Raw genomic sequence first — 140,916 nt, 5'->3', positions numbered from 1 at the left:
TTTTCCACTCGTCTACTCTCCCAAGTTTCTTTTCTTTTTTATCTTTTATCATTTTCATCTTTCTTTTTGGTCAGAACAATGTTTATTCTTGTTATTTTTCTGTATGTGGTCTTCTTGATCACTACTGGTACAGAAAATGGTTTAGGCTGCTGCCTAGCATTGTTTGCCTCCAGTACTTTGCTCTCCTCCATTCTTCTCTGTCATCATTTGGTTTTTCGATTATCTCCTTCAGACCACTTAATCTGTAATTAGATTAAGTGCTCAATTGAGATTATTTCTCCTAATACTGGGATGACATTGTCCCAGCTGTAAATTGCCTTTCAGAATGGCAAGAATTGTCCTGTAGGCCACACATCCAGTCTGCTTTTAGAAGTCTGGTCTTCCTAAACAGGTAACTGCCTTTATGGAAGACTTTCTTCAAGGCTGTAGACTTCAAGGGTGCAGACTAATAAGATGCATGATGTTTTTAACTCACAGAAGAGCTCAGGTCCTGCTTACATTCTTTAGGAATCCTATCCCCAATACCACATGCAATCATCAGGAATATCATTCCTCTCCAACAACGTTAGCCAATGCTGAATTCTAGAACCTGTGACAAAACCATTATCAGTTGTGTGTATCTGAACCTTCGAGTGCACCTTGCAACATCCTGCTCCTGTGCATCAGATCCCGGGATATGACCAAAGGATCTTAGTCCTTCCACGCATTTCTATAGGCACCCAGTCGGGGCCAGTGCCACCGCACCCAGTCAGTGCTAGGAAGCAATGAGATGTACACAGTTCAGCTTGGCAATTTCCTGACCTTTTCTAGGACCTCTGTTACAAGATACCATTGTGGTGGGAGACTGCTTGCTAGCACTGGATATCATCCCTCCTCACATTCCCATGCATTGTGCATGTAGGCAACAGAGCCTTCATCTTTGATACCTCCCAGAGTGCTTGGGTAGAGTACATGCTCTTGGGAGTTAGCTTCTCTTTATAATAACTGTATCTCAATAACAGTCAGATATTCCTGTGGTGGAAATAAGAGCCTCTTTATCTGTTAGAGAAAGTATTTTCTTTTATACGTATGTTGGTATATATGCCTGTTTCCTTGCGTAGGGAGTGAATCATGGTAAACTGAACATGAGGTATTTGCTCAGCAAGAAAACCAGTTGATGTAGAATCATAGAATCATTTAGGTTGGAAAGACTTTACAGGTCATTGAGTCCCACCATAATCAACATTTGCCTTGAAACAAAAAGGACTCTGCCAGACATCTTAATACTGGGTAAAAACTTCAATAAAACAAACAAGAAAACCCCAAACCCTCAAGCCATAATCTTACAGCTGTCAGCTGAATTACTCTACACCAGTAATTTAATGAAGCCCCTAAATATGCAGCGAATGTCCATAAGTATGCTTTTTAGAAAGATCTGTATTACTTAAAGATATCACATAAATAAACCAGTTCATTAGTTCTGGGACATAAAATTCTTACCCCCACCTGGTCTTAAGTCAAAAATAGTTTCAAACCCTTCCCTTGCCAACCTTGCTATTTGCATGTTAAGGTCTTCATGTTCAGGTAATATCAAGTGAGACATCCTGAGGTCCCATCTTTTTTGTCAAAAACCATGGAGCCAGGGAATCCAGTGTGCCTAGTGGGACCTCAGCATCAGGAATATTGTTTTAGCTGGCAGACTACAAATGGGAAATGTGGGATAATATTGGAAGGAACAGTTCACAGAAGCTCAGGGGTTTGCAGAATTGACTTCCTCAGGTGCCAACAAGTACTGGCTGTGTACCCCATTGTCCAGCCTGTTTCTTGGATTCCTGGTAACCACATTTTTGATTCTGTAGTCTGAGGAATTAACTAATACTGTCTAATTCTTCTTCCCCCAAAGCCTAGTGCAAGGTCAAGCAGCAGGCATTAGTGGCACTCCTGCAGACCTCGTGGTGGCCGGGAGAGGCTGAGGAAATGCTAAAGCCGGAGTTTCCAGAGAAGCATGCCCATCCTCCCAGACTGACTCGCACAGAAGTCAAGACATCTGCTCCAGTCCCTCCTCTGAACTTCTACTTCTCAATTTTGATACTAGATAATGGTTGCTGTTGATAGAAGCCTCTCTTGTCTTAGACCTCTTGTCCCTACACAGTCCTGTGTTTCAGTGATTCTGGATTGTTCACTGGGACTAATGAACAGCAGTGTATAGATTACATCAATGCAGGTATCTGAGTAACTGTTTCTGTCCGTCTGATTTACAATTTTCTCTGACCCTGTGGTCCTAAAATTCCATGTGGAACTTTGGTAAATGAATGTTGACCTCCATCCCAGCATGGGACCTTAAGCAGGGTCTCACCATCCTCCAGCACAATAACATGAACTTGTGGGAGCTTGTTTATTATTCCAACTATGTTCTTAAATGTGTCTTTCCTGGTAGCAGGGAGTTCTGCCAAAGGGCGAGAAAGCCCCACTGCTAAATATCTAGCATCCAGTGTCTTTATTCCCTCTTCCAAGATAAGGTTTCTTATATATTTTCCTGAGGTCATATCTGAGTATTACTGGAGCCAGAAAATAGCCCTTCTTTTCATTGCCAGCTAACCCCAGACCTCTATGGACAAAGTGGTATGTGCCCTCAAGATGTCTGATGTCAAACAGGCCATTTCCTTCCCATCTGCACAGAAGCAAACCTGTCAGGTGGCCTCTGTTCATTTGTAACATCAACTGGGAGATAAAGCAGTGCACTGATACTGGTAATTGCATAATATTGTATCAGGAGATGTTATGATACTGCCTAAGTGTTGGTGCCTCCGGCCATCAATATATTCCGTCAAAGGTCAAGTTGTATAAAAGCCTCTCCAGGGGATGTCTCCATTCTTGCCATCTGCAAAGCTGGCGTGGAGTTCCATTGAACTCTATGCCGTTGCAGATGCTTCCAGGAATGATGCCAAAATAGGCAGACTGTGGTTTGTGGACTACTCTAAAATGCTTGAAATGCCCCTCCCCACTTGTGGAGGGAGAGAGATTGGGAATTACTGCTTGGAGTTACTCACCTGAATAGGTATGTGGGTTGGCCTTTGAAGAAGGAAAGAAGATAACGTGATAGTAATTGGGCTGGTTTGTATAGTATAAATCCACATCAACTGCTCTCTCTCCTTCCACTAAAGACTTGTGGCTGGAATGAGTTGTAGGCCCATAGGGAAGAGTATATATCCCTGCTTACTGTTCTGAATACATGCATACTGACAACGTGCATCTCCAAAAAGAGTGCTTAATGATGGTAAACATTTTTAATTCTTCCGTAGCAGTAATCTGACCCTTGTGCCATGACTTATGAGGTGAGGGGAAAAAAGGAGAAATTAAGCTGGCAGTATTTAGGGATGGACAAACAGTTCCGAGTAAACAAGATGAATGCCAGTATTGAGAAACCTGATGTTTCCGTGAAGGCAAACTTCCTTATGTCTATTTAATTCTGTTGACCATGTTAAGAACTTTGAGAGATTTTTTAATACCTTATAAACTCTGGTTAAGCATCTGTATGATGGGCTTAAGTAGGTGGGGTGAAGAACTGTAGCTGGTTTGTGAATATCCCTGTGCTCCTCTAAAGTTTATGTAGGACTGGACAATTCCAGTAGAACCGAGGTGAAAAGCCACTGACACTTTTGGGATTTTTTGGGGATGTGTTTATGTAAGCAAAGATTTGAAGGAGATTTAAGATGACTTTATGTTGAATCGTAACTTGTCTGTGTCCTGGTGGGGAAAACCAGACCTTAGTTTGGGCATATGTTAAGGATTTCCTTTGATCCAAGACAGCGGTTCCTGGGTTCTTCAATCTCTTCAGTCTAAAATTGTACTCAGAGGATCACATTTGACCTTTTGACCACAATATCACACTGGCAGCTTATGTTCATTTGTTATTTCATCATGATACCATCCTTTCATTGACCTTTGGTTGTTTTCAGAGTCAGTGCTTTCAAGGGTCCAAGTCCCTCATCCATTGAGTATTTTCTGAGCTCTTTGTTCTTGTGTTATATTGGTGTCTGTGACTGTATCTGGATGTAGTAAAATGTCCATTGTTCCCATGGGGCCAAGGCATCGCAGTTGATGGCAAGCTCTGGTTTTGACTGTATTCATGATAGTGCGTGTCTTTGTGTTATCTACAGCAAGACTACCAGAAAGAAGTAATTGAAGTCTCTGTTTGAGTGACTTTTTCAGTTAAATAGGTAGTTCTTAGATTACCTAATTTCAGTTCCATTTAAGTGATTAAACATAAGTGATTAGAGCAGGGTGAAGAAAACAGAATGATGTATGTGCATGTTGAATGCCATTCTGATTTATTCTTCACCTGTGGATACTTAAGTGTGTAGACTCTTGTCCGTGTGTTTGGAGGCCGGCTGTTACACATACCTGAATTGTTCATTAAGAAAGTGCATCTCTACCAAATATTCTCTTCTCTCTTTGGTTGAGAAATGAAATATACTGGTGTAAGGAACTAACTGAAATACTGTGTTTATTGAGTGCTTTGTAGAAGTTACTCTTTCTGTTATGCTCAGTTGATGCAAAGCCTACATGAGATGTGTTCACCAAGCTTGGAAGTCATCTGTGTCATTTTGTCTGTAACTGCTACAACGATAAGTCTTGCAACATAGAAATTATACAGTTTTTAACACAAGAAACTTATTGAAAAAAGATACCTTGTTTGAAGTGGTCGGCTCTGGTGCTGGTTTCTGCACAGAAGATATCCATGAGCCTGGGGGAGGGGGAGAACTTTGAATTTCAAAGTAATTTCTCTTTCATCTTTAAATTTTGATATTCAGTTGAGTTTTGCCAGAGTTCAGAGTAACTTCAAGACTTCAACCATCTTTCAGATATATTTACAGTGAAAACCTATCTGTTATTTCCACTCAGGCTGCACCTGTAAGCTGATATCCCTGGGTTTCTCTTAGTTTCACTGTTTTGCTTTGTTTTCCACCATATTTTAACAAGATAAGCATCTCTCAGTGTATTTCCCCTTCATTTCAGTAATTGCCTTCTCTAGTGACTGATTTCCTGTGCTCTTCTGTTCATGTATGTTACAAGATCTGTGTGTACAGCCCAAGTATACCAATGCATAGAGCCCTCACTTAATCGTATTATCATCTCAGGTAATTCATTAAAAGGTCCTCAGAGCATCAGATGGAAAAAAAAAGCACTGATTTCTCTGAACTCACTCCCTGCAGACCGCCTGTGTAAGCAGAGATGCTTACCAGATGCCTAGAAATTTGACATCATCAAACACTGAGGTGGGAATTGGGTTTCTTTCAGGTTTTTGGGTTTCTTTCAGTTGAAATAATTTAGCCTGCCTAAAATTCAACACGAGTGCTACAAAATCAGTGTTTGCTACTGTTCTGACTGGCTGCAGAGCGACATAGAAAAAGGAATAGGTTTAACATTGAAACCATAAAGGAATTTATGACTAATACAATAATTAAAAGTTCTACATTAAATAAACTAAGAGATAATTTTGTCTCATAAAGCTAGATGCAGTAAATTCAGTTCTTAAAATGAACTAAGCAAGTATATTCTGCATCCTCAGATCTCACTGTAGTGATCTTGCCTGATAAAAAAATGCCCAGATAACCACAAGCAATCTCATGGAGGAGTGAGGAGATGGATTACTTTCAGTAGTGTAAGAGTTCAATGTACTTTTGCCCGTTATTGACTGGAAGTTTCAGGCTCAAATGAGAAACCAAGGTTTTAAATTTGGATAGCTGAACAAAAGTCATGTTGATAATACCTCTTCTCTTTCTTCTTATTACCTGGTAATACTGTTTCAGTCTTACTTGGACAGTGTTTGTTCGATATTTAAACAGGCATAATACTGTCTGGAGCCAAGCAAATACAGATCATTGTACTGCATCTTCACTCTTCTGAGGTGTCCAGCGACCTCGCAAACCTGCTGGAAATGGAGGTTAACACGAATGAGTCAAACCAGTCTGAGGACAGCAGGAGAGCGGCTGTGCTGCATCTTTTCTAGGGCCTCCCACAGAGATATCAAAGATAATCCCAGCCTTACAAAACTGCATGATTGGTTTATTTGACATCAAAGCCTGGAGCCAGATTTAAAGGAAGCATGAAAGCCTGAGTCAAGAGTTTAATTCTGTGTAGGTTGTTCTGCATTGTAGAGTGTTAGAACCTCTGGTATCAGCACACTGAGCAGCATGGGTACCCATGTTCAGAAATTGTTTGTTTTGTCATCATCTCCTTAGGATCAGAATTTTTGTGTACAAGAGTAACTTACTTTGCTGGTTTTAAAATAACAGTTTTCTTCCATTTGTTAGAGAACATGAAGTCAAAGGTCTCTTTACCTAGAAATGAAAAGTAAGATCTGTGATGATGCTTATTTCTTCAGGGAATCCAGTCCATATTGTTAGACTTGGTCCCTCCAACACATTGTCTTCTGTGCAGATGAGTTTTATCCTTTTTGTGGAAAATCACTGTAACGGACTGGGACTTCTTGGGGTCAACTTCTGTAGTACAGAGTAGGTGTCTATCACAGGGCAAACGAACCAGGTATTATAAGGGCACAGTGGTATTATAAGAGAACAGTGGTATTATTAGGGCACAGTTTCAAAGGTTGCTTTTTCCTTCTGGTATTCTCCTTTATTGTTCACTGTTGGGCCTTTGGGGTCCAGCTGGGGTCCTTTGCTCAATGGTGTAGGCTTACTCTGAACCCCTAGCAGCTGATCTCCAAACAATTTCTGTATCACCCAGAAACATTTTGCCTTCTCATTTGTTTTCTAGAATATTTTTCTGACTACTTTCTTCATTCTCAGGTTGATTTTTTTTTAGATGCTTGGAGACTTTTGTTGTATTTATTTTTTTTAATTTTCCTTTCCCCTGAATGTGTTTTGGGGTTTGTCTGTAAAGGGAGGCTCAGCAGCACATGAGCTATGTATGCAGGTACTTGAAGTTAGGAGGAGAAGCCCAGTAAGAGAGAAAGCTCAAGGTGGGCATGGCCTTCCGAGTCTCCGCAGTCAGTGGCTTTGGGGGCACCCAGACAAAAGTGACCATCAGGACAATGGGATTGTTGGCCAGGCTGGGTCTTGCCCACATGGCTTTCAGGAGCTTTTCCACCTCCACATCATCTTTCATTAGTCAGGGCCTGTGAAAAGAATTCTTTTTGTTTACTTGGCAGCAGTTTGAGGTGCCCCCTTCATCCTGGCACTATGAGGAACAGTGAATAATGGTTCTATATTTGTATTATTTACAGTGTTCACAATTTAACAAGGCACTTTCCTCTGCTGGGTGGAGCATCCTCTGCTCTTCCTATACACAAGCCATTCCACACCTTCTTGCTACCTGTCTACTTTTTCTACCTGTGTACTTTTTTATAGTTTTCCATTTTGCAATAGGGTGACCCACTACTGAATGGTCTGTTGGGCTATAAGTGTATCACAGACAGTAGTTCCTCGTCCTCCTTTCACATACATTCCTAACTTCATTTTCCTTTTTTGAAAGGCAGATATATATGTATGTACATATGTATGTATGCAGTACACACAAATAGTTTTCAGAAAATGTTCCCGAATGATTCCAGGATCTTCTCCAAGTTTAAGCAGCTATTTTAAAGCCTGTAATCTTGTCCTGAGGGTTAGAATGACTCTTTCCCAGGCACATCCCTTTGCACTCACTGATGCTGAATTTCAGCTGTCCTTTTACCCTGTAGCCATTCAAGCTGCAGTTACATGTACAGCTGATATCAACTGATGGCTGCTTGCTGCTGAGAGGAAGAAGACTTGCTCTTCTCTTTTTTTCCCTGATTATTGCTTTCCTCTCAATCCTGCTTTTTTCATGTCATAGCTCATCCCTCACTTGCTGTGGCCCCACTCCTTGTGAGACCCTGTCCCCAACCTGCCCAACTCAGGGAAAATACTACAGAAAATGCTTAACTTAATTTGCTAGGTTCATTTTATGATGTTTTCATAAGCTGAATGGGCTCATGGAGAAGTCAAGGATGGGCTGAGCAATAGGGAACAAGTGGCCAGGAGCATGGGAGGAGGTGAGAGCTGTTGGCACCTTGTCTCTCATTCAGCCCCATGCTGAGCAGGCTGAGATCCTTCATGCAGGTCTTCACAATCAGCTTGAGATTGGATAATTAAAAAAAAATAGTTTCATCTGCAGATTTTGTCACCTCATGAATTTACCCTTTTCACGGTACTAGATGAACGTGGTGACACGCTCTGCATGGGCACTTCCTGACTGCCTCTGGAGGGAACCACGGTGGAAACAATTCATTGAGCTTTTTCTGCAGATAGTTTTCAAGTGCATCTTTCATCCCCTGTGTTGTTGCCACACAAAGGCACTAACGGGCTTCCTGCCTCTGATGTGTTGAAAAAAGCTCTATTGTTTGTAAGCCCTGAGCCTGTTTTTCTCTTAGGACTGGGCTCCTTAACGTACTAGGATTATGGTCTATTCTGCTCTCATCATTTGGGTGCAAGTTCCACTTTTCAAAGGTTACTTTTTCCTTCTGGTATTCTCCTTTCCTTATTGTTCACTGTTGGGCCTTTGGGGTCCAGCTGGGGTCCTTTGCTCAATGGTGTAGGCTTACTCTGAACCCCTAGCAGCTGATCTCTAAACAATTTCTGTATCACCCAGAAACATTTTACCTTCTCATTTGTTTTCTAGAATACCTTTCTGACGACTTTATTTATTCTTAGATTGATTTTTTTTTTCTTTTAAATGGTTGGAGACTTTTCTTTTAGTTATTTGCTTTTGTTTTCCTTTCCTATGAATAGGGCAATTTGAATATATAATGGTCACTGTTATGGAAATCATCTGTCTTCAACCAGACTCTCTGTATTCTGTGCAGGATTGCATCTAATTTGGAGGTAAAGAAGTCATTAAGGATACCTAAAGCTATCTTTTGGTCAGACCTCAATCCAACATTTGCCCTGTCTGTATGACGCTGCTTGAAGTCACCTCTTAATACTGTGCTTTGCCACTTTTGTCACCTTCCTAACAGTCCTTTGCCTTTCCTGGTCTCTGGCATCACCATGGGTGGGTGGGTGGTCAGTCCATAGCTTTAGTACTTTTTTTCCCCATAGAGGCATGGAATTTCAGTAGAGATCTTTGGAACTCTTTCATACAGTTAAATGAATATTAGTACAGTCTATTGTATTATTCCTGTATCTCTAATCTTACAGCATCCTCTGGATGAACTTCCTTGCCTTGAATTTCCCAGGTACTTACGAAATTAATATTCTAATTTAAAAGCAGGCATTTTCCCATCTTAACTTCAGGCTTGGATTTTGTGTTTGCAAGATATCTAGCTGGATAAATATTTGTATACATACACATACACATAGATGTGTATATCTGTATATACACCCATACAGATACATACACGTATATGTGTGCATGCATAAGATACAAATTTGTTGATACACACAGCGTTCTTGGATGGCGGGTTATCAGGGCAATAACCTATATTTTAGGTGAAGGAATTAGGAAATAGATTTTATAGCCAGATTCCAGCTACAGATGTGTGAAGCCTGACATACAGAATTCATTTTTGGACCCTAAAAGAGCAATGTGGTGTGGTGGGTGCTGCGTGATGGGAGGTGCCCAGTGCTCTGTGTTGCCTTCTGAAAGGGCAGTGAATTGGAAAGTGCTCACTGGAGTTGCTAGCCCAGAGTGAGGCAGAGGCAGAGGTTGAATCAGTGCAGACAAAGGCACCGATCGAACGTCTGCAGTACTTAAGCTCTGCAAATGTTAATAAAAGTATTAGGCAGGTAACATGTTTCCTCTTGTTTTGTTATGGTTGAATTTCATATGCAGACAGCATGCCATGAACCTCGTTTTCCCTTGCCATCCCTTCACACCAGCAGCAGCTTTCCTGAGCCTCAGGCACCGCAAGCTCTGACTCATTTATTTAATATTCCTTTAATGAAACTGCCCAGAGCTCTGGACCTTTTCTCCTCCAAAACAATCTTTCTCCTCCCTGTTTTTCCACACCCTGCACTTTCTTCTCAACTCCCGTCACATTCCTAATCAGACTTTAGCTGAGCTTCCCCGAGCACACTGTCCTTTGCTGCCATTCCCTGCCCAGTCCCCTCTGCCTCCTGCCAGCCCAGCCACAGGTGATGGGTAGTGAGGAGCAGCTGCAAGCCAAGGCAGTGCTGGGGATGGCATGGGAGGTACCAAACAGGCTTTCTGGCGAAGCCAGGACAGCAAGAAACAAGCAGGAGCATTTCTTCAGCTCATGGTCTCCTTCCCCCTTGGCAGGGGAACCCAGGGTAGCTCAAAGCTGCACTAATTCATGGGCATTCTTTGCCAGAGGATCAGGGAGGCTGTGGCAGGGGAGCTGGAATGAGCACTAAGTGTTCCTTGCTAAAGGGATGGGCACAGTGAAAGAAGCCATAACTGACCTGTGGGAAAATCCCCCCCACGGATGTCTGTAGTGGCCCTCCCAGGGCTGGAGGGCACTGGGACAAGCAGAGCCAAACTCAGGGGTCTGCCACCAGGAACAACCAGAGAGCAGCTGTGGTTGCGCTCGCCCAGCTTTGGTGAGGACCATGCTACTGCCTGGAACCCCCAGGGGATGAGGGGGTAAAGGGAAGTGCAGACCAATTGCAATGCTGTGGTCCAGGAATGGAAAATTTCAGCTCCTTACCCCTGCCCCAGGTCCACTGGCTTTGCTTTCTCCTTCCTCAAAGGTTAGGACTGAACGTTGTAAGCAGCAGCGCAGATGGGATGCCGCTTTTGGTTTGTGTGTTAGCTAGTACCTCTGCATGAGAGACTGCAAAAACAGATAGTGAAGTTGTAAGGGGGGAGAAACAAAACACATTTAAGGGCAATGAACACACCCAGGATTTTTTCTGGATGTGGGACAGAAATGGTACTGGGTTGGGTCTGTCCCTGCTTGGACTGCTTGTGGCAGCATACTGCGTTGAGAGACACTGGTGGGCTAGTGGTGTTGCTATTGCTCACAATGTGGAGATCTTCAGGGAGACTTTCAAACCCGTTCTTAAAGATTTCTGCATTGTTGATGGGGCTTTTTGTCTGTATTTGTTATTTTCCTGAAATGTGTCCTCTTTGAAGGTCTTTGGTCATGATGGGAAAAACACGGGGCTGATCCAGAGCAGGGCTGACTGCCCAAGTCTGTGCCTATTCTGAAAAGTACAGGAATGACGCTTCTTCATAGGGCCGAAAACCACGAAACCTGTGAAGCTTGGCTTCTCCAGCCCAGCACTGATTAACAACTTACTTGCTCCTAAGGAACGTGTTCTGCCCGGTTTGCAAAACAGTGGTGCTTTATGATCGTCAGGATTTAGTTTTACAAGCGTGGATTTAGACAGTCACAGATTGTTCGGTGGCATCTGCAGATTCATTGCATGCAGCAGTTGCTGCAAGCGGCAGCATGATTTGGTGGGGTATTGATGTTCAGTAGGTGGGTGGGTGTCCCTGATGAGGTTCTGTGGTCAGTAGATGGAGGGTTTCTTCCTCCTCAGCAGCTCTGGGAGGATACACAGGGAGGTTTTGAGCAGCAGAGAGGATTTACTTTTGGGTGAATGATGCGAAGTGTGCCTGGGGGTGGGGAGGGAGGCAGGGGAGCCCGTACAGGGCAGGCGGGTTGGGAGATGCTGGGGAAGCCGTTTGCCTCTGTGGAAAGGGGTTAACGGGGCGAGGAGGTGTAGGTCTGTCCAGGGGTGCAAACAGGAGGAACAAAGCCATTTTCCGTGTGTGGTGCAGAAACTGGAGGCTGCTACTGAACCTCGCATGTTGCACTGGCAAGGAGAGGGCTGGTGTGTGTTATTGTCGGCGTTGCACACACAAAGCTCTCCTGGGCTGGCTGCTCCTGCAGCCTGTACAGACAGGCCTGCGCTCCTCAAAGCCGAGGGATCGGATTCTTGCCCTCCGGGGCTTTCCAGCCAGCTCACAATTCAGAGGAGTCCTTTCTTTCTCCTGCTGTTCACGCCCTGCAAAGAATTTTCTATCAACAAAAGAAATGGTTTTATAATCAACTTGATGTTCATGCCCAGTCCTGGGGTATATGAAAGGGGTTTTGAAGGACTAGGGAAATGGAGCCTGGAAGTTGTGGAAGCAGGGGATGACAGATGGTGGCACAGCCCTGCTGGGACAGGGCTGAGTGAATTTTGGGGTACTCCAGAGTCAATGAAGCTCTGGGAGTGGGAGTAATCAGACAAGATGCCAGGAAAGGAACTGTCCCTAGAAGGGAAGTGTTGGAGGATCCCTGGTACAGGCTGTGTTAGGCTGAGAAGCCTCTTACTCCTGCAGCTTCTCTGATGGACTGTAGTGTTTCCGTTGGGTGCTCCATCCCATGAGGATCCTTGAAACATTGATTGTAGTTTGGGCTGTACCTCACAGTCAATAGGACCATGTCAAACGCAGAAGGATTTTCTTTGGACACTGTTGGTCATCATTCCAGGGAAAAAAACCCAGTCTTGTTTGAACTCTACTTGGTGGAAACCCTGTCAGTGTTCGAAGTGTTGGACACAGGGCTTGGAGCAACCTGGTCTAGTGGAAGGTGTCCCTGCCCATGGCATGGGGTTGGAACTGGAGGAGCTTTATTGTCCCTTCTAACCCAAGCCATTCCATGAGTCTTGTCTTCTGCACAGAAGTGGGATGTCATGAGAGCCTGTGGAGGTCTCATCAACATCAAGTTCAAAAGCTGTGGGACAACCTGGGGAGAGAATGAAGTTTTCTCTTTGCAGAAAACACACTCTGTGGCTTTTGCAGTGCGACGTTTTTCAGATGTGGATGGCCAACAGATTTTGGTTTGTCCCTGCCAGGGAGCTACTGGGAGTGCTCATGGCACACAGCTGGCAGGGCCAGGCAGCATTCCTGTCCTCAGCAGTGCAAAGTGCGCAGTGAGCATGCGGGCTTCTACCAGCTCTGAAACACGGCTGCCACCATGTCTCCTGGAGCAGTGACCCGGCTGCCGTCGCTATGACAAGTGGTCAGTAACAGGAGATGGAGAAGTTGCCATTTTTATCACAGAGAGATGCCCTGCAGTCTCAAGTGATGGAAATATTAAATGCTTCCAAGTCCCATTTCCACTCTTTCTGTGTGTATTACAGCCTCGTTTGGGGCCCAGGGCTCAGAACCCTACCATGAAGCCAGTAACTGTTGTTCATTTCTTTGTCCTTCCGTGCTGCGATTGCATGTACGTTTTCAGCCTCTTAGAGCAAAGCTTTCTCAAAGCTCAGAAAAAAGCTGGTGCTCAGCCATCCCGGCGGTTGTTTTGGAATGGAGATGGGGTAGGGTGGTGCTGCTGTCAGAAGGAAGAGCTCCCAAGGCAGAGGTACAGCCTCCATGCTCAGGGTATGCAGGGATAAGGGGGCCTGGCAACCCAGGCTGGGCAGAAAAACTGTTCTGAGTTATGTGGCCATACTTGAGGCTGTTGTGAAGTAGCGGTTTCTTCCCATTGCAGCACAAATGTCCCTGCCTGGCTCTGGGGTGAAGTCAGTATTTTTTAGAGAAGTATGGAAGCGTGGGCTCAGGAGCTGGACTCCATTACCTGAGTGGATTTCTTGGCTTCCAGGAATGCGTCCAGAAGATGGTGCATTTGGAAAAGGAATATTTTTGTGCTTACGAAAGGCGGTTTTTAAATGTCAAAATTGAAAGTACTTTTCCTTAGCAAAAACAAGATCCCCACGAAGCCATCCAGAGCTGGCTGTGCACGCCACGGGCTGAGCAGCTGCGCTGGCTCCATGGCATTCTGGAGGAGATTTTTAGGGCTATAAAGGCAGCCCCGTCTTGCTGTCATCTCTCCTAGCCAGGAGCACACACTGAATGCCACACACCTGCCTTTGAGCCCTTTATGTCAGAACTGTTTGCTTACTTAATTTTAAAATGACCGCATCCACATAGCCGGAGGAATTGCCACATCATGATGCTCTGGAAGTGTCCTTTGGCACTTGATTCACAACAGCTAAATAGCAATGGGGTCAGTGGCCAGCTGGCCACCGAAGCAGGAAACTGAATGACAAGAAGAATAAATAATGTTTCATGGAGTTAGAGTGTCTGGCAGTGCTAGAAGCTATGATGATGGATCAGCCTCCAGAATATTAGCCATGGAGAGCGCTCTTGATGGCTGCTCAGCTGCCTGCCAGCAGCGATGGCCATGGAAGCAAATGGCTTATGAATTCCTACCCCCTCCCTGCACACATGTGCAGAAGCAGGAGCATCATATTGCCCACTAAGATGCTGATTTTTGCTGGGGATGGGAGGAATGATTAATACAGTTGTACAGAAGTGGCATCTCTGCAGGCTTCCAAAGAATGAGAAACAGCCATCCTTGGGCAGAGCTCGAGGAGAAGCAGGAGGGTTTGGGAATTCCCCAGCCCCCAGTAGCAAAGTGATTGATGTGAGTTACGAGAGTATAGGATTGGTAACTGAGAAATGCTGTTTGGGCTGCAAGGGTGCCCACGCTGTGGGGGGTGCTGGTGATTAACAGTACTGTCACTCACTGGGTGCCAGCAGAATGGCAGGCACATAAGGACTTGATCACAGGCATAGGAAGCAAGCTCAGGCCAGGCAGAGTAGGAAGGCAGGGCTGTGGCACTCCTCTTGCGGATTAGATTCAGCAAGGAAGGTCACTTTCGGAGTATTTTTTGGTATTAGAGATGAATGTTTCTCCAGGAAAAGTCCCAACCCCACTACCCCACAGCAGTTTGTCCAAGTTGACCTCAATGGTTTCATGCCAAAAATACCTGCGAACAATAATGACTTGTTAATGATTTATCCCAGTTTTCTCAAGTGCTGCACTGATTCTTAATACAACAGAAACCATGGAAGCAGTACTCTGCAGGCTCTAAGGTTTTGGCTACAATGGCTTTTTGTACTTACACAGTTGACAGTGTTGCATGAAGAGTCCAAGAGCTTGGTGTATTGGGCAGTGTAAGTGCACATTGTTCAGTGTAACATTAAGGACTATGGGTGAGAAAATCACCTGAATAGCACTGGGGGAGAAATCAGCTGAGCTGTAATGAAGCACTGTCCCTTCCAGAGTCTGCAGACAGTCCTGAACAGACACTTGAGCAGCTTCCATGTGGTAACATCAAGGTCAGTGAGGCCCAGCTGTATGGAAAGTTTGCTTTCTGCAAGGAGAGCTGCAAGTTCATGTTGTGTGGACCAGGCATGGCTCTGGCAATGGGAGCTCTGAGAACAAGCTCTCTCCTTCCCTGGGAGATGGGCACCTGCCCTTTTTTTAGGCCATCAGGGCAGAAGTACAGAGTCTTACGATGTGAAGGGATGAGATGCAACATAAAAACCCTGTCCTGGGTGCTTCCAGCATAGCTGTGTACTAAAGCTCTTGATCAAAAATCCTGCCTCAGTGAGGGGGAGCACAGCAAGATGTAAAGCAGCAGATAGGGAGAATCTGTGATTGCAACAACCACCTCCACCCTTCAGAACCAGAAGAAAAGGCAGTCAAGCCTTGGAACCAAGAGTCTGCATGGGCTGCTTTTACACAATGCAGTGTAGTTTTACCACTGAGCAGCCATATTAGAAGCTCAGGACAGTGCTGGACTCTTCCAGCAGCCTTCCCCTGTCAGGGACCGACATCATTGATCAGAAAAAAGCAGAACAAGAGCAGCATTGGCAGGTGTCAGGCTGGCAGCTCTGTCCATTGTGTCCCCTGATCTGCAGTAATCAGAGATGAGAGAGCGAGACAGGAGAGCTTTTCTCCTCGCTGAAGTTCTTTTAGTCCTGACTCCTGTGACTCTGGATGTCCTTGTAATCTCTGGAGGAGACGGGGCTGATGAGAGCTGGATCCTCCAGTGGAGGTCATGTCACAAGTTGCCTGCTTTCACTGCCTCAAACAAATGGCCTGTGAATGACTCCCTTCCCGTTCTGCAGAGCAAAAAAAGCTGTTAGAGCTCAGTCAGCCTTTACCATTTTAAAGCATTGTCTGGTCAAATTACTGGGTGGCCTTGAGTAAAGACAGGAGGTAATATTCTTCTCGGTCACATTCTGTTAAGCAGGAAGTTATTTCACTTTCTGCCCCATTTGCCGTTGATCCTGTGTGTTCAGCACTTGGTGCTGCTCTGAACAATGCAGCAGAGGTGGCTGAAAATGGAAATTTCTGCACCTTTTTAGCCTCAGCCTCTCATGTACTGGGCCAAGAGCTGTGTCATCCTCATCCCTAAGAACCTCCGTGGGGAGACATGCCCTTTGGTGATGAATGCTCCCAATAGGCTGAAACTAAGGGGACGTGTTTTATGCTTACCTGCTTCAAGCTCCTTCCAGTGTGCCAGCCCAGCGCTTTGAACATCTGTGGTATCTCCGCTGGCTGGACTCCCAGGATGCAAGCCTGGTTACACATAGCAAGGATAGTGATAGTCCAAGGTGCATCTGCCAGCTAATAAAGATCAGTCTTGTAAGTCTCCTGTAAGAATATCTTCAGTCAAAAAAAATTGTTGACTTAGCTGAAATCCTTCGTGGAGTTCATTTGCAAAGGATACTGTGGAAGAAAGTATAAATGGGCAAAAAGAGAATGAGGCATGTTTGTGATGTCCTTCGCTGCCCAATGTGCTCTGGCTATGTCCTCCAGATCAGTAACTTCAGTAATGCTGGAAAGGTATGAAAACCCCATGTGACAATGTGTTCTGTGGCCTTAAGAAGTGCACGTGGGTGTCTGTTGGAGGAGAAGGCTGTAATGAGGCAGGACTGCGACGCAGACACCCCATCTCTCTCATGCCTCTGGTAGCAGCCGATGAGCTCAGCATCCCTAGGAGCACAGAGCTGCATTCTCGGCATTCCTGCAGCTCCTTAGATGTCAGTGATGTCATTGATAGCAGCCAGGGAATTGTGGATCCCAGAGGGCCTGAACTCATGTCTTAGCAAGTAAGCGTAGGAGGAACCAATTTTTGTAGTCTGCTGCACTGTACTAGCAAGTTTTATTGAACCAAATCACAGCAAATATATTTGCATCTACAGTTCTGTCTCCTGGCAATACTACGACATCCAGCAAGAGAGATACTTCTGTCCTTCACCAGCTACTCTCTCATCCCATCCCTAGTTAAAAAACCCACATCTGAGCAATAAAGCAATGGGAAGCCAGTGTGGTATGTGATTAAAAAGCAAGTCGTTTATTCCTTTGGCTATTCAGACTTCACCCTTATGTCTTGGACCTGCTGACATGCATCATGTTTCAGGCGCACCACTGGCACCATGTGAAGGCATCAGTTCTCTGGAGAACATCCCTTGAAAACTCCAGGAAAAAAAGATGTGGTTTGGGAACACAAGAGGAAAATTTGAACATAAAGTTTTGTATTTTTACTGATGGCCTTTTCTACAAAGAGCTTTTGGGTGATGGCATACCAGTGCTGCTGCAGACTCCTGGTAGGCATGGGATGCAGTAGTTTTTGATGCTGGTGGAGCTGGGAGTTTTAAGCCCCAGGCTGGACTGGGGCAGAGGTTTTTTAACCTCTGTGGATATCTTGAAACCATGGTAGCTTGGTTGGCAGATCTAGCATTTTACAGCCTAAAGTTTGGTGATGAAGGGGACTGATGGTCCATGAGGCATGTTTCTATCTGAAATGGAGACTTGGTTTTTTCTTTTATCTAGGTGTATTTAGGAAGTTCCCTCTGACAGAAAATTCCAGGAGCCTGACTCCTGGAAGCAGAGCCTGGCTTCTGCTCTCGCTGATCTTCCCCAGGCAGGAGTCCTGCTCTGCAGCTGAGGTATTTCCTGCCTCGGAAGCAGTTTGCTCTGTAGCCTCAGTGCTGCTTGAATGTGGCTCTGTGTTACTCAGCTGTAATTAGAGCAGCTTGCCAGTTCTTTATTTCATCCCTTCGTTTCAACAGGATTTCCAAACTTGGTGCAGTTTGCCCTACAGAGCTGGGGCTTGTTTTCTAACTCAACTCTAGCCAGACCTTATACCTCCACCTGCATTTTCCCAGCTACAAATAACAATGGAAGTGATTTTATCTGATCTCCCACCACCTGGTTTGTTCTTGTCCACACTCTTAGGCATGAGGGTATTGAAAACACTTTTGGCAGGAGCAGCTTTAAGCTGTGTAACCACCAGCATTAACACAACCACCCAGGCTACATGTAAAGAATAAGCTATGGATGGCAGTGACCTCATGTAGGGAGAGAAATCTGGATAGCCAGAGCCTGTGGGCTGTGTGGTGTCCTCTAATGAGGTCTGGGAACAAGCACAGGCAAAGCCCTAGGTGATGTCCTGCAGAGAAGAGCCCACCCCCCATGGACCTTGGGGCACAAAGGTCTTTGGGGACCTCTTGGGAGTTCCTGTGTCTCTGGCAGCCGGTCCCCAGGACACCTTGCCAGAGCAGATCTGTGACTTTCTAGCTTGGGTTTCATGATGGAGTGCCGAAGGCCCCTCCTCTATGCCGGCATTTCGGTGCTGTGCTTTGGAAGGACTCCAGGCCAGCAGTGAAGGGCTCTTTGATAATATCTGATGGGCGGGTAAGAATTTTGGGCAGCAGCCAAGGTACACATTGCCTGTAATCGTTAACTCAGTCTGTAAACAGTTCAAACGGCACTGAAGAGGCCGTCAGTTATTACATTAGAGAGAAGCCTTTCATCTCCCCGCGCAGAAGCCAGCCGTACAGTACGGGCCCCTGCGGAGCCGACGCTGGCTGCAGGGCTGAGGCAGGGCAGCGCAGGCAGTGCTTGGCCATACAATGAGCACCGCGCTGACCTTCAAACCTTTGGCGCTGGAGCAATAACTAAATCATTCGTTTCCTTTTGTTCTGCACCTGGCCAAGGTGGTGGAGCCCAGGGATATTCAAGGGGGAGGGGATCGGCAATGTTCCCCCCGGCACAGCACCAGCCGGGAAGGCTGAGCCAGCCCCATCTCCTGCCTGTAGCCTTTCCCTGCAGAGCCTGGGTTCACGTGCAGGCGTGACAAATGCCCCTGTTTCATTCAGGACCAGGTAAGTCTGCCCTGGACCATTGCTGGTTCCTCCAAAAATGGCCACAGTGATGGTGCGGGTCTGCAGTCTCCAAGCATCAGTGGAGCTAACACTGCTGCTGAGCTTCATCTTCAGAAGAGTTCTAGAGCATTCCCCAGTTCATGTCAACTTCAGGAGAAGCGCTATGGTCTCCTACCAGGGCAGTTCAGCCCTCGTGGAGTTGTGTGACACTTCAGAAGACTCATAAGACTCATAGACTGGTTTGGGTTAGAAAGAACCTTAAATCTCATCCAGTTCCAACCCCTGCCACGGGCAGGGACCCCTTCCACTGGAGCAGGTTGCTCCAAGCCCCTGTGTCCAACCTGGCCTTGAGCACTGCCAGGGATGGGGCAGCCACAGCTTCTCTGGGCACCCTGTGCCAGCGCCTCAGCACCCTCACAGGGAAGAGCTTCTGCCTAAGAGCTCATCTCAGTCTCCCCTCTGGCAGGTTAAAGCCATTCCCCTTGGCCTGTCCCTACAGGCCCTTGTCCAAAGCCCTTCTCTAGGTTTCTTGTCAGCCCTTTAAGCACTGGAAGCTGCTCTAAGGTTTCCCTGAAGCCTTCTCCAGCTAAACAAGCCCAGCTCTCTCAGTTTGACATAATATCTCAGTTTATGGTATGATCTGCCCCAAGGACAATTTCCTTGTCAGTCTTTGCTCTACTAGCTCTGTTATCTACTTTCTGGAAGATCAAGAATGCTCCTTCTGACATCCTCTCTCAAGGCTTCAACTTTGAAACTCAGTATAGAAAGTTGCTGGTTGAGGAAACGCTAATTCAATCTCTGCGGTAGAGTTACATGAGTTTGGGTGAGTTTTTGTGTCTGGCTCACCACTACAGAGTCAGCACTGTCTCCTATGATGGTGCTTGACATATCAGTTGTGGAAGACTTCATATTGTGTGTGCCATCCCTGAATTGGCCCCAAGTGACAATGCAGCTTTGCGCTTTGAGTGGTAAAAAGGATGCTGTTGGGCTGCTGTGCTGCCTGCCCAGTTTTGCCAGTGCTTTAAGTTGTTGCTGAGGGGCAAGACTTGTGTGAATTTTGTGGAACAGTTTTAACCTCCAAAGCACTCAGCACAGTGCAGATGGTCATTGTGTAAGAGGGCCTTGAAGTATAGAGACTGCCAGTGGCAGTGTCCACAAGACTGAGGACAAGTTGAGCACTCTAAGGTGTGTGAGGTGAGCAGCTCAACATGGGCTGGATACTGTTCATTGGGTTTGAATCCGGACTCCTTGCAGCAGGAGCATGAGCTGTTCTCCCGTGACTTGGGCCAGCTTGCCTTTACTTTGTTTAGTGGTGTGAGTCAGGGCTGACCAGAGAACTCCCTTTGCCTTTGATATTCCAAAATCGATGTGTGGACCAGAGAGAGCTTAACCAGACATCGTGATGGAGCTGTCAGAAACGTTGTGGGAAATGATAGCTGTGCTAGGAGAAATGACGCTTGCTTCCCATGTGTTATAGTGCTCTGTCCCAAGGCCAGCAAACCTCAGCAGAGCTCTTAGTAGGACAGTGACATGTGCAGTGACAGTTTTCTCTGACACCATGGCCATGCTTGTGCGATGGGATGGAAAAGACCCAGACTTCACCTAAGCCATCTAATCCTGCACACGAGATAATCAAATAAACATCCCAGTTGAGGCTCAGCACCTCCCTTTGTAGCTCACCAGCTTTGTAATGAAAAGGAGGAGGAGATGCAGTTATTGACTGGGGACTGATTTGTTGTATCAAACCCTCGGGCACTGCTGACCCTTGAGATGGCCCAAAGATAGTGAAGCTCGTGAGCATGCGTAAGGGAACAAGCGTAGGGGTATTGCAGTGTCAGCTTGTAGATCCTTTGTCTCCTCTCCCACCTCTTGCCACTCCTTCAGGGGACTTGGATGGTTGTCTGAGCTATTTGCACATTGAGGTAGGACCTGGGTCTCTCTAAGGATAATGCGTTTTTTATCAGTGAACGTGTTTGTCTGTGACTCACATGTGGGTAAGGTGTGTTTGCTGTTATAACTGCTCTTGAAACTTTATGCAAGTTATATTAAAAAGCCCATATCCTGATGGCTAAGCTTCATGCTCAAGAGTCATGGAAGCTGCATTTTTTCCTCAGGCCTCTTGAAACACTGCCATTCTCTTCCAAGCAGCCATTTCCATCTTCTTCACAGTTAACATCCACTTCACCTCCCTGCCTCATCCCTCCTCATTGTCCTATGTACTTCCAGCAGCATCCCAGAGCATCTTTCAGGCCCACTATAGCTGCATGCCAGCCTCCGGGCAGCATCTCCTGGATCTTTAGTTGCATCCCCTCATTCCTACTGCAATGTCTGTGAGTAGAGTGACAGCTACATAGCATTGTGACCTTGGTGTAAAAAAGGCATCTGTTGAGCTGATGGATTTGAAGGGTTAAGGTAAACTGGGAAGAACCTGACACATATAGGAATAAAAATGTAAATGCAGTTTGAGCACTAGGGTTGGTGCATCTGCCCTAATCCTTCCTGCATCAATTCTATCACAGGTCAGTGTTAGCAACAAAGATGAGGAGGAGGGTAGTAGAGTACTTCCACTTGAGCCTATGGAGGAGTATCATTTATTTAGGGGAGAGCCTTACTTCCAGCAGGGAAAAGAATTTATTGAGCCAGACATTGATATCCATGAATAAAGAAATGTCCGTATTCTGCCCTCATGAGCTCGTGACATGGCACAACGGAGTGAATTGAGCATGTCAGTGGGGAGTGAGCACCTCTCACCAACAAGCAGATGTGGCACAGTGATGCCTGAGACGCTGCATACCCACAAAAGGCCCCTCCCCGCCGTGCCTTAGTCTCCTTGCTTATCTCCTCGCTGCCCACAGGCTCCTTCTTGATCTATTGTTCAGCTCACCTAAGAAAGAGCTTTTCCAACGTGGCATTTCCATCCACTGCAGACTGCAGCACCACTGACACATGCAAAATGGCCCTGGTATGAGCTGCAGCAGTGGGGAGGCTGCTGTCCTGGATAAGATCATTGTATGCTTCTCTCAGCCCTGCACGCTTGAGTATTCTCTCAAAGTCTTGTGTGGGATTCAAGCTGCTGACATAAGAGGAAGGGCAGGAGGGCCGGTGCTGGAGCACGATTAGAAGTCACTCAGCTGTCCCCATCATTAGCTGGCACTGCTGATGACCTGCAGGAGCCCGCGGGGTGGAGAACACTCTCCTGGTGCTCTGGCACTGACCACAAACCTCAGCTTTATTCTAATACTTGGTTTCTAGCACAGAGGTTTGTGGCAAAAGGCTTCCAGCGGTGGGGTGCAGCCTGTGGTGCTGCCTGGTGAGTGCCCATGTGGTTGCCCCAGACCCAGGGCAGAACTGTGCTGTGCTCAGGGATGGCCTGAGCTGGGCCAGTGTCTGCATCTTTGCATTGAACAGCTCTTCCTGGTCCTTTGTTCCAGGAATTGTCCATATCTTTACTGATTTTTATGTAGCTCTAGCATATCCCTTCTGTACTAAGCTGAAGAATTCTTGTTCACTTAATCTTTTCTTGTGAAGAAATAATACCTCTGCTTAAGGTGGACTGAACAGGACTTCGAGTAATATTCAAGATGTTGACACATTGCAGACTTCTCTAGTAGATTTTCTTTTTTTCACCGATTTTTAACAGAAATGCCCAACAGTCTGGTTGTCTTTTGCTTTGGGTGATTCAACAGCGCTTTCCATAAAACTCACTGCAATGATGCCAGGATCTTTCCTGTTCATTAACAGCCAGCTGATAACTCATCCCTGTGTCAGATAGCTAGCTCTATTTTATAGTATTTCCCTTTTTTAACATCTATCAGTGCATCACTCAGTATCACATGAGCCGTTTGCAGCCAGTTTTAATATTTACCAACTTGAATATTTATGTATTACTGAAAAACTCATCCACTTCACTATTCCTCTCATTTTCCATGTCCTTTGTGAATATTTGGACAACACAGTTTACTTCTGTGACTGTCCTGGTAAGTTCACTCCATTGTAAAGGCTGACTTGTGTTTTGCTCTCCTTAGTCCTGGTGATGACTCTGGGAAGTACTGCAGGATGCTCTGTCATTGTCCATAGCCTTGACCTTGTAGGAGAACAGAAAAGGAAATAACAGACTATTGTGTGAACTAAACTACCTTTATTCACACACTTGCTGACGAGGAGTCCTGTGGGTCTGTGAAGCATCACTCTCCTTTTCCAAAGCACTGTTTGTTCTTTCCTCTGTTCATCACACTGGGTTTTCCCCAGTTTCTAAGTCAGGATTATTGAGCTGCCATTCCCTGCCTCGCTCTCAACTTCATATTCACCGTGGTATTTGCTACCTGCAATTTTTCTGGTGGTGTTGTCAATTTAGTGATGAGTTATATGTTGGTCTTAACAGTTCACCAGTTTAGTCCATGGTTTTTCTGGACCCTTTTGGTAAACACTCTCTTGTCCTGTTCTCTTCCTCTCTTTTTCATGCTTAATTTTACTGGTTGCTTATAAAAATTTTACTGCCACTTCAAACCAAATCAATCCTTTTAACTCATCCCCCATGAAGAAAGGGTGTGAAATACTCTGGGTTCTCTTACAGAGAGAACTGGGAAGCTGTCAGGGGCTTTGCTTTTCAGCCTTTGTCCCTTAAGGCTTTTGGGAATAGAAATGTTTAAATGGTTCTGGGGGGAGGGGAGGGGGCAGCAGATAATCTGTTTTCCATGGGCATAGTTGATTCAGTGAGAATTAATATGTTTAAACTGCAGCAAACCCCTTTCAGATGAGGCATTGGGAAGTACTTCTGGATGTGAGGAGAAGGCAGCCCTGCCACGGGTGAGCAGGCTCCTTTTTGGAGGTCTCAGAAACAGGTTGAGTGAGTGTCTCTGAGGAATGTGTTGGGTCTGGCTGATCCTGCCTTCGGGCTTGGTGACCTCTCAGGGTCATCTTTGTTTTTCTACTGTTTTATAAATGAAGCCCCCAAGTGAGAATCCAACACCTCTCTCTGCCTGGCTTTCCCTGGGACCTTCCCACATCCTGTGTCCCACCAAATGGGAGCAGATGGTGCTAGGAAGAGAGGGAAGAGGTAGTCTGGAGCAGGGACGAGTGGAGCATGTCACTTAGGTGGACGATGTGTGTCCCTTACGCAAAGAGGAATCCTCCTGAGCTGCCTCTGGCCATGTAGTACAGGGTGCTGAGGAAGGCACCTGCACTCATCCTCCAGAGGTGTTTAGTGTCGGATGAGGGACTGGTCACAGGATAACGAGGGCGCCACTGGTCTGGCTGAGGTCCCTGGGCAGCTGCCTACATGGGAAGGGTTTCTGCTGGCAGGGATCTGCATAGCTGTTTCTCCCGGCCTCCTGCCCTGTCCTTGGTGGGTGCAGTTGTGCCCCGGCAAAGGGCTCTTGCTTGGTCGGGGAGAGTGGGTATCCCAGAGGGATAAGGAGAAGAACATGATGCCCAGTCTTAATAGATAATCAAAGGGAAGGCTTTGGTGCATCCATCAGAAAGTCTTCTCCAGATTTACCAACTGGAACAGCTGCCAGCATTTTATATGTGCTCTGATGCTCATTTGGGGCTGCAGCAGCTTGGCTTGTTGCTTTTATCCCCAGTGTCTATCATTAATGCTGTGATCAGGCCCTGCAATCCTCGTCACAGAGGGGTTGCTCCATGCTCAGCACACAGGACTGTCACACTGCCCCAGGAACGTCACAGCACGCCAAGACATTCCCACCCCGGGTTGGACACAGCTCCAAACAGCACTGGTGTCCTCGGCTCCTCAGGGAGCAGCCCAGAGACGGCTGGGTAACGCTGGCAGGAGGGTTATCTCTGCAGTATTGGAAGGATCATGAGACACGCTCTTTGCATTTCCTGTTTTGTGGTTTTCTGCCATTATTAAAATGATACATTAACCAAAAGCCGGAGAACTCCCAGTCGAGCAAACAGAGTGTAAAAGTAACGACATTGCTTGGTAAAGCCAGTGGGATCATGGGCACTCCAGTGCTGTGTTGGTCGATGGGGCAGTGCCTGCTGTTACTTGTGTGAAGTGTGGGGTTATTTGAGAGCCTTCTTTTAGTGCTCCCAGGGCATAACAGATTGAATTGCTTCCCTGGAAACCTGAATTTCTAGAGTTATGGTGCTTGGCTTGGTACAATCGCACCCTCTCCAGTGTCTTTGAGTCTGAAGTCTAAGTTCTATAGCACTATGAGATTTTTCTTCAAATATCAGTATGGATTAGAGAGGGAGTCCCCAAGAGGAAGGTGGATGTGGGACTGCCAATCAAAGGCACACAGCAGTTTGTTGGTGCCGAGCTACTCTGTGCAGTATTTAAAGTGTACCAGGTTATGTCTTAGCTCGTGCTCATGGTGCCATCTCTTACACATAGGTCTCCAAGTTCCTGGGGTAAAGTGAGAGACTGGGCTTTTTCTTTATTCCGTTGTGACTGTAGGTGTTACCTGCCTCAAAACCTGGGCAATTTGCAAATGTCTGTGGTTTGTGGGTATGTTGGGGTTATTTAATCCTCACCATTTTAACTCACTTTTAAGAGCTCTTGTTTTGCAGCCCAGGACTTAGTGCTACAAAAATCACAGAATCACAGAACAGTTTGGGTTGGAAGGGACCTTCAAAGCTCATCTGGTCCAACCCCCCTGCAATGGGCAAAATGTAGCGCTGTGATTTTGTAGTGCCTCCTGTTCTCCCAGCGCCAGGCTGCTTGCGCCTTTGGAACTGGTGCCAGGTTGTGCCATAGCACAGGCTACACAAACCCACCTGGTGTCTGCCAGCATCATGACTGTGCCCTGCATCGTTTGATGGGTACAGCCATCGAAGATTGCCCACTTGAAGGGGCAATCTCTGCAATTTGCAGCGCCAGATACCTCGGCGCTGTGGGTCAGGGCAGGTAGCAGCCAGTACGGGGCTGCTTGGGACTGGGTAATGGAGCTGTGGTCTCTGCAAGGGCCTCCACTGAGCCCTGGCTAGGCTGCAGGGGCACCTTAGCCGGACAGGGACAGAGAGGGGGCCCGGAGGGCAGGACCCGGCTGAGAACCCCACTCTGGCTGCAGCCCTAAGGCTTTGCTGGGGATGTTGGGGTGAAGACCAGCATGCCACATCCCTGGGGTGGTGGCTCTGGGCTGGTATGGGGATGCAGGGCAGGATGCTCCTACCTGTACAGGACCAGTTCTGGCATGCAGCCCCAGTCAGCTTTAGCATCATCCACCCTGGCCTCTCTGGCTGCAGCAGCTCCAACAGGCAGAGCTCTCCCTGTGTGACCAGCGAGGACACTTTGCATCTCTTGAGTGAGCATAGGTGCTGCTCATCTGCTTTGGCTTTTGAAGGCTTCCATATAGATGGCTGCATCTGAGTGAATCGCCTACACTCCTTCACTGTTAGCAGCAAGAAATGGGCATGGTGCATCTCCTCCTGAAAGATGTGACTAAAAACAGCCTGGGTGAGTCATCCTCCTTGAAGGACTTGTTCTTGCGACCCACTCAGACATTAAAAGGCGACATCGGCATGTCTGCAGTCAGGTGAAATAAGCCCTGTTTTCCCTCTCCCCCACAGCTGGATTTCTGCAGTAAGCAGCTGGCAGAGGGGAAGAAACATCATCTGTCTCTTTCCGAGCCTGCCCCATTGCCCAGCTCCTGCCAGCCCTGTGCCTCTGTGTGCCCTGGCTCCATGCTGTGGAGCAGCCTCAAAAGCCTGAGCATGGGCCCAACACAGCCTCACAGCGCCTGGGACAGCAACGGCAAGTGTGGATGGAGGCTGCTCTGGCAGTTCCTTCCCCTGGTTTTAAATCTGCCAAGACAATAGCCTTTTTTGCATAGCACTGGGATGCTGTTGCAGGATTAGGTGCAGGGTGGGCAAGCCTTCTGGGCATGCTTCTGGATGGACAGCAGACACAAAGCCTGCCTTAATCCTCCTGATTTATGATGTTGAGCTTTCTTGCTTGTTTCCCACACTCCATGCATCAATGCAGTAGCAACAGCTGTCCAGCAGCCTCAGTATTTACAGGCTTTTCTGTACCATAACCTGTGTGCTTCATACACCACAACATAGTCACAGAGCAGGAAGCCAGGTAGCTGTGTTAAGAAGAGCTGGGGGGGCCTCATACAAGGTGATGGGACCCCCAAGAGGGAGCCAATAGCTGATACGCAGTTTGCTTCAACATCCTGCCATGCAGCACCATCCAACACCGCCATCCTTCCACTGCTGGACTGAAGAATCAGAGGCAGTTGCTCACTCTTCCAGACAGAGGCCAGAGCAGTGCTCAGTGGATGTCGTGTAATGAGAGTGAATGCACAGGAATGAGATGCAGCCAAGGACATTGGTGCTTCCCCTCTGAGCTCTGCCCCACACTGCGACAGGCTCACCTCCAGGGGCCTTGACCACCAAAACCCCAACTGCCTGCCTCCAACAGGAGTGAGCCCCGCAGCTCGTGTCCCAATGACATGCTGGGGCACCATATCCCTTTCTGCAGGGTGCTCTGGAGGGTGGGTGCGCCCAGACCTGGTGCCTTGACCCTCTCTTGTCTCAGCTTCCCAGCAGTTGGGCTCAAGCTGATGAGCATTCCTCCAGGACTCACTGGGGATTTGGTTACTGGAATCTTTTCTTCTCCCTTCTCATTCCTGGTACTTCTCTACCTGTTTTCAGGCTTTTCACTCCTTCCTTTGGCTTGTCTGCAAATTTATCTTCAAGTTGTCGAGTTTGGTGGCTGAGAAACAAGAAGTGCTGAAGCTTTGAGGGCAACAGAAGTTTGCTTTTGTTGTGGTCCCTTCACCTTGCCCAGGCCTTGGCAGAGAGCATGCTGGCTGCTGGCAGGGCCTGGTGGTCCAAGGATGCTGGCAGTCCTTGCAGCAACAAGACCTGTGCTGTTCGAATGCTCCATCCCAGAAGTCAAGGACTGTGCTCTCGTGGGCTGCTCTAGCTCTGAATATCTGTGACTGGGGCAAAGGCAGACCCAAGTGCAGCCCAGGATAGAAACTGCACCTTTCTCTGGGACATGGAAGTTGGAACTAGATGATCTTTAAGATCCCTTCCAATCCAAACCATTCTAGGATTCTATGACATTGTCCTGGTGGACCAAAACTTGGACAGTGACTTGCTTTTTTGTGGCATTCAGAGCCTCACTGACTCTTAGACAGGGCCATGGGATGCAGCAGCAGTGGTGATGCCCACTGCAGGGGTGTCCTGCACCCTCTGGGCAGGTAGCTATCGTACAGTGAGTGATGGGCTTGAGCCACCCTTTGCAGTGCTAAGCCCCAAGGTCTGAGTATCCCTTTGCTTGTGTCCCTCAGTCCCACCCGCTGTCCCTGTGCAACACCAGTGAAGATGAACACACCGAATCGGGATTCATCACCATTGTCAAGCTTGAACAGCCGGATCGGGATCCCAACCCCTGCCTGTCACTGGCAAACAAGGTAGGTACAAATGTGGGAATGGAAACCCATGGTGCAGGAAAGAGTAAGAGCAAGAGGGTAGGAAAGAGCTGTTGGAAGGTGGAGAAAAGGACAAGGACAGAGATCCTTGGCAGGGCGGTCCTTTGGGAGAGATGCTGTGGCAGCCATCCCCAATACTTGTCCCTCTTTATCTTTTGGACTGCCTGGCTTTGTAAAATCTGGGGAATTTTCCTTAACCTGACTGCCCTGGGATGCTCAGACCTGACCCCAGCATCCCAGCTGCCTGGCAGCCTTGTGCCCCTCCTGTTTTGCAGCCTCCCATTGCCTGCTTGCCTGTTGAGGGGATTTGTGTTTCTTGGTGTCCTCTGACCTGTGGGAAAACTTGGTCACAGAAGACACCTTCTGTAGCTCTGTCTTCAAAAATAGTACTGTGATACTTCACTGGATGAGGCACGTAAAGAATCAGCACTGAGCGGGCCAAAACCAAACCGGATGAACTAGCGGTTAGATGTGACTTGTTAACAACATGGGCCACCATCCGCCCTGCAAAGGGATGGGAGATCTCAGAGGTCTTCAGATCAGGTCTCCTGTGAAAGAGGTACCTCAGTGACACAGCAGTCACTGTGTCAAAAGCTGAGGTCACTGGTGTAATTCTCTGGTAATAAGGAAGTCAGGTAGGAACGAGGGTCATTTTTTAAGCCTTAAAATCTTTGTGTCTCTGATAAAGTTGTGTGGATAAGGCTAGCATTAGCTTTTACTTGTTATTGTCTCTGTACTAAATGTTATTTTCCACCAGCACTGTACAAACACCAAAAAAAACCCCAACTTGCTTAGCTCTTCTGGGCTTTATCTGGATATATTCAGGTGATCCTGTCCCTGGTGTCTGCCTTCTGCTGGTAGTGATGTGCTGAGGGTGGGGACAGGGTCGTTTTCCATCCTCCCTGCAGCAGGGCTGAAGAGGGCAGGTGAAACTCATTCCAAGCAGTTGCTCCTGCACAGCAGTTTGGGGGTTTTTTAGTTGGTTTCTTTTTTTTTTTTTTTTTTTAATGCAGAGGTTGTGGCTACAAAAGCAAGGGAAGGGATGTGATGCTGCTATGGGTTGGCCACCTCGGGGCTGCTTCCCCCCAGCTGCATGGCAGACAGCAGTGCCTATCCCTTTCTGGACCACGGTGGAAGCCTAAGTTTGGCTTGCTGCTGCACTGGAACTGATGCCAGCTGTCAGCACAACCAGTGTACTGGAGTTAGGGAACTGCTGCCAGTTACCCAGACCTGGAAATCAGCCTGGTCCCACCGTGGGTGTAAGACCATGAGGATGAGGAAAATGAAGCATGAACCCAGGGGCTTCCAGTGCATCTTGTGACAGGAATGAGAGCAAGGCGTCCTTAGGGAGCACAGCTGGGTACTCCAGCCGTCCCAGGTCCATCAAATGTGACCATCACATTATAGTGGTCTCATCTCGCAGGGGAGGGTGCTGGGGTTGGCGGCAGCAACAGCTGGTTTGGTCAGTGCAAGTGTTGTGGAGGGTCTTGAACTGAAGGAAGGAGCAGCATCCAGTACTCATCTTCCACTTGAGAACCTTAAAGGTTAGAAGCTGTTTTGCTAGTTTTCTCCTTTATCTTTGAGTTGCTGATCATAGTTCAGGAAGTATCAGCACGTTACTGAGGGATCAGAGAATCACAGAATCACAGACTGGTTTGGGTTGGAAGGGACCTCAAAGCTCTTCCAGTTCCAACCCCTGCCACGGGCAGGGACACCTTCCACTAGAGCAGCTTTCTCCAAGCCCTATCCAACCTGGCCTTGAACACTGCCAGAGATGGGGCAGCCACAGCTTCTCTGAGCAACCTGCGCTAGGGTCAGCTGAGAAAGGTCAGCACAGGGAGGACAAGTCATGGTGCATTGCTGCACTGTGGTCATCCTTACTAGCCTTGATCCATTCTCCAGAACCATAAACCCACCCAAAGCAAATAAACCCCTCAGTTCATTGCCATGGTAGAGTGACAGTTCACTGGCCTTTAGTCATCATTGCTTTATTACCAGAGCCAAATCCAGCAATGGATTTTGAGGTCCAACTAGGCATGACATCAGATGCCATCCTGCCTGCAGTTACTACATCCTACTCCAAGACCTCACCCAGGGGTGCTCATAGCTCTTCTCCCTACCAATGGTTACATTCTGGTCTAGTGGAACGTGTCCCTGACCATGGCAGGGGTATTGGAGCTGGATGATCTTTAGCGTTCCTTCCAACCCAAACCATTCTATGGCTCTACGAAATAGGACTAGGTTAGCCATGAAATACAGGCAGATGCTTCTTAAGCTGGCCACGTTCCTGGGCCCTGCCTTGTACCTTGGTTCCTCCATCCCCCTGCAATTGCTGCCTGGCTGCTTCCCCATCCTCCTGAAGACAAGCTCCTTTCCTCCAACATCAGACAGATCTCTTCCTCAGAATCCCTGGACAACACTTCTCCGCAGGAGCAGGGATGAAGCTGTAGGATGTGGCTGGTGCTCGCTGGAGCCTTGTTTTCCTGACGTGTTTTTGCGGTGGAGCTTTGCATATTGAATTGCAGTGCTGTATCAATGATGATAAAAATAGCCATGTGAAAAGTGTTATCATAACCTCTGCTTTAGCTGTCACCCAGCCAAGCAGTGCTGCGTCCAGCCCAGCAGGAGAACTCCACCTGATCACACTTCAAAGTGATTTATTTTTCTTTCTGTTGCATAGTTTGTAATTTTGGGGGTGTGTTAATTTTTTCCCTGAGCAAACCATTGGTTACCGGTCTGATTGACAGGCTACTGGAACCTCCTCAGTCACCCTCGAAATACATGTTTGTACCAAAAGTGTTTCAGTCCTCAGAAAGGGAGGGCAGCCGTGTGGCTGGAGAGAGCTGGTGAAAGGCAGCAAGCACTCAGAAAACTGTTGCATTAAGCAGGCTATGGATAGCTTGAACAAAAGCTATGTCCTTTGCAGCAGGAGTCAGAAGGATGTTGGAAAGAGTCAGTTGTCCATTCTCAGTTGTTCTTTTTGCTATTGCTGGTGTCTTTAGCAGGATAAAATCTTTGTAGAGTTGTTGACTGTTCCTCAAAGCTTGACTCGCTCCAATGGGTGTAAGTCACTATCTGAAAGTCCTGTTTCTTCTTCAGTGCTTGCAAACACTGAGGCTTCTTTGATCCCAGGCAGGACCCCAGTCTCTGGTCCCTGCCCCAGCCTGTGGTCCCACTTCTCCAGCTTCCCCATCTGGTATACCCAAGAGTGTCAAATCTATTCAGTGACTCAGAGCCTTCAGCCTGTCCTCCGTGCTCTTCCTGACCATGTGCAGCTCCATGCACATCCCTGTCCCTGTCCCCAGACTGAGGCACCCATCTTCTCCCTGATGAGGTGTGTGGAGGTGACCAGCACCTGCGAGTGAGGGAATGGAGCTGAACCCACTCCACTTCTGCTGGGAGCGCCCCTTCCCTCCGCTCCGCCGGCACCTTGTGTTTGATACCACAGCTGGGAAGCGGCGGCACTGACCTCTGGCCCCAAGCTGGGGTTTGGCAATGCCGAGAGTGAGCTGTAGCATCGGCTCCGGCAGCTCCTGTTTGCATGGGCACTCGACACGTGCAGATCAAAGGGCTCCGCATGAGTAAGAGTGGCCCAGCCCTGCTTTCTGTTCATGTTCCCATCTCCGAAGGCTGTCTTTGCCTGCCTGGAGGGCTCAAAGGGCTTGGTGGGAGGACGTGGGTGACCCCACAGGGTCCTCCAGGCACTGTGCTTTGACCTCACCGGGGTGGCATGTGTGTTCATTTGGGTGGGTCTCAACACTGTTCTCAGAACACAGCAGCCGGTGGACTGTGAAAAGCCACTCCATTCCTAATCCTAGACCAGATCCACAGCCCAGGCATTGCCTGAGCTTCTCCCTGGTACCTGTGAGGGACAGGGACTGGGGAGAACAATATGTGTGGGAGTCAAGCCCATAGACAGCCCATGGTTGATGCAGCTATAATGAGCAGTGGGGACCTGAAGAGGTTCCTGCTGTCCTGAGGTGCGAGGGATGCACAGGGGTCAGCAGGGCTAATGAGGCTGCAGATCCCTGCCCAGCAATTCCAACTCGGAAGCAAAGGGGCACAGACAGCTGAGGAATTTGGTGTGCACTGCAAGCCCACCAAGTAATTTGCCTCCACAACTACAGGGGGAAACTGTCCATGAACTTCAGGGCTGTAGCAGGAGCAGGCAGTGCAGCTCAACACAAGTACAGAAACCAGGGTGTAAAGTGTTTTCTCAATCTAAGCAGCAGGTGCTTCTTTCCCCCGTGAAGAGACAGGGAGGCAGATACATATCCAAATGGTAGATGTTAATTCAGAGGTACAAATGTCCACTGAAGCTTCTGTTCTTTTGGACAGGCAAAGCTGGCCGGGGAGCGTGGAGCTCGTGCGATCCTTTTCGACATTACCGATGATGAAAGTGCTGCTGATCAGGTACAAACACCACTGATAATAACAGCTAAACCACGGTGCCTCTGTCCACTCCCAAAATGTGCCTGAGTCAGGCCCTACCAGCCACTGACATGCAGTGGGAGGTTCCAGGAGGACACTGCAGGCTGTTTTGGATGTTAGCTGTAAGAGCTTATCCATGCACACGGACAGGGCTTTACTCTTTCACTCACTCCATGGCACATCCAGGTGTCCCCACTGCACATGCCAGCAGCTTCTGAACAGCATCTTACTGCTCTTGAAGGGCATTGTCTGGTCAACTGAGCTTTTCTGCCAGGAGCTGGATGCTTCCTCTTTATAAGTCACAGATTACCCTATCCCAGCTAGTACAGACAGCCCTGGTGTGCCCTAGGGGAAAGATGATTTCTCGAGTGTTCAAGCCAAAGTCACAGCCACCCTGCTGTGCTGGTGGTAATGCTCCTACTGCACGCTTAACATCAGTTTAAAGACCTCCAGAGGTCTCTTCCACCACCACTGCTGTCATCTCTGGAAAGGAATAGGTTCCACCTCGAAATAATCAAGGGATGGTGAAAAGCATCCAGCACTAGATAAGAGGACAGGTATGGGAGCTGTTGCTTGAGCTTATCCAACCTCTGGGCTGACTCCTGGCTCACTGGATTCATCTGTTGTCATTCTTTTGTACACTTAGAACTGAAATTCTGATGCCAGAGAAATACAGCAGTGAGTGCAGGCGAGGGGATGCTGAGATTGCTCAGTAAGGGTATGGGAAGTGACTGGTGTCAGATGGACACCCTCACTCAGGTCAGTGTGGAGCAGAGGGCAGACTCAGCCACTTGCTGAGCCAGCCCATGCCAGGCTGTCTGGACCATGGTGGAAAGCTGCTGGTATGGTCAGAAACACACTGAACAGTGACCAGTTGGGCATGTAGAAGGCACCATTGGAGGTTGTTAAGTAAACCTTGCTGAAGAGCTGCTGGAAGAGGAATAGCTTCCATCTGGTTTCATCAAAGAGGAGCAAGGCAAGTTGCAGGGGTCGGTCAGTCTCTAAAGTGTGTGCAAGAAGCATCAGGAGGAACCAGACGTGCCTTGGGAGCCGGGATAGTCCTTATTTCATGCTGTTCTGGACCACCTCTTACTCTGTTTCTTTACAGCTGAGAAAGCCCAGAGGTCTGAGTCAGCCTGTGGTTCTGATCAGAGGTCACGATGCTGAGCTTCTCATGGGTGTCGTGAACAAGAACAGAGAGGCCCATGTGAAGATAGAGGTCAAGGAGCCACCATCTTGGGTGAGAGACACACCATTCCCACTGCCTTCTCTATCCTCCCTCCCAAGCTGCTGTGCCATGGAGTAGGACTTCCCTAGAGATGCTGAGCTTTCCTCCCCAGGAACAGAGATCACAGCCTTCTGCAATAGCTGCCTGTCTGCAGCATTCAGATGGCATGCTGCAAATAAAGGCTCAGAAGTGCTTTCAGCTTCTTCCCTTACTTTAATTGTCATGAGTGAGGTGAGGGGATTCTCTGCCTGTTCAGGTGAGACCAAAACTTGATTTTTTCATCTTGTGCTGCCTTTAGACCATGACCTCTAGAGAGCTGCTATGCTGCAAGACAGAGAAATTCCATTCCTGCTGGAATGCACAGAAAAGACTGAAACCTTTTTCTTTTACCTGTAAAGAGCATATGAGACAGAGCTTGGCCAAGGATCATGTATTCAAAGGCTGATGGTCAGGAAGAGATTGGGATTCCCCTGCCTAGCTTCTGACTCCCACCCCTGCTGCACATGAGTGATTTCTTCCCTGTTCTATCCCACAGCCAGACTACGATGTGTGGATCCTCCTCACGGTGGTCAGCACCGTGGTCGTCATCATCTTAATTTTTGTGGTGCGCACAAAGTGCCAACTGAACAGGACCCAGGTAGGGACCTCATGGAGCAGCTGTGTCTGAGTGAACGGAAGCACAGGAAAGGCAAGAATGGGCACAGTTTGGGAGGGGAAATGTACCTCTGTGTGAACTGAAGATGAAGCTACATGAAGGAGGAGCAGCCCAGGAATGAGCAGAGTGAACCTCAGATGGGCTGTCAGCATTCCTTGTGCGGTGGCCTTGCTTTTCTCCTGCTGCCCCACCAGCACCGCAGCCTGCAGTCCCAGCACCTTTCAGAGCTTGGCCCAGCACCTAAAGCTGCAGAGCTGGCCCTCAAGCTCTTGATTTTAACAGTATTGTCTGTACAGGTAGAGAGCAGAAGACTTAGTATTTTTAATAGAAACTAACAAATTAAATAATTGTCTTTTCAGAGTCAGATATATTTCCAGATTTGACAATACCCCATTGGTCCTATAGAAGGACAAGCCTTTGAGGCTCAAAAATTCAGCACTGCTGATTTTGACTGTCTGTGGCCAGATGTCTCCTGCTGGTGACTACAAAGAGTCACCTCTGGAAAAACGAGTATCACCTCCAAATTCCTGACAATGCCATTTTGCAAACAGAAGGGCAATGGGAAGCAGGGCAGCGTGGGGCTGAGCCTCTCCTTCACGCCTCCTCTCTCCGGTGCAGGACTCCCTGCAGCAGCAGACCATGCAGGCCATTGGGCAGCTGGCCACGCGCAAGTTCCAGGCGAGGTGCCGGCCAGTGGCGCGGTGGGACTCGGCCAGTACCTGCAGCTCAGCCCCGGTCTGTGCCATCTGCCTGGAGGAGTTCAGCGAGGGCCAGGTAGGCTGCAGGCATGGCTGCTGCGGAGCCACAACACTGAGCGTGCTGGCTGCAGGCACAGGGGAGCTGCGGTGGGGGCTGAGGCACTTGGAATGTTTCCTTCAGCAGCTCCTGGGGGCTGGGACAGGATGGGCATCAAAGGAGTTCTGCCAGCACCTTGGCCAAAACAGCACTGCACCTGCTGAAGTCATTTGCCTGCGGACTCAGGTTCCTTGAAGACAGTTCTCCAGCTGTTGCTGTAGGGTAAAATGAGGTGCTGAGGCACTGGCACAGGTTGCTCAGAGAAGCTGTGGCTGCCCCATCCCTGGCAGTGTTCAAGGCCAGGTTGGATGGGGCTTGGAGCAACCTGCTCTAGTGGAGGGTGTCCCTGCCCGTGGCAGGGGTTGGAACTGGATGAGATTTAAGTCCCTTCCAACCCAAACCAGTCTGGGATTCTATGATTCTGTGAAAATGCCCATAATACATCCATATTGCAACAGCGAGGCAGCCCCCCTGCTATTCCGAAGGGCAACCACCTCTCTGGAGGTGGTTGGATGCAGTGCTGGATGCAGTGAGCAGAACCAGAACTGCCAGGCTGCTGCACAGCCTCCTCCGTTCAAAGCTGGGCTGCAGCCCGTTCACAGTTAGCCATCTTTCTATCCTACAGAGCTCACTTCCATCAAGAGGGACGCATCCAGCCCTTGGGACATGGTTCTCCTTGCTCACACTCCTCTTCTTCTTTCCACCTCTCTAGGAGCTGCGGATCATCTCGTGCTCCCACGAGTTTCACCGGGAGTGCGTTGACCCCTGGCTGCAGCAGCACCACACATGTCCCCTTTGCATGTTCAATATCCTTGGTAGGGCTCAGACACAGCAGGGTTGTGCCTAGAGGGTCCATGTACCCTTGGGTGATGCACACAGTGCATCAGCAGGAGCATGTATGGGTGTACAGGGTGGTGGGTGCATGGAAAGGGGTCCTTGTGCATGTGAACACCGGCAGTGAACAGGGCTTTGGCTGAGACCTGCCCTGAGAGGAGGAGGTTTCAGTCGTGGGACCTGTGGGAAAGGGAGGTGGGATCTGAGGGTCAGGGCAGCAGGGCACGTGCTGTGTGTGCAGGACCATCAAGACAGTTTGGTGGTGGCAGGGAGGGGTTGCAGGGCACGGGTGGGATGTGGGGGTGCAGTGAAGGCTCGCTGATGCAGGGGCTACTGCAGCTGGGCTGTGGGACTTGTGCTGGATGCTCTCTTCTCTCTCCACAGCCAGAGACTCAGTGGACCAGGCCATGGCTGCAGGCTCCAGGATGGCCCCACGGGACATGGAACCCGGACGGCGACTCCACCTTTTCCGCCAGCATCCAGGACATGCCCTTTACCACCTCCCACACGCCTATCCTCAGAGGAACCTCAGGAACTTTCGCCCGGAGCAAGCCCATGGCAACCCCTTCTTTCACTCTCTGGAGCTCTCCCAGTTGGATTTTGGCACCATCCACTACATGCCCTACAGGCCAGCCACCTCCCTGCTTGCCTGTGGCCACCCGTCTCCCCTGGTCCCAGGCTTGCTGGGCCGGCAGCATCCCAACCCCTCAGCATGCAGGCAGACACTGCCACCCCACAGGACTTGTTCTCTCCAGCCCCAGCCCCAACCCCCCTGCCTGGGGCTCAAGGCAGCCCTGGTGCAGAAGCAGCACCGGGCACCTGCCCTTCGCCGGGGGGTTGGCCACGGGCACCAGCACAACAGCAGCGGCTCTGGAGAGAGCTATCTCACGGAGCACAGCGGGTACCTGGCAGATGGGCCGGGCAGCGACTCCAGCTCGGGACCTTGCCACGGTTCCTCCAGTGACTCCATGTTGAACTGCACAGACGTCAGTCTGCAGGGCATCCATGGCAGCTGCTCCACTTTCCGCAGCTCCCTCAGCAGCGATTATGACCCCTTCGTGTACTGCAGCTCAGAGGGACCTGCCACGGACAATGGCCTGGAGCAGCCGCTGCCACCAAGGGACATGCGGCCCAGGTCCTTGGACTTGATGGTGCCTGGGGGTGCTGGTCCAGCCAAGCCCCAGGTGCTCAGCCACGTCCACTACCACCACCACCAGCACCACCACTACAGAAGAGATGCGGAGTGTCCCCCGGGGTGGGCAGCGCAAGCGCCTGGGCAGCGCAAGTCCCGGTACTCAGGGGCCAAGGTTGGCTTCCACAGTGCTCGGACACAAAAGAGGACTGAGAAAAGCCATCACTGTCAGCAGCCTCCAGAAAGCAGCACTGTGCTGCAGGAAGCAGCTCTGGTGGGACAGCCAGCCTGTTCCCAGCAAGGCCGGGAGCCCCCTCATATCCCTTCCACTTCTCCAAGCAGGTTGGACTTGAGTAAAGATGCCAACAGACAGTCGGGAGCATCTGGGACATCCCCTGTCCCACTGCCGCCAAAACACAGCTCACAGAGCCGTCACCACAGAAGGAAAAGAAAATGTCCCCTGGAGCCCAGCCCTGCTCTTCTGCCTGAGGACTCAGCCTTGCCCAAAGCTTGCAATGCTCATGTTCCTCATGGACATCCTGCTGGCTACCGCTGCTCACCTGAAGCCCAGCCCCTGATCCCCCCAAGCGCTCCCCTGTCCTGCAGCTCAGGCTCTCAGCCGCTCTGGAAGTGTTTAGTGTCGCAGTCTGGCTCAGAGCTGAAAAAGCAGGAGGAGGGGTTGTTGGGATGGGAGGGAAACCACCCGGTTCCTGCTGATTTCTCAGGGACAGGCACCCCCAGACACAGTCTGAGTCTTCAACTTCACTGCCCGTCTCAGCAGGGTAGTCAGGGTAAGTCTGCTGTTGGCCTCTTCTTGTAGCAAGCAAGTGAATGAGGGTGGTTTGCTGAAGGTAATCTGGCTGCCAGTAAACCTGGTACCTTCACAGTGGGCTTTCCTACAGGACCACTGACAACAGAAGCGTTTCAGAGGTCACCTGTCTGAAAATGATGGCCTGAATGATTAGCAAGGCTGTTAATGCAGGCACCAAACCCTGCAGTCTCATCCTAAAATAATACACATGAGGAATAAGGTGGCTATTTTGAACTAAGCATCTCTAGCAGGTGGAATATCTCCCAAATGAAGGGATGGGAGCATGTTTCTCAGTGTCCTTACATCAGTCTGGATGTCTCACTGGCAGAGTCAAGGCTTATTGGGCTCTAGCTGTTTTAGCCAACCCTCGCTAACTGAGTCAATAAGGAAGTGAGCATTGCCAGTGGTAGTAGGAAAACAGACTAAATAAGTTTATGGATTTGCACATGCCTCACCTCTCACCTGCCTCTGTTGTGTGGGAGTTGCTTTTTAGCATCGTTTGGAAATCGGACATAATTAAAGTTTGGCCCTTTGCCTAGCTGCTGCACATCTCTGAGAGGGGAAATGTGTTTGAGACCAGGCTCTTTGAAAGAGCCTGAGTTTAGCTCCCAGGTCTTGCTCTCTCATGCTCCTCTGAACATAGCAACCTGCGAGTCAGCATGGGCAGGTGCTGGCTGCAAGCGGAGCCTGGCTCCTTTCCTCACCCTGCCACTGACTCATTGTAGCTCCTTGGGCAAATCGTTTTGATTTAGGTATCAAATACAGATCGAGCTGCCTAATTTCTGTTAAAATGCTGGCCTTAAATTCATGACTCACTGTGCCCATTGTGCCACGCAGATAATAACTTCCTCCCCATGCTCGTCTATCCAGCCCTCCACCACACCCAGGCTCCTGGTGCTGGAGCACCTGTGAGAAGGCAGCAGAGAAGGGGGAGAGGCTGGATGGAACCTGGTGCTGGCTGCCTGCAGCACTCCGTGCTCCCAGACTCCCTGGAACAGAGGTTTTTTCCCAGGCACAGAAGTGCCTGACACTGCAGATGAGTTCTTCAAAGAGCCTGGAGGGATGCTGCCATTTGGAGAGATAAGGAGGCAGCAGTGTAGAGGTATCTCGCTGGTTTACAGGTAGCTCTGACTACTGATGTCCCCTGAGTTGCAGGCAGTGGGCAGCGATATTGCCAGGACACAGCTCTCCCAGGGTCACAGCAAGGGACGTCCACATGGAGAGAGAGCCCCCTGACATGAGGGGCAGGCTGCTCAGGAGTTGCTTTGAGCTCCCATTTCAAAATAAAGCTGGGAGGACTCCCCAGGCCACCAGAGCTGGAGTCTGTGCACCTCACACAGGGTGCTGGGTGCTGCAGTGTCCAAGGCATGGCAAAGGTCCATGGTGTGATGCCTCCACCTCTTTGTAGAGAGCCCCAGCGGCCCAGATGTCCCCACCTCCTGATGGCATGGCGGGGGAAAGCTCTCTTGACATCCACCCAGAGCCAGTGCCAGTGTGCAAGCACACATGGCCTTCATTCCCTCCCTTTTCCAGGAGCTAGAAGGACCAGTGTGTTGGAAAGCACATTGCGACTCTGAGTCTATTTGATTGCAGTAGCTTCTGTGAATGCTTTCAGGACCAGCCAGGGAGTCAGAATCTCCTTGTAAGATTGAGAAAGGAAGATGTAGAAAGGAAGGATTTAACTTTATTAGGAACTGAGGACAGTTGAAGAGAGCAGGAGCAGAGCTTATGCAGAAAAGCCATCAAGCTGGAAACACTTGGTTGACATAACACAACCTCAGAGTTACTGGATGTAAATCAATAGAGAACAAGCTAAAAGAGCAAAAAACCAATCTCAATAGATGGTCCCATGTAAGCAGGACACAAAAAATAGACAAGGAGACCAAGAAGAAATGCATAAATACATGCCTCTAGATAAATGTTGTAAGGCTAAAAATGTAAGTGGATGAATTAGAAAGCCCAGCTTTAAAGTAAAGTTTTGACATAAACCTTTTAGAAACCCAGCTTAAAACAAACAGTGGGCCCCTGTAATTCCTAGGTGAAATTACAGAGAAGAATGTGTCTCTTCTGGTGGCATGGGAGGGACACTGTATTAAGGAGAGTGTAAAGTCCAATGACAGGTAACACAAAAATCCCCAATTGTGCCTAAGTAAGAGAAGTATGATGTTAGGGTTCTAATGCACTGCGCTAGCACAGGCTGCAAAAAAGGAGCCTACATATACATGAGAGCTTTCTTCAAATAGTACTAAAAGAAGCAGTCAAAAGAGTAAGATGCGTTTGGGCACAAGGATCATTTAAAGCCCCAGAAAAGGGCTGGCCAAGCAACAGAAAGGGAAATTAGAAGCAAGAAGCTGTTCTTCCAAAGTAAAGGTGTGGCTAGACAAATCAGAAAACAGCAAAGCTGAGTGTGGAGCCACAGTGAGGCAGGGCAGGGAAGATTGCTATGAACAGCTTGTGAGAAAGAGGAAGACTAGTAATGCAAACAGTTAGGAGCAGGAAAGCTGCCAGGGGCTCTGCAGGTCCACAGAGTAACACAGGTCTAAGAGGGATGTGCAAGGGCTGTAACTGCATAGCAGAAGGGTAAACTGAATTTATTGCATTAGTGATCAGCGTGGAAGTGCTTGAAGAGGTTCTCACTGGCACATGGGGCAGAGGATCCCTCATAAATCAAATCATTAGTTTGAGCATTTCTGAAACGCATCAGTAAAGCGGATAATAATGAATCCCCAGGGCTACAGAGCACCCACGTGGGCATCGTGCAGGGGCTCAGGCACAGAACTGCTAACTTACAAACATAGGCTGCAATCTGTTACCCATGCCCAGAGCCAGAAGGAAGAGCTGAGGGCAATATCAGCTTGAAACAGCTGAAGCCACAGAATGATGAGCCTGACTTTCCTGCCTAGCAAATTGTTAAAAATTCAAATACAGGGTCTGACTTGTAGGTACATGGCTAAATGTGAAAACCAGGGGAGGAGGCAACACAGCTTTTGTAGAGAGAGATAATGCCTTGCAGATCTTTTAGGGGAATGAAGCTGTCAAAGGATAAAAGGGAAGGTACTCTCACAGGTAAATAACTCACTAAAAAATAGGAGACAAAGTGCAGATCATTCTTAATGGAAGAGAGTTACTCAGAGAAGGGAGAAAGTGGAGTTCTCCAGCTGTCTGCACCTTTCAGCAAGCTCATAAATATCTTGCACAAGGAGAAGAGATAGTTTATAAAGTAGTTTATAAAAGACAAAATCCTTCAGCATTGACAGCTTTAAAACTGGTTATAAAGTGTGGTTATAAATTGGTTATAAACTATCTCCTGTTGCTGAGTTATCAGGCAGTAGAGTGGTGGATGAAATCACATGTAAACAGCACAAAATGCCACACACAGGCAAAACTGCTTCTAAGTAAAATTGAACTATTGTTAGGAACTAGCTGGGAACAAATGGGGAACAAGCAGCAAGTGCCATCATGCAGCTGTGTAAGTGTGCAGAGCTTTCACAGCTAGCACCCGCCACTGCCCGGCACTTCTCAAAGAAGGATGTAGCAGACTTGGGAGAAGTGCAGAGAGGTATTGAGTACAGTCACAACAATGAGGGTTTCCTGGGAAAACAGAAAGAATATAGACACTTTCATGTGGGAAAAAAAATGAAAGGGAGGATATGAAATCAGGAAAGAAGGCAGATAAAAGAGATTCACCAGTGCTTATAACAAAGAGGTGGCATCAAATGGGAACCAGAAGCTTTAAAACACCCAATAAAGTAATAACATGGTGTGTGGTGAAACTGGTGCTTATTGCCCAGAGGACATAGGTGCCAGAAATAAAATGGGTTCAAGAGCCTAGATCAAGAGCTATCAAATGCAGAGATGCAAATACACTCTCTGGCTCAGGAAGTCCCTAAACAGGGTTTCCAGAAGCTGAGGGTGCTCCTGTGGGATGCAGCACCCTCCAGGTATGTGCTTACCTCATCCAGCTGCAAGGTGAGGCTGAGTCTTGGTCCATGGCCCCTGGAGAAGCTGCACTTGTGCAGGCAGTGCCATGCACTGGCATTACAGGGAATAACGCTGCCCGCAGCCATTGCCAGGGCTCTGCAGATGATCCTGATGATGCTTGCATGATCTTGGAGTTTATCCTGCTTCCTTGAGCACCTCCACCAGCTTTTCCTGGTGGGGTTTGCATAAAGATACATCCCTGGCTCTCTTGCCTGGGAGACTGTACCTGGGAGTTGTTTCACTGAAGAATCAATCCTTAAGCAATGCTGAATGGAACCTTTAAAGAGAAGTCAGACAACTAGCAGTGAGTTACAGCTAGATGGCTTCCTAAACCACCCTGGCATGCACGGAACTGGTTCCAGAACAGCTAGATTACTCCCAGCACAGGCAGATGAAATCTCTTGATTTCTCTCTCTGGGAAATCTCCTGCAGCATGCTGTCAGCATCTCCCCCTCTCCTCCATCCCTTACTCATCCTCTTAGCTATTCCCTGTCATGTCATGTCTTTGATCTTTGCTACAGAGGGGAAAAGGGATTAGAGGGCACAAAAAGACCTACCAGTAAAATCTGATATCCAGAGAACAAGACTTCTGTTGTATCCCCAAGGTGTGCTCCTGCAGTTCATTGCCCTGTGTGGGTCTTGATGGCCAGTTGAGCAGCTGAGGCTCTACCACCACTCCCAATCCAAGACCTTTTTATAACCTCTCTTTTTGGGTAACAGGGGACACTCACACAGGCATGATTTTCAGAAAAACATTTTAATAATGCTGTCTGGGTGCCTCAGGGCATCTGATTGCAGAGTGATCGAAGCTGTACAGTTTCTTTTGTGTTGCACAAGCTGGTGTGTGTGCGAAACAGTTGGCAATGGCTTATTCAATGTACCAGTGGCACAAATGCCAGTTATGCTCAAACTCTGTCTTCTGGTACTTTGTCCATGCTGCACATGTGTGTATGTGTATAACACTGTGTCTGTGCATTTCCTTCTCAAAGCAGAGTATCATTTGTTTGTTTTCTTCCCATAGATTTAATTTTCACAGGTCCTCTTCCTCCAGCTGGTCATTTATAAAAAACAAGAATTTGCTGTGACTGTTCTGAAAAGCTGTTTTGAATTGCTCTCTATGAATACCTGTATGCACATTTGTCTCCTTTTGATCTTGGGAACATTCAAGAAAAGGGATATGTGCAAAAATAATACCTGTATGCCTTTACTGGGCTACATTGGCCCTGCGTGAGAGCTCTGGGCAGGCTTGAGAGATATCTGGGAAAAGGACTGTGGTGTGTGCATCAACACTCAGTCACTGAGAGAGAAAGGGCCTAACTGAAGCAGTAACTCAGGGTGCACCGTTTCTAGGCAGTTGCAGTATGTTGAATATTTCAAAGTGAACTGCTCAGCACTTGCCTGTTGACAGTTCACCAGGCAGAAGGGGCTGGTGAAGAGCATGAGCTGCAGTCCGTGCTGGCAGGGCCTGAGGGGTTGGCATTTATGGCCAAACACCACTCGCTGGGTTTGGCTTGTTTGAGACTCACAAGCAATCTGTGCAACTTCTTGTACACTCTGAAATGCACGTGCCATCCCTCTCCTGCATGCACACAGCACCTGCAGTCTGCTTTTGTTGTTTGGAGTTTCTGTTGTCCGCTGTCCCTGGTAGGTGCTGCCATGCCACTGTGAGAATACGAACTGGTGTTACATTCTGTTGCTACTGATTTTCTAAATGGCTGTACAGATTTTCCTTGAAGGGCAAGCATCAAAAAGCCTCAAAAGCAAACATCTAGTACCAGTGTGAACTCTGAGGTGCACTGTGCTTAGCCTGTATCTTCTGAAATATTTAAAGACTAGCTTGACATCTTATCTTAACATTTTATTGTGCTTTAGCTTTCAGAAACAAACTAATTGGGGAAGCGGCCAGGAAAGTCCCTCCAAAATACTGTGAGAAACTTAGTGGCTTTCATTGCAGCATCTGTTCTCTCTGTATTGCAGTGTCACGGTTGCAGGGCCCAGGAATGTTCAGCTAGGTGAGCATTTTTCTTTTTCCTTTTCTTTGAACACAGGATCTGAAGAGGAGGTCCAGGATGTCCATGAACACTCAGTTTAATAAAACACTGGCCTGCTTCCTTACTGGAGAGCTGGAGTGGACAAAGATGTTCAGTGTACCAGCCGTCGAGGAGCTCACATCTGGCTCTCTGCACAGCCCTGACCTGCACAGCCCACGCCAGGGTGCAGACTGCGAATAAGCACTTGTGGTCTCTTCACATATTCCCAAGTTGCGATGGTCACACAAACATGGTGCTGTGTTCTCCAGGTCCCCTTCTCCTTTGAAGGCAGAGGTAGACCATCTTCATCCTGTAGCATCCATCTGTGTGGGCTAGCTCGCTCAGAGACCAGAGTTGGGAGTCACCAGCTGGAGAGCTCGCGCAGTGAGTGCAAGCTGCTATTTTGGCATGTTCATGCCACGGAAGGTTTTGCTAAACACTTCAAAAATAAAAAAACCTTCAAGACCAAAAGCTGCAGAAATGACTTTCTGTGGCCTGGTAGCTCCTGACTTGATTTCCTCACTTAGGTCAAAAGCCAGACTTCTTAATTTAGCTTTTCCACTCTTCAGACACAGGAACAAGCTATTTTCCATCTCATCACCCACAGGTCTGCCCTGCAAGGTGCTGCTTCTGGGTTTTTTAGAAACCAGCAGCTCTCACCACTTTTGATCACTTCATTGTCCCTCAGCTGACGCCATCTCAGCCATTCGCTGGGTTTTGCCAGCAGCAGGTGAGGTGAAGACATAGGGACAATATCAGCATTTCTCGGAAGGAGTTGGGTTAGACTCTTCCTGTTGCAGTGGGAAGAGCAATCTCATCTGGCAATGTGTACAAGTCTCTCACTCATTCTCTTAACTCCTCTGCCTACTCTCAAGATAGGTGTGATGGCTGGCTCTGTTAAGAGCAACTCATTTGTTGAGCATATTTCAAACCTGAGATGCTCCCATCTCAGGAATCATGGAAAATCTTTGCCTTGATGTGGCTCTTGCTTCTGTCCTTCCTCTCTCATTGCCTCAAGACACGGCAAAATTCCCAGCAAAAGCATCCATCATAAATGCAGAGCATCACCCAGCCTTACTGTATTTCTAAGACACCCAAAATGATCCTGCAAAGGAATTTTTCAAAATACTCTTCTGGCTTTCTTAATATTTTGATGAATGGAGAGAGAAAATTTGATCAATCACTAAGTTCTTGGTTTATTACTAGGTTTTTTTCTCTCCCAGTTGTGGAGGGTTTTTTTTTTTAATGTCACTAGTTCTTATTTCCTACCTCTCATAATTTGGGGGCATTCAAGTAAAATAAAGCCTGCCCAAATAAAAAACTCACAGAACCCAATCAGTTTTCATTCAGCAGGGAATTTGAGTATTGATTTTATTGCCCTCAACGAGCATTCAGGCCAAAGAATTGGCCAGATTCGCACATGAAGTGCCCATTTCTGTGGCACCGAGTGTTCCCAGAGTTAATACTAATGCAGCATTGGTGAGGATGCAACACTGGAGCTGAAGGTAACTCCTGACAGTTTGAAACCCGATGTAGGGACAGACTGCTGAGTACTCAGTAACCTTTCTGTGTCTTTCTTTAAAGCAGCAGCTGCTTCTCCAGTACAAGAGAGAGTATGGTTATGTAGTCCCAGTTCAGGATGATCCTACCTCTGCCTTCCTTCATTGGTGAGAAAGGCTTTTGATGGGGTTTGCTGCCCTTTTTCTTTGAAAAAGGCATCTTTGTCCCAGCTGCTAATCAGTCACTGACATTCAAGTGATGATATTAAGTCAGGCAATAGCACTGTTTAAAAAAAAACATTATTCCCTTGTTAATGTTCATTTCTTGTCTTCTGTGACCAAACCACTGCAGGACCTTTCAGTCTAGGAAAGAGTTGAACTTCTTTCATCAAAGAAGCCAGGAGAAATTTATTTTAATCTTTCCAGGCTCTTCTTGCTTGTCCTACAAAGCAGGCAGAAAACACAAGCTCAGATTTCTTTCTCCTTTGCAGGGATGTCTGTCTTAAGTTAGAGGAAAAAAAAACCAAACAACAAAACAGGAGCTATGTAGATTCTCCCTGTTCAGCTTCCTGTGCATGTTGTCCATGGCTTATCCCAACCAGCTCTCTACATCCTTGACCATCCTGGAGGACTCAGATGACTTCACAGGAAGGAGGGTTGTGAAGTCCAGGGGCTCCCACTGGTTTCCTTAAAAGAAGGCTGCGAGCCTCCAGGGGTGCATTTCACTGCCTCAAAGAATGGGCATCTAGTCTGCAGTCTAAAAGTCCTCCTCTCTTTCCCTCCTTAAGAAAACAGAGGGCTTGGAACCTGCAGCAAGCCTCAAGCTTCTTGGAGAAAGTGGTCAGCACTAATGCACTCCTTCCACTCCCTACTGCAGTATTACAGGGCTGCACAAGCCTGCTTTCCCTTTCCTTTTCCTTTCCTTTCCTTTCCTTTCCTTTCCTTTCCTTTCCTTTCCTTTCCTTTCCTTTCCTTTCCTTTCCTTTCCTTTCCCCTTTCCTTTCCTTTCCTTTCCCCTTTCCTTTCCCCTTTCCTTTCCCCTTTCCTTTCCCCTTTCCTTTCCCCTTTCCTTTCCCCTTTCCTTTCCTTTCCTTTCCTTTCCTTTCCCCTTTCCTTTCCCCTTTCCTTTCCCCTTTCCTTTCCCCTTTCCTTTCCTTTCCTTTCCTTTCCTTTCCTTTCCTTTCCTTTCCTTTCCTTTCCTTTCCTTTCCTTTCTCCTTTCCTTGATATTATGCTGCTGCTCCTTTTCATACAGAAAACCATTCTAGATGCTGAGCCGAATGAGAGCATGCAGGTCTGCCTCTGTGGGTTCTTGGATGGGAGGAGAGGGAGGAACTCTCCAGGAAGGTGGTTTTTAAGGTCCTCTTCAGTAGCTGGACTTCCATCCTTGGCTGCCTGGAGGGGAAGAAGCAGTATCTGAGAAAAGGCTCCTTTCAGTTCCTGCCCCTGTCGCTTCTGGGTGATGCTTTCAAGTGCTCAGGACCCTTGGGCTCAGTCATGGAATTTCTTCAGCCTCACTGCAATGAAGCAGAGCTCGTTTTTCTTCATTGCCTCCAGAGTCCCAGCTGAAAACCGATGGAAGCCAGAGCATCCCAAACTCCCTCTTTCTTAACCCGAAGTGCAGCCATTTCCCAGAGACTGCCACCTTCCCAAGGCCTCCTGCCACACCCGGGGTGGTTGTTGTGGCCCAGGCTGGCTGGACCTCCTCCCTTCCCACACAGAGCCTTTGCTCCCTTCTATGATGTTCAGATCCTTTGGAAATGTGAATATAGGTTTGGTTTTTGTCACTGGTTGTCATTTCCTGAGCCTGCCCTGGCTCTGGGGCTTGGGAATAAATTATGACACAACCCCTCAAAAAAAAAAAAAAAAAAAGGAAGAATACGTTTTATATCTATGCAAACTTTGTGTATTTATGTCCGATAAAAGATGTGTGAATATGCTGATGTGCTCAGAAATATATTTATTTACTAATATATTTATCCACGTACCCGGTCTGCTCGCCTGGTTTTGTTCTTTGCACCGAGCCGCTGTGCTGCGTTGCCAAGGGGACAAACCCCTCGGACCGCGGCCCCGGCGCGGTGACAGTGGGGTGGCCCTGCCCGTGACCGGCGCTAGGACCCGCCCGTCCTCCGCGCCCAGCCCCGGCCCGGCCCCGGTCCCGCTCTGCGCCTGCGCGGGGCTCGCCGTGGCAACATGGCGCTGGAGACCGTCCCCAAGGACCTGCGGCACCTCCGCGCCTGCCTGCTGTGCTCCCTCGTCAAGGTGCGGCCAGCACCGGCACCGTGCTCCGGTGCTCCTGCCCCGGCCCGGGCCTTTCTTCCTTCGTGCCGCCAGGCTGGGGCCTCTCTCGGCCTGCGGGCGCTTCTCCGTCCCGGGGCTCCCTCCCTTTTCTCAGCCAGCTTTGCCTGGCTCCCGCGGCCTGGCCCGACTCGGCCCTCCCCTTCCCTCGCTCTGGTCCTTCCCGTTCCCGGCCAGGCCCCGCGCTGACGTCTCTGTCCCCTCAGACCATCGACCAGTTCGAGTACGACGGCTGTGACAACTGCGATGCGTATCTGCAGATGAAGGGCAACCGGGAGATGGTCTATGACTGTACCAGCTCCTCCTTCGACGGGTGAGTTTGCCCGACCCGTGTTCACCGGGGTGTCACTCGGCTGCAGAGCGCCCTCTCATTCCTGTCCCTCCTACAGGATCATCGCGATGATGAGCCCTGAGGACAGCTGGGTCTCCAAGTGGCAGCGGATCAGTGAGTGGGTTTCTGGGGGCAGAGATCCCTTCTCCTCAGCAAACCCTTCTCTGGGGCAGCGGGAGTTGCTTTTGGGGCTGCAGAGGGGGTCTCTGCTCCCGATGAGGGGACATCATCTCTGGCAGAGGCTCCCAGGATGCTGCCACACCTGGCTGCTGCCGTGCAGGTAGATCAGCGTTCTCTTTTCCCCAGGTAACTTCAAGCCAGGTGTGTACGCAGTGTCAGTGACCGGCCGGCTGCCTCAAGGTAACACTGCAGCTCGTGTTATGGGGGAGGCTCCTGCACAGGTGGCACCTGAGGGATTGTTCTGTGCAGGAGGTGTTGGGGCTGTTGCTGTTTCAAAGGTGTCAGACTGGGCAGTGCATTGTGCTGTGCTGTGTGACGAAATCAGGATGTTCAGTGAACACTGTATTGTGAACAGAGCACATGCAGTGTGGGTGAAGGGATGAGCAAGGGTACCACAAAGAGATGCTGAATGGGAGGTGCTTTCAGGGTTATGCAGGTGGGGTTTCTCCCAGCAGTCTTTGAGCACAACACCTGCCAGAAGCTGATATTAAAGATGCTGCTGACTATCCCTGTGGTACCAGGGATAAACTGTGTGAAGGCTACATGACAGAGCAACCGGATTTTTTCAGGGCTCTTCATCCCTAAGGAATACTGAAGTGTGTTTTTCTCCTTGCTGCAGGGATCGTCCGAGAGCTGAAGAGCCGTGGCGTGGCTTACAAGTCCCGAGACACAGCTATAAAAACCTAAAGTGCTCTTGTGCTGCCTGGAGGATTCCCCAGATGTGTTTGGAGAGGCACCAGGCATGTGGGGCACTGCTCCAAAACCTTTTAGCTTTAGCATGTGGGAAGGAGAGCCTGACGTGGAGGGAGCTTCCTGACTCAGCTCCTCTCAGTACTTCTGGCCTCTGCTGTACCACTGTCTGCCCTGTACCACTGACTGTAGATACTTTGTTTGAGCCTTGTCAAGGGGGATGGCATGAATGGGTCTGGGAAAGCAGTTTTTAATGGTGGTGCACCAGATTTTTTTACTGATGGCGTGGAAAAGAGGAGGGCTGGGATATAGTTGTGTTTATACTTCAATAAAACACACTGTCTCCTCAGAGCTGAATCTCTAGTCACTAGTTTCACCCACTGCAGGTAGTGCGAAGGGTTTCACACTCATCCCCCTACACCTGCCAGTCTGTTTTGGAGCCCACAATTGCCATCACTTCTTACACCATGGACGACGCTTCTGCCTGGGGAGGGAGATCCTGCCCTGGCTGAACTGCAGAGTCCCTCACTGTAGGAATGAGCAGACTAGTGGTTTGTGTCTTACAGCTCACTGCTGGATGGAGTAGGTAGATGATGCTAAGTATTTAATGTTTAGGTTATCTAGAGGTCTTGGTGCTCTGGGCCTGTGTGGTCTGGTGCAGGGGACGTGGAATCCGGCTGATCACAAAGGACTCTGGCCTTAGATAAGCTATCTATTATCAATAGCTCTCTGAAATAATCTTTTTGCCACTGAGATAATTCTGTAGCTGGAAAGCTCAGTCTTGGTTTTTTGTAGACAAATAGTGGAAAATCACTATCTGGGGAAATATGGTGGCTGAAATCAGATGGTGAAAGCACCATCTGATGTGGGACGAAAGCAGCTGCCTCAAGGAAATGCGTTGCTGTTGTGAAGGGACAGTGTCAGTGGCACCGAGGTGATATGTTCTCTGTCCTGTTGTGGTTTGTAGAGCTGGCCCAGAAAAGAGCCCCAAGCACTCGAGCACAGCTTCCTGCAGGGGTTTGGAGTAGATGTGTGGCTGAAGAAGACTGATGTGAACACAGGGAGGCTGTGTGATCACAATGCTGGTTGAGACAAAACACTGCAGAGAAAGATGCCTTAAACCACATTTCTCTTGGGGACTTGCAGACTTGGTGCTGAAGTGAAGAGTGTTTGCTGGTGTAGACCAGGACCAAGTCAAGTTGGTGGTGGGCTTTGGGCTCCCGCAGACATCTTCAGGAGCTGATTGCCTTTTGTGGAAGAACCAAGGGTGCTTATGCCCCTGGCCTGGGGGTTACAGTCTCCTCTGGGAAAGATGGAACAGCAGGTTCACATCCTTTGGGGAGAGGAGGGAGCTGATTTTCACACACCTCTGGTGAACATCCAAAGCCCTTGAGTTACTTGATGCTTACCCTCCAGGCTTCCTTGGTTGCAGAGACTGGGCAGGAGATGACCCTGGTGGATCAGGTCTGTGGGAGAAGGGTGTGACTGACTCCACAGAATGCTCAGATTTAGTCATTTTAGGCACAGACATCTGGGACCTCGAGGGTAGTTTGGGACTGGCTGTGCTGTGAGAAGCACGGGGTGAGCTGGGATCCCCCAGGTTGTGTTCATCTCCAGCAGAAGTGTCCAATAAAGCTGCAGCCAGCACTGTCTGGTTGTGTGAGGTTGACGAGAGCTGACAAGGTTCAGAATGAAAGGGATCAAGGAGGATGAGATGGGCAGCATTTTCTACAGCTGAGAGGAGATGGATTTTGAGTGAGGCTTCGGCTACAGCCAAGTTGGAAGGATGGTGGGGGTAGATCCCCATTCCCTGGCAGCGTTCAAGGACAGGTTGGATGGAGCTTGGAGCAACCTGCTCTAGTGGAAGGTGTCCCTGCCCGTGGCAGGCGCTTGGTACTGGATGAGCTTTAAAATCTCTTCCCACCCAAACCTTTCGGTGATTCTATTATTCGTCATACTCTTATATGATGAATATATGATTCGTCCTATTATTGTATGACAGAGAGCAACGACCCTGGCCATGGCCAGCTTCGAAGCCTCATCCTTCAAGTGCCACGTGGTGGCAGCACGGCTTCGTGGAGCATGGCTGGAGGCTGGTGATGGGGGGAAGCTGCTGGAGATGGACCAGAGCAGGACAGACCTGAGGCTCATGTGCATTTTCTGCTGTATTTCACAGTGCCGTGCCCTCCCTCTAGCTTACCCGGCTGTGTTCCCCTTCCCTGGCTCCAGGGATGGGCATGAACACACTGGAGCTGTTCCAGGGCTGGAGGCATATTGCGATTCTTCCCATAGTCCCAGGCCAGCTGGTCCCCTGGCCCCATGGTGCAGATGAGGTGACCCATGCAGGACCTGCACACGGTGGGCTTGTTTGGCTTGGCTGGGTGTGAGTCTGCAGGCACGGTGGTTTATGTCTCCCTTCCTGGGGAGCTGCAGTCTTGCAGTAATGCAGTTACTGCCCAGCGCTGGGAACTTTGCTTAACTGTCCCCAGGGAGCAGTGTACATTTTCATTGTACCTCTCATGGAAGGTGAAGGGGCTTGTAAAGCCTGCAGGGACCTCACCCCTTGGAAGGAATCACAACTACTCCAGGTTATATAGAGTTCAGACTGCGGTGCTGCTGTGAAAGTGCAACAGAGGGGGAACAGCAAGGCAAACAGGCTGAGCCCTGGTGGGCTTTCAGAGAGAGCTGCACCTCCTCTGCCTGCAAGCAGCTCTCGGTGCTCCTGAGCACTGGGTGCCTCTGGTAGGGCTGAATCGGTGAGCCTCTTCCCTGCAAGCTTGCTCACTCGCCCACACACGCACCACATCTCCCAGCCCACGCCACCCAAGTGATTCATTGCTTCCAGGCTGCCAGAGCTGAGCATTGAACCTCTGCAAAACACCCTAAAATGAGCATTTCAGTTAGACTTGAGCCCTGGAGCTGCCAGCGGTTTGTAACAGCAAAAAGCAAACAGATCTGGATCTTTATTTGCTGAGAAAAGTAGGGCAGGGAGCTCTCACATCGAAGAAATAGAAAAGATGTGCAGTGGCAGCCTGGGCTGTAATCAAGAGAGAAAGCGTCAACAGGGCAGGGAGCTGTGGATCTGAGTCAATTGAAGACGGCTCCTCCCCCTGCACCAAAATGACGTTAAAATATTTGAGCCAGGCCTGGAAGCCCTGCAGGGTTGGCACCGCAGCCGCCTGGGGCAGGGGGAGGCCAGGGCAGCCCCGGGCAGTGCAGGCAGGAAACATGAGCCAGTGGGTTTCTTGGTGCGGGTTTTGAGAACCGATACCTCGGCTGTGCCTCCGGGTGAGAAAAGTGAGTTTCCCAAACCGCAGCGCACTCGGTGCTTCCACGCAGAGCAGCTGCTGCTGCTGCTGCTGCTGCTGGGAAATGCCTGTCTGAGCCCTCCCCACCTGCACGGGGGCCCCCCGAGGCTCTGTCCCTGCACGCTGCTCCCACCGCCTGCCATGAGTCTTTGTCTTGCAGCTTGGGCAAGCTGGGCTGCAGATGGAGGGGGATCTGTAGCAGTGCCCTGGGACAGTGGCTGAGGTGTGGTGACACCCCCAGTTGTGCTCCCATGGATGCTCTGTGCATGCCGTGGCAGAGGTGCTGCCCAGGGTTGACTGCAGCAGCATCAGGGCTGCTTCATCCTAAATCTGCTCTCAGGGGCTGCCTCAGTGCCTTCCTGTACACAGCCTCAGACCTTCCCTGTGTGCCGGGGGGGCTGGTGACCGCAGGGGTGCAGAGACCCTTGGGGGGTAGGTGCTGGGGGGGATAAACCCAACTAAAACAAACCCAGCTTTAAAGTGTTTTCCTTGGAAGCTGGCTGAGGAGACCTTGGCAAGGTTGAGGTGCAGGGAAAGATGACCTGGTCCCTGTGCTGCTAGCCCAGAGCTGGGGGGAAGCACTGCTGGAGTGAGGGTGGCAAAGCCGCAGTGCATGCCGTTAAGGGCAGCCCACCCTGCCCATCACCTCTGCGTCAGCACCCATGGGCAGAAGCCACCGAGGCACCTGATTTTGTCTGATGTGGTAGGGAGAGGAGGGGGCCCACGGCCAGCTTTCGGTAGCCATTTGGATGGGCTGCAGAGGGGATGGATGCAGGTTTCAGAGGTGCAGGTAGCTATGAAGGCTTTCAAAGCGTGGCAGAAGTGAGGCACGTCTGCCTCGTGCACCGTCCCAAGGGGGCTCCTTTTGCTCTAGCAATGGTAGGCAAAGAATGGAAACGTGTTCCCAGCTGAGGGGATCTGCAGGGAAAACAGGGAGCTCTGATGTTTCAGGTCCTCTGGCTGTTTGCCTGTCAGGAATTACAAGGGAAGGAGGACGCTTTGCTTTGTGGGGGACAGACAGGCTGGTGGGCCATCGGTTCCTGAAGTAGGCCTGCAAAGAGCATGTGAAGATGGTACTGTCACCCCCTGCAAGTTCAGTGCTGCCTGCAAAGTGGCCCTAAGCTGCTTCATGGTGGATACCTCTAAACCCACTGATCTGCTGACAGAGTTGGGGTCTTGGCATCTGGGGGGACACAAGAAGCTGTTGGAGGGTCCCAAACCTCCTCTGGGCTGAGACCTCTCACCTCCCTGGTCTGCTCCTGCAGTTCTGCTTCATGGGAAGGGGAGATGCCAGGGGTTGGTGGGACAGAGTAGGGTCTCATCCTGACGGTGGAGGTTGCTGAGGGTGCATGGTTCCTTCCGGCAAATGGCAAAGTGAGACCACAGATGAAGTCACAGGAGGGATTTGAGAACCTGGTGGTATCTGCCTCGTCCCCAGCTCTACCGGGACCTCCTGCTGCATCCCGAGTGGTAGTCATCCTTCCTCCTTTTGGCCAAATGTGCATCACCCAGGCTCTTCCCAAAGTAGGCGCTGGGTTTTTCCCCTGGAGGGAATGGTCCTCCTGTGTGGACAGTGGCAGAAGAGCTGCTGAGAACCCAAACAGAGCCCTGGACACATGCTGGGTGAGGACATTGCACCTCCTCTGAGAGTCCCCAGACAGCTGAGGTGCATGGTATGGAACAGGGTGTCAACATGGGCTGGTGGCCACAGGAACCAGCCCCTTGGCCAGGCTGGGCCTTCGATACTGCTCTCCGAGCACTGCCTGGCCTGGCTCGTCTGGAAAGGGGCCATCAATGCCAGGTTTGGGGAGATGTTCCTGGCAGCCCTTGGTGCTTGTCCCTGGCTCCTCAGGGTCTCTGGACCTCAGAGATTCTCATGCCTTGTCCCAGTGTGGGAGCAGGCACTTCTGGGAAGGGAGGGACTGTCACCACAGAGCTCAGCCCCCCATCTCCTGAGTCTATCCTGCCCCGAGAGGTCCAGAGCACAGCTTCGTCTGTTCCCCGTATTGCTGTTGGGTTACAAGAGGAAATGGCTTTCACCTGACAGAGGGGAGACTGAGATGAGCTCTTAGGCAGAAGCTCTTCCCTGTGAGGGTGCTGAGGCGCTGGCCCAGGGTGCCCAGAGAAGCTGTGGCTGCCCCATCCCTGGCAGTGTTCAAGGCCAGGTTGGACACAGGGGCTTGGAGCACGCTGCTCTAGTGGAAGGTGTCCCTGCCCATGGCTGGGTGAGCTTTAAGGTCCCTTCCAACACAAACTAGGCTGGGATTCCATGATTCTCCATCCCAAATGGGCCCACGCTGGTGCCCACCCTGTGACATTGTCAGGCTGGGAAACGGGACAGTGGGAGTTGCAGTCTGTGCCGCAGCACTGATGCCGGCCCCCGACCCGTGTCCTCCCCTGCCCCCACCTGCGAGGCGCGCTGCAGCAGGTGACACGGGACGCGATGGGGCCCCCGTGCGTGGCAGCCAACGGCCCCGCGCCCGCCATTGGCGCAGCCGGGCCGCGCGGTGTCTATATTTGGTCAGATCGCGCTGTGTCTAAATTTGGTCACCGTGGGCCCCCGCGCCCGCCTCCCGCGGCGCTCGGCCTGGCTGAGGTTTCCCCTCGCGCTCACTCGGCTCCCGCCCGCCTCACCAGGCAGTTTCTGGTTGACTCAGTTGTAACGGCCCTGCCGGCAGCGGCGCTCCCTGGGGACAGGCAGGGTGCGGGCAGTGGGATCAGGCTGGGAGAGCGTCCCAGTGCCTGGTAGTGAAATGAGGCTCAGCCCCATTCCTGCTGGGGTGCAGAGGTGGCCCTTGGCTGTGCCAAGGAAGCAAGCGCTTCCTTGTGCCTAGCAGGATGGTGGCAATGATCTGACCGTCCAAAAAGCTCTCAGGAGCTTTTGGGCACCCCCAATTTCCTTGGGGCAGCAGTAGTAGCCCTCCCCATGCTCTCCAGGAGCATCACCAGATTGGAGCCTCCTGCCTCAGGAGTCTGTTCTTGAGGACACCCATTGTGCTGCAGAGCAGAGGGAACTGTGCCCATCCGTGCGCCTCTGTCCCCTGTTCTTAGAGGGAATATGGTGGCTTATGTTGGGAATGCACTCATTAGTCTTCAGTGTTAACAGTGACATGACTGCAGCTCTGTTGGGGTCTGGCAGAATGATGGCCAGGAGGCACTGCCGGCTCTCTGTGGAGCAAGTGGCTAGCAGAATCACATTCCCACTAGCCAGTGAAGGGGACTCAGGGAGGCTTCAGGTGAGACCACCCCCTCCCTTCTTCTCCTCAGGCCCACGAGGAGCTGGATAGATGGGAGCTGCACAGGCATGGCTGGGCAGCAGGCAGCTGCCTGCCTGGCACAGAGCTGGGACCATCTCCTTTCAGCACGGCACAGGGCTGAAGGCAGCCGGCCTGGCCGCCACTTCCCCTGCGTGCAGCGAGCTCTGCAACCGCAGGCGAGGAGGGGAAGTTGCTGCAAGGGGCGATAAGAAATATCAGGGCTTTCGCAGTGCCTGGGCTGTGCAGCCTGACAAGGGCCCTTCCCCCTGCCCCTTGTGCCGGGGCCGGTGCTGCTGCTGCCCCCCAAGCCCCCAGCTCCCGCTCCTCTGTGCCCATCGATACTAGGAGAGTTACTGGAAAAGCAACAGCCCACGTCCCGCTGGGCAGTGGGGAGCCTGGGCCCTGTGAGGCAGCAGCAGTGATGCATCCACGGTGCTCAATACAGAACAAAACCTGGGTGGCACACCCGGGTGCCGGGACGCTGTGGGTGTCCAACCTGCACCTGCAAGACCGGAGAGAAGAGCAGGGGAGGGTAGAGCCCGGGGAGCAGAGCCATGGTGGGAGATGGTTTGTTTTAAAGAGTGCTGGTGGGTTGAGGAGCGGCACCCTTGGGAACAGCAGCAACCAGCACGCCGGGGATCCATCAGCAAGTCCTCAGGTGATGCCAAGCAGGTGGCCAGGGTGTGAAGAGAGGTCTCAGGAGCGTTCTAGGGACCAGAAGCCCTCACAAGGTCCTCAGGGGAGGAAACACAGCCAGTGCAGCCTCCCTGAGCGTCAAAACACCTCTGTGCCCCCATCACAGGGAGCTCGTTTGGCCAGGCCAAGGGCTGAGGGTAGCTATTCCTGCAGCCTCGTTTGCCAGTTGGTAAAATTAACCAATGGCCAGGGGATGTGGGAAGTTCATTATCAGTTGGAGACTTAGAGACCTGAAGAACCAGATCTGTTGATTTCCTCTTCTCCGAGAGGTGGTGCAGGCAGTGAGTGGCTGCTGCTGGCAGAAGGAAACCAACTCGGGACACCCAGAATGTCATGTCCCCTTGCTTGTGCTCGGCCAGGGAAAGAGGAAGCATTGCCTCCCCCCACTTCCCTGCCTGGAAGGCGCCAGTGGCCATCCCACACAGCTCCTCAGCTCCTCTCTGGGTGGGCAGTGCTCTGCTGAGAGCCCTGTTTTGGGAGGGCACAGCTCCTTCCCTGCAGCATCCCCAGCGCTGGCCACGTGCTTCACCCTGCCCATGACATCCATCTCTCTGGAGCAGTGTCTCCCAGCTGCCTCCATTAAGAAACACATCATCTTGCTTTGCAACGTGGATAGCATCAAATGGGCCTTTTCTCACCTCCACCCCCTGCCCCCAGCTCTCTGTGTATAGCAGGGGCCAGCTTGTTGAAGCAAGTCACGCTACAAGAAATGTAGCGTTGACTCCAGAGCACTTGGAAAGTCCCCAGCAGCACCTCTGGGACCAAAGCTTCCTCTGGCTGCCCCCAGAAAGGCTTCTTGTCTCTGCTGTAAGAGCATGGTTGCCTGTACCTCTGCATCTCTGACACCCAGTGGTAGCACCCACCACCACAGGGGACCTGCCCACTGCACTGGACTTGGGCTGCTGTCTCAGGGGAATCTCTGGTTTGGGAACAACCTGCTCACACATCCAGACTGATGTTCACGATTGCAGGTGTCCTCAGGAGGGATAATTCAGGGAGCTCAGAAGGCATTTGAGTCAGCTCCACGTGGGACCAGCCACACATGTGGTGGCCTCTGCTGCTGGTGAGGAGCTGCTTGCCACAAGCAGAAGCAGAGGGATGCTCTCCCCGGTCAGAGCTGCACCAGCAAAGGACCCTGTGGAGACATCACCTGCTTAGATTTCCCTGCTGAACTTCTCACTGGCTTGGGGAGCACGATGTCCCCAGGCTGGTGACCATAAGCGATGCAGACGTGCATAGGGCCAGCAAAGGATGGGAGACAAGGCAGACTGCTGGGGCCAGCTGGGCAGGTGGACAGGCTCACTCCAGCCACTTACGGGTTGGGGCTGTTTTCTCCCAGTGAAACTTTTTGAGCAGTTCAATCTCGGTTTGAAAAGAATTTCCCAACCAGCTGCCTTTCCACCAAAGCCCCCTCTACCAGCGCATGTGCTGCTCAAGGCAAATCACTTCTGTCTGTGCTGCTGCTCAGTTATTTTTGACATTGCTGGTCCGCTGCCTTCTGCAAACCTCACCATAGGTTTATATTTTTTTTACATTTCCGTCCAGCTTATCAATGTAGAGCGTGAATCATTCTGGCCTAAAAAAAGAGCCATTTGCAAAGCCGCATGGGAGCCATTGCACAGGCAGATGCAGTCCCATTTAAAGTCACTTTTTGGGCTTTAGCTCGTAGATTTTAGACTAGTTTCATGGGCAGCTTCACCTGGCACTGTGGCAGGGCATGCTTCCAGCATGCAGCGCAGTGCTGGCTATGCAAACCCCCTGCTCTATGACACACAGGAGCTCCAGCCCCGGTGCCATCGGGCAGAGCTGGCTACTGCAACCCAGGCATGCAAACCCTGCAAACCTGGCCTTCGCTTTGCTTCCCGGGGCCTCACGTCCCTGTCAGCCGTTAGAGCTGCCCGTGGCTGGGGGAAGTCTAGTGTTGCAGAGCATGGAGCGGGTAAGAGGCTCCAGAATGCCTCTTGGGCAATGTGTTTCTGAAAGACCATGTTTAGGGCTCACAGTCCATTGGCACCCGTGTCCCCATCTTCTTTGCCCCTATACTGGGCAGCACCCGAAATCCTGCAGACCCCTCCATAAGTTCTCTCCGTGGTCAGGAACGTCTCACTCCTGTGCAGGTCCCACCACCAGGATGGGGCAAGGGGCGATGGTGGAGCCCCGCGGCTGTCCCAGCCCCCACGCAGCTGGGAGGGGGTGGATTTGGTTCCTGTCGCCCTGTGCAAACAGCCCTTTTTGCTCGGTCTTTGTGTTTTGCACAAACATGTTTGTCGCCCTCAGCAGCGAGGCCCAGGAGAGCGCAACCGGCTGCTCTGCAACGGCTTCCTGTGCTCGGCGGTGGCCACCCCTCGCCCCTCGCTGGGCTGGCTGCGGTCGGGCTGTGGGGTGGTGCTGGGTGGGACCATGCACCGTTATCTCCTCGGCAGCGACGGCTCTTCCTGTGGTCGGGGCCACGTGGGCAGGATGGGGTTAAAAGCAGCCTCACAACGCACAGGGGCCCATTGCTCCCTGGCCACCACCATCACCCCATGCAGCACCTCACCACACCAGCACCTGGCATGTGCCACCAGCACCCAGCGTGGGCCACCGGCATCTGGCATACACCACCAGCACCCAGCATGCACCACCGGCACCCGGCGTGGGCCACCAGCACCCAGCATGGGCTACCCGTGCCCTGATCCGGTAATGGGGGGACCCATCCAAGGTGCCCACATGGGTCTCAAGAAGCAGCATGGGGTGTACTGGGGTGCAGTGGCCATGGCCCCATCCCACTGTGAGGGGGGGGCAGTGAGTGCCGGGGGCCGATGATGGGAAAGGGGGTGCCCCCGTCCCAGGAGGAGGGTGCCAGGGGGAGGAGGCACCACGCTGGCGGGTGGGTGGAGGCAGGAAGCACCCGAAGCAGAAGTGGCACCCAGGGGGTTTTCAGTGGCAGCAGGAACGAGAGTGGGCGACATGGAGGCTGGCGGGGCAGGCAAGGTGAGGCTGGTGGGGCAAGGGTCCATGTGGCTTCAGGTGCGGGGACCCCCAATTGACCCCCATCACATGGCCTGAAAGGCAATGGGAGCATTGAAAGTGTCTCCACGTGGCTGGCAGATGGGGCGAGGTGGAGTCCCATGGGGAGCCCCCAGCCACAGAGCTCCTGTGGCTTCAGGGGCAGGGGGATGGAGCGAAGTGTTCTTGGGAAAAGGAGGCAGGGATGACACCTCATCCCCTACGGGGGCATTTCAAGGGTGATGGCGATGGGGTTTTCCGTAGGATGCGCACCATGGAGACAAGGCAAAAGAGTCCTCTGTGACCAGGGTGTCAGTTAGGTTAGGTCCCCTCATGGGGACATGGCAAGGGGAGTCTTTGTGATGCAGGTGGGATTAGAGGGACAGTGATGGAGTTTGAGATGGGATCTTGCTTTTGGGATCCAGATGACGGGGTCCTCTGAGACCAGAGTGGGGTTTGAAAGGCAACAATGGAGTTTAGGGTGGGATTCTGGCATGGGGGCAAGGTAAGGAAGGGGGTCCTCTATGAAAGGGTATGGGGTGGAGGTCTCACCATGGGGGCAAAGCAAACACGCTCTCCGTACTCTGGATGAGGTCTGAAAGGGTCCCCACCAGCAGGGACAAGGCAGTTGGGTTCTCTGTGATCAGAATGGGGTCTGAGGTGGAATCACCTGCTTTGGGGACAAGTCAAAGTGGTCTCCTATGACCCGAATGGAGTATTAGATGGATTCCTCTCTTTGGAGGTAAGTGCAAACTTACTCCTATGACTAGAATGGGGTCTGAGTTGGGGTCCTTCCTTTTGGGACAAGTCAAAGCTGTCCACTTTGACCAGGATGGGGTATTAGGTGGCTTCTCTGCTTTGGAGACAAGGTGAGGAAGTCCCTTGTGCCCAGGATAGGGCTTGAGGTGGGACAATGAGGTATAAGGTACAGTCTTGCCCATGGGGACAAGGTGAGGATGTCCCCTGTGCCCGGGATGGGGTTGTAGGGGAAACAAGGGAGCACAAGGAAGTATCTCCGCCGTGGGGATGAGGATGGTACCCATGCCTGGCATAGCTCCCCAAGGCAGGAGGTGATGCTGCAGGGGCTCCCTGTCCCCTGTGATTTGCATCCCTGGCCATGCTGACCCTGAGGGGGCCTGCTGTGGGACACAGGGGATGTGGGACTTGGCCCTGCGTGGGCAGAAGTGAGCACATCGCTGGAGGAGAGCGACTGCCGGACACGGACTGAGAGACAGTGCAGTCACCCATAAAGTAGAAAGCACTACTAAACAGCACTGCAGGGTGTAGTGTTTCCTACTTTATGGATGAGTGTACTGTGGGCTACGGAGAAGAGAGCAATGCCGCGACCCACGAGCCCATCGCAGGTTATCCAAGAGAGGAGGATGGGCTGTGCCACGTGGAAAGAGAGGCCCCATGGCCTGGTGCCCCACGTGCATGTCGGAGGGGCCTGTCGGGTTGGAGCAAGCACCGTGCTGGGAGGCCAGGTAGGCAGCAAAGCCTCCAATTCCCAGTTTCCCACCACCCCCATCATCATTTTCTACATGGCAAAGCCCTGAGGAGAGCTTGGTGGTGATGGCCATGTGCAGTGGGGGGAGGGATGGGAGGTGGACAGGGGCTCCTGAGTAGCTTTGTGCTGCCAAATGACTGCTGGGTACAGCAGGGTGGGTGGCTGCTGAATAAAACTCTTTTGGTGTCGACTTGTGGACCTTTTTACTCTGCTCCTGGGAAATCAAACACAGGGAAGACACGTGCAGTGCCTGGGGCCGTGGGCCGTGGGGCTGTCCGGCAGCAGCACACTGCTGCAGACCACGCTCAGAGCCCTGGGAAACCCTTGGTGAGACCATGGGTGGGGGTGGAAATAGCTGAAGAGAAGCCGGCAAATCTCAGCCCATCGACAGGGGTCTTTCACCTTCAGCCCCCCCAGGGCGTGCTGGCAAAGCTGCTGTGTCCTGTGGCAGCCCCAGCCATGGTCTGAACATGGAGTGAAGAGTTCCTCCCACGGCCCTTGTCTGCCCCCAGCCCCACACCCCTGGCTCATCCTTCCTGGGGAGGTTGTGCCTAAAACCAGCCCAGCTTCCAGGGACACAGGAGGAGGGTCCCCGTCCCCAGACATCAGCTCCCAAACACCCCTGGACACGGTCACTCCCCATCTCCTCCTCTGGGAGAGGGCATCTAAAATTAGAAGGAAAAAATATTAAAAGCACACTTCCCCCCCTCCCCCCCCCCCCCCGCTGTTTTAAGCCCAAAGCTTAATGGAAAGTTTCCCCATTTTGTAGAGCTCCGTGTGCTGGTCTTGCCCTTGAGTGGCTTCATTGAGTTCGTGGTATTTTTCTTTCACTTTGACCCCTCCTGAAGCTGGCAGAAAGGACTGGGGTGTGTTTTGCTTCTCTTTGCTGTCCCAGCTTTCCCCCATTCGCTGGCAGTGGGACTGTTCAAAGGGGATGAGGAGAGAAAAGACCATTAAATCAAAACTGTCGTCATGGTCACAAGGAGGCAAACTTCTACACAGTAAAAATGAAAATAGCTCCCCCCCCCCCCCCCCCAGCCCCAGCAGCCCATGGGACAGCCCTGAGCAGCTCCTGCTTTGCTGCCAAGGAAAAGCAAGCCCAAGGTTTTCACATGTAGAAGTTTTGAAAGTTCACTTCCTAATAATCAATATTGAAGTGTTGGGAAGGATAAACCCTGCCTGCTTTTGATCAAGGACTGTATTTGTGGCTACAAATGTTACAGCCACTCGATGCTCACTGCCAGGAGAGAAGTTTGCTGCTGAGAGCAGAAACACGATTGAAACATGTTTCTTGCTGAGAGCAGAACAGCAACTGCTACCTTCTTCCTTTTCTTTAGCAGAAAACAAACAAGCCACAACCCCGTTTTTCGGCACCCTCCCTCTGGACTGAATGCATTTTGTTAGGTTCCCACAAGGAAACGTGTCCTCTGCCTACTGGGGTGAGCTCCTGGTCTCTGAAGGACCTCGGCTCGCTTGTCCTTGCCCCTGTTTGATGTGGCAGAGGTGAGCGGGCTGTGCTGTCCTGGGTCACTGCTGCTTTGCACGCCCAGAAATGCCCTGAGCAGGGCAGCGGTTGGGGCTGGGATCCTTCTGAGTGTTGAGGAAGATGTGGGTGCCTGTTGCAGTGCTGTCAGGGCTATTGGCACCCCGTCAGGTTCTGCCGGCATGGGGGGTGTGAACCAGACTCTCCTGCCCCAGCCCCAGAGCATGCAATGGTGTTTTCATGCCGTGCTGTGCTGAGCCACCGTGGCTGAGGCTGCACCATCACCCTGGCAGGGCCAGCTCATCACATCCACTTTTCTGCCAGGTTATTTTTAACCAGGGCTCCGTCCCTGCACTGCTCCACAGCACGATCCCACCAGCGGCCACTGCTGCTGGGGGTGGCAGGACCAGGGGGAAGAGGAGTGTGGGCACGTGGCCTTGAGCCACACCAGGACGTGTCAGATCAAGCCGCTGGCCATGAGGTGGGTGCATGGAGGTGGGGAGCAGGCACCCACTTGTGTTGCTGGAGGTTTCTGTGGTCACCAGCATGGGCTCACTCATGCACAGTGGCCGGAGGGGTGTCTGGCTGGGGCCACCCCCAGGGATCTGCTGGAAAGGAAGTGGAAATGTGTTGGCACCCACCAGTCACTCCAATCTGGCAGTGCCCATGCGGGCTGATAGGAGACATCTCCCAAACACCCATGAGCAGGACCCCCAGGGCTGGCATGGCCCTGGGGTGCTGGTCCTCACCACTCCTGCCCCAGCTGAGACCACAGTGGAGGTCTCACGAGCCCCCCCCAGTCCCTGGCAATGCCACCCCCACAGCCAGGGGGGAGCTCAGCAGGACCCAGCAGGCACTAATTGCTCTTAATTGCCCTGAGCAGCCTCACCGGGTGCTCACCTTTTGGACCTGCTGCCTGAGGCCAGAGGCATTATTTCAGCTCAGGCCTGGGCCTTCTGTCCTTGGCTGGGCTTTGATGTAGGTAAACCTCTGTTTGGTCTTGTCTCCTAAGTGGCCCCTGAATTGATATTGTAAGCTTGTCTCCAGCCACATCTGGATAGACCCTGGATCCACATTGCACATACCTGGTCTCTGGCCTCCCACTCCGAAAGGATCCCATATATATGCTGTAGCCTTGTCTGTAATCCTGGCTCTATCTTCTCTTGCTTCTGGCTTTGGTCCCTGGTCCTGATTCATCCTATGTTTTCTGGGGCTATGTTGTGATTTAAGCCCAGCTGGCAACCAAAGTACCAGGACCTAAGTGCAGCTGCTTGTTAATTCCCCCTACTCTCCAGTGGGGTGGGGAGGAGAGCTAGAGAAAAGATAAAACCCATGGGTTGAGATAAGAACAATTTAATGATGGAAACCAAAGTAAAACACAATAGTAATAGAAAATAAAGAGAGAGAGAGAGAGAGAAAGGGATAATAAAACCCTGCCCCCTGAGAAGAAACAAGTGATGCACAATGCAATCACTCACCACTGATGGCCAGCCCAACCTGAGCAGCGACAGGTCCCTCCCAGGTAACTCCCTCAGGTTCATAGACCAAGGATGATGTGCTTTGGGATGGAATACCCCTTTGGCTAGTTTGGGTCAGGTGTCTTTTCTCTGCTTCCTAATGGCTTCCTATGCCCCTCAGCACTGGCAGAGCATGACAAAAAGTCTTTGATCAGGGTAAGTGCTACTGAGCAACAACTAAACCATGGGTGTGTTATCAGCACTGTTCTCAGACTGAAACCCAAACACAGCACTGCACCAGCTGCTGGGAAGACAATTAACTCTATTCCAGATGGAACCAGGCCAGGCTGCCAAGGGACCCTGTTATCAGTGTCCTGCTTAAAACCCATGGGATGGCTCTGTGGTTTGTGAGGATCCTGTGTATGCTAGGGTCACACTTAGCTTCTCATTTGTTGCCCAATGTACAGCAGCCCAATCATTGCTGCTCCCCAGCTGAAGAGGGCAGGAGGATCTGGGGACCATGCACTGCACCCCTGTCCCTGCACCATCATACACAGGCCTGGCTTCTTGGAGGCCTTTGGAGAGCAGCGGGTGCTGCCGGAGGGCTCTGCTGCTATTCCTTTTCATACTCCCAGACTTGAGCTGTTGATCTTGAGCTCTCTGAAATCACCAATTTTTCACTGATTGCTTTATATCATTACGTCTTTTCCCTGAGCCTGTGGGAGGGAAAAGTCCTGGGAGAGCCTCAAGGGTCTTTCTAGGAAGTGTTTTGGCCCATCTCCTCTACAAGGAACACAGCCTCACAGCAGATCCTTGGGTGACTTGGACGACTACGGGTGCCTGCAGCACCCATTCCTGTAATTCTCATGAAGACTTCGTTGACTTGAAACTCAGGGAGCTCCTGATTCACTGAGTCTTTGTTTATAGCCCACATGAATTTCTCTTTTCTCCTTTCTAAGGATGCTGTGGAGCCTTGACTTACGCAGCTGGCTAAATAGCTGTAGGATGGTCAAGGAATTAAGCATCTCCAGTTTCCCAAGCTCAGGGCCCCAGGGGACATCCTCTCCCCAGGGCTGATGGACATTCCTTACCTAACTGGGGCCTTCAGTGATGGGAGATCCAAAACTGAGCCTGGCTTGGCCCAGGTGGTTCCTCTTTCTCCAGGGCAGCAGGTCCTGGGAATGCCATGGAACCACATAGGTCTGGCACTGGTGAGCAGGAGAAGCAGAAAGCTCCCTGGGGGCTGTGGTGGCAGCATGTCCTAGATGAGATGAGCAGAGACAGTGAGCAGCACGTGGTAGTGGAAGTGCCAAAGCAGACGTGTTGGAGCAGGGTTTCCAAGGAGGCGGCGCTGTGAGAGGCGAGCAAGCTGCTTGCAACCATGCGATTTTATCAGCAGTGCATTTCCCTTCCTACTGCTGGCTCTCGCCTCCTGCTAATTAAACCCGCTTGTTCTGTCTTATCAGTGAGTGAGCAGCGACCGGGCCTGATTCCACACTGTGCAGCACCCGGAGATCCTGCCTGGTGTCTCCTGGGGGGGATGGCAGGACAGTCATGGGCAGGGACTGGTGGGAATCCAGCAGCGGGAGGTGGTGGGACTTATCCTGAGCTGGCTCTGGAGGGGAAGACGAAGCTGGTGTTTTGAAGGTACACAGGTACCACAAAACACAGGTAGGTGGGATCAGTTTTCTGGAATATTCCCTCCGGTTTGTTGGCTGCATTCACTGCTCATCACCAGCTTGGGGTTTACCCCCAGCTCTTTAAAAATGGATGGCTCGGGGAGCTAGGATTTGGGTGGGGTGGCAGGCTCCTGCATGCTGTGAGATGGGAAACAGACCCAGTGATACCCCGCACAGCACAGGATTCCATCTAAGTGGGTCACCTACACGCTTTGCAGCAGCAGTGAGAAATAACTGTCTCAGTGGTGATTTGCCTGTGCTGTCTCTGACACACAGCACATAGCCAGTGGCATCCATTTCAAGAGCTGACACATCTGCACAGTACACATCTGCACAGTACACATCTGGATATGCTGATGATGCCCTCGGAGGTGCTCACAAAGTGGTGTCTGACAGGGGCATGGAAGGCCCCCTGTACAGCACCCCCGTCGAGCAGGAGACCCAGAGCAGGCTCTCCTGGTGCAGGAGCCATGAACACAAAGGGAGCAACACGCCGTGGAATGACAAATGCTGTCCCCCAGCGGTGGGGAGGCACTGGCAGTGGGGCTGGAGGTTGCTGCCACATCTAGGACGTGGTGGAGGCAGAAAATGCCCCACTGCCAGCAGTGGTGTGAGGTGTGTGCCCCTTGTGGTTTTCGGATCATCAAACCTTGCTTGGGTTAAGGTTTGAACAGAGCTGGGGAGCAGGAGCAGGTGGATGTCCCCTAGGGTGGCCTGGTGGCTTTTGCTCGAGCATTGCTGAACACTGTGGCCTGATAAATGAGGCGATCTTCATCAAAGACACGGTGAGGCAGGGAGAGAGCGCACATGACTGCCTGCTCTGTGCACCACTTGGAGGTGGCAGTGCCCTCTTTTCCTACAGCCTTATACTGTCAGCTCCTGTCTCTCAGGATCATATCAACTCCTTGCTCCCACCACCCTCTGCCTCTTGTCCACCACAGCCACTGAAGGCCGAGCCCTGCCTGTGGGCTTAGCAGCGTGTTGTTTCTAGCAAGCTGTGCTGTGGGAGGCTGAGTTTTGGGTCCCTCGGAGGAGAAGTGTGAGAGCTGAGCATCCCTGGGGCAGAGACGAACAGCCCTGGGGCAGAGCCGAGCACACCCAGGCAGAACCGAGCATCCCCCGGGGCAGAGGCGAGCATCCCCTGGGGCAAAGCCGAACATCCTCAGGCACAGCCGAGCACCCGTGGGGCCGGTCCTGTCCCGAGGCTTCCGCTGCCCTGGGGTGTGGGGCACCGAGGACCCCGGGGTGCTCCCCACCTCTCCCCCGCTGCAGCCAGCGGGCAGCGAGCCCCGTTCCCTCACCGTTGCCATGGAAACCGGCGGAGCTGCCGCTATTGGCGGCCGGGGGCGCGATGATGTCTCCCCCCCTCCGCCCGGTACCGGGCCCAGTTTAATATTGATGAGTCGTCGGCGTCTGCGCCGGGGGCTGCCCGAGGCTACGGTGAGGGGCTGGCAGCTCCCCCGGCCCCTCCGCTACGTCATCCCGGTCCGGGCGGGCGGCGGGCATGGGGCCGGGGGCGGCGGGGGGCTGAGGGCAGCGGGCAGCAGCCTTTGTACGGTGTACGGGGCGGGGGGATGCGATCCGAGCCCGTGGATCCAGCGGGGATGGAGCCTCCCCCGGCGCGGGGATGCTGCTGCTGCTGCTGCTGCCGACGCCGCCGCTGCCGCCGCCTCCGTCCTCGCCGGGAGGGAGTGCGGCCCGGGCTGCTCCCGCCGCCGCTGCTTTGATGCCTTCGCGTTTTCCGTGCCGGCTCCCGCAGCCACTGGGAGCTCCCGCCGCGACCGAGTGAGCCCAGAGCCCTGTCCCCGCCATGCAGGACCCGGAGCGCGGGGAGCCCAGCGCTGACCCGGCCCCGGGCGATGCCGTCCCCGCCGGCCCGGACCCGGGCACGCCTGAAAGCGTGAGGGGCGACAGCGACAGGGCGAGCTGCCGGCTGTCCCCGGAGCCGGAGGGGTCCGCAGGCCCCCGGCCCCAGGAGGAGTCCCCGGAGACCCTCCGCGGCTCCCCGCCGGACCCGCAGCGCGTTCGTTCCCCGCCGGAGCAAGTTAGGCCGCTGCGGGCGATGGACGGGCTCGGAAGCGACCGAACAGACAGACACCCTCAGGTAAGGCGGCTGCCGGGGGGCTGCTGGCAGGCGGGGTGCTGGTGGGCGCGTTTGGGGGCGAGAGGCGTCGAGGCATCGGGGGGATGTAACCTCGGTACGAGACGGGCATGGGAATGGCTGGGGCTGAGCCACCCACAGCACCTTCCCCGTTGGGAGCTGCCAGAGCTGCTGCCACGCGAGGGAAGGAGCTGCCTCCTCTGCTGCCCTTCCGCTGGGGTCTCCAGCTGCCTCCACCCGGCTGGAGCTGGAGCTGGTCTGGGTCTCGCCGGAGCTCTGACAAGGCAGAGCCTACCTGCTATACACACAGCCCCTGCACCAGCACCGAGCCCTCCCTGCCGCGTCTCCTCGCTTCGGCAGCATCAATGGCTCTGCAAGGCAGTGGCAAGGACATGATTCACTGCCACCCCCATACAGAACATCCCATACTCGCTTAGGAGGGCTTGGGGCATCTCCACTGCGGGGGGGGGACCTGTCCATGCAGACAGCACCGGGGTACCTCCAGGCAATGCAATGCCCGGCCTCTGCACCACCTCTCTGAAAACAGCCCAAAAGGCTCTCTCAGAGTTTCACCTCCTTGACTCAGGCCACTAAAGTTCATCAGTTCGCCCTGCTTAGGACAGCTTCCCCTCCTTTCCCATGGGTAAAATATCAGCCATCTTCCTGGGATCCCCTGGAGCAGCTCCTTTTAAAGGACAGTTCTCAGCCTGTTCTTATTGAGCACAGGAGAGAAGAGCTGAGCAGAGCTGATCCGGGTTTCAGAGGAAGTTTCTGAGCCAAGCCTGTGGTGTGCTGCTGAGCCTGTCTGGAGGGCAAGCTGGACCTTCCCACAGGAGAAACAGCACTGCTGGAAACCCACTCAGTGAAAATGGTTTCACTCCAGCAGTTTCTTATAGGGCTTTTATGAGGGGCTGCTCATCGTGATGCTCAGGGAAAGGCTCCACAGAACCACACAGTCCTCAGTCTGCCCTTGACCACAGCCTCTGGCCATTCCAGAAACACCCCAGTCAAAAAATGGGGCAGCAGAATGGGAAGGATTTCTTGTCCCAACCCTCTTTTCTCTCCATCCTGAGAGTCAAATCAGTTGTGTCAAACATACTGTCTTCTTTCTGTTCCTGAGAGCCAGCTACAGGGGATGGGTAGGACTGCCTTGTTGGGGAAGCCTATGTGGGAAGGCTGGGAATGGCTGGGGACAGGTGGCTGGTTCAAAGGGGTGTCCGTGGGTGCTGCTGTGGGATGGGGGCCATGCAACAGCTCTATCTGATCTCACATGGGCGGTGGTGGAGGGCATGAGGATCCCACTTGGTTTCCATGTTGGTGGCTGCTGAGCACCTGCCATCCACTTTGCCTTGGTCCTTAGACTGCTTTGTGTGTTTCCCCATGATCCTGGGGGTCCTGGCTAATATTTCCCTTCCCACTCCTATGGGGTTTTGGCATCAGCATGGGAAGATCATCACAGTACCAGTCCACCAGGGTAGCACCAAGGTAGTACTTGATGGTACTGATGGTGTATCAAGAGCAGTGATGCTGTCAGAGCGATGGTGCTGTGGTACCTGGTGGTATTCTGATGTATTGTGGTAGTGATAGAGTAGTACCATGATATTACTGTGGTGGTGCTGGTGGTACCATGGCAGTGCCATCCTTAGGATTGATGCTGATCCCCAGAAACGGTAACTTGTCTTTTCCTGGAAAAAAAAAATAAAATTGCCAGCATCACCTCCTGAAATCAAGTGGCTTTAGTGATGTGAAAGGCCCAGGAGGGACCTCAGTGCTGCTGGCCCCAGCAGGACAAGTGTTGCTGAGCTGTGGAAGCCACATCCTCAAACCCACTTCCTGGGAAGCAAGGTGCTGTATCACAGCTGGGGACAAGGGGATGTTGGCACAGCTTCCCTCCAAAAACACAGCTCTTCCTGGCCAGCCTGGAACAAGCAGGCACCGGGTGTCCCGCTGCTGGAGCTGGGATTCCTTTAGGACGTTGTCCTTGGGATGTCAGAGGTACATTATGCAAACAGGACAGCTGTCTCCAGGGAGTAATCTCCTAGTGCAGGGAAGAGCCTCCTGAGGGCTCATCGCTGACAGAGTTGATTAAAGATGTTGATTTTATGATGAAGCTCTTGCTGCGTGTCCCAGCCTACGCCACTATTGCTCTGCCATTCCCTCAGGGCCAGTCCATAGGCAGAAACCCAGACTATCCATAGGTCAGGTTAATCTCTGCTTTCTTGCTCAGGTCCCTCCTGAGTGCACAGGGTTGAGAGCTGTTGTTCCTCTCCCATTTGGAACTGGCAAGGAGAACTCTGGAGTTTGAGAGATGGGGTGGGGGGAGCCTCCCATTCTGCCCCTGTTCTGAGCAGAGCTGGCTCCAGAGCTGGAGCAGTTTGCCCAGGGCCTGACCAGGCAGGTTTGGAATACCTCTAAGGGCTGGGATCCCTCCACTCTTTAACCCTGTCCTGAGGCTGCAGTGCTCTTGTGGAGAGGGATGTTTGCCTTAGTTTTGGTGGGAATTTCTCTTGCTGCAACTTGTGTCCCTGTCTTCCCATCCATTTGTTGTATGCCCCTACACCCTGCAATGCACTGCAGAGCTCCTCTGCAGAGTCATGTGTCTCACCATGCTACCACTGAATAATGCTACCTGGGAGCTTGCTGTCATAAATGTATTCTTGGTCCTGGGCTCTTGAAATTACTCTGGTCTTGCTTTCCAAAATCTCTGTGTGGACACAGCAGGTAAGAAATTACTTCCCTGCTGAGAATCTCCAGGCACTGCGGTCATAGGATTACAGTCAGAATGAGTATCAGAGAAGAAGGAAAATGTCTGTGTAGAAAGAATGGGGTTAAAGCGGCACAGATACAGTGTGGCTGGAAGCTGGAAAGTTCCTGTAATACTGTCAGACAGATTTTAGAGCACCTCCCACAAGAGCTCAGTTGTCTGCATCTCTTATGGAATGCTGCTCCAGTGGGATTTGCTTTGGCCCTGGAAACTCAGGATGGTTTGGGAGCAGGTTGCTGAAGTGAAAGGTCTCTTCTGGCACTCTAAATTGGAGGAGGGAGAGGAGCAAGGTCATTCACTTTCTGCATATTCCCTGCATCCTTCCCTTCCAGGATTACTCCTTCCCCCAGGCTCCCAGCTGCACTTCTAGGAAGGACAAGTGCAGCAACTGACCACATCCCTGTTCTGGTGCTCCATGAACCACATAAGCAAAGAGCACTGCTGGGTGCTAAGAGCTGGCTATCGTGACTACTTCTCAATCTCAAGAGGTTGATTTGGATCTGAATTTCTTAAAGCCAAGCCTCAGCTTCCCTTGAGGTCATATGGAGCTCAGAATATTCAGTAAATCCATAAAACCCAACTAAAAATGCTTAAACCAGTGCTTAGACCAGCCAGTAGGAACTTAAATATCCACAAAAGAACCTGTTGCTCCCAGTGGGGCTTAATAACACAAAATAAAGATACAGTAATGTTGTGGTTTAAGCTCAGCCACACAGCTCTCTCTGTCACTCCCCCCATTCCTCCCCCCCCCCCCCGCTCCCGGAGGGATGGGGAGGAGAATCGAAAGAATGTAACTCCCACGGGTTGAGATAAAAACACTCCAGTAACTCAGGTATAACACAAATCACTACTGCTACCACCAATAATGATAAGGGAAATAACAAGGGAAGAGAATACAACCGCTCACCACTCGCCAACCGATACCCAGCCCGACCGAGCAGTGATCTAACCCTTCCAGGTAGCTGCCCCCAGTTTATATACTGAGCATGACGTGCTGTGGTATGGAATACCTCTTTGCCTAGTTTGGGTCAGGTGTCCTGTCTCAGCTTCCTCCCGACTTCCCCTCCTCCCTGGCAGAGCATGAGACTCACAGAGTCCTTGGTCAGAGTAAACACGACTTAGTAACAAATAAAAACATTGGTGTTATCAGCGCTGTTCCCAGGCTGAAAGTCAAAACACAGCACTGCACCAGCTACTGAGAAGGAGAAAAATCACTGATACTGCTGAACCCAGGACAAGTAAGAATTATAAATTGCTGGTAAAGATCCCCCATGTCAAGTGTTCAGGCCAAGCTGCACTTAGCAATAAGCTCAGTGCCTTTTGCAGGAACTCGTGGTCTTTCCAAAGCTCCAAATTGTCCATTGGCAAAGATGAAAAACTGTTCATTTAATGTCTGAGGTAGAGCTGTGCCCTTGACTAGAAAGGGTAGGTCAGCAGGCTAAAAGATAAGAGTAGGGCAAGAAGGTCTTCCTGGGCAATGAAGCCAGTTCTTGCTGTTACAGACACCATGTCCTGCAATCCCAATTAGGAAAAGATCTTCCTTCATCTTGCTCAAAATCTGAGTAAATTATTTTTTCTTGTCTTGGCAATGCTCAGCCTTATGCAAATGACTTAGTGCTGTTTTCTGCAAGCACTGTGACTGCACAGCCAAGCACAGAGAGCTCCTGCCATGGAGAGCCAGCGGGACTTTGTCTGTAGGAATGAATGGAAGAAAAGGCAAAGTGAGACTGTCTGAAGGGAAAGGTAATTCTCATTTTAACTGTCTTTCTGAGAAAGCTCGTACTCTCTGTACAAAGACAGGCCCAAATGGCTTGGCCAGGTCGCTTGGTGGGACATGGAGGATGAGCCGTTGCCTCCTCACTCTGTCCTTGGCTCCTCTGGACTGGTGATGACTAACTGTTATTGAGACAGGGTTGTCACACCGCGTTGGTGTTGGCCATTGTGGCACTGTGACCTTTCGCCTCAGCATCTTTCTCACTTCACACTGTAATTTTTTGGTGAGGGGTCTTGCCAATACCTTTGCTTCCTTGTTTTGGGTGGCCTGTCACTGTAGCCTTCCTTCCTGCTGGAATAACATGAGGAGAAATGTCATGTGCAATGCTGGCAGCCTTGTTGCCCTCCTCCTGCTGTGGGTGCAGGCTTTCTGCATCCCAGCCATCTGCTTAAGCAGTTTTAGGAAAGTACCTTTCTGGGCATCAATTTCTAACTCTTCCACTGCTCTTGCCACTCGCATGGAAAACAGCCTGGAGAAAAGAAGGCCCTGGGAAACCTTAGAGCAGCTTCCAGTGCTTAGAGGGGCTGACGAGAAACCTGGAGAGGGGCTTTGGACAAGGGCCTGTAGGGACAGGCCAAGGGGAATGGCTTTAACCTGCCAGAGGGGAGACTGAGCTGAGCTCTTAGGCAGAAGCTCTTCCCTGTGAGGGTGCTGAGGCGCTGGCACAGGGTGCCCAGAGAAGCTGTGGCTGCCCCATCCCTGGCAGTGCTCAAGGCCAGGTTGGTTGGGGCTTGGAGCAAGCGGCTCTAGTGGAAGGGGTCCCTGCCCATGGCAGGGGTTGGAGCTGGATGAGCTTTAAGGTCCCTTCCAATCCAAACCATTCCATGGTTCTCTGATTTCCATACTGACAGCTGAACAGCACTTCTGGCCCTCGTGAGAGGTTCAAGAGCATGGTTTTTCCTCTCGACCTCTTAGCTAATTGTTAAAGCCATTGGAGATTTGGAGCTTCTCAGTCCAGGATAAAATCTGTAATTGCCCCAAATGAGTTCTTTCTTCACTGAGAGGGGCAAGGGATGCTGCTCCTGGCATGCCTGAGCCTGGGCATCTAGAACACTTTTTAAGCCAATGTGACCAAGCAGAAAGGATGCTCTTGGCCCCTGGGAAACTGCAAGTGATTTCGGAAACTAGAAGAGGTGGGTGAGAACAGAGCAGATATCTGGGCAAAAACTGAGCTGTGCATACAAAATCTGTCACTCCAGCTCCTTGACGTATCTTCCAAGGCAGAGGAGTACATCTACCTCTTCAAAGCTGCACATGGGAGGTAATCCAGTCTCTCCACTCGGTAAAAGCAAATTTATGAGACTACAAATATTGTTGCTGGGGCTCTGGGGAGGGAAGGAGACCCGGTATTAACTTCCCAAGCCATGATCCTACTAGAGGGCCCTGGCACCTCTGTATGGGCAGCGGATTTACTGAACCACAGCTCAGTGGCTTTCCAGGGTGAAGCCCTGACACAGCTCAGGGACAGCCGCCTGGTTCCCAAGTGCATTCATCAGTAGCATAGTCTCAGGCCTTTCTAGGGAGTGTTTCTTTGGATTAGAGTTTCTGTTACAAGAAAGATGAGATATCAGAGAACAATCTCCCCAGTTCCAGCCATCAAAATACCAGACCTGGGAAGAGCTGAATTTTATCATTTTTCCCCAGTTTGGGTTGTTGGTTTTCTTTTTTATGCAAGCTCATAAAATAGAATTATCTGTTGTGGCATCTGAAAAGAGTCCAGATGCTCCCCAAAGACCTTGGGGTTGACTGGGCCTGAGCCTGCAGTGCTGGGAGCTGCAGGCTGACCTTTGCTCAGAGCTAAACAACAAAAAGCCCTTAAAATGTCTATAGAAGGCAATACTCCTGTTTTAGCTGAAGTGATTGGCTGTGTGCGTGAGTACACAAGGAGCAGAGGTTGCGAAGTCTCTCTGGTTTTGCACTGAAGATATTAACACACTTACTTCCCACTTCTTCTACGTATTGGGTTTTTTTCTAGTGGAAATTCTGTTGCTTGAGCCCACTTTTCTGCAGGTTCAGTGACCTCCTCAGCAGCACCTAAAAAATTCTGCTACGGGAAAAAGGTAGGTTGGCTGTCCTGGCACCTGAATTTTACAGCCAAACTAGGTTTTCTGGTGTACAGCTTGGCTTTCACGCACTTCCATGCAACGAAACAGAGATGCTGTTTGTGTTCCCTGACCATGGTGGGGATGGAGCACAGTCCTGCTTTACTGGAGGGGGGCTAGGCCAAATCGTTCTGAAAGCTGGTAAGAGACAATGGAGAAGCTTGTACATCAGTGTTAAAGCGGTAGTTGGTAAGAATAGGCTTGTACGTGTTTCTTGTCCTATGAAATGCAGACATCTTTCTCACAGGGTTTTAGGTGGGAAAAGACCTGACAAGGCGCCCAAGGGTCACAGAACAACCCAGGGGCAGGAAGGTGATGCTGTTGTCATACTTGAGCAGCTTGCTTTGCATAACCCCATGCTGCAGGTTATCTGGTAACCAAGGATGGATTCTATCCCAGCAGCTGGCAGCATCCTGTCTGGCTGCACACATCCTGGGGTTGTAAAACCATTTGTGTTTAATGTGGAGTGAGGTTGGGTCACAGCTGGGGAAAGCCTGTGTGGGCCACATGCACCTTGTCATGCTTCTGTTTTAGGCAGGAAACAGGTAGCTGGAAGGAGTGTGGGTTACAGGTCTCTGCACCACACTGCAAAGCTGGGCTAGGAGCAAGCCAAGGACTGATGATACCAGCAGTTGTTCAGCTAGATGAGCACTTGCACCCCTAGCAGCACCCTGTGACAGTCCCCATCAGGTCCATCCCTGTGAGCACCCCTTGCTGTGGGTCTCTGTGCTGGGCTCTGCTCCCTGGGGAAGGAAAGGCTTTCTCCAAATCCCCTGTTCCTCTCCACTGACTGCCCTGTTCTTTATCTGATCATGAAAGACGAGGAAACGTGTGCAGTACATCAGGAGTGGTTCAGAACTGCTTCTCCAGCAGCTGTGTGGTATTTCAGCATCATTTTCTCTCTTCTGTTTGCAAAACCCCTAGATATGCTGTAAAGGTGAGAAATGATGCTGTGTTACATGCTGGACCCGGCTGCAGCCTTGCATTTCGGAGACCTGATGCTCTGCCTCTGTCTTGAGAATTTATTTTCCACTCGCATTCCTCCTTGTCTCAGTTTTGCAGGAACATTCATTCCTCTCTGGCTGGGAGGCTGGAGAAGCTGAGCTCATCGAAGAGTAGCTGAGCCAGGGCAATCAGGGCTACTGAGCTGATTTTTCTCCTGCTGAAGTAGCTGGGTTTGTTTTCCTGGGATTGATGATGGTGTTTCCATAAGGAGGTTTAAAGATAGAGAGGACCTGAATTTGTGAGACTCCAGTTTTAGCTGCAGATCTCATTTTAGATACACTGTGAGGAACACATGAAGAGCTGGCAGTGGTCAGAGAGCATGCAGGAGAGGAAGCTTGGGGAAAGTGGAAGAGAGAGCAAATACGTAGTGAATGTTCCTCTAATATTCTCTTAGTATCTTGCAACTTGTGGAGCCAGCATACCCCATGCTGGAGGCTGTATCTTTGAAGTTAATGGCCTCGGATGGATGTTTTCTTCCATGAATTTGTTTCATTGGGTGATAAAAATCAGATAAATGAGGAAATCACATAAATAAGGGCAAGTAGTAGACTGGAAGAGGGACAGGCAGTGGAAGAAAATGCTGACTCATGGAAATGGGAGTTTGCAACTTGCGGGGTGAGGAGCTGGTGGGGAAGTACCATGAAGTCAACGGAAGAACAGGGAAGTTTGTGCCTGCAGTCAGGAACCTGGTGCAAAAATAAGGAAGCAGAACTGTGGGACACAGCCAGCCTATTGAAGGAGTGGCAGAATAACCCTGATGGCATCCCAGGCATGCCTCTTACTTCTTCCATATCTTTAACAGAAATATCCCTTGTACCTCCACAGGGATGGTGCTTGCCGCGGTGCGAGGCACACTCGCTGGGCCAGCAGTGGCTGGATTTGCTCTTGCTCACTGACCGGACAGGAGGTGATGCTATTTTTGTCTTGCTTTTGACATGCAGTGAGGGCACTGCAGAAGAGCAGCCTACGGAAAATGACTTTGTTCTGTGAGGGAGCTGATTCCCTTGAAACCTGATGGAAGAGAAGAAAATGGATTGACAGTGACAGGATTCGTTTTCAGGTGGTGAGGATGGAGATGCTAAGGAAACTAATTATCAAAGTCAGCTGGAACGAGCAGCTAAAGGGCTTCGACATGGTGGAGGCTTGGTGACAATGATTTCAAATGAAGGAGAAGTGGGGGGTCTAATAGATCCAAGATAGCAGGAGAGCTGGTGTAGTTTCACCTAGGAAATAGGTCTGCGAGGTGTCTGCAAAGGGAGGAGGGTGGTTTTGAGACTGCTTTTGCTAAGCAAACACAGCAGCTGGACCCGTATCTACTGCAGACAGTGAACTCCCTGCATGGACGCGTTGACATCTTGTGCATCCTGTATATTTGTACATTTTGTATATTCTATACATCCTCAAACTGTGTATGTTTTAAAATCATGCGTGAGAACACCTGTTTCTGAGGCCACCAGAGACCTCCTGCTCATGGAGGTAAACCCCTCCTCCCCGCCTGGCTCTCCACAGGGATTTTGGAGCCAGGCTGGCTCAGGCTTTGGCGTGTTCCCCAGGGCTGGCGTGGGGGAAAGCCCTCTCTGCCAGCCCGCGCCAGGCCATGCTGCGAGGCACCGGCAGCCGCATTGCAGTGCAGCGCTGCAGGCAGTGGCTGTCCTTGCCAATGTTTGATTTACTGTCCCTCAAATGGCTTCCTGCAAGTTTTCCACAGGACCTGAAAGGCTGTGCTGGATGCTGGGTGCTCCAGGGGCATTTTGGCTGCGTGACCCATTTAGCAGCCTGGCTGGGCACCTCACCCTGCAAGAGCTGCCGCAGCTCTGGTGCTTTGTGAAATGTTGAGGTGAGAAAGCAGCAGCTTTCTTGCAGCTGCCACACTGAGGCTTTTCTTTGTTCGCTCCTTCTCAGTGCATCCTGAACAAGCTGTATTTTGGGCTCTACCTGCCAAAAGAGGCGACAGATGATGACAATTTCCCTTTAGGAGGCTTCTCAGCCATATGCCTGCTGCACAGGGGAGGCGGAGTTGGCTCCCCTCCCTCAGCACCTGCTGCTCTTCTGCCTTGCTCTGGTTTTAGATCATTTCCCACCATTGGCAGAGAACATGTCACTTGGGTTAATTTAGTGGCCAAGGATGCTTCTGCTGTGGAAGACATGACTGCCTGGAGACCTTTAGTGTCAGCTCAGCCTTAACTCCTGCTGTCTCCAGCTCAGTGAAAACCTCCCTGACTGAGGGATGCTGTTGGATTTCAGCTCCTGATGGCACTTCTGTGTGCCTCCATCTTTAGGGGAAGCCTCTTTGCCTCTTCTCCCTACTGGTTTCCTCCAGCTCCTTCCAAAAAGCACCACTTGTGGGGGCACCGAGCGTGGCCTGCAGCCAGGCTGCACCATACAGTGGGAACCTTAAGGAACAGCAGAGTGGTCAATAAATTAAAAGCTATTTCATTATAGGAAATGAATGTATAATGAGTGTGGGATGACGTCCAGACAGTCTGTCAGTTCCAGGCTCTACGTGGTCATGGAGGACAGTTCAGCCCATGCAGCTGGCGCCAGTGAGAAGGTTTGGCAAAGCTTCCCTGAGTGGCGAGGTCCCAGTGTGGAACAGACATCCTGGCTCAGCAGGGATCTCCTGCCTCCATGTCTTCTTGCTGCAGATGTCCCTTGTGCCTCGCCAGGCAAAGTCCCAAGGAGCTGTGGCCACAGTGGGATGTGCTGGCAGCAGAGAGGCTTGGCTGCATGCCTGATCCCAGCCTGGAGCACACAGCCACGCTCTCATGCTCCATGGCACCTCACCCGGGCATCCTGCAACCCCCAGGGGACTGGAAAGGACATCCCAGCCTTTGCCACATCATGAGCTCTAAGTCCTGGCACAAAACCTGGGCTGAACTGGGTGGGGGCGGTCTGCTGGTGTGGAGGTGAGAGCTTGTGAGTCTTTGCATCCTGCCTGATGATGATGTTGTTTTATAGCTACAGAAATGGAGTTTCAAACGCAGAAATTTGAATGTAGGTCCCCAAAAGATCCCCCTGCCATGCTGGAAGTGTCAATTGACCCCTGCAGAAACCCGGGGCTCAGGACGCCAGAGTCCTGCCTGCCTGATGTGGAGAGGCAGGAGCACATCAACTTGTCTGTAAAAGCTCTCAAGCTCCTACCCCAAGCACAGAAGTTATGAGCAAACGCTCGGCCTGTCTCAGCGCAAGGAACCACAGACAAGAAACTTGAGGCCTCCCAGCAGCAGCAAGGAGATGGAAATAATGCATCTTGACTTCATTCCAGGGGCTGCCTGCTTGGCTCTGGAGGTGGCAGTGAACCCACCTAGGGTTCTGCCACACACAGCACAGGAGATGCTGGAAGAACCTCCCCGCTCATATACCCACCCTGCTCTGTTCCCCCATCAGCACCCACAGCATCCCTTGCATAGGTGCCCAGCCTGAAGAAGCACTTGGCTGTTCCTGGAGCTGGCAAAGGGGAAATACTCTCTGGGACACTGCACTGTCCCTGCAGGGATGGGACCAATGCTGCAGGATGTGGTACTGGGTCCCTGAGCACTGCACTGGGGAGGGTGTATGGCTCCCAAGGGAGCATTTGGATGCCTGCAGGTTGTTGAGTTTGGGGAGCTCTTTGGTTCCTGTGTCTGCCTTAACCACCCTTTGGAACTGCCCTGAGTCACTGAAGAGCACCCAGGTGCCGGGGTGCTGCGGCAGTAACTGTGCCTGTGTACTTGAGGCAGGGAAAAAGAGAATAGAGGGAAAATAATGTTGATTTCCCACAAATGGAAAGCAGCATGACCTCTTTCCATGGGACTTTTCATTCCAGCTTTCTCAAACCCTGGGATTTCTGCAGGATGGACACCTACAAACCACTTGCCAAAGGCCTATCAGCTCATGGCACCTAATATCTCCTCCTGGTGTTTTAGAGGGCTGGTGGGACCTGGGACACCATGTGAGGCTGGTAGGCAGGGCTGGGTGTTATCTTCTGAGGGGTTTCTTCTGTTTTCAGCCTTCTTCAGTTGTGTTTTCCCTCCCAGCTTTGCCAAGTTTTTTCCATAAAGGTGCATTGGTCTCCTGCCCTATTTCCCCAATGGACATGATTTAGAAGCCAAAAGATAGTATTGTTCAAAAGTGTAGTGAGTTTCATCTAGTCTCAGACCTCCTAGAGCTTAGCAGCACCCAAGTGCTGTGAGCTGCCTTTCCAGCTTCCTGCTACTGAGAAACTTGGGCAGCATTTCTTCAGTAGCTGAGGGATGTTCCTCTCATAGCCTTGACTTGCATACTGCAGGAGCAGAGCTGTGCACTGGGAAGGTCATGGCTGTGTGGCTGCACCAGCAAAGACTTGTTGGGCACCGGGAACATCTGCCTGGGTCTCCTCGGGATGCGCAGCTTGCGCTGCCACATGGCAGCTGTGAAGCAATAGCTTGGCTACGAGCTTTGCTAAGGCACAAAAATACTTTCTGGGAGCCTGCTTCAGCAGTGAGCCTGTGGCGAGCTGCTCGGAGCAGGAAGCAGTAACCACAAGACTATATACAAGAGAGCTCTCAGCAGCACTGCTGCTGCTTTTGATGTGACAAAATTAAGATGGTGTTTTGCAAAATCCGGTGTGTTGCCTTCTTCCCAAGCAGAGAACACAGACACAGAGAGAGCAGAGCGTAGGGCCTGGCTCCTGGGCTAAACCTGGATTGTGGCATGGCAAAGCGGGCAAGGTGCTCTCATCACCTCCAAAAGCTGAGCAGTTCTGCAGGCTACTGGGTCCCTGAGCCATGGAGAGCAGCACATGAGTCTGGAGTGTCATGGCTTGTGCTCTGCCTGCCTGGCTCTTGCTGGTTCTGATAATGTTTAACTGGAGCTAGTTTAGATCATAGAATCAGAGCCTGGTTTAGGTTGGAAGGGATCCTAAAGCTCCTCCAGCTCCAACCCCTGCCACGGGCAGGGACCCCTTCCACTGGAGCAGCTTGCTCCAAGCCCCTGTGTCCAACCTGGCCTTGAACACTGCCAGGGATGGGGCAGCCACAGCTTCTCTGGGCACCCTGGGCCAGCGCCTCAGCACCCTCACAGGGAAGAGCTTCTGCCTAAGAGCTCATCTCAGTCTCCCCTCTGGCAGGTTAAGATCATTCCTCCTGTCCTGTCCCCTTGTCAAAAGGGGAAAAGGGGGTCTCCAGAGCTGGATCAGGACTGCAGGGGCCGTCTTCCCAGAGCACAGCAGAGGGGGAGAATCCCCTCCCTGCACTGCTGCTCACGCTCTGGAAGTGCAGCCCAGCACACATGGCCGGGGCATGGGGAGCTTCTTCCCAACCAGCCCCAAGTGCTTCTCCTCAGGGCTGCTCCATCCAGTCTCCCTCAGCCTGTGTTTGTGTTTGTTTGTGTTTGTTTGTGTTTGTTTGTGTTTGGGATTGGCCCCACCCAGGGGTAGGACCTTGCACTTGACCTTGTTGAACTTCATGAGGTTCACATGGTCCCACCTCTTCAGCCTGTTTATTAGGCACAAGTGGCTGAGGATGACCTGAGGGCTTGGGCTTTTTTCCCAGGTGCAAGCTGAAGGCATTTTTAAAGCTATGGAGATGTCACCCACAAGTGATTGTAGCCCAGCCCTAAAGGCCTTTAGTGCCCCAAAGTACTTACAGCCCCTTGTTCCCTCCTGAAATCAGCCTCCACGTCCCACCCCTTCACTGCATGCATGCCGACCCTGCCACCTTCCCCCCACAGCCTGGCCGGGCTTGCTGCTAAGGGTGGGTGTCCCTGTCCCCCTTGCCCGGGGCCTTGCCTTGCATCTCCCACGCTGTTTTGCAGAGTGGGGCTGACTACGGCTTCCTCGTGAGCCAGAACACGCAGCTGCTGAGCGCGCTGGAGGACCTGCGGCACCGCTGCTCCAGCCTGGCCGAGGAGAACAGCTTGCTGGTGAGCAAAGGATGCAGCCCCGGCGCTGGGCTGGCTGCCGGCACGGCATGCTCCATTGGGAGGGAGTCCTGGCTGGGGCGAGCTGCTGTGTTGCCAGCTCCAAGAGTTGCCGGCACAGGGGATGGGCTGGGCTGGGCCAGAAGGGAAAGGGGGTCTGGGTGCTTTGGCTCCCCTGGGAGCCTTCACGTTGTACCCGTCACTGGCTAGAGCAGGACCTCTTCCTTGTGGCACAGAGCAGAGCTACTCACCTGCTGTAAACTACCAGAGGCTTAAGACTACCAGAGCCTTTAAGACAGCCGCCTGTGAGAGCAGGCAGAGAGCAAGGCAGTGAGCTGACGGCACGGCAGGGGGAAGTGTCTGCTGTTTCCTCTTTATTTAGAAAAGCAGAAACACTGATTCACTCAGCCTCAGCTTTGGGTGACAGTGCAGCACTGCCCTCTGCTCCCACAGGAGCTCAGCACCCAGCTCCTGCCCTGCTGCACCCCAGCACCGGAAGCCAAGGCTGCCATGGTGTAAGGCCACCTGTTCTGCCCTGCTGCCCCCTCCCTGGTGGGCAGCTAGAACTCTCAGGATATACAAAAAGGGATGTTCCTGTCCTGTATCCTCCCTGCAGAGCATCAACCCCTTGTGCAGCCTCATGGTGTGGGGATGCAGCCACCCAGGATCCCTGAAAATTTGATTGCTCAACATTTCAGATTTATATCACCAAATTCAACATGTGTATTTTAGATAATTTTCTTGCACCAAAAGCACAAATCCAGTCTGACCTACCTGCTGGAGGTTACCCCATATCAGTTATCGGGATCTGAGAAAAGTAGTATCGTGTAAGCTCTCATCACAACTTGCTCTCAAAAATCAGCCTCAGTCTTTCAGCTGAAGGAAAGCAGTGAAAGCAGCAAGTGCCCATAAGTGGAGTAGTTTTCCTCCCTACTCACAGGAGTAGGGAGGAAAACCCTTGGAAGGCTCGGCTGACCTGACATTTTTGCTAATGTGAAAAGACATCACAACACATGTGCGCATGACCTTGAGCGAACCAGCCATCGGCAAGCGACAGCTTATTGAAAGAGACACATAACAAATAAAAGGGGATTAAGAGCAAGCAGAATCAATAAGAAGAAAAAGGAAATTTGCTTTGCAAACATCATGAAGTCCTAGGCTGCTTCCTCCCATTCCCCCACTCATGCTTTGGTGTCATGAGAGAAAGGATGATGGTCAAGCTTGCAGGGGTTGTGCAGCACAAATATTGAGTGCTGTAACCCCAGAGGATGATTTTGGAAGAGAAAGCCCAAAGGGTGGCTGGTCAGAATAGACAGATGCTGAGTCCCAGACAGCAAAGGCAGAGCCTACAAGCATGTTATGGCTGGAGAGGGATCAAGCGGGATGGGGTGGGGTGAGGGACATCTCACAGGGATCAAGAGGTCACAGTAACAAAAATACCAGGAAAAACATAAGTTTCAGTGACTGGAGAGGCAACAATAGGAGAGGTCAGTGTTTAATGGTTGGGATAGTTACAGGAGAACAGGCCAAGCCCTGGCTGGGAAAAGCCTGTGGGCACAGAGCAGGTCAGGCAGGGCCAAGGACCTTGACTTCCCCTTGCAGCTGGGGCTTCACCTCAAACCTCTCCTTCTGCTATCTAGCGCAGGAGCTGCTTCCCCCAGACGGAGGAGAAGGTGAAGCACCTGAAGAGGAAGAACGCGGAGCTGGCGGTGATCGCCAAGCGCCTGGAGGAGAGAGCCCGCAAACTGCAGGAGGCAAACCTCAAAGTGGTGAGTGCACGGAAGCTTGCTGGGAAGCTGACCTAGGAAAGCACCTTATCACCGGGACTTGCCACTGTTGAGCTAGAAAGGCCTTGTCTGTTCCCTTCTCTTAAACCTACAGCAAACATGCTTTGCACATTAGCACTGCAAGAATCGCAAACCCCAGCCATCGACAGATGCTTCTGGTCGTGCTTGAGGAGCAATTTCCTCCTCCTTGGTTTCTGGCTGTAAAAGTGCTGACCTCCCCCTAAGGTGTTAGTTTAAGGTAATCAGCTCAGCTTTCCGTAGGCAAGTTGTGAAAATAATTCATCTGACTTCACCAAAATGAAACAGGCAGTGTTTTTATAAGGAGTGCGGTAAAGCAAAACAGGAAGGGGTGAGAGACTCTGCTCTGCCCCATCCATACCTCCCCTTTATTGCTGTGCAAGCTGCATTGGTTTTGCTCTCTTCAACCCAAGAGCAGCTTGTTGGAAACCCTGTGGTATCTGACACCATGCAGGAGTGGTGGGAGATGGCTGCAGCATGTGGGATCTTGGGTACAAGAACTTGCATGGGCTCACTAAAGGTGAATTGTAGCAGAGTAAGGTGTAGTAAGCTGGAAAGAGTGACTGTGGTGGGGAATTCAAGCCCCTTAAGGTAGAAAGGAGGAAGTGAAAGCTTTGCTGAAGACAAGGTAGGGGGTTTTCCTGGCACTGCCTGCCTGCTGTGTCCCCAGGCACCATGCTGCCCATCTATCATGGGGTTTTGGTACTTGCAGGGCAGCAGTTGCTGCCAGATGGATTTGTCAGATACTATGTTAAGAGAAATCATCTGATATGCATCCAACAGCTATGCAGACCCCCAGCAATCATACAAATACTGATTTATTTTTTCCCTGAGTGAAGCTTTGGGGTGGTCATGGTTTAAGACCTGTGTGAGCCCTGGGGGCACCAACTGGCTGGGCTCCTGTGCTGGCCCAGGTCTCCCAAGAGCAGAAAGCGCTTGGACGGCTGAGGCTTGTGGAGGGTGGGTTAGAGGCAGGATGAGGCAGCTGCATGCCCAGAGAGACTGTGGCTAGGCAGCCCCAAAGCCTGTGCCCAGCCCGCTGCCTGTCCCTGTCTGTCCTGCTGCCCCCTGAAGCCCACTAACATCCTTGCTGTTGCCTCCCTCGCAGGGAGCATGTGACTCTGAACTCCTGCTGAACACCTCCCAGTCCTCCCCAGGCTCTGCTGGCCCTTGCTGGACTCTCTTGCCTCTGCTTTTGCCTGTCTCTTCCACCCATCCATGCTGAAGCCCTCTTTCCCGCTGTCTAGAAAACCACAGAAGCTCCTTTTTCCTTCCTGGTTTGACCACTTCCATCCTTGCTCCCATGCTCATCTTTCCTTGCATCCTCCCCTCCTCCTTTCTGCTGCCTCCTCCTGTCTTTCCTCCTTCATCTCATTTTTGTCTCCTCACCCCACCCACTGTTGCCCTGCCTGTAGCCCCCCCATTCTGACTATACCCATTGGCCTCATCTGCTGAGTACGTTTTCCTTCCCACCTCTTCTCTGACCCACTTCTCTACCCAGCCCTTCCTCTTTCCTCCCACTTTTCCACAGGTCTCCTCTGCTCCTCTCTCTGCTTTTCTGTCCTTTGAGGCTAGCCTGAGTTTCTTGACAGTTTCTTCTCCCTGCCTCATGGCTGTTGAGGTGATGGCGTGGTGGTTAATGAACATCAACGCATGTGGCTTTCTTCCTTCTGCTCTCTCCGGTGCAGGTAACTGCTCCAGTGCCTCTGAAGGGCTCCAGCCTAGAGCTGTGCAAAAAAGCATTTGCCCGCCAGCGTGCCAAGGACCTGACGGAGCAGGCCAGTGCTCTCCTGGCAAAAGACAAGCAGATTGACGCTCTGCAGCAGGAGTGCCGGGAGCTGCAGGCTAAACTCTTTGCAGGGAAGGTGAGGCACTTTCTGGGGCATCACTCAGTAGCTGGGGACAAGCAGTGCAACAACAGTGATAGGAACCAGGCTCCAGGGAGTGGTGTGAGGGCAATTAGTCCCAAGTGCAGACTGAAACCAGAGTTATGTGAGTTGGATGGGGGACACTGGGTGAGTGTGCGGCAAAGACAGTGCCCACACCCCTCCAGAACAGAGTGCTGGGGGACACCCCAGTTGTCCCTCTGAGAATTCATGGGTCTGAGCTGCCATTTTCAGCAGTGATTAAAACTCTTCCCCTGGAAAACCCCAAGAAGCCACAGATGCAGGATGACTTTTCACAGTGCAGAGCTTCAAGCAAGATACAAAACCAGGACCTCCCTTTAAAGTGTGTCTTTGGAAAGTAACCCAGCACATTCTCAAGCACCAGTCTAAATCCTATGTCTTGAGATGCAGCTTTCTGAGAGCTCACAGCCGTCATGAGGCTGGTGATAACTTGGTGCATCCTTGTATGACTGTGACCAAGGTGCAAATCATTATACAGGGGTGGGTGCCTGCACCCGAGCTGGTGACCCACATTCCCCTCAGCACCAGCACAAGACTAGCTGATATAAATGGTGAAATAAAAGGGATAATTAAGCTCATCCCAAGACAGATATCTGAAACTGGTCAGACATGCCACTCCCTCAAAGCACTTCTCTGCAATGACTCTGAAAGGAGCCTCTACAGACATCTGAAGCTAGGTGAAACAATTCCCACTCAAGGTGACTAAAGTAACCTGTTCTGGGTATATTAGGCACATCTTTTGCTCAGGAGCTGGAAGTTTTCAGTTGAGGTCAGTTAAACTCTCAGAAGCAGCTCAGTAACACTGGAGCTGACACTGGTTGCCCTCTGTTTTGCTAATGCAGATGTGGTCAAATGCAACCCTACATTCCTGCACCCAGGTGAGCTGAATGCTTATATTTCTACCTCCCCATCTTACATGATATTTAGGTGGCAAATACTTCCTCACAGAAAGCAACTTTATTTTTGCCCCTGAGCTCCCCATATGTTCATTTTAACTGTGGGTTTAAAAGTAGATTCTCAGTCTTTCCCTAACCTCGATCTAGTCAGGACAAGAACGACTGGGTGTTGTTTGCTGTTTGTACAGAGCTGACACTGATCATTTCTGGCATTAAATCACAGGAGAAAGTTATCCAGGTCTGACCATGCTCTATGGTGTCAGCAAGAAGAAATTTCCTTCCTGTTCCTTTGATTTCTCACTGCAGACCGCCCCCCCCCCCCCCCAAGGGGGAGCTTTCCAAAAGTGCTTTCCAAAGCACTCTGATTTTCATAGCAGAGCTTGCTGGGCAGTCTGAATCTGCCATGGACTGATGACAAATTGTAGAGGAATGTGACAAAAGCAGGTGAGCAAGATTCATTACCAGTCAAGGAAATACACCTGGGGGCAATCCTCAGGGTTGAGGAATTCAGCAACTACTTTCCTGGGGCCTGGGTGACCATCCTGGCTCACAAGGTGAGATAGTCTGCTTGTGTAGCTGCCAAGGCAGAAACTAGGAGCATGACTGGGGAATTTGCAGAGAAGAGAGCAGGAGAGCAGATTGTTCTGTCTGATCTGGTTTTTTCCCAGTTCTCTCAAGCAACTGCTCATTAAATTTTAATTTCCAGCTAGTTAAAATTCAGAATTCCCCTAATCTGTCTGCAGCATGCAATAGGCATTACGCCACTGAAGGGGGTTATATGCAGAGATATTATGTGCACACTCAGAGCTTGTAACCAAATCAATTTGAATCTAGGGTATTTAAATCAGCACAGATTTCTCAGTAGCTATGAAATGAATCTACTCCTTTCCAGTGGCAGGTCAGACACTCTGCATTAGCCTTGTTTTGCAAAGTCAGGGCTCTTAGGATAGGGTAAAATGATTTCCTGAGATCATAGTCTCATGATGGGCTTCCAACTAAACCCCAGCTCCCCTAAAACCAGGCTGCAATTTTTTGCAGTGTGGATTCTTGGAAGCGAGGGATTGCAGGGAACAGCAAGGCAGCTGCAGGGGATGTGCATAATAGAAACTGTGAGTGGAGGACTGAGCCTTTTTTCTACTCTCTTGTTCCCCCAGGCTTCTGAGGCTGTCTGTTGGGAATAGCTGCCTTTTTTAGTGGGGGAAGGGAGATTTTATACAGAGCCACAGCCAATTTTGTTTTAAAGAACTACTACACTGATAGTCTGAATGCAGGTTTGGCACAGAGGAGGCCCAGATGCTCACTTCTTAAATCTGTAGTCAGTTCCCATTAATGCTGCCTCAGTTTCCCCCTTGTAGCATGAGAGTAACCATGGTTTTCTACACAAATTGTATTTATAAAGCACACATTATTTTTAGGGTGAATAATAAGTGAACAGGGAAGCAGATTAAATTTGTCCTGGATACCAATTATGCATTGAATTCACTGGCTTAGGAGCTTTCCAGGGGAATGAGCAATGCCTCCTCCAGCAGCATATTTGTAAAGACAGGTTTTCACAATCAGCTTTTGTACATCTGTATGGACATGCAGGTACGTGTTTTTTCAGCTTCCTGCAATCTGAAAACCTTTGAAGAATTAAACAATTCTTCAAATTAAAAGCTGGTGACATATTCTTACTGGTTTTGTGGGAATAAGATTGCACTGGTTTCCTTCAAAAGCTGCTGGTTTGGGGTCCAGAGTGGAGGGGAGTGACCCCTTGTGCTAGGCACCCATCCCCACAGGCTGTCTCTGAAGAGGTTAGGAATCAGGAATGTTTGAAAAGCAAACGTTATCCTGAGTGACAACTGAACAAATCCCAGATGTTCTTCATTCTTTCCAGCATTCAATTAGGGCTGCAGAGAATGCCAGCGCCCACAGCAAGGCGGTAAAACAGTTCAGGTTCTGGCTTGGCTGCGAAATGAACTTACATTATCCCGGCACGCTCTCTGCTGGCAAGCCCCAAGAAAGCACACATTTAGAAAAGCCTTTTTGCCTTGTGCTGCTATAGCTACAGAAGCACCACAGATTGGAGGAATAATGTGCTTTTGAGGCTTTGAAGACCCAAGAAACAGAAATCTTTGTGTACCACGTTACCTGGTTTTCACCAGTGTCTCCTCAGAAAGGCTTTTGGGGTATGCATGTGAAATCACCACCCTGACCCGTTCCACCTCCTAGAGCTTGTCAGCAGCACGATTTCATGTTTGCATTTCCCGCAGGACGACCCTCACTGCCTGAATGTCATTGAGTTTGACCGGCTGCTGCGGGAGTCCCAGAGGGAGGTGTTGCGGCTGCAGAGACAGATTGCGCTGAAGAACTTCAAGGAGTGTCTGCGCTCTTCTCAAGCCAGTTCAGGTGGTGTTTTGCCAAGTGCTGCCACATGCTTGGGACTGCCTGTACCAATGCTAAATACCTGCAGCAAAGGTTCACCTCTACCCAAGGAGGCCCACCTGGGAGACCTACCGCTAAAAGGAGGAGCACCCAGGGAGGTGAGACAAGTGGGTCAGCTATCTAAGTTTTGCTATTTAATTACTTAATTACTGTTATTACCTAGAGTATGTGAGCACTGTGGTTTCCACCACTGTGAATTAGATTAGATATTTGGAAGCTCTTCCCTGTGAGGGTGCTGAGGCGCTGGCACAGGGTGCCCAGAGAAGCTGTGGCTGCCCCATCCCTGGCAGTGTTCAAGGCCAGGTTGAACACAGGGGCTTGGAGCAAGCTGCTCTAGTGGAAGCTGTCCCTGCCTGTGCAGGAGGTTGGAATTGGATGAGCTTTAAGGTCCCTTCCAACACAAACCAATCTGTGATTCTATGAACAGATGCTGTGCTGGTTTCAAAACTTCTAGGGCCAGGTCTCATACTTCGAGTGGGACATAGATGCCACTGGCAGCCCACTCGTACAGTGATGCCGAGCCATGCCAGGGCTCAGCCCTCCTCACCGTCCCTACCTTTGGGCTTTGTGCTGTGTTTTCCAGGGAAACAGGGCAACACCTCTGTTTATCCGCATTGGCTGAACACACGCGTCCTGGATGTTTGCAGAGGTTTGGACGTTGTCCCCCAGTGGGCACCCATGGCCATGGTGCTAGGGATTCCCCCTGCTCTGTGTGCCCCATCCCGCGGCAGGCACGGCTCCAGCGCCGTCCTCCGCTTGTCCCGGCGGGATGGCACCAACCGAGACGAATCCCCTAGGCGGGCCAGGCCTCTCGCCAGGCCGCGCTGCGGAGCAGGGCCGCGGGGCTCCCGGCCCCAGTCCCGGCGTCTGGGCCCAACCGCCCCTCTGCGGTGCAATGGTACCGCCCGGCAAATCCGGCCGTCAGCGGGCACCGCCTTCCCGCCGCGGGCCGGGTAGTCGGCAGGTGAGAGCGGGCGCTCCTCGCCCGGACGGGTCGGGATGGGACAGGAGGAGGGACAGAGATGGCGGCGGCCTCCGCTGCGGCCGGGCCAGGGCAGGCGGGCGGGCTGAGGTACTCCTGAGAGCGCCTTTGTCGCGGCGGGGCGGGGCTGCTCTCTGCCTGACGGGAGAGGCCCACCGGGGCCTCCGCTGCCGGCGGGATCGGGCAGCGGGGCTGATCCTCAGCTCTTGGGGGGGTCCTCCATGAGGAGAGGGTCGGGGCGGGCCGCGGGGCTCTGCCCTCCTCGGGGGCCGAGGTCTGGGCCGGTACCGGTGGGCCCCTCGGAAAGGGCACTCCGCCACTGAGGTGCGGGGTCGGCGGAGGCCTTTGGCTCTGTGGCGGCCCGGGCTGCCCGGCGGGCGGTGCGTGAGGCCCGGCCTCGGTGCACTCAGTTCCCCCCAGCTCCGGCAGTTCTTGGATTCCTGAGCCGGGGCGGCGGCGGGGTGGGGCGTCCACTGGCTCCCGGTACGTTTGCCTGCTGTCGGTTCACCCGATTGCTTTACGAAGCTCTCGGTACTGACAGTGTCCCGAAGCAGTTTCCCGGCTGTTGCCTGTATGAGAACCCACCAGCTGTGCTCATTCATTGCTCTTACAGAAGGCTCATTAAATATTCATTCCTTGTTTGGCATTCCCAAGACACTCCCAGTTTACAGGCCCTCTCAGCCGGTTTTTTTTTAAGTTGTTGTTTCTGTTTCTTTACAGCCTCTCCCATTTTTCAGTGTTTATCATCTTTGTTTCCTCCCGATGTCCATTTTATCTGTACTTTTTTGTGCTGGGGAAGCAGTGCTGCTCACAGTATCCCGGGTGCAGTGTCACTGATTTATATGGTGGCATAATGAAGTTTTCTCTCCCTTTCCCAATAGATCTCTGTGCCTTTTTGTGTAAGCACTGAGTTCTATTAAAACATCATTTGTCTTATGGCCTTCTGTAATCTCTGTGTCATGAGGCCCTCCTCATCATTTGGCTCTTTGCACCATCAGTACATACAGAGCATGGTTCCTGCTGCCTTTTCGCTAGTCCTTTCATTTTTACTAGGTATTTACCTGAGAGAAAACCTCTCCCGTCCCTCCTGTGGTGGCTCAGTGTCTGCAGAAGCCTTTTGAAGCACTGTAGCTGCATGTGTTCAGCACACTCAGGCAGATTCTACTGACTGGGTCTCCCTCACCCAGTTGTTTGCTAATATTTACACATTTGTGAGTGTGGGTTCTGTTTCCCCAGTATACTTTTGTTTGGTTTTTTTTTTTAAGTATCTGCCTAATCTTTGTTGTGATTTCTATCAGCTCGCCCGGAACACATGTCAGATGTGTTTCCACTGATCTCCACTGGAATACTCTTCATATTTGCCACCTTCCATTTGCTTCATATTAAGGCAGTATCAGAGAGGTGACACACTGCATGCCTTGAGTCACATGCTGCTGAAGTGAGGGATTCAGTTCATGCTAAAGGGGGGTTTTGAACCCTTGGGTGAATGTTAGCTAATCTCGGTGATTTGTTACTGTTTATATTGTTGGTCTCCACAGTTCTTATAGATAGTTCAGTCTGAGAGAGATACTCAGCTCTGTTCTTCATAGTCTGAGATTTGTAACCTGGTGGCCCCTGACCCTCCAAATTGATAGAATCAAGGAATCCTAGAATGGTTAAAGTTGAAAGGGACCTTAAAGCTCATCCAGTTCCAGCCCTCTGCCATGGGCAGGGACACCTTCCACTAGAGCAGCTTGCTCCAAGCCCCATCCAACCTGGCCTTGAGCACTGCCAGGGATGGGGCAGCCACAGCTTCTCTGGGCACCCTGTGCCAGTGTTCCAAATTCCTGTTCCAAATTCCTCCATGATGAAGAGGGATGCACAGACTTCTGATTTTTTTGACCTTCCTTTGCTCTGCACTGGTCTTCCTTGAACAGCCCTTCCATACTTTGATTTTCAACTGACTCTGCAGGGTCTGTTGTGCAAGAACCTGCATTATGGTGTTTCTCATGGATGCTTTTTATTTGTCTGGTTCAAGAGAGTCTGTCATTGTCAGAAGATTTTCTGGCTGATAAATAGCAATAAGACTAAGCTGGGCAGAGAGCTCAACTGAGGTTAAAGGCTGAAGTGGATTCACCAAATCCTGCTGCTTGCTCGCTGTGGAAGTTGGCTTTGGCGATCCTAAAGGTCACCTTTCCCTAAAATCTATTTATCAAAATGACTTTAAATTCAAGGTCGAAAACTTTATCACAGCCCTTTTGACAATGTTAAGTCAAATACCAGTCAAGAGTGAAAATTCAGAGAACTGAATCCATCTTTTTTATTGTTTTGGAGAGGGCCGTGAGAGGTGTTAGGTGAGGCACAAGTGGAAACTTGGATCTGAGAGCTTTTCAGAGCCCACTGTAGCATGTGGGTGATTTAACCAAGCTGGGTTGATCTCTCCTGGGCTCCTGAAAACTCCCAGTGCAGATCTGTGGTGGCTGAGATATCCCTAGCGTGGTGTTCCCCTTTCTCCATGTCCAGTGCAGAGGTTTTCATGCAGAGCGTTGTGCTCTCACATGGTACTGTCAGGAGAGCCTCTTCTCCCTCTCTGTGCATGATGTGCTCTACAGTCCTGGCTGTCCCCAAGCTCTCTGCATCTTGCTTTCCAGGTGGAACCAGGTGTGCAGCCACTGGGACCTGCTTCTGAAGGACATGAAAATTTCCCTCCCAGAAATGCAATAACAGACCAAGAGAGCAGCCAACAGATACAGCAGCTGGTGAGTGGTGAGCCTGGGTTTGGGTGAAGGAGTGCTCTACTTTCCCTTGGGGTTTTCACCCATGCAATCCAGGCAGAGAGCTTGGGGAGTGAAGTCTTTCTGGGTACAGGAGCGCTGCAAAAGTGGGGAAGCCTGGGGAGTCAGTGACAAAGCACAGGCCATCTGCATGGAGAGAGTTGCTAGGTGGCATCTCCAGGTACCGGGCTGGCAGGGGAGTATGTCACACTAAAATGAGAGGGAAACATGCCGGTAGATTTTGTGCTGTGTTTGGTTTAGCCATACTTGAACTGGGAACAGGTATGGCTGACCTGGGACAGATGTTATGTGGGGAATATGTCCCGTGTGAATTATTCCAGCAAACTAGAAGAGTTCACAAGCAGCTTTTATCTATCTGAGGAACCAAGAGTGGTAGCAAGAAACCGCAGTTAAAGGTGCATAACCAGAGGGATGTCTGCTCTCTGTTAAATGTCAGTTGGATTAGAGTAGGAGCTAAGATAGCACAGCTGGCGTTTCAAGCTGGATATTTTGCACAGCTCTGTCTTCTTGTCCCCCGCATCCTATTCTCCACACTGTTCCATACAACATAGGAGCAGTCTGTGAAAATGAGAAATGCAGAACTGTTTCCAGAAGACGAAAGGCTCGGGAGAGGAGGGGAAACGCTGCTTCACTGGGAGAGTTTTTGGGTTTTTAAAAGATCTCCCTGGGTTTCTATATTGTTTCTGCTTGCCACAAAGATTTTCTGAAGAAAATAAAACTGGTTAATGCGGCACTGGGGCTGAGAAGCTGGGCTTGAATTTCTCACACACTTCAAGAATGTGGACTTGTTGATCTACTTATGCCTGTTTCATGCAGGAATTTGAACTCAAGAAAAAGCGCAAAAAATGTGAAAACCTTGAGCATGAAGTGAGGAAAAAGCATAAAAGATGCAAAGAACTGGTAAGTGTTCTTACTGATTGCTGCTGTGAGAGTGATGGCAGAAGAGGAGCCAGGTTGTTGTGTGCCTCTCTTGTGTTGTCTTCAGTTTATCTTAATAAGGAGCCACCAGCCTTTCTCTTAATTTGAAGTGTCACAAACTCGAGGCTCTGGCCCTTGAGGCTGGAATTGTTTAGTCTGTCACCTAGCTGTGGCTTGAATATAGCTGCAGAAATGACTGGATGGAGCTCCACGGCCTTTGCGAGCTCAAGGAGACACTTGACATTTTCACAAGCACTCCAGACAAGTAATGAAAGATTTCTGCATCTTGAGATGGTAATTACACAAACCAACAGTCTTTTGCTCATGCATCTTATTTGTTGGATGAAATCTCACCTCTGTTTAATGTCATGGAGGTTTTGTAGGTCATATCACAGCATCTGAATTTCTCCCTTCTTTTCTACTTTGCTGAGCAGCACTGGTTGGCATGAGTAATTGTGATAATGTATAGTTTAAGCCAAGCATACTTACCTTCTGAATAGATATTTTATGTCTTGCTCAAGTCTCAGTTCAGGTCAGTTCTAATGCACAGCTCAGATCATGTGCAGTTCATTGTACATAGCTTGGTGTCATTGTCTGGGTTAGAGTGGAGCATTTAAGGAACACTAGCTTTTCAAGGTCAGGAAGGGACCAGTTCAGTGGGATGTAGGCTGTGCACACAGGGAATTAACTCTTGGGACAGCCAGACAATATTTGATGATCTGTAAAACATCGGAATGGGGAAATGTATGTGTGAATATGTGGAGTCATGTGATCATGCAACTATTGAATTCCTTTAATGCTGTACAAAGTTGCTGCAGATGGACTGGACCTGACAAAATCAGTCAATGTCTCTCCATATGTCCATGGCTCTTCTGCCTGCTCAGAGACAACATTCTCTAAGGCAAGAGGGATAGCTAGCTCTTATTGCTGAACTCCAGACTGGATCCTGGTGTCACAGCCAGGCATTTAAAACTCTGGAGTTTGCAGTTTAGAACTCTCTTTCGCATCATTCTTCCAAATAATATTTCTTCCTTAACTGAAATCTATCAGGAAGACTCTGATCTTGAAACAACAGAGAAAACTGATCAGTTGTTGTAGGTGGAGATGTAAATAGTGTGGCACTGTAGCTGTGCAGGAGACAAGGAAAGGTCTTTCTCTATCTGGGCTTTGATGCTACATAAAAAGAAAAGAAACTTGAAAGATGGTCTGCCACAGGGCTGGTGTCTGCTTGAGAAGTGCTGCATGGTTTTCGCTTCTACCCCTCAAGCAGCATCCCATCAGCATCTTGTACCATCAGTCAACAGGAACAGTGGAGCTGCCCTACTGAGTTTTGGGGGAGTTAACCTGAGGTCTGTGGTGTGGTAATGCCTGCTCTTTCTGGACAGGAGATCCAGCTGCAGGAGGCACAGACTGAAAATGCACGACTGGCTGAAGAGAACTTGCAGCTGAATGAGAAGGCTGGATGGGCAGGACAGGTAACAATCAGTGTCCCTGTCTGTCAGATGAAGCATTGACTTCTGTAAAATTGTGCTGAGGAGAACTTGCTGGTAGTTTAGGTTTTCAAGTTGCCAGCTGAGTAGTGGTTGTATGCCTACCTCTGTCCTGCGCAACTGCGCTACTGGATCATAACTGCAAGCAGAGCAGCTACTGACCTGTTTTTATTAGAGTTTCCCAAGGCTTGAGTGAGATGCTTTCTCCTTACTTAAGTTCATGCTTGGGTTTACCTGTCATAACTAGTTCATTAGTTCATAACCAAAGATGGAAGGTGGTTGGTAGGGAGCAGGATGCACTGGTCACAGCAGAAACCGTCACTGCAGGTGGTGCAAACATATAGAATCATAGAATGGTTTAGGTTGAAAGGGACCTTCAAAGCTCATCTAGTCCAACCCCCCTGCAATGAGCAGGAACATCTTCAACTAGATCAGGTTGCCCAGAACCACATCCAGCCTGGCCTTGAATGTCCCCAGGGATGGTGCATCCATCACCTCTCTGGGCAACCTGTGCCAGTGTTTTACCACCCTCGTTGTAAAGAATTTCTTCCTCACATCCAGTCTTGATCTCCCCTCTTCTAGTTTGAAATCATCACCCCTTGTCCTTTCACAACAGGCTCTGCTAAAAATCTCTCCTCATCTTTCTCATAGGCCCTTTTTAAGAACTGAAGATTCTTATGGTGTGTTTGAAAATCCTCAGTCACCTCTGACATTGTTTGTCATGCTGGAATAGGGGTTTTGGTGGCTGATGATGTTGCAGGGGAGCCTCCCCTCCCGCCCCCGCAATTCAGATGGAAACTGCAGAAGCTTCAGGCCTTAGGACAAAGGCAGGATATTTGCAGTGTTCAGTTGGCAGAGCAGATTTCGGGGGAGGGTGGTTGCACCTCGGAGGATTGTGTTCTAGGAACATGTTGCATGTTAGAATGATGGAAGAGTTGGTACTCTATGGATTTCTGTGCCCAGCTCCTTCTCTGTACAATTGTAATCCACAAGAGCGAGAAAGCCACTTATCTGTCCCGTGTGTCAGTGTTGCCACCATGCATAAGGTTTCCCACATATTTAATAACTGTTTGTTCTCAGTAGAAATGTTTGTCTTCTCTTGATAATCTTCATTGCTAATAGTCATCAAGCCAGTGTGCACTTTAGAACCAAAATAAGTTGCTGGAATTTCCTGCATTAAGTGGAAAAGTTCAACATGATTTCAGTGGGCTGCTGAGCTTCCTGTACTGTTCTCTACATTTAACCCGACAATCTAGGATTAAAAAAGCTTTTAGGCCTTTGTGCTTTGGTCATATCACTTCAGTCTGTAGCCTGTTCATATCCCAGTTCCTTCTTCCTTGCAAATGAGGAGGGGAGATGAGTTTAGTGCAAATCAAGTGTTGGTCACACTGAGGACTGATACAACTGCTTGTGTGTTTGTTCTGAGTGAAAGCCAAGGGGAGAGGAGGTTCATGGTTTTGGTATCACTACAACTAGAAATCAGGTCTGCAAAGCAACCTACTAAGATACAGAAATAAATTGTCCTTCATTATTTATACCAGGAATACCTATGTCTGACAACATGGGGATACTGTGCTAACTGAAAATCCTTTCTCTTCAGGTTGAAGCTGAGAATGCTGACCTGAAATTGAAGGTGGTTTTGGTTACTAAGGAACGGGATTCAGTAATTCAGACAAATCAAGGACTGCAAAGCAAGCTGGAGAATCTAGAGCAGGTGCTGAAGGTCAGTAGGACCCACATGGCTGGAAGAACTGTTTGGACACTTCAGCAATTTGGGTGGGAGGAGAAATAAAGTGGCCATCACTGATTTAAGAGTTTTCTTTGACTGTTGCTCTGGTTTGTGGTTAGAGTTTCTTACTTTCTCCTCTGCTTGATGATGACATGAAGTACAGACCATGCTTTGAGTTCATGGCTGGTGATAGGACACAGGGCAGTGTTTCAGTATTATCACCCTTCAGCTGTTTGTGACTTGTTCTGCAGCACATGAGAAATGTGGCTGAGCGAAGACAGCAGTTGGAAGTCGAGCACAAGGAAGCACTGCTAGTCCTGCAGGAGAAGCAAGAGGAAGTCAGGCAGTTGCAGCAGGTATGCAGTACTTGAGGGAGTGGAGGTTTTACTCTCTGAATCCTTGGAAAGTGATGGGAGTCCTGCACCCTGTTTCTTTGGAAGTACAACATATGGAGGAGTTATATGTGAGTTTACAGGATAAAGTAAACCAGGGAAGAGTGTCTGTGTCTAGGTGAACTCTGATATTTGAGCAAAATGAAGGGTTTCTCTCTTCAGTGGCAGTTCTGGTCTCTTGCTGCTGTTTATCCAAAGACCAAGGATACTTTCAGTCTGTACACTGTTCTAAATCTATAATGGTCTATCAAGGTGGTGATGATAGTAGAAGTGAACTTAGGTAGTCTGCTGCCCTATTTACTCCCTTTCTTATTTCTTCTTAGGCGCAGGCAGAGGCAAAAAGAGAACATGAAGGAGCAGTACAGCTTCTAGAGGTAAGACAGAAGAAAATGAGATGGATTAATGGCTGCAGATTTGGTATCTTTTGTTCTTAATGTCAGTTCTTAATCTGAGCCTGAGCAGAATGCCTTGCTGTACAACCCCTAGCCAGTGAAATCCCATGCTGAAGAGGCCATGGCCCTGTCTGTACTGGGAACTTACAGTCAGAGATGGCAGGCTGCATTGCCTGTATTTACTGCTGTGCTGTGGCTGTATGGAGCCCAGGAGAGTTGAGCAAGTCGGTAAGTGTCCTTGATGGAGGAGATTGCTCTATGGCTGCAAATAGCATCTCCTTTGAAGGGAGCCTAACTGTAGAGCCCAATACTGCTCGGCTCCTACTGAATGGGATTGAAATTGTTGCACGCTGTGTGAATTTCATGGAGAAGTGACATAATGTGTTGTCCCACTGCTATATCCTTTCTGGGACATCTGCTTTTGTCTGCAGAGACAGGATCAGAGCTGATGTGGGTGCTGCTGTTACATCAGTTATGTTTAGCTGGCTTAGCAGCCTTTAAGAGGAAGGAGGTTTGATGCTTGCCAAATGTTTTCTGAACTAATTAATTGAAAGATTGGAGAAGCTACTTAAGTTTAAAGTAGACATCTACCTGTGCAAAGGAAGAAAGGGACAGTCATTTTGTTCTGTGTTTAAGAGGCTGGTAGTGTTCTGCAAGGGCCCCATCAGTTAAATATTCTTGAGTTCATGTTAGTGGTACAGAGATGCTTTATAAGTCAATGAGACCAAGCGGACCAAAGAAAGAGACATTAAAAGCTAGTTTAATGTGAAGAAACATTTATTTAGGCAACTTAACTATAATCACAGTCATTCCAGAACATCAGTGTTGGGCAAAATTGGGGGGGTTGGCTCAACTCTGCTGTTTGTGGTCTCACCAGGAGCAGGGTGCATGACTTAGCAGGCTGTTACCTGCTTGAAATCATGTCAAAGCCAGTTTTTTAGCTATGGCTTGATTCTCAGCACTGCTTGATCTCAGGCCTGGGGAAAGGTCTGGACACCAGGTTTCCGTTCTGTTGATTCTGTGGGTGCTTGAAATGTGCTGGGAAAAGAGGGCTTGAAATTTATCACTGCCACTTAAAAGATGTTGTGCTTTGGCTCAAAGCATACCATGATTTGGAGGCCCTCAAAAAGTGCATGGCTTTCTTATTCGTGTATTTGGTATGTGGAATTTGGCTTTTGTTTAGCAAGTAGATGCTTCTGGGAATGAGGTGGGAACCTCAGTATGGAACAAGGCGCACACTGTAAGCTGGAGAGAAAACAATTCTATTCAAGCTGAGGATTGGGTTATCTTTGAGTTACAAAACTCAATATTTTGCATTATTACTGAGTTTTGGCTAGTGTAACTGCTGATATGGGTTTATATCTCTGTTTGCTTTTCTTATTGCTACCAGAGTACTTTGGATTGCATGCAGGTACTGCTATAATCCTGTCAAACAGGACATTTTTCTCCTCTGTCCTAACTTTGACAGTTGCTTAATGTTCTTGTTTTAACAATACTCTGGAAAAGATTGCAAGAGTGTCATCACCAAGAAAGAAATGTAATTAAAGGATCTCCTCCTGAGTTTGATGGAGCAGCTGCTTTTCTCTTTAGATGCTTTGCTTTCTTGACCAATTAGAATTAGGAGCTTTATTTTGTTGACACTTCCAGATTTTTAGACTTCTCCAACTGTGCCCCTTTTCCACGTGTTACATACATTTAAAGGTCTTTTCGGCAGTACTTACAGCTCAAGAGTGAAGTGTTTCCTTCAAAACCCAAAAGCAATGGCAATACTGCAAATGTAAGTGTTGTGGAGAAAAAGAGAGGTCTTGCTGGCTTCGAATGGAATTGGTTGGAAGATGGGAAGCAGAGATTGGGAATAATAGTTTTCACAGAAGAGGTAGTAACTGATGAAGTTATAGTGTGGGAGCTGTGCTTTCTGGCCTGGTCCCAAATGATTTGGAAAGCTTATATGGAAGTGCTGGTGCTCACAGCTGATAGAAAACTGCTTCTGCAGTCACCTTTAGATCTGACTGCAAAGAGCCATGGGAAGATTAAATGTCAGGTAACACTGTGCACATGGAGGAGAGGCATCCATGATTGAACACACACAGTCTCTGAACTACCTGTTGGGGCAGGAAATGCAGTGCTTCAGGTAGGGTGATGTTTTAAAATGTCAACCTTATTCACAAGTTTGGTCAAAAAAAGCAAGTACAGTGTTGGGAACATTTAGGAAAAGAATTTGGAACAGCTTGAGGACATTATTAGGGTATAACCACATCCTGAAGAAGTAGCACCCACATCTATGTGGAGTTATGGATGTTCCTCTAATCCTTTTGATGTTAGCCCTGCTTTGAGCAGGAATTTGCACTGCAGTCCCGTAGAGGTCCCTCCTAGCAACATCATGATTCTCTGGTCTCAAAAACATATAGCAGAAGATTTGGAGAAAGGTAACAATGGACATCTGGCTGGGGGCCATCACATGTAGGGAAGTGTAATAGGGCAGCCAAGGAGAGTGTCTAGGAAGACAGGGCTGAGCTAGTGGTGGTTGGATCTAGCTTGGTGTGGAGAATCAGCGCAAGCTCCTGAGTTGGTGATTGAACTGATCTCACCAAACTCTGCTCCCTGCTCTTGCAAGCCTCTTCTGGTTATCATGCTACTCAGTCTGAGCTGGTGTGAGGCTCCTCTTTCTCCCCCTTTTGGGTTGGGCATAGACACAGAAGTCTCCTGTCTCTTCTGTGTCTGGGGCTTGATTCCTCCTGATTCTCTGAAGCTCCTGGCAATGTCCCTAGGCTCCTCCTCCTGATCCTCCTGCCTCCTACCCCATCCTGGAAACTTGCTGCTTGCTCAGTTGTGTGTGAACCTCTGCAAGTAGTCCACTAGAAGTACATGTTTTGTGTGATGTGACAGTAATACTTAAGGGATGCCTGTACATTGTTTTGAGTAACACAAGATCTAAAAGACACCTGACTAATGGGGTATCTCAGAATTAAATTGTGAGTTATCCAGCCTATCGGCTTGGCCACTGATATAAATGGATTAAAACTGTGATTAATGCATTTAGAGAACCCAGGTACTATTATGATGCTATTAAATGCAATATCCAGATGCATCTGCTGGCTCAGGTCTCCAGACAAGATGGGAAAACCTCTCCAGTCCTGCAGTCTTTCTCTGCCAGTCTCTTGTCATAGGCTGCGTCCCAAGGTGGAATCTGGCAACAGATGTTGGTCTAGAGAAAGCCCTGCTTTGATGCAGTGCAACTATTCTGTCTGTTCATGGTTTCTTTTCTCTATTAAGATGAAATGCATAGGGCAGAAGCATTTATGTGAAAGATCTTAACTAAGTAAATTCAAACACTCATGGTTGCAGAGAAATCCTGTACAATGCGACTCAGTAAACAAGGAGTTGACTAAGTGGAGAATGCAGAGACTTTTGGAAGCTGCTCAAGGCATCTGATACTTTCTTTCAGTTTCGAGACAGTTACTTGCCAGACTTCAGAGACTTCACTGGGCTTCCTTTAGAGACTGAGAGCATCTAGCTAGTTGTGAAGAAAACAAGCGATAAACTGCCATGTTTCAAACAGATACGTCACAATAAAATAAAGATGCACCCTCGTAGGTCAGTTGGAAGTGGGTTAGAAAGGCTTTGTTGTACTCTAGACTAGGGAGAAAGAGTTTTCCAGGTCATATGTGTTATTTTTAGAGCTGCCTCAAACCCGGACTTTGTCCTGCACAATCTAACATGGCATGTTTTACTTTTTGAGTTGGAAGGAGAAAAAGACACTTGAAACACATTTTGCAGAATGGAAAATTTTGAAGAGCACAATGCGTTGTGTGTTTTGATGCTTCTTACCTATGCAGTGATGAGATGAGTGACTGAGAAGCCTGCTGTGATCTCAGCCCAAAGAGAAAGAGGGGAACAGATGTCATTTCCTGCGAGGCAGAGCATGCACCTCAGCCAGCTGCACTAATGCTGAATGAAATATTGTCTCAGTTGAAGAATGACTGATGAGTTGATACATTCCCAACCAGCACTAATGCTTTTTGTTTACTTGTTAGCTGAGGTGCATGAGCAGGGTCTGTGCAGGATATCTGTCTAGGAAGACAGGGTAAGCTGTTGCCTGGTGGGACAGTGAGAAGAGGGAAAGGAGCAGTTGCATTCTCTGGGAATTGATATGCCTGCATTTGTGGAGTATGTGGAGATGTGTATGGAGAGGCAGGACTCAGCAATATTTTGCAAGGAGGAGATCTAGAGATGGTAGAAAGAGAACACTAGAAAATACAAATGGTTCTCTAGTAGGAACGTGTCCTTCCCTCTCTGTAGTATTTCCCAAGGCTCCCCTGCATCTCGTCTTGCTGAGGTGTATCTTTCCTGGAGCACATCATCCCTGTAGGACCTGGTGGCAAAGTGTGTGGGCTGCCTGCAGCAAAGAAATGTTCTGCAACATGGGCCAGGTGCTGATGCTCTCTGCTCTTCCTGGTGCCTGGAGCGCCAGGATCTGGAGAGACAGTCAGGCATCCTGCCCAGAACGGTGGGGAGGCCAGGGGAAGGTTTTGGGAGCTTGCTGAAGCCTCTGGAGTGACGAATGAGATAGAGCATTGGGAAAGCAATTCCTTTTAGAGGCATGATTTTGACACTGCAGTAAATGTACAAAGCCTTTTCAATCTTCTTTTAAAGGCTTATTGATCTTTTACTTCTGTCATCTGGTCCTGTGCAGGACTTTGATAGGATATTGAAGTTCAAAGCCAGCATTTCAAGTCTGCAGTCAGTCTTCTCATGGATGAGGAGTCTCAGGTTTTCAAAGACGCTATAGGTGCGAAGCTGCCATTTCCTGATGACCAGTCCTGGGCAGGGCTCACCTCCGGCTTCTTGGAATCTGAGATCTGCTGAAAAGATGCAGTAAAGACAAATGCTGTTTGGAGCCTCACTCATATGATATGTGTTTGTGACTCATCTTGTGTTTCTCCTGTCAGGCCCGGGTAAAGGATCTAGAAGAGCAGTGTCGCAGCCAGACAGAGCAGTTCAGCCTCCTGTCTCAGGAGCTCAAACAGTTCCGGCTTCAAACAGGAAAAATCGACCTGCTCACCTCAACCTTGGTGACTTCTGAGCTTCCTCTTGCTCTGTGCAGCTCTACCCCACAGCCCCACTTCGAGAAGGGTAATTGCTGGAGATGCTGGAAATGAGTTATTTTTTTGTTAGCTGGAAATGTGTACAGGAAATAATGCAAATGTTTAATTCACTTTTGGGATCTCTGTCTCTCTCTTATAAATAGCTTTGGTTTCTTTTAAAGTCATAAAGAGAAGTTGGCATTCTCTCACCAAAGAATCCAAGGTGTCCTGTGTGTTGCACTTTCAAATAAGTCACATTTTTAGACGCTTCAGCTGCCCTAAAGGGTGTTTGCTTGTGGTGATGCTCACTGCTGATCTTGTATTCTGCCTGTGGCTAAAAGTATGGATGGATGGTTTTATTGCAGAATCAACTCTTCCTGGAGTGCTCACTCACCAGAGCACAAAGAAGGTTCACAATGAAGAGACTGATGAGTTGCAGTCAGCGCATCAGGTGCCTGATACCACTGTTGGCTCCACAGTTGCTGCTGCCAGTTCTCAGAAGCAAGCCAGGAAAGTGGAATCTCAGTCAAACTCTTCAAAATCAGAATCCATGCAGAACAGCCCAAAATCCTGCCCAACTCCAGAGGTCAGTATGGGAGCTCCCTCCATGGCCTGTGCTTTCTAACCACAAAGGAATAGCTGAGAGCACCAGTAATATTGTATTCATTCCCTCCTGGCTGCCTGAAGAGAACAGGGGAAGAATAAGAGAAAAGCTGTAGGAAAAAATATAAAAGACCTTGGAAGTCCATGTCTGTAATGCTCATTTGAATGTATTGCTGTGCTCCAGGGAGGAAACAACTGACTAGACAGAGCTGGGAGCTTAGAGAGGGAGTGGGGAGGGGAGGTCGATTGATGGGTGGTACAGAAAAGCTCTTGCTAAGCTTCCTTGTGACCATCTCTGCTGCCATTAAAACACGCAAAGGCTATAGACTGTCAGTTTTAGCATGCTGAGGAGCTGTGTCCAGACTATTTTTGGCCTTGAGCTGTGGGTGAGGGGCTCAGACTTCTTTGCTGGCGCTTTTATGTTTTACTGGTAAAAGCAATCATGAAAAGATGCTGAGTTTGTGCAAGCAGAGAGATGAAATTAATAGGCTTTACTTGTGTCACCAACATCTCCTACATTGTTGTTGCTCCCCAGGAGTTCTTACGGAGTACTGTAGGGTTCACTTATTCAGACTTTCATACCCTCTGCTGTATGTCACTTGATGTGACAGTTTAGGGTAAAGCAGTGCTGTGAATGGGGCTGGGTGTGATAGCATGGGAGGCACCTTTTGTACTTTGATGTTTTCTGAGTGCTCTTTTCCCCCCAAATCAGGGTAAGGGAGATAATTGGAAGAGTAATAGTGAGAAAACTCATGGGATGAGACAAAAGACAGTTTAAAAGCCACTCATATGATCAAAGCAAAACAAGAAATTCCTTCATCACTTCCCATAGGCAGGCAGGTGTTCAGCTACCTCCATGAGAGCAGGGCTCCATCACGCGTAATGGTGACTTAGGAAGACAAATGCCACCACTTTGAATGTTCCCTTTTTCTTCTTCTTCCCCCAGCTTTATATGCTGAGCATGATCCATATGGTCTGGAATATCCCTTGAGTCAGTCAGGATCAGCTGTCCTGGCTGTGTCCTTTCCAACTCCTTGTGCCCACCCAGCCTCCTCGCTGGTGAGACGGTGAGAGGAGTTGAAAGTCCTTGACTGAGTGTAAACATGGCTTAGCAACAAGTAAACATTTGTAATCAACATTATTGTCATCCTAAATCCAAAGCATAGCACTGTACCAGTTACTAGGAAGAAAATTAACTCTATGCCAGCTAAACCCAACATATCAGGCTACTAAAAGTTTCTAGTGTTTTAAAAGTACATAAACATTATATTGAAGTATGTTCAGCTGCTGGAGAGGAGCTGCCTCAACAAAAGTGCTTAGAGACTGAGTACACTGAATTAGGAGTATGTAGGATAAAAGGGATTTCCTGAGTCTCTAGTCCAATATGCTACTCCAGTGGGGCTGTCACCGACACTAGGTCAGGGTGGCTGTGGCTTAGCCTGGCAGAAGCTCTGAGTTCCGTGCCACAGTGGGAACCTGTCCCTAGGCTGCATCACCCCTGGGCAAGGAATTTTTCCTAACGTCTGACTGGAAGGCCTGAAGCTGTAAATTGGAGCTGATGTTTCTTATTACTGCTTCTTCACCTTAAAAGTCATTCTTCCAAGACAGCCCATAGCCCAGTGGCCAGATTGGCACTGGACCTGAGCTCAGAGGACTTGTTCACTGATGTTCAAATCCTGTGAGTGTTCCTTTACTCTGATTTGGGCCGTATCATCCCCTTCATCTTTAATGTTTGTAGGTGGACACTGCGAGTGAAATGGAAGAACTGGATGTTGACAGCATCTCTCTAATGCCAGAGCCAGGCAGCCAAGGCCCTGCAAAGCTCCAAGTGTTCTTAGCTCGATACAGGTAATAGGTCATTTCTTGTGCTCTATGAAGTTAGACAGGTTATCTCATAGTTGCCTAATTCACTTTTCTCTAGGATTCACCACTGTGAGGGGTGGGTTAGACCATGTATCTTATTTCTCCATGGGATCTTTTGTGACAGGTTGTTTCCTGCACAAGCAAATCCAATGTGCTTAGCTTAAGAAAACCACAGGAAGCTCATAAGCTGTTCAGTGAAGAGTACTGTATGTAACACTGATTTTTTTTTTTTTAATATGATATTGGATGGGAAAATTGAGTTTGAATGGACACATTGCTTGAAATGTCTGGTTTCTCCAGAATAGTCCAAGAAATTTTCTCCAACAAATCTTATTCCAACAATTAGGGAAATTTCAGCCCAGAATTCCTGAAGTTTTTGGCCAAAATCTTTCTGCCTCTAACTTTAAAAAGGACAAATAAATGCACAGAATAAACCCAGATTTTCTGGTAACTTGCTGTCCACTGAGCCAACATTGCCAAACCCAAATCGCTACTTAGAGTTCAGAGTATTGACATACCCTTCAGCTGTGGGTTAGAGGAAGAGAACTGGGAGGATTCTGTGCTTGTGAGGAGCAGATCAAATGTGATCTGTGCTTCATGTCTGAGTCTTGGACCCATAAGGTCTCGCTCAGCTCATAAAGAGGATAACATTGCTTTGGCATGTTGAATTCCCTTTTAAAGACTAAAGAGCAGGAATTGCAGTAGATGCTTGCAAAGCTTTGTCCAGTGAGATGCCCAGTTTTTCCTGAGGCATTTTCCTGTGATAGACCCTCTGATTGGCTCAAGTGTCACTGAGGAGGCAGGTTAGAAGTACCCAGAGTCCAAATCCTATCACCAGCATATTTATCATGTTCATGCTAATGCAGGGTTTGGACTGCTGTTTAAATGTGGAGTTACAGCACTGAGAGTTTCATAGCTTGGATCCTAAGGGCTGGATAATGATGAAATCATGAAGGAAAAGGCTGTGTTGTTCTTGTGCTTGTTGTTCTTGCACGCATCAGCTCATTCTTAGGGTTTTAAACATGGGAATGTTGAGATGCTGTGCTTGTCCGTGACAGTTGTATGACAGGTGAAGTGTAACCTGACAAGTTTTGGACACTTTAAGTAATTTTTTTTGGTCAAAACTGTTAAATGCATGAAATGTAGAGAGCTGTCTACATCAAATAGTTATGGGTGCAGGTGAATTTAAGAATGCTTATTTGGAAATGCAGCCCTACAGTTTATCTACTTGGTACCCTCAGAAACACAGCAGGCACTCAGGTAATTCAGGTTTTTTCTTATGTATTTTCTTGAGTCATGCTGATCTGTTCCTTCAGACATCACATGCCTGATGTTTTCTGTTCTGCTACTCAGAAAATTATCCCTAGCTGCTTTTTGAACATATTAGATATAAAACCATAAACTAGAGTTTTGACTGTTGTCTGTGCAATTTGCTGCTTGCAAAAAGTGAAGGCAGTCCCAGTGAATCGAAGCTGATCTAACATCACAGCTTGAATGTGTTGCTGTGAAAGTTCCTGTACAAAGTAAGTCTTCATATTGTAAATATTTCAGCTACAATCCTTTTGATGGACCTAATGAAAATCCAGAAGCAGAGCTTCCGCTGACTGCTGGAGAATATATTTACATCTATGGAGAAATGGATGAAGATGGCTTCTTTGAAGGTGTGTTTTAGTAGACTGAAATGTGACCAAACTGCTGTGGAGATGACCTCTTTTTAAAAAAACCCAAACAAACCAAACAAGAGAAAGATAGTCAATCTTGAAGCTTCAAGATAAAGATTTTCTGTCCAAAGTTTGTTTGTTAGAGGGAAGAGCAGATTCTGTGGAAGAGGGTTTATTTATGTCATGATTAAATGAAGTCTAAAACATGAAATCCTGGTCTAATGATTTCAGTGGGAATTTTGCCACTGCTTTCAGCAGACCTCCAGGTTTCATCCCCATATGGTCCTTCCCTAGCTACGGAGAGGAACACGTTCAGCCCTGGGCACTTTCTGCAGATGGTGTGTTTCCCTCTTTCCGGTGACTGCATAGTGAGCCAGAGACTGTAGACAGCTGATGGGCTCCATTACCTCTTGCTCTTTTGGCAGAGTCAGGGTCTAAGATAAGCAGTCCAAACTACACTTGTTATCCTACTCAGTGCCACACAGTGTGCTTCTTCTCTTTTGGCACCTTTGAAAACATGATCCTGGTTGACGAATAGGCAGATGGAATTGAAACCTAGCATTGTAGACTGTGAATTTGTAATGGATTTTCTGTGTGGAGCTGGGTTACTTAATGGAATGAAAGCTCCTAAATTACTGCTTTGCAAGGGCTGAGGCAAATGCATGCCATGTTGCACTGCTTGCTCTTTGATGTTCTGGCTCTTTGTTTCTTTCTTTCTATTTCCAAGCTTCTCATGTATTTGTTTATTTGTTGTTTAAAGAATAAAAAGGTTATTCTTTACTAATATTTTCTGCTTTCCTGCTTTCAATTGATTTGCTGTAGGGATAGTTTGAAAGGGGAAAACAAGTACAACCCCTACGCATTTGCTTGTTTGACTGTCATTTATGGTTCTTGCACGTACCAAGAGTGCTGTGGCGTCGGTCATCCCCATAGGTCCTTTTGGGACATCTTTGTTACAGAAGCTAGTATAACAAAGGAGGGAGCTAAAAAGAAGGCCAGAGCTGAATACAGAGCTGGAAAGGAGGACTTTCTTGAGGAAGTTTTACAAACCCCAAATCTGTGTGATGGTTTTACATCTTCTCCCAGTCAATCTGCATAATTTGGGAAGGCTAGAAAAAGACACTTGAGTTAGTGAAATAGCTGTGATGAGGAACAGTAGGATAACGAAAAGGAAAACCTTTTAAGCTAATTACACAAACCAGCTTTCTAGTTAGTTGGCTCTGGAATGTGTGGAGCAGGGAGTCTTCTCACTGTGGTTATTAGGACCTAACTAGCGAAACATTAGGAAATCCAGGAAGCTTTCCCAGGAATAACCTCCCAGAGATTTGTTGGGGTTTTTTTCTCATTCCTGGCTGCAGTGCAGTTATGACTTAGCATAGGTGTTGTCACATTTTCTTCATAGATGGGTTGGAAAGCTGAACAGGAGGTGCAGTGGTAACAGGTTTCCTGTTTCTCATTTAGGAGAGCTGATGGATGGCCGGCGAGGGCTGGTCCCCTCCAATTTTGTTGAGCGAGTCTCAGATGATGACCTCGTGACGTTTCTGCCTTCGGAGCTGAATGATCTCACCCATAGTTCATACCGGGAGAAAAGTTTTGTCAGTGCAAGCACCAGCAGTGGAGATAAGAGTGATTTCTCTGTTGAAGAGAGTAGCATCAGCCCGTTGACCAGTAGAGCAGAAGGAGACCAGGAGGAACCTGTTAGTCATACAGCAGTGCCTTACCCAAGAAAATTGACTTTGATCAAGCAGCTTGCCAGAAGCATAGTTGTAGGCTGGGAACCACCACTTTTGCCAGCTGGCTGCCCAGAGGTACAAAGCTACAACATCTATGTGGATGAAGAGCTACGTCAAAATGTGAAGAGTGGCTTTCAGACCAAAGCAGTGATTGAAAAGCTGGATTTAAAGACAAAGGCTTACCGTGTATCTGTGCAGACTGTGACAGAGCAAGGCAGTTCTGATAAACTGCGATGCACTTTCTTTGTGGGGCAAGATTTTTGTGTGGCACCAACTATGCTGAAAGTAAGAAGCGTCACTGCCACATCAGCAGAGCTCACGTGGCTTCCCTGCAACAGCAATTACAACCATGTGGTCTATCTCAATGGGGAGGAATGCGACATAACAAAACCTGGGGTCTATTGGTACACCTTCCGCAGCCTGCAGCCCAGCACTCAGTATGTTGCCAAGTTGGAGGCCCGGCCCTTGAAAGCACCTTGGGAAGAGGTCCCACAGGGGCAGGAGCAGAACTCAGCTGTGATACACTTCACTACCCCACTAGCAGGTATCAGAGCAGCCATGCCCATTGCCATTGTGCATGGAGTGCTTGGAGCAGTGAGCTCTGTCATTATTTTGCTGTGAAGCCTTGGGATGAAGGGAAGCAAGACTTAGTAGTCCCAGAGCCTGACATGCTGTACTGTTTTGTCTTAATGTTTTTCTTCCTTTATTTTAACAATTTTCTCTCTTTTGTTTTCATTTGCTCTGAAAAGACATTCTCTTTGCCAATCTTAGCAGCATGTCTCTTTAGGCATGGAAGATATGGTTTGCAATGACCTTGCTCTAAGGGTTGCTGCATCTTGGCCTCAGCTACTTTTGCAAAGTTCTGTTTTCTATGCATTAAAGCTTTCATAGAACAAGAGCACCTTGTTTTCTCTGGTTCTATCATTTCCCAAGACTAGCCTGGTTATTCTGGTATGGTTCTGCAGGGGCAAGTCTGGTGTGGGACTTTTCTCTTTGATTCTAACCAGGGTTTAGTTTAGCTTTTTTCTAAAGTGAATTAAATGAGGTAAAATCTGTTTGGTCTCTTGCAGGCACACCTGATGCTCCTTTGGATGTCCAGGTAGAAGCTGGTCCCTCGCCAGGTATCCTTGTTATCAGCTGGTTACCTGTCACCATTGATGCTGAAGGATCTTCCAATGGAGTTCGAGTCACGGGTTATGCTGTGTATGCGGATGGACAGAAGGTATTGTGCTGGTGCAGTGCAAGGCTGACCTTTGTGCAGGTGGGGGGCTGTGTGCTGGTGCAGGAGTAGAGGGCAGTTGCAGAACCTCGGGACCTGGAAAGCGTGATCCAGTAAGCATGCCATGAGGAGGCAGTGACAATCCTTGGCTTGGAAAGGAATGGTATCGGAGAAGTGACGGCACTTGGGCTGTTTGCTTTGCCCCGTGCACACTAAAAAGACATATGTCCAGATTTTTTATGTGGTTTTGGTATAACTAAGCTAAGAAAGTTCCTGTGGCAGGACCCTTGACTAGCTAACCAGGACAGTTAGTGTCAGCCTCCTCTGTTTCACCCTAGGCACTAGCTTGATCATTGGGGAAACAGTGACCTGAAGGAGCAGTGAATCCACAGGGCATAGACAGGATACAAGTACAAGTACACAACCTTGCCACCACTTGGGGCTTGTCTCTGCACTATGAGAGTGAGGTGTAGTTCTCCAGCCCTTTTTTAAATGAAGGGGCAGACAAAGGCAGATGTGTACAAACACCCCAGAGTTCAGTATGAGCACTGATAAAGAACCTCCAAGGATATTCTGTATTAAAAGTGGCTTGCAGTCTTCTGCACACATGATGTTGTGCCACTGGCTGTGGGAGAAACAAGCCACAACTGTTTAAAGAAGCACAGTGAAAACCAGAGTGCTGCTGTGTTGGATGATTGCTCTTTTATCATGGAAATGCTTTTTCCTCTACATGGGTCAAAAAAGGAGAAGTCTGGGAAGAGGCAGGTGAAAGGGAAGACAAAAAAAGTGATTGCCTTTTAAAGTGTAGGGAACAAGGAGAGTTAAAACCTAGAGCAGGAAGGAATATAGTAGTATTTAATAGAATAACCAGTTTCTCGAATGGTTATGACAACAATTTCTGTTTACTGTTTGTTCTTCCCTGATCCTGTGCAGAAGGGTGGGAATTCTGCATGTCAGCTCTCCAGAGCTTTGGGGTCTGTTGTTAACTTTGGGTTCAGGAATTGTCGCTCTCACTGTGTGTGCAGTAAATAATTGCTCCCTGGGTTTTTGCTTGCAGGTGATCGAAGTGACTTCTCCAACAGCTGGGAGCGTCCTGGTGGACTTGTCCCAGCTTCAGATGTTCCAGGTGTGCCGAGAGGTGTCTGTGAGAACTATGTCTCTGTACGGGGAGTCGGTGGATTCGATTCCAGCCCAGATTTCCCCGGTTTTGCTGCGAGCCTCTCACCACTCTTCACCTTCAGATTCTGCTGTTTCTACCACTTTTACCTCTAGACTGCCCCGTGGAGAGCCCAGGGGCTCTCTGCCTTCACGCAGCCCACCCACCCACCACATGGCTGCACTCCTGCTTCGACAGAACGTTCCCCCTGATACCTCAGATGCCAAATTGACTGATGTCTCCTCCAGCCCCGAGGGCACAGCGCCATCTTTGCCAGAGAAAGCCTCTTCGCCTCCACACCTCTCCTCTCCCAGTGCTTCCTTGGTGCAGGTTTTAGGCACTTCCCCACAGGGATCACATGCTGCACGAGACAAGAAATGCCTGACTGTGCCTCCTCAGCAGGCTGGCAGCACAGTGCTCCCCGGTGAGGGCATGAAGCCTGTCCTTTCAAGGGAAGGAGAATTGCAAGGCCTGGGTGAAGGGACAGATGTGCAGGTAATTGTTTACATCTCCTGCCCAGTATCATGTGTGCTGGCACAGAGAATGAAATAAAATAGCAATGAGCCAGGGGGTAGCGTGCTGCTGTTGGAGGCCAGATCCACAGGGCAGCTTAAATGCCAATGCCCACAGGATGGGCAGCAAATAAGAGGAGCTGGAAGCCATTGTGTAGCAGAGAAATCATGACATAGTTGCCATCATAGAAGCGTGATAGAATGATTCGCATGATGGGAGTGCTGCAATAGATGGCTAGAGGCTCTTCAGAAGGGATAGGCAAGGAAAGAAAGGAGGTGGGGTTGTGTTGTGTGTCAGGGAGTGCATCAGCTGCCTGGAAATCAATGCTGTGAGTGAGAAGGTTGAATGTTTGTAGGTGAGGGGCAGGGGGAAGGCAGCTGATATCCTGGTAGGAGTCTGTTATAGATCACCCAGCCAGGATGAAGCTACAAATGAAGCAGTTCTTTGAAAAACTGGTAGAAGTTTCACATTTGCTTGCCCTTGCTCTCATGGGGGACTTCAATCTACCAGATGTCTGCAGGAAGTACAATATACTAGAGAAAAAACAGCTGGTGAGTGAGCCAGCTAGGGGAGGCACCTGGCTACATTTGCTGATTTGCTGTTCACAGAGAAGGACTGGTGGGTGGTGTGATGGTTGCGGCTGTCTTGGGCAAAGTGATCATGAAATGATTGAGTTTTCAGTCCTTGGAGAAGCCAGGAAGAAGATCAGCAAAACCGCCGCCTTAGACTTCCGGAGGGCTGCCTTTGGCTTGTTTAGATCAGGTGGAGGCTGCCTTATTTTAGAGTGAGGGTTACAGAAAGGGGTGGTTGATGAAGGCCCACCTGCCTTCTCCTCCTTGTTCCTGAGGTTCCACTCCTCCATCTCCCAGAGGTTTCCTTAAACACCAGACTGAGCTGACAGGGAAACACAAATCTGTAAGCGTTCTGTACTGCAGGTTGGTGATGAACCATGGGGCCCTGCAGTTGTACTCTGCATGTATATTCTTCATTAATGCCCCTTCCCTTCACAGCCCTTACCAGCTCCAAGAAGTAGTGGGGTAGTATCCTTACCCCCAGCTCAAGCTAACCTGCAAGGTGGTGTGTAGGACATTCCTCTGGCACATGAGAGTGGAAATTGACCTTGTTGTATAGAATCATAGAATAGTTCGGGTTGGAAAGGACCTTGAGATCATCCAGTTCCAACCCCCCTGCCATGGGCAGGGACACCCCACACTAAACCATATCACCCAAGGCCTCATCCAACCTGGCCTTGAACACCGCCAAGGATGGAGCATTCACAACCTCCCTGGGCAACCCATTCCAGTGCCTCACCACCCTCTCAGTAAAGAATTTCTTCCTTATATCCAATCTAAACTTCCCCTGTTTCAGTTTGAACCCGTTACCCCTTGTCTTCTCACTACAGTCCCTGATGAATAGTCCCTCCCCAGCATCCTTGTAGGCCCCCTTCAGACACTGGAAGCTGCTGTGAGGTCTCCACACAGCCTTCTCTTCTCCAGGCTGAACAGCCGCAATTTTCTCAGCCTGTCTCCATACAGGAGGTGCTCCAGTCCCCTGATCATCCTCGTGGCCCTCCTCTGGACTTGTTCCAACAGTTCCATGTATAGCATGGGCTCTTCTTGCTGCTCTAAAACCAGCTGTTGTCAAGCCACTTCTGTGGCTTCCATGAGCCATGTGTGGTAGCCAGAGCTGCAGCAGTGCAAAGACTGTGTCTACTTGCAGGCAGGGAGGGGTTTGCTCCAGGGCTGGCCAATGTTCCCAGCTGCAAAATTGCTTTCCAGAATACTTACATACCAGCAGTGCAGAACACGTGGGGTTTAGGTTTGGGGTGGTAAGGGCACCCTTTTGGTGCACAGGTATGGCACAGTATCTCCACTAGGTATCACTGTTCATGATGACCTTTTCTTGGTTTATTTCCCAGATGGAGCAATCTGTAACCAAAGCGCCAGAGCTGGAAAGCCCATCTACCAGCAGTCTGAAGATACATATGGAGACCTGCCATGCATGTTCTGTGGAAGAGTCACCAGACGGTGCCAGTGCTGAAAGAGGGAAAGAGACAAAGGAGAAACACTTGAGCCCAGAGCCTCTGCCTTCCCCCAGCCAGGCTGAGGGCACAGAGGGCACCTTCCGAGGAGATACAAGCATGGGTGGGAGCAGCTGCCAGGAATTCCTGAGGCTGTCCCCAGGCAAAGAGGTGATGAAAGTAATGTCTAGAGTGGAGAGAGAAGTTTGTTTAATGCTGGTTGAATGTCTGTACCCATGGAAGGATGTGGGTTGTATTTGACACCCTTGGATTTTCCACAGTACTGTTCTTCTGCAGGCTGCCAGTTTCGTGTGGCTGTGTGTGTGTGTGTATAGACACATGCCAATTGCAGCACTGTGTGCTGCCCAGTGTGTTTCCTGCCACCTTTTAGCTGTATGTGATAGAGAAAGATAAAATGCTACTTTATTGCTGAAATAATGTCTGAGAGGGCTGAGGAAGTCTGTTCTGGTTTTCAATAGCAAGAAGAAAAACTATCTGAAATTGGAAGACGACCGTTGACCCTTTTTGCTGAGCACAATCGTAGTTCTGACCTTTCAGATATTTTGGAAGAAGAGGAAGAAGATGAATTGTCTTCAGAAGCTCTGGAAGAGAAGAAATGGGACCAGAGAGAGACATGTTATGGGGATAATGGGGAAAAGGTAACTTGTGGCTGAGTAATGCTTGTGGGGAGCACTAGTGCAGCCATCCCATGTCATCAGCTCACAGGAGGAGGTGCTGGTCTGAGCCCAGTGCTCTCAACAGTGCTTGGCTAAGTTCCTGCCTGCTCTGCTTTTACTTCCAGTGTTGTCTTAAAGCTAGTAAAAATGCAAATTTTTTGTTAGAGGGAAGGGTGGTTATGTGTAATGAATGTACCCAGGGTTTAATTAGTTGGAAAAACACACAATGCAATGTGAACTTTAGAACCCACGGGTAAAAATCAATCCTATTGATCAAGTTCTTAATACAGATACAAACAGTGAACACACAAGAATCTGAAGTCCATCCATCTGTAAATCCTGTACCAAAACACCATCCCTCCTAAGGCAAAACAAGCGTGTAACATTTTGGCCTTAGTCCTGCAGGCAATGCTGAATGGGAGTAATCTAGTGCAGATTATTTTGCATAGACCTTGGTGCTCTCTGTAGGAAGGGGTGGCTCATAGAAGCTGCAGGAGCTGTGGCTTTGCAATTCACATGTTACAAATGAGGAAACACTGGTTGAGCTGAAGATCCTGTTAATTCATTTGACAAGTTAGACAGTTAAAGCTAATTAGTGTGTTGCAATGCACCTGTGACAGGTCTTGTGCTGAGAACTGCGTGACTGGAAGGTGGCATAGTACAGATTATGGCACTTGACATGAATGTGCGTGAGGAGAAGTATTGAGGTTGAAGACTGAGAAATCAGAAAGATTTGCAGGAAATGTGGTACATGTGCATAGCAAGAAAGTGCCCTCGTTTTTATTCGTGTGACCAAAGAACATTGTAGTTGGTTGATGCTGACGTGTGTGGCTGCTCGCCACAGATGGATCTGGTGAGCATTAAACAATCACTAACAGACAGAGTAATGATTCTGGAGTAAATGTGCTGCCAGTCCTTTTCTCCTTCTGAAGGGAGTTCTGCTTCCCAGGTGGGCAGGTGGGACCTGAAGTGCAGCATCAGGAGCCCCAGAAGAGCCTGGTGGTTGGTGATTCTGGGGCTGCCTGGAAAGGAGTTGTTGAAAGGGCTTCCAGGTGTTGGAATTGCACTGGAAAAAAAATGGAAGAAACTCAGCTTTCCTGAAAGGGGAAAGAGGAATTCAGACAGTCAAGAATGCTGTTCTGTCTTGTTTTCCTGGATGCTTTATTGGCCCGAATGTTTTGGGGGTTTATCTTGTGTGTGAGAAAGAAACACCAAACCCTCCCACACACATCCTGTTGATTTCAGCACACTGGTGCTTCTTGACCTAATAAAGTGATTGTTTTCAGTTCTGGCAGTGACAGGTTGAGGATGTGAGCATGACAAGATGCTGAATGGGGAGAGGACATCAGGGGCAGGAAGCTTTGTGGCACAGAGTTGCCAACACTACCTTGTAGAGTGAAGGAAGATGGTGACTGAAGCGGGCCAGGTCTCAGCAGGGCTGTTTTCTAGGATTCTACATATTTAGTAACATTTTGGGTTATCTCAAGACTTCTCAGCCAATTCTGTCAGGATTTGGGGGATGAAAGAATGAAGAGGTGCTGCTTTTAAAAAGTTTAACCTTAATTAAGTTGTTAAATTCCTGAAACCAGTTATTATATTAAAACTCAAAAGCGAAAGCCACAACTCTGTAAACAGCTAAAGTAAGTCTTACTGTTCTTCATGGTTGCATTTATAACTGCAGATATTCCTAGTTGGTGCTGACAAGGTAGGAGCCTTGAGTGTGTGTCCTGTGAAGAGTTTGAGGAAGCTGAGCCTGTTTGGTCTGACAAGGAGGAGGCAAGGGGGCATCTTGTCTCTGCCTACAACTATTTGAAGGATGGTTAAAATTGTGAGATAGCCCAAGGTGTCTTGTTGCTGGCAGATGATATATAAAGAGGCAGCAGTTGCAAGTTCCTGTTTGGGAGATGAATACAAACTTCTTTCCCAGAGGGTGGTGCAGCCTTGGAACAGGCCCCAGTGAGGTGGGGGATCTCCCTTCTTTGGTGTTTTCAAGCCTCAGCTAAGCAAAGACGCTGATTTACTGTTTGCAGCAGTCCTGCTGCAATTAGGAGATTGAACTGGAGACCTCTGGAGGCCCCTTCAACCAATTCTAAACAGAACTGAAGACCAGCTTTTGCTTGGAAAGAGTTATGAATGTTGGAATAATCAATAGGCAGCTTAGAGCTGCCTTTTGTTTGCCCCACTGTGGTTCAGTTTTTAATTCGCTCTGACCAGGACTGCTCATGCCAGTAGCTTGAAACATCAATAACTGCGTATGCTGTGTAAGCTATTTGTAAATCATTTTAGAACATGTCACGATATAAATTGTCAGGGAGGTTGAACGAAAGACCTTTATAGGTAACTTCCAACCTGCTTTACACTATACATCTGAGATGCTTCCTTTTGATTCTAGCATAAATGTAGTAGGAGACAAACCATAAATTCTTCAGTTGGTCCAAGGGAAATTTTAAAATTCAGCAGTGTTTTCCCAAAAGCTTTATGTAACCTGATAGGCTGTTACCCAGCTGCAAGTGAAATACAAGTCTGTGTGACCCCTTTGAGGTGAAGGGTTTTCATGTGTGTTTGTGGCAACTCTGTTCACCTGGATTTGCAGACAATAAATCACTGTAGAGCTGGACCTTGACAGATGATGGGAAGAGCCTACAGAAGGTCCTTCCATAGCAGCAGCATCTTCAAGTGGTGTCTCGCTGCACAAGGTCACTGTCTTCTGTTTCAGTGCAAGGACAGAGGTAAGGGAGGGCTGTGAGTCCTTGTGTGAGTACAGGCTGTGAGACTCATACCTGCGGAGGCAGGGACCTGATCAGCTCTGGTGTGCAGTGAACAGCCAGGAGGAACTGTGCCTCTCCTGCCCCATCATCCCAGACAGGGGATGCTGAAGCTGTTGGGAACCCAGTGGGCAGGATGAAAGGTGCTGCAGACTGTGTGTGTAGAGGTTGAGGCTGGGAGGGAGTTCCTCTATGCATTGTTCTTTCTCACTTTCCGCTGCATTGTCAGTTCATCTGATTGTCTTTTGCCAAAGCCCCATTGCTCTCGTTTGCTTCCTACCCTTGCTTCGCTGCAGACCACAGTCGCCGCTCCATCCTGCTGTGCTGGGAGGGAATCAGCTGTGACTTTGCCTCTCTTTGTAATGTTTATTTCCTCTCTTTTTCCCTTTGCTTGTCCTGGCTGTGGCTTTTCTCGGGGGCTGGGTACAGATGGATCTTTGTGATACTGACAGCGATGAGGAAATTCTGGAGAGAATACTAGAGCTGCCGCTTCAGAAGAACCACAGCAAGAAATTGTTTAGCATCCCTGAAGTGACTGAGGATGAGGATGAAGATGAAGATGAGGATTGTGTTCTGGAGGAAAAGGCGGATCCTCAAGACTGCCAGGAAAAACTTACCTACCATTCAGGAAGAACAGAGAAGACACTTAACATCAAGGAGCCGTGTGTAGAGGCAGATAGGAGTAACACCTCCCTGGCTCTGTCTGCTCAGATGCTGCAGGAAAAGCATGGTGTTAAAGAGAGCAGAAGGGATGCTGACCATGCAAATCCTGCCTTTGTCCAGACGGCCTGGAGTCAGAGGAAAGCCAGCTGGAGCTGTGGCTACCAGCAGAATGATCTGAAGTCTGGGACTGTGGCAAGTCCTGCTCGGAGCAAGAAGAAGGGAAGTAATTATCGAGAGAGGAGTCGGAGTCGGCCTGAGATGGGTAGGAAGAGACAGAATGATTTAACAGAGCACTGCAGTCGTCTGCTGGGCAACTGCAGTCAGATGGGAGGTGGGTTATACAGAGCTCCTAGCCTCAGGGAAGAGCTGAACATTGTGAGCAGTGCTGGTGCGAAAGAGGGGTTTGATATGTACAGTCGTGCCAGACAAGGCACCCTACGAAAAAAACACATGAAAGCAGTGGTTCCAGGGTTTGCGGAACCTGCTGTGGTGGCACCACACTGCTCCAGCCCCAGGAGCCTGGAAATAGACATTGAATATGACTCCGAAGATGATGAGGATTCGACCTGTGCTTCCCCCCCTGAGAGGAGGCTGTGGCCAGTAAGGTCCCAGAGCTGTCAGGGAGACTGGGGTGATTGCTCCAGTCAATCTGAGGTTGTTCACATGGATGGCAGAAGGGACCTGACCAGACTGGAAATGATGGAAGAGCAGGGGGTGGAGTGGGCTGGGTCTCCAAGCTGGCGCCTGCGATTCTTCTGCCAGGAGAAGGAAGCACTGAGATGTGAGAGCAGTTCTGAGGAGCAGGGCTGGGAGCTGGACTGTAAGTCACCTGGCTGGAGAAGGAGGCTCGAACATCCTTCGAAGGGGATACGTAGCACCTCCTTGCACAAAAGGGTTGGGTGACTTTTCCTATTCTGGCTTTGAAGCAGCTTGCAGTGGTGTTAGCTTCCCTCTGCTTCCCTGGCCTGCCTGTATCTTGCTTTGTTTAGTGTTGTCCAGAGAAAGGACCCTCCTCTGGGATTTCTGGAAGAATATCTGAGAGATTCTGTAGTTCTGTGCTGCTCCGTGGCTTTTCTTGTATTAGCTGCTTCTGCTTTTCCTGCAAACTGGCCAAGTGTCACCGATGCAGTATTCCTTTTCACACTGGGTCTTCCTCCCCATGGCAGGAGCCTGTGGCATCCAAATGAAAATCCCTGGTGAAATAGGCTGAATTGTTGAAGCTTTGTGTAGATGATGATGGTAATGTCATTGCCCCCTTGCTCAAAATGCCCTGTCCTGTGTCCTTGTCCTCACCAAGGGGATTGTCGCTAGTGCCTGTCAGGCTGCCGCCTGTACTTAGTTCTATTTTCCAACTCCCTTGGTACTTTCAGCTCTAGAGTGTCCCTGAAGAGGAATGTTGCATTTGGATGCGCTGCTCTTTGTGGAGTGCATTTGGGCTGAGCGCTGTTGCTGCAAGTTGGAAGGCAGAGACTGCTACTAACTCTCTGCTGGTTCCTGTTTCAGGCGGCCAGTAACAAAGATCCTAGGGGCCAGGAGCTGCCTTGCACCACCTGGCAAGCTCCCAGCAGGAGAGGGAACAAAAGCGTAAGAAGAAGCCAAATGCAGAAGCCTGTGCTCTCCAGTGCAGGTGAGTGGGCAAGGAAAAAGAGTTGGAAATGCAGGAGAGAGGGAGGTGGTTGGAAATGCAGGGAAGAGGCAGGATTCGAGCTGTGCAGGGCTATGGCAGGGGAATGGTACTGATGTTCTCTCTGTGTGTTTCCTGTCTGTGGACAGGTCCTCCAAGGAGCACTGCTTCAGAAACCTCTGTTAAAGATGATGGCATCAGAATATTTGTGGCTCTCTTTGACTATGATCCTGTTTCTATGTCTCCTAACCCTGATGCAGCAGAAGAGGAGCTCCCATTTAAGGAGGGACAGATCCTGAAAGTAAGAGCATGCCTTAGTAAACACTTTCTACTCTGTATGGTTCCATTCAGTGTTCCAGGGACAGCATAAACCTTCAAGGCAGAGACTCCTTCATCTTGGGAGTTTCCTTAGTTTCCCTTTCTGCTTTGTGCATCTCAGTCCCTATGGTTTCAACAGTCTCTGGCCTGTCTTTTCCCTTGCAGGTATGTGGAGACAAGGATGCTGATGGCTTTTACAGGGGTGAATGTGCAGGAAGGGAGGGCTACATTCCGTGCAATATGGTATCAGAAGTCCAGGTGGAGAATAATGAGATCAAGAAGCAGCTCCTAAAACAAGGGTTCCTGCCTGCTGACACACCGATGGAGAGCATAGGTAGTGTCTCCTTTATGTGTGCACTGTCAGTGTGTCCCTTTGCTGAAGCGTGGAAAGCTCAGTCGTGCTGTCAAGCTGCGTGGCCAGTGCACCCAAACCGTCTCTAGGGGTGGTCCCCAGGCTTGTTAGTGGCTGCTGCAGTAGCAAGCAGGGAAGTCTGAATGGTGAGGGAGGCAGATGTTCTGAGGTCTCAGTTCATGCCTGAGCCTGAGCCTGAGGCTGCAGCTGCAGGAGCTGCTCCTGTGCTTGAGGTGTCATGTCTGTGAACTCAGCGCAGTGTGAATGAGGCTGATCCTTGCTAGTGAAGGGGAAACAAAACAGTTTGAGGAGAAGCTGAAAAGAAAAAAAAAAGCCAAGAAAAAGAATAAGCAGTCCAACTTGTTTCCATTTCCCTGTAGTGAGACCCAGTCCAGCCTGAGAGGCTATGGGGCTGACAGTGCCCAGCTCCTAAATGTGGGTCTCTGGCAGGTTGATGCTGAGGAGCGCAGGGGTCAAAGGTGTCTTTTGCTTTCACTTTGTGGCTGTGTGATTTTTTGGTAGGTTTGTGTCCTTTGGCCTCTTTCATGTCTAGGGAGAGAAGAGATTTGAGTAAGGCACTTTTTCACACTGGGGTGCTCATACTGTTTCTCCTGTGTGGATACACAACATTCTCTGTCCCCTGCCCTCAGAAGAATAAAGGAACTTAATAGCCCTGAGACTCCAGGAAACATGGTTGGTTTGAAGGTTTTCAGGAGGGTAGTGGTAGTGAAGAAGACATACCTTATGTGTATGTGCAGAGAGGAAACCTGGTTTCCTTCGACAGCCAGGCTTTTTGTGCTTCTGTTGTTTTCCTGCTGCCACGAACCCATATTCCTGCCTTGTAACTAAGAAGATGCCTTGGAGGGGTTGGTGGGGGAGCTCTTTCTGCAGGCTCATCTGGGGACTTGTCCTGTATTGACCCTGCTCAGTGCAGAAACTGTAGCTAAAGACTTCCGCAGGTTTCTTCCCCCTGAGGCAGTTGATGGGGTGCACCTCACCTGGTGTTTTTCAAGTGTTAATGGCACAAGGCTTCATTTTATCCTTGTGATGCTGCTTCTGAAAGATAAGGTGTATCAAAGTTTGTCTGATGTGCACTGTGGTACAGCTAAGGGGCATAAATACAGTGTGGATTTCTGTGTGTATCTGGGCTGTGGATCATGCCTCATCTGAGTCCACACATGAGAAATGGAGATTTGGGCTGTGCCCATAGAAATCACGGTGTCTGCTTCCCAGGGGAGGCATGTCATGCTGCTCTGTTGCCTGTTCGCTCTTCAGTATGCTTTTCAGTTTCCCTTCACTGTGTTTCTCTTGTCTATTTATTTGCTTTTTTGGATTTTTATGAAGGAAATGGCACATTTTCTCCACCTCCACGCCGCCAAAGCATCCCTCCTCCAAAACCCAGACGCTCCAAGAAAGGTCTGTGTCACCCACTGCTTCCTCTTTGCTTTTCACAATAGGATTACAGACTGCATTGAATTTTTGCTGCTTGCTTACAGGACCCTCAGATGTTTGTATCTGTACAACTGCTAGGAAGTGGAAAGAGAGCCTAACCCTATGCTGCTGTTACGTGTTTAACAACAATGATGTCTCTTATAGTTTTGGAGCTTGACCTCTGCTTCTTGTTACGTCCTTGGGTCACGGTTACTGGCGTAGGCTTTGATTTGCATGAATGGTTTGCTTCTGTTGTTTGCTGCTTTGGTCTTTGTTCTTTCTACTGTTGTTTGTCAGTTCTGTCATGTGGTCACTGCTGAAAGATGAACTCTCACTGATGAGACCTTTTCTTCTCCCAGAAGGGCTGGATAAACAGGAGAAGTACAGGTCTTATGCAGGTGAGAATCGCTGTTTTGTACTATGAGTAGATAGTGCGTGATCAGAATACAGACACATTTTGCAGTCGAGAGCCAATGCAAGACCCTGTAGTGGTGCTTCAAAGCACTGTAAGAAAATGGTGGTTCTCACAAGTGAAGGGGTTCTTTTAATATAGCAGTGGGTGCAGTGGCCTTTGACTAAACAGGGAGTGTTTGAGGTGAAGGGCACTTGTTGTGCTTTGGAGAAGCAGAGAAATCTCTTAATACATCCAATGCTGTGGTCCTTAAAACCTAAGGTCCCTCAAGAGGGTGCTCACTCTGCTTAGGTGCACAATCATCCCTTGATGCCCAAGAGGCCAAGCCTGCAAACCTCTTGGTAGCCCATCCAGTGTTGACCTGAAGCAGGGACATAAGGAATGGACAGTGTGTGTTTTCTGTAACACCAGGCTTTGCTTTTGTAGACCCAGAGGAGGTCTCTTAAGTCCTGGCTGAGCAAGTGGGTGGCTTTGAAAGTGCAGCATGTTCCCTGGATGATGAGGCCTCTGCTTCCCTTCTTGCTGGGCTCTGCTGCTGTGGCTGATGCTCTCCAGGGCTCTTGCTGTTCCCCTGGCACTTGGAGGATGAATTCTGTAGCTCAGTAGCAGGTCATTGTGTGCAGGGAGGAGAAATGTCCATTGAAGACCCTATAAGGAGACTGCTGTCCTGTGTGTGTACATATATACACACATATTTGTGTGTGTGAGTACAATCAGAAACAGAGTATAATACATTCCTGTATATATAGCAGGACACCAGGATGCTGGAATGTGGAGATGTTCCCACTTTTGTGCTTATACAGGAGATCAGAAGACTATTGTACTAAATGTCTCTGTGGCCTCTAAGATCTCTCTCCCATTCAGTTGCGCCCTGGTATTCTTTTTACTCAGTCCACTCCAGGAATGTTGAAGGAGTTGCTGTGATTTGGGATTTTGTCCTAGAACTTCCAGCTGAAGATATTGCATTTTATTTTTGTCCTTCAGGGCAGAAGCATAAAGACTGTGAGTCTGAACTGCTTACTCCTCGTCGTATGGTGGCTGTCTTTGACTATAACCCTAAGGAGAGCTCTCCAAATGCAGATGTAGAGGTAAGCACCAGCTGCTCATTCCTTTCATAGGTTTCTTTTTCCTCTTTCTTTTTTCCTTCTGTTCCAAGACATTTGTCTCTGTTTTGACCAAAGTGCTCATTGTAGCTTGGCAATCTTACTGCTAAAAAGGGGTGGCTAAAGTCATAAAATGTAGAGTTTGCTGGTATGTTCTCATGCATTTTCTGATACCCATGTTCAGTTATCTGTGAAGAACGTGATGCAATATACCCCTAGTGATTTTTCAGGATATTTCTCTGTGAAACTCTGTGAGTATCTCATGGCCTTGTAGCATCCCCTGATGATTAGATGGGACTAAACAGATCTGTGGCAGGAGGAAACAGCCCCTGCTGTTAGCAGCTGATTGAGGGCACACTCTGGCAAAAGGGAAAACCTGCTTAACAGTTTGAATGGACTTCTGATACTTCAGCTGAGCATGTCTTGGAGCATGTCTTTTGTGTTGAATACCTGTGTAGGTCTTTGTTCAAGTGAGAAGACTTAACTCCAATTTAATGGACCAATATTGTAAGTTTTTGCTTTTCAAGCAGTCCCTACACAGAATCCAGAGAGTGTTTTTGTGGATAAGTCTGAGGTAGAAAGATAGCAGTGCTGAATCCTTTCTGCAAAATAACCTAAGTTAGAACATGCTCTGTTCTCTGTTCTCCATAGCAGTGTTAGTCTACTCTGGGCAAACATAAACACAGGGTTTGGATTCAGATTGTTTCTATGCATCAGAGAGGAGTGTATGGCCAAGAGGTGACTCATGAGCATCTCATGAGCAAGATAGGCTGCTGCTGAGGACAGAGTGTTTTAAGAATGGAGGATTATCTTAGAATTACACAGTGAGAGCGTGCATTAGCCAAAGAATGCTTTTGAGCTCATGTCAACAGGAAGATGGCTGTGTGGCTGTATTTTTTGCAGTAATTTGGTCTTCCTAGAACCTGCCATATGGGCAGAGCTCACATTATTGAAACAAGCTGGTCCAGTTCTGTTGCACTGTTGGAGGTGCTCCCTGTGCACACTCCCAGGAAATCTGGTCACCTATTCTGCTAGAAGCCTGCAGTTGCTGTTATGAACTTGCACCAGGACAGAGTAGGATCAGCTGTGCCCTTCTGTGTGTCTGTGAGTGAGGTTCCCTCAAAGTGTCTTTCTGCTACAGCAAAGTAATTCACAGCCAGCAGGAGGAACCTGCAGCCTCCAGAGATAAACTGAGTACTAGGGATATCATAAGGTAAATGTATTAGAGGTAGATCCCTTCCAGCTAACACTTCTGTGAAGTGCATATAAAGCTAGTGTGTCTTGAGTGGGACACAGCCTGTTTGGAGGCTCCACCTTCTCTTAGAGCAGCTTTTTTGCTGTAACTGGGCAGTTTCTTCTGTTGGTAGAGAGTGCTTCCACCTTTGTCTTTGCTCTTGTGCTCCAGGGAGCACTTGCTGGGGTGGCTGACAGGAGGATATGATGGAGGGTGACATGTGTTGTGTGGTAATGTTCTGTCTCTAGGTCAGATCTTCCCATTTGTATGCATTCCTGCTGGTGACTAATCTCTGAGCATTGCATACAGAACAGGCTCATGCAAAGGAGCAGGATTTAGTAGTTACCTTTAAAGAAATGCAAGGTGTTTCTGGTGCTTGTTCAGCTTGTCTCAACATACCTTTCCAGAACAGGCTGTAGGCACTATTTTGAAGCCTTATTAAAACTGGTTTAAGAAACAGGCTTTGCTCTTCTCTGAATTTATGAAATGCTTCCTTAGCACTGAGGTCCACAGTTACCCACCTCAGTTGCCCTTCTTCATCCTGGTCCTGCAAGTCTTAATACAGCGGCCTCCCTCCCACAGGGTAAGTTTGTGCAAGAAGCCCAGGGTGACGTGGTGTTTCTGGCCAGACGTTGCAGGTAGTGCTTCTCCTGTGACCATTGTTTTCTTGCTCTTTGCAGGCTGAACTGACTTTCAGTGCTGGGGACATTATCACTGTGTTTGGGTCCATGGATGATGATGGATTCTATTACGTGAGTACTGGGGTTGGGAAGGGCCAGTGGCTACATCTGAAGTCGTTGAAGTCCATCTAGTGGCAGGAGAGCAGAAATCAGGGAAAAAATACTGTAAAAAAACCCAAGCCCATATCTGCTTATTGCAGGGCAGGGTGTTTCTGGCAGTCCATGTTCCTGTAACCACAATATCCAGATGGATTTGAGTTTATTTCTTGGCATAACTTGACTGCATGTTTTCCAAAGCCTAGGGTGCATTGTTCTGTACATGCATCAGCTGCATCAGCACCTGCTGTAAGCTGATTAGTCACCAAGCACTCAGACACATGCTCTCATCCAGGGCAGGAGGCTACAGGGGTAACATGAAAATACAGATGTACAGTGACTCCTATCTGAGCATATCTCCACAAGCACTGGTACCTGTTTCATGTACTACGCATACCTGGGGCTGTGCCTGCCAACGAGCTGTGTGCTGGACATGATCCTTGGCCCTTGGATCCCTGCATAGGAAGCAGTGTGTCTTCACATATCAAAGTTGAGGTTCAGCTCCAGGTAGAGTCTGGAGGGGATCACTGTGTATGCTTTGTTTGCTTTCTTTCATAGTGTTGGCCAAACACCATTGCTGGGTTTGGTTTTGTCTCACTCAAGCAGCTGCTGAACTGGACACAATTCTCTAGGCATACAGCCAAGTTTGGTTTGCAGCTCTGCACCTCAGTGAGCGTTGAGGCCATGTCTGCATGTAGGACCTCATTCTTTACAAAATAAATAAATACCAGACTAAATCAAAGGCCTTTGGAAAGGCTGTGGCACTGTCGTATTCCAGTTGCTTCCAGGATAGTAGTGGAAGTGATCTGAATTTGTAGAAGTGACCATGTTGCTGGAACACATTCGTCATGGCATCTGCCATCTTTTCTTCCTTTACTCCCTTCTGCGCTTCTGGCTCTGAATTGTTTCACTGAGCAACTAAGCAAGAATGTGAGTCATGGAATTTGCTGAGGATCCTAACAGCATGAGTGTGTTTCCAGGCTTCTCTCAGACCACAGCCTGGCCTTCCCTGCATGGGACTGCTCCTCAGTTTCTTATTTCCCCATCAACCAGGAAAGCTGGTGTGAGAACTGAACGTTGATCTTGCAGGGAGAGCTGAACCAACAGAGAGGACTTGTCCCATCTAACTTCTTGGAAGCTGAACCTTCGGATGGAGGCATGGCTGAGGAGCTGCATTCAAAAGATAAAGAAGCTTTTCCACTGAGTGCTGAGAGCCAGGTAAGACTGTGTGTCTCTGCATCATACAGACATCCAACTGTTATGTGGCTGGAGATGGGCATTGCACAGCATGCAGCTTCTGATGGAATCATTTAAACTAGTGCATGCAGCTTAGTTCATCCCATGGAAAATGCTCAGAGGTTTAGGAGTGCTAGGAGCTCTTCCTGCAACAACGTGAGGCCTCAGTCTCATTGTGGTCAGACGAGCAAAAAGCATCCCAAAGCCCACCAGCAAATACTTTAGATCCACAGAAGGGTCAGTGGTGAAATCCTGCTGCAAGCAAAGCAGTTCAGGCAGCTTCCCAGACATGTGACATTTCTCAGATAGGCTCATACCCAAGCCAAGGAGTTGTGGAGTTCCCAACACCCAAATACCAATGCTCTTCCACCTATTCTGAGTTAGGTATGTCTTAATCCAGTCCGAGGTGCTTCCAGATAAATTCAAAACACACGGGGGAGTTTCCCAAACAGATCTGTGAGATGGATCCTCAGGCTTTGAAAGCATCCCACAGATGCAGAGAATGCAATGGTTGAGCTAACCCCTTGTATTATGCTGATGATGCTTTTGAAGCAAATGCTTAAGTGGGGGATTTGGGTCATCTGCCAGATTCAGTCAGCCCTCACTTGGTGTAGCACCTCCCCGGTTACTCCTGGACTTCATATTCTTTGTCATTCTAGAGAGTGGAAGGCAGGGAGGGACTCAGCTTGGTCCCAGCTTATATGTACTTAACCTTCAGTTCTTCTCAGAAGATTTTTGGCACCATCAAATAGTGTCAGACCCACCAAAGTGTGTAAGAGCAGGTCCAGTTTGGCTTTGAACCAGTCCTTCAGTATGTGGCCCTATATCCTCCTTTGCTGAACTTTCCACTTGTGCCTCCCTAGCTTTCCTGCTTTCTGCAATATTCCTTGTCCTATTTTTCATGCTCTGCTCTTCCTTTCCTCTGTGCCCACCTCCCATTTCTATCTTCAAATGCTGCCTGATCTCCCTTAGCCTTCACCTGCAGCCCCATCTTTTGCTTCCAAGCATTTCAAGCTTTGTGGGTACAGGGTCTGCAATATAGCCTTGATGCCTTCTTGCAAAGAGCAGGCCTGACTCAGAAATATAAGGTCTGTGGGTAGCTTGCTGGATCATCTTCCAAACTCAGAAGTTGTCTGGGTCCCTTGTGCTTACCTGTTTAGGATACTCAGTCCCTTTCCTCCTAGCACCTAAGTCCATGGTGGGGACTCAAAGGTTAACAAGCTGTTACTACCACAGTTTAAGAGTCCCAAGGTTATGCAAGTCTCCCTTTCCCAGGGGAAAAACAAGCATTCAGAGTGGTTTTCCTTCTCCAATTTCCCACTCAAAATTATTCACTCTTTCCAAATTACTCATCTGTTGGAATAGAGGGTGCCAAAGGATACCTAAACCAGTAAAATGAAAAAGGGTTTAATTCATATTGTAGCTTATTACAGATAATAATAAAGATAACCCTTCTCTCTGGCATCAGCCAGCAGGAAGAAGGACGTGTTTCAGATGCCAGCCCCAGCCTCGGTCCTCCCAGAAACCATGGGGAAATTCAGGTAACCTTCAGGGCTCAGATAGCTGATCTGCCACTTGCTTAGCTAATGGCCTTTTATTAAGGGCAAGTAAGAACCAGGAATTTGCCTGATAAACAGGGTAACATATGCAACAAATCTGCCGTTATTTCTAGGATTCTTATTTGCATCCCTCTCTTATCTCTTCTGTTTTACTGGGGAAGAAACTGCAACACCAGTTGACCTGCCATGTCCCAGGCTTTGTCATGGGCCTTCCAAGGTATCAAGGTCCTGTCTGTTCCGGTGCTGAGCCAGCAGCTCGAGCTGCTCCTGCTCGCTGCCCTCAGCTTGCTGCTGCTCCACTTTTCTCTCTGCTTTCCACTGGTGCTAGGTTTAGCAGTGGGTGACTGTTCCTTTGGATGCAGCACTTTGGCTCAGATATCCCTGCGTGCTGTTCTATTGTTCATGACACCTTTTTTTTAACAGAAATGCCTTTCAAATGTGATAAACCCAACCCACATAAAATAGACGTTTTGGCCTTGCCTGCCTTTCAGAGCTTTCCATTTGTCTCGGCTTCTCTCTGCCTGAGATCCAACAGAACTTCCCCTTGCATTGGCTCTAACTCTGGGTCTGTAGAGCAGGAAGATGTTGCCTTAGGTCAGGTAATTTTGGTACTTGGCTGACCTAAGAGCTGCTATTCTTCAGAGTTTGAAGTGTGGGGACTTGGAAAATTCTGTTGGTGATGATTAAACCAATTTTACTTCAGTGGGAATCCACACTATCTAAGCATGACTTTGGTTTGGCTGCTTCTGTGTAGTGACTCCTGTCCTGCTGCTTCCCTGCTTCACGAGGAGGCCTCTCCTAGGTGATTCTGGCTTAACCCTCTTTAACTATGTGCTGACCTGCTTGTTCTGTGCAATCCAGATCCATCTGAAGAACTTCCAGATAGGAATGGCTTGCTTGTCCCCTTTTAAAAGCAGTACATTTACCCTGCTCATAACCAAACTTGTGTTACTTAACTACATTTATGAATCTGCTTAGTGATTACTGAGGAGAGACAGAACCTGACCTCACTGAGGCTTTGACTCTGGCAAAGCAATCACAGTATCCCTGCCTCTGGGCAGAACACCTCCTGGCTAAGGCAGAAGGAAAACCTCCTCTTGCAAAACACACATATTCTGAGGGCCATCCCTGAGCTGGACCGAACTCTCTCACGCAGCCATGCCTGGGGCTTTTCAAACCCTGGTGACATCCTCACTCCATAGAGTTAAGGAACTTGCTTGGGAAACTGTGTTGTTGGTGCATCCAACACAAACAGAATCACATCTTCTGCTGTGTTTTGGGGTGGAGGGAGTGGGGGGTATGCAAAAGGGCAAAGGATGCATGGCAGCCTCTGGAGAAGTCTTGTTTGAATCTTCTAAAAGACAGCATGGCGAAGCAGACTCCATCAGTGTCCCAGGCTCAGCTTGAGACCCAGCTTATCCAGCTTGAGACCCAGCATGTGTATGCGCCATGGTATCGCGGCAGAGCTTTGGACGTGTGTCAAAGCTAGTCCCACTCTTAACAGAAGCTTCTCCAGCATGATCAGGAGTGATTTTTCAATTGCTTGTAACTTCTTGGATTTGACGTTTCAGCGTGTCTGTTCTTCACACTTCCCTTCTTAATGCTGCTCTGCTGAAGGCCTGAGAATAAGGGCAATTGACTTTCCAAATTGCACTGGGAAAGGTAGATAATTTTGGATTATTTCTGAGCAAATCTTGCTGGCAACTGAAAAAGTGAAGCAGTTTAACTTTCAAACTGACAACATTTGGGGATTAGATTCTTAAGCAATAAGAAAAATACAGCGCAAAGAGGAGTATCCAAGAGGTTATGGTCCCAGCTACTGCCCTAAAACACTCATGCTCACCAAGAGCAGTTGCTTTAATGCTGCAGCTGTTGAAGGAGTATTTTTGCGTCAGTAATACACAGTTGCTGTCAAGGACTGATTGTAAAGCACCTACAGAAAGTGTTTGATTCTAATTGATTTCATGTATTTATTTCTGCTTGTGTTACGCACCCGTGATGGTTCTTTTCTTCAGAGAATGAGGAAGAGAAGAGTCCAGTGATAGATATGAATGATACATAGAGAGAGAGCAACCATGTAAGTGTATGTGAGAAGATCTCTTCAATCTCCCACCCAGCCTAGCATATTGAACTGTCATGCACCTGTAGTTTGCTTCTTTTCTTGCTTGTAGTTTGACAGGCTGGGCTGGGGCTGTGCTAGCAAGTCCACCTTCAAAACTTCTACTGGCAGACCTTTACCTGCCAGATTGGTCCTATAGTAAAGACAAGCCATGATCCATTCAGCACATGAAGTGCAGTTGTTTGGAACAATTATCTGGTGGTTTTGGGGACATGATGGGACTGTACTGGGTATTCAGGTTTAGAAATGACATGCTTTGTAATTCAGCCTGGGCCTTCTACCACTGTTCCAGCACATCAACAGCCAAAGCTTTGTTGAGCCTTTGCAAGATCCTGCTTAGGCTGAGCACACCCCATATTTCGCAGGGTATTTTCTTCCTGATTGTATTCCTTCCTTAGTATAGTCCTGAAAACCCCCTGCACACCATCAACTTAAGCAAGTAGTAACATTGAGTCCCTAAAACCTTATGTGGATAATTGTTCTGTCTGACATCACTTAAAGCAACAGTTTTTGGGCTGTGGGGTGAGACCCCTGGTTTTGGGGGGCAGTGGGAGCAGATCTGTGGTTTCCTTAGTCTCAAACATTGTTTTCCTGAAACTGTGCAACACAGCAATACCTGGACAGCATGGAAAAGTGCCCCCTGAAAATGAACATGACTCCTCTGGTTATCCACACTAACAGCTTTTACTCTATCTTGATAGAGCAATTTTTCTTTCATGTTTCTCTTAAAGAAGAAACCCAAATTTTAGTAACATTTGTCTCTTAACAGATGAATCTGTGAAATAGTGCTGTTGCTTTTCTGCCATATAGAGACCTCTGAGAATATCTGCACATGCTTGTGTATGAGACCTCTGTGTGTGGAAATCTGCCTGGGCATCGTATGCTGCAGCTGGGAATCAACAGCACTTCCAGCCACAAAGCCAGGAGACTGCCAGTCACTTCGCTTTAGCTGTTTGATATTTGCTAGTGACATTGGTACTGCAGCATCTTTATTCCAGTGACTAATGGTGACACTTGTGAGCTGGGCTGGGTACCGGCCTCTCATTTTGTGTGCAGTCTTTCATGCATCACTCTTTGCAGGAGAAATTGTGTAAGGTTTTGGACTGCTTCAGATCACCACTAAAATTGTCCCACTTTTGCCAGATAAAATGGTTTCCAGTGCTTAAGGGTACCTGCCTGTACAGGGGGCTTTACATCACTCCCACATCCTTTGGAGCTCCTAAGCCAGAGCCCAAGGCTTCAGCTTCATAGGGGAGGTCATTCGCTGCGTGTTGGTGAGACCCCTTCTGAAGTGAGCCAAATGCTTTTGTGTATTTTATCCAAGGATTCTTCATGCACAATGCATAAATGGTTGCTGTAGCTGAGCCCAGGGATTATTACTTTTGGACACAGCTAGCCCAGTAGGCTACCAAGTTAGCCCTCATCTGGCTTACTTTTTCTCTTTGCCTCCATAAACCTTACATTACTGGCTGAAAATGGTTCCTCTAGATTAATCCAGATTTATTACTAGACTTCTCAAACCTGACTAGCAGTCAACAGCAAGCATTGCAGCTTGCCTGTGTGTGCAGACAGGAGCTACTAATGGTCACAGCTGGTGCCTCAGCATTAGTTGGAGCAGTTGACCTTGCAGGCAGAACACAGCTTGCACAAGGGTGAGGCTGTGCTATCAAGCTGTTGGCAACATGTCCTTGGCAGTGCTGCATATCTGGAGAGTCACAGAAGTGCCTTTGAAAGTGTGGAACAAGATTTCTAGATAAAGTGTGAGTTCAGGAAGAATCAGCCACTGTATTGTTTCACGTAGATAAGAGAGGTAGAGAGGAGTTCCATCTGTTGTCACTGTAGACACTGTGTCAGGTAAGAGTCTGATGGCACTGTTACTCGGGACAGTTTAAACCGATTGCTGCAAGACTGTAGTTGTCTCTCATCTTTCTGGAGCTCTCTAGAAGCCTTGTGCTCCTGGGTGCTCAGAACTGACTCCATAGGTGTTGCATGTACTGAGTCTGACTCCCGAGAAGAGGTTTCTGCTCATCTTGTATCAGAAGTGCTTTCTTTCTGGAGCAGAGTGAAGCATCTGGAATACAGCAGCATGACTGCAGCCTGCAAGGGGAGAAGAGGTCACAGCCTCTTCTTGTGCTCTTTGTCGCACAGGAGGTAGGGTGATGGAGCACTGCTGCTTTTGCTTTTGCCCCAGGAAACTTTAAATAAACCAGCCCACAGCACGTAACATATAATTGTGCTGTGGCTCTGGCAGTCACATTCTGTCTGTGCATCACTCCAGTCAGTGCACTGCAAGCAGCTGCTGGGATTCTCCCTCGCTGCCTGTGCAGGGATAATGTTTGTGCTCTCAGGAATGCTTCCACCCCAGGTAGAGCATCCTGCTGTGCTGTCACTAACATCTTCCCTGTTGGTGCTCTCCCTGACTTGGCACGACTCAAGCAGATTAATGATGAGGGCAAGATGTTTCATGAGGAAGGCTTTTCCTTGGAACAGCTCCAGCCACTTTCATGTTGTGTTTTGGGTAACACCAGGATAGGATGTACAACTGGGAGCTTGGAAGATTCTGTCTCCAAGGCCTCAGAAACCCAGAGCCTCTTCCCTGCTGAACTTTGCAGCTTCTTGGGAAAGTTTGTCCTACCAGATCAGAAGTGATCCCTGTCCAGACACCTAAACTCAGCGAGAGGAGGTCATGGAGAAGGCTGGTGCTGGAACTGACCTGCCGTTTGTATTTTGCAAAGAGGAAGCTGAGCCCAGGACCAGGGCACTTTCTGATTTCTAAAAGATGTTTCCAAAAGGAACAGTGTACAGCTTGTCATTTGGGACTGTGGAGTCCAGTTAACATTCCCAAATACTTAGGTGACTTAGGAACACGTTATTTGCTGCATGCCACTTGATCCAAGACTTCTCTATGTCCTGCTTCATCATGAACAACTTCTGTGTTATTGGTGTCACTGCAGAGCATCGGACTTCGCTGTCTGGCTCTCCTGTGGGTAGACCTGATGGATGCCCTGCAGGACGCTGAATTTTTCTTCATGGCCACTGCTGCAGAAGCCTTCCAGCTTAGCGAGTCTCCTTGAACTTCTGAAGGTCTTGCACAGCCCTTAATAGGTTGTTTTTAATGCCCTGCCTTATGCCTTAGAGTGTACTGGGAGTCCACCAGGACTCCTGGGCCAGGGAGCTGTATATGGATGCATCAGGATCCGTTAATCCATACTCCTGGGAGATGTTTCTTTTACAGCATCTTCAGCTGTGAAGCAGCATCTTTCACCATGTCCTCAGTGGGGCTTTTCTGCTGTCCTGTTCTTGGCCCAAAGTTAAGGCATTTCGGAATGTCTGAGCTCTGGCAGTGTTTGAGTCATGGGTACAAGAAAGTTTAAATCCGTTGGAAACTTCCTAACTGAATCTGCAGCTGCATAGAGGAGCTGAGCTGTGCAGGGTGAGGGGCAGCTGGTGGGGAGAAGGCAGGGTTCTCTGAGTGAGGTGTCTGTTGCTGTGATGTCCTTCATCAAATCTAACTTGTGCTTTTTTCTCTTGTTTTCTCTTTTTCCCCACTCAGTTAAATCCAGATGGGTCTCTTGAGCAGAGTGATTCCTCACCAACTCCTCCTACTCTACCACCCTCCTGCCTTGGCATGGGTGAGCAGTGTCCAGAGCAGGCATCGCTGGCTGTTCTCAAATGCAGTCATGTACCTGGTGAGAGTAAAAAGAAGAGAGGCTTCTTCCTCAGAGGAAAAGAGCTCTTCAAAAAACTGGGGTCTAGTAAGAAAAATTAATAAGGGATTTGTTGTTCTGTAAAAATTGCCTGTGCAGTCCCCACAGAAACTGCCAATTCAGGAGAAGCTCTGTGCAATAAGCTGACTAGAGTCATAGGGAAAAGGGTATGTTGAAGAGAGAGAACTCTCCAGTGGGTCTGTGAGCTGTGATCTCTGCTGAGAGTGCAGACATGGGTGCTCACCCAGTGTGGGCAATGGCTCTGAACACAGCATCATGGCACTGGGGTGTGTGAGGCCTCAGCTCTAGAACAGAGCTACTTCCACAGTAGTGTGTCCTGCCCTGACAGCCCTCAGTGCACCACTTCCCTGTAAATATTTTCATTTAAAACTTATATTCTGGCTGTAAGTTTGCTGAATGGCTTTTCCTAGCAAAGCCCCGGCCCCTGAGGAAGAGATCCCTTGTCCTCCACACCCTGGTATTTCTCTGATCCAAAGGAAGTTGTGTTAACTCTTCCACTTCCTGCAAAGAAAATTTGCACTTCTCTGTTCCCTTGAATCCCCTTTGCTGTCTCTGGGCTGAGGAGTGAGGTCTTTGTTCTGTCGACCTGTAAATATGCAGCTGTGCCTAGGAGCATCCCACACTGCCTCAATCCTGTTCGGCACCAGGATTCCCATGCAGGGAGGAGTGATACCCTGAAGGGGTCCATACTTCTGCCTGTGAGGTGGGCTGCTGGAAGCTGCTCCTGTGGTTCACTTTGAGCACACACACTGGCTGAGGACTCCGCCTTATTTAGTTCTTTATTATTTCTTTTATTTATTTATTTATTTATTTATTTGGTTGGTTGGTTGGTTGGTGTCTGCCTCTTTCATAGTTTTCTTTGGCTGTTTGAATGGGCTGCTCCCGAGTTGGAGCATTTGGAAAGCAGAGCTGGGGAGGGAGAGTTTGCAGCTATTTTCATATGAGATGATGTGTTCCTTGAGTTCAGACACATCCCTTTCTAAGCCACGGAAAGTTTTGTACTACATGGTTTCTATCCTTTTCAGTGTTTCTTTCTTTGCATGTTTTGGTGGGGTACTTGTGTTAAGGACAGTTCCCTGAGGTACGTGAATGATGCCAGCACAGTGTCCAGAGTGTTGGTGATTATGGTATGTTTTTATTTAATATCAAATTTTATGATAATAAAATCTATTTTCACAAAAATACGTTTTCCTTAAAAAACCAAAAGATTCAATTATGCTTATACAGGGTGAGGGTCACAAAGGGGAAGATCGTACTGGTCACTTGCACCTTGATGACACTCCACAGCACTTCACTTTCCTGTGCTTGTGGGGAGAGCTGCCTTCTGTGAGAGTGTAAAGTCTCTGCCCAGCCTGTATTTGTGCTGGGAGTTGCAGGAATGGGGGAGTTGTGCAGGTATTTTGCTTCTCAGTGACACCAGGGCAGCACAGCCCCCCCAGTGTGACCTGGCTGAGGTTCTTCAAAGCCTGGGGGTGCTGAGTGTGGACGGAGTGGCCCAGCACCCCCCACCCCTGCTGTCTGCTTGCCCCTGCTTTGCAAAGTTCTGCTGCCAGGGCTGGGCAACATTTTTCTTTACCTTAAAAAATGCCATTTTGTTTCATATCCATTTTGACCGAATGTGCCAACTTGGTTTTGTGAACAGGCAATGATCAAGAAAATGATTGCATGCCAGCCGCATCACACACACAGGTTATTAAACAAGTACACTAAGGATAGTCATGTGTATCTCTATATATACTAAACAAGCACAGTAAATTGCATCGGGTATATATATATAGCACAGAGGAAACTTAGCAATGTATCAAATCATTACTGCAGAGAGAGAACAGAGAAATACATCACTAATTACCACCTAATCCGCATCATCCAGACCCACACTTCATCTGGGAAGCTCCATTGCAACCGGTGCTGGGAGCCTCACCTGCAGGTGGATGCACTGTAGGAATTTTCCCAGGTACCTGAGACTCCCTGTCTCCAGAGCAGAGCTGCTCCAGCCCTCACAGCATCTCCCTGGATGTGCTCCAACAGCTCCACATCCCTCTGGTGCTGTTGCCCTAGAGCTGGCTCAGGACTGCAGGGGGGTACTCCCCAGGGAGCAGCAGAGGGGAAGGATCCCGTCCCTGAGCTGCTGCTTACACTCTGGGAGTGCAGCCCAGCACACACTGGCAGGTCATGGGGAGCTTCTCATCACCCGAGTCCTTCTCCTCAGGGCTGCTCCATCCAGTCTCCACCAGCTTGTGTTTGTGCTTGGGACTGCCTCAACCCAGATGCAGTACCTTGCATTTGGCCTTGTTCAACTCCACGGTCTCACCTTTCCAGCCTGTCCAGGTCCCTCCTGATCCCATCCCTTCACTACAGCATGTCGACCACCCACACAGCTTGGTGTGTCATTGGCAGACTTGCTAAGGGTGATGGATCTCACTGCCCGTGTCACCAACAAAGTTGTTCAACACTGCTGGTTCCAATGCTGACTCCTGATGAACACCATTTGTCACCAGTCTCCACTTGGATATTGGGTAGTGGATGCTCTCTCTGCAGATGGAAGATATGGGGCTTGGTCACCAGGGCTTTGTGGGTTTAGGAGTAGGGAATGAAACAGGATTATGATTGGCCATGACTCAAATCATTCCCATGCCACTGCAATGAAGAAAAGCTGAGTTATTTTCTGTGCTGTCTTTCCATCTTAAAAAAATATTTGGGAGTTCATCAATTAATGAAAGTGCTTTGTGCACTTCCCTGGTTGTTTCTGCACTATAGTGGTTAATGTACCAATGGGTCAAAACTTGTAAGGCTTTGCAAGGTAATATTATTCTGCTTGAGTAGGGAATGAGCAAACACAGAGGATATAACTCACAACAGCTCAACCCCAAGGTAAATAGTTTTTCTTCCAGATTTCAGCTAGTCAAAGTCACAGGCAGGTAGCTCTGAGTCTTACAGGATGACATGAGAAAGGCACAAATAGAGAATGAGAACAGGGCAGTGTGAAGGGGTGTTTCCACATGTGTCTTGAAGGAGTGGTGTCCTCCATGAGGTGGCAGTCCCGGCCTCCCGGCAAGGCTGGTTTGCTGAGAGCAGTTCTGGGAGGTCTCCTGCCACACAGAGATGAACTCATGGGCATCCCCAGCATTACAGCAAAGCACTGCCAGGCCAAGACACACACCATGGAGTGCTCCAGCACAGGGTGAGCAGGAAGAGGATGGCCGTGCTTGCTCCAACCTCTCCATCCAGGAGCAGTGGTGCTCCAGCATTGCTCCAGAGACTTGCCCAGACCATCTCATCCACCTGCCTGGGAGGCAGCAGTGGCTTCTGAAACCATGCTGAGACCCACACTGCTGGTGGAAGCAGTGACTAGGAAACTTCGAAGGGAATGGGAACATGGTGTGCTAGCAGCTGTAGCCATGAAGGCTTTGCTGATTGAACTTGGCCACTTAACCGCTGTGCTTGGGGAAATCTTCAGGGTGGAAATGCAAAGCCAGCGTCCTCTTGTGCTGCCCAGCCACCTGGTGGGTTCTCCAGGTGGCTCTGAACAGTGATGATAAACACCAGTGGCTGCTTCACAGGGGAAAAAATTGTAGCACACCACTAGGACAACTGTAGCTGTGGGCAATTTATAGTGGAGATAAAAAGGGAGTGTAGAGGAAAGAAAAAGCATTAATAATGCTAAAAAATAATTCCACTGCTGCACAGGCCTAAATGTAATTATAAATAATATTTGACCACAATTTTATTGGGTTTAATGCTTTCCAAACCAGAAAAGCAATCTGCTGCTCCAGAGAGGGCTTCAAAATGGCTTCCAAACCCATACTGGGGCAGGAACTGGCGCTCTCCCTGTCCCACATTGTGTACAGGAAGAAATCTGGGCACACAGGCTGAGAGAGAGCACCTTCTGCATGTCCCATGGTTGGACAAATGGAGGGGCATGACTGTAATGAGAGAGACATGGGAAGCTGTGAGAGACAGAGTGTTATAAAAGTGCCAGTATAGGAACATCCCCCATCCCTCCCCTGTTACCAAGACCCTGGCAGGCAGGGCATCTCCTGGAAACACTGTAGGCAGAGGAAGGGGTTCAGACAACTCTGCCTGCCTAGGGAAGGCTTTAGCCTTCAGGTATCTGTATAAGAAGCAGGGAGACAACTACCTGCTCCTTACGTTTTCAATCACAGTGTCTTCATTCAAGAGAGGGATCTGGTCTCTGGCATAAGGGCAGTTCCATCACACCTGAAATAGGCTTTCAAGGAAAATTATGACAGGATGGAGCACAGCTGAGTTATCTGCCTAACATGCAGATCCCTGCCAACATGCTGGCCTGCTTATGGCACTGCTGGTGAAAGTTTGAGGGCACAACAGATCTCATCAGCTGTGGAGCTGATTTCTACTCCCTTATCACTCTATGAATCTGGGCCAAGCTCCTCTGGACAACACCCCCATGGTCTTTGGTGGTGGGACTGGTAGGAAGGCTCTACTTGGTGTCATCCTCCAGTGCCCTCCTTATAAGCTCTTGGTGTTTTATGTTTCCTTCAGCTCCTCACACCTCTCTGTCTGTCCCATCCTTTGTTCCATGTCAGGTGGAACAAAGTTCTGTGCCGGTCACTCGTTGGTGAGGACCATGCAGGGGCTGTGGCCAAAGGCAGATGCCCAGTGAGGAGCAGAACAGGCAGCACATCAGATGCTTTCCAGAGAGGGGTCCTGGCTGCCAGGGTTCTGCAGCCAGGGGCTGCTGGAGCTGCTGCTGTTCCATAGGTAGGTGCACAGCCAGCAATAGTAGTGAACAGTTCAGGCTGGCTCAGAAGCTCCTGTGAAAACTCAGTGTTATTTGTGTCTTTTCCGGGCCCTGAGAACTGGGGAAATTTTACGTGTGCAGTCACCTAACAGGGCTCAGCGATTTCCAAATGGAGCTCTGTTGGAAGCCCTGGGTGGATGCATTCTGCTAGAGGAAACCTCACAGTGCTGCTTTTGTTTCTTCTTCCGCAGTCTCTTACAGACAGCCTTTGACAGTGAATGAAAAGGACTCTGTGCTGACTGCAAGAGCAAATACCTCTATTGAATAAAGGATTAGGGGAGTAAATATGACATATTTACTTTTCCCTGAGTGCCTCTTTTATACTCTCACCACCTGCTTGCTTGGGTTTCCTGCCCTAGATGTTTGAAAGATTTAATATTTCATTGTGATGCTGTTTGTAATTTATTCCTTCCAGTTGTGACTCATTTTGCTTTTACTTTTTCTCACCAGAGCACTTGATTGTTACTGTCATCTTGCTTTGCCCATTATTACTTATCTCCTGAGCTGTGAGACTCTTTCTGATATGAGAATCTGGTGAACACCTGCCTGTATTTAGCTTCTGAAGTTAATGCACCTAGCCCTTATTTGAAATCTCTCTGTTGCCTCAGCAGAAATTTGGCTTTTCACTGGTGCTTTCCAACCCTCAGGGCCTAGACCCTGGTTTCCTTCCCCGCCTCTATGTTTCTAACTCATCTTCTGCACAATGCAGACATTGAAACATGAAATTTTCTCCGTGTGTGCTTCCCAGTGTGATATTCACCTCCTTCCCACGGGAAGCAGCCAAGTCTGCTCCCATGGGATACTTCTATGTCATTCTATGTGAGCACATGAGATGCTGGAGCTGGTGTGCACGCACATGCTTTTTGTGGGGAGCACAGCTGTCTGGCCAGAGAGCTGAAGAGACTAAATCCTCACTGGAATGGAGAGAAGCTCTAACAGGAGGCCTGAGAGGTCCTTGGTGCTATGATCCAGGTACCAGCCACCACATCATGTCTGGCTCTGCTGCCATGTTTTGCAGTCTAACAGGAATAACATGATGGGTTTTGTTAGTGTGGGGTGTCCAAATGGTACAGTATTTTAGGTTGCCAAGTCTTTCAGTCAGCTTCTTTCATCCAAAGCAATGGAGATACCTGAAATAACAAGCATAGAGGGGTCCCTCTGAAACTTTGATGTCCCTCTACTGTTAAATCTCCAAATAGCTTGATGGGTTTAACTGCACAATTTTGCTTGAGAAACATGGGGACAGAAAAGTCAGAGGGAAAGTTTTTCTAGCCATTGTTTTGTACAGGATAAAAATGGTATTAGAGATTTGGATTAAAACTCCTCTGGGTTTTAAGAAGCCGCACGTGCTGGTGGGTGCAACCAGCCATGGATTCCTCTGGCCTCACTGCTTTGGGGCAAAGAGCCCCTCGGGACTGTGCTGCACCCTGAATGAGATCCTAAGGTGAGAGAAATATTTCTGTGCTTAAAGGGGACCTTTCAAGATCTCTTATCCAGCCTCCAGTTTGGAGCAGAACCAGCTTCAAAGCCAGGTAAGGTTTCACAGCCAACAGAAAAGGCCAGCTTCTATGAGAAAGGAAGACATAGGGTTTCCAAAGTGCTTAGTCATAACTAATTGGAACCTGTCTTCTGCATTGTTGGGAGATCTATTCCTCACAATCGGGGCTACAATGGGTCTGTGATCCTTGAGTATCCAATATCTTCACCCTGACTTTTCATTTTGCTCTTGCTCCAACACCTGCGGCTGTTGACTGCTTAAATAAAACTTAAAAGCTCATGAGTCCCAAAATTCAACTCTGGAACTTCTTTGCTGTTTGGGGAATCATTAAAGAAGTTGAAGTCTTTTTTGCACCTCAGCAGTGTAAGTTGATTTCATTCAGTGCTTTCTACCCTCTCTGGATGAGCTCCTGCTTCAGCCAAGCTCAAAACCAGTTTGCATTAAATATATTAAATGACCTTTACTGCCAGCCAGGTTTTTTAACATCATACCTGCAGTCAAATGTGGCCTACCTTATTATGAAGCATGCAGTCTGATTGCTTAATCACTGCAGACTCTAAGAGCTAGACTCTAAGAATATTGCTCAAAGTAGTGCAGGGAAATTGATTCCCTTGCAGTAGAAGCTTACAATGAAATATAAGCTGTGTTCAGCTCTCCTGAGCCTCTTGCACCTGCTTGCCGACTGGCACTGCTCACAAGTCCCTGTGTCACCATTGCAGGGAGTATTGACCCCTTTCTCTGGAGCTGCTGTGCTGATGACACAGCAGCAAAAGGTTGTGGATGAGCTCCAGCATTGGATGTTTGAGCAGGTTGAAGGGATTTGGTTTGATTTATCTGCACTTACCCTGCAGCATGGCAGAGATCACAGCCTCCCGGTAAGTTGGCTGTGGGAGCAGAGCTTCCAAAGACAAAACAGTGGAAATCAGGCATTCTTGTGACTGATGATCTTTGGGTCCCTTCTGATGATGATCTTTAAGGTTCCTTCCAACCCAAACTGTTCTATGAGTTTATGACTGAACATTGAGAAACATCTCTAGCCCATGCTTAGCTGAAATGATTCTCTCCCAAACCTTTTTGTGGTTTCTGTACAACCATAGATAAGTGGGTAGGAAGCTGAGCAATGAAGTTGAGCCTGGCTGGAGCTGGGGACAACATGTGGAGGCACATGGCCAGAAGAACATGAGGTATTGCACAGACCAGAGTCAAGTGTTGTCCTGGGTTCAGCAGTAGCAGTCATTTTTCTCCTTCTTAGTAACTGGTGCAGTGCTGTGTTTTTGACTTTAGCCTGAGAACAATGCTAACTAACACACTGATGTTTTTAGTTGTCGCTAAGTAATGCTTACCTTGATCAAGGACTTTTCAGTCTCATGCTCTGCCAGTGAGGAGGGGCATGGGAAGTCAGGAGGATGCAGAGACAGGACACCTGACCCAAACCAAACCAGCCAAAGGGGTATTCCATACCACAGCACGTTATGCCCAGTAACTGGGGGCAGTTAGCCAGGAGGCCCAGATCGCTGCTCGGGTCCAGCTGGGTGGTAAACAATTGTATTCTCTTCCCTTGTTATTTCCCTTATTATTATTGGTGGTAGCAGTAGTGATTTGTGTTACACCTTAGTTACTGGACTGTTATCTCAACCCGTGGGAGTTATATTCTTTTGATTCTCTTCCCCATCCCTCTAGGAGAGCAGGGGAAGGAAGAACAGGGGAGTGAGCGAGCAGCTGCATGGCTCTGAGTTACTGGCTGGGTTAAACTGCGACAAGTGTCCAGTAATGGGCCCATTTGTCTTGTTCAAATGGCAAACTTGATAAAGGAGTTCAGCAACAAGCTTGCAGGAGTGGAATTAAGGCCAGAAGTCCTCTATGGCTTCTCTCCAAGCACCAAGAGCCTGTGGCTGCCCC

The 140,916-nt window shown here is 49.4% G+C and overlaps 3 protein-coding genes across 3 annotated transcripts in view; all 3 read left to right on the top strand.

The window, feature by feature from the left end:
• RNF43 (ring finger protein 43) overlaps window positions 1-44,248 on the top strand; it is a gene marked incomplete at both ends in the record, with an annotated part of 52,728 nt that extends 8,480 nt beyond the window's left edge. Inside the window, 8 exons of the mRNA XM_080630048.1 lie at window positions 28,149-28,271; window positions 32,628-32,702; window positions 33,829-33,960; window positions 34,484-34,585; window positions 35,222-35,377; window positions 36,111-36,213; window positions 36,617-38,155; window positions 44,205-44,248. Of these exons, the coding sequence (XP_080486174.1) occupies window positions 28,149-28,271; window positions 32,628-32,702; window positions 33,829-33,960; window positions 34,484-34,585; window positions 35,222-35,377; window positions 36,111-36,213; window positions 36,617-38,155; window positions 44,205-44,248 (2,274 nt within the window). The remainder of the gene's footprint in view (window positions 1-28,148; window positions 28,272-32,627; window positions 32,703-33,828; window positions 33,961-34,483; window positions 34,586-35,221; window positions 35,378-36,110; window positions 36,214-36,616; window positions 38,156-44,204) is intronic.
• Window positions 44,249-47,795: 3,547 nt separating this feature from the next.
• SUPT4H1 (SPT4 homolog, DSIF elongation factor subunit) lies at window positions 47,796-49,534 on the top strand. The gene is made up of 5 exons (XM_080629912.1): window positions 47,796-47,946; window positions 48,189-48,295; window positions 48,372-48,427; window positions 48,620-48,673; window positions 49,113-49,534. The coding sequence occupies exons 1-5, from the start codon at window positions 47,878-47,880 to the stop codon at window positions 49,178-49,180; spliced, it is 354 nt and encodes a 117-aa protein (XP_080486038.1). The 5' UTR covers window positions 47,796-47,877; the 3' UTR covers window positions 49,181-49,534.
• Window positions 49,535-67,368: 17,834 nt separating this feature from the next.
• TSPOAP1 (TSPO associated protein 1) lies at window positions 67,369-132,780 on the top strand (the record flags this gene model as incomplete). The annotated part of the gene is made up of 30 exons (XM_080630239.1): window positions 67,369-67,662; window positions 81,077-81,184; window positions 82,822-82,950; window positions 84,675-84,851; window positions 88,042-88,311; window positions 91,826-91,933; window positions 92,786-92,869; window positions 94,273-94,362; window positions 95,978-96,100; window positions 96,358-96,462; window positions 96,822-96,872; window positions 101,840-102,023; window positions 102,340-102,560; window positions 104,316-104,425; window positions 105,992-106,101; window positions 107,563-108,378; window positions 108,905-109,056; window positions 110,111-110,704; window positions 112,641-112,946; window positions 113,222-113,401; window positions 116,614-117,741; window positions 118,351-118,474; window positions 118,621-118,772; window positions 118,955-119,123; window positions 120,486-120,557; window positions 120,932-120,970; window positions 121,969-122,072; window positions 124,002-124,073; window positions 125,187-125,315; window positions 132,565-132,780. 30 exons carry the CDS (start codon window positions 67,369-67,371, stop codon window positions 132,778-132,780), a joined length of 6,417 nt encoding a protein of 2,138 aa, XP_080486365.1.
• Between the last annotated feature and the right edge of the window lie 8,136 nt (window positions 132,781-140,916).

Source organism: Psittacula echo, assembly GCF_963264785.1.
Source record: "Psittacula echo genome assembly, chromosome: 15".
In the NCBI taxonomy this organism is placed as follows: Eukaryota; Metazoa; Chordata; class Aves; order Psittaciformes; family Psittacidae; genus Psittacula; species Psittacula echo.
Note: the sequence above shows the minus strand (reverse complement) of the source record. Positions and strands in the feature narration are given on the sequence as shown.

What these genes read in the sequence shown, in the direction of transcription:
- SUPT4H1 (XM_080629912.1), top strand. Translation starts at nt 47,878, where the DNA reads ATGGCGCTGGAGACCGTCCCCAAGGACCTGCGGCACCTCCGCGCCTGC. An exon ending in TGCTGTGCTCCCTCGTCAAG is followed by an intron (nt 47,947 to 48,188) that starts GTGCGGCCAGCA and finishes CTGTCCCCTCAG; the next exon opens with ACCATCGACCAGTTCGAGTA. An exon ending in GACCGGCCGGCTGCCTCAAG is followed by an intron (nt 48,674 to 49,112) that starts GTAACACTGCAG and finishes TCCTTGCTGCAG; the next exon opens with GGATCGTCCGAGAGCTGAAG.